Here is a 143,409-nt window from a genome sequence, read left to right as displayed (position 1 = left end):
GTGTGGTGCGGGGCAGGGAGAAGACCAGAGAGAGGGCAGCATGGGCCAAGCCCTTGATGCCTGTGCCTGAGCATCAGCCCTCTTGATTCCAGAGTATCTGCGATCAGGTCTGGAGCTACAGGTGGGGTTTATCTGGGGACTGGGGTCATGAGTAATGGATTAGAGCTGACTCTGTCTCCGGGATCATAACTCAGTCAAAAGCTAGAATTGCAATTCAGGTCATAGATCAGGATGGGGAAAGGTGGGTGCCCAGTCTGTGGCCAAGTCATTGTTCAGTTTGGGGCCAGGTCAGTGGTTTGCCATGGCTAGGGCCATGATCAGGGTTTGGACTATGTCCAAGGTTTCAGGTCAGAGTGCAGTTGGAGCCCAGAATCAGGCAATAAGGCTCAGTCTATAAGCAGAGTCAAGGGCCGGCCCGTGGCTCACTCGGGAGAGTGTGGTGCTGATAACACCAAGGCCACGGGTTCGGATCCCATATAGGGATGGCCGGTTAGCTCACTGGGTGAGCGTGGTGCTGACAACACCAAGTCAAGGGTTAAGATCCCCTTACCGGTCATCTTTTAAAAAAAAAAAAAAAAAAAAAAAAAAAAAAAAATATAAGCAGAGTCAAGGATCGGGGCTCCATCAGTGTCCAGGACTCTGGCCTAGTCTCCTCTTCCTCCAGGAGGGACTATGTGTGTGGGGTTGCTTCTGGATCTCCTGAGGAGAACCTTCCAGCTTAAAGTTCCAACCCCCAGACAGCTAAGCCCACTCAGCACATGCCCCAAACCCTCTCCTCCATTCCTTTGCCTTCCCCAGGTCACTCCCTGAGGGTCAGGCCTGGCTCAGTGTCTCCACAAGGCCTAACAGTCCTCACTCTGGCATCCCAGGGGAGCAGGGTGGGGGTAGGCCTATGGGACAGGCCTCTGTGTCTGACCCAGGAGGGCGCCTTGCACAACTGCTTTCTGATGCAACTGGCTGAACATCTTGCCCCCCCCCCGCCCCCCCCCCCGCCAACACACCAAGAGCTTTTCTCAGAAAGAGAAGGGCGGGGCAGTGGCCTGGACTGAACACACGTAATACCTCTCCTTCCTTGGCCTCTGGTGGCTTCAGGTGGGGGTCAGATGACTCAGCAACAACTCCAGTATTGGGAGGTGTCAGATCTGGGACTCACTCCTCCTGCAAGTGTAGAGTCCCCCCCCACCCCCAAAGCAGTAATTATGTGGCTGAGCCCAGGAAGGAACTCATAGCTGCCCAAGGTCACCCAATTGTCAGAGGCAAGGTCAGAACCAGAACCAGCTTCAGCAGTTGCGAATCTAGTTCCTCCCATCATGGGGAGGGAGAAGACCCTTCACTCTTGAGGAGAGCATGGGACTTCCCCAGGAATCTTCCATCAACCTCTTTGAGGCTCCTGAAATAGTGGAATAAGGTGGGGTTTGGAACCACACAGAGCTGGGTTTGAGCCCCACTGGCTGGCGGCATGACCTGGGGCAGCTTATTCTGCTGTCTGACACCCAATTTGCTCACTTGTAGAACAGGTGTAAATCCTCAGCTTACAGGGCTGTGGTGAGGATCACCCAAGGAAGCGGCCGGAGGGCACAGCAGAAGACTGCCACATGGGCCATGCTCAGGAAACGTGCCCCCAACTCCCCCTTCAGTCCCAGCTCTCATGGGCTGTGTATGTGGGGGTGGGGTGGGAGGGGGTTGCAGGAGCCTGGGACCCTTGGAAATAATAACAGTTGCTCACCAGTGGGTCCTAACCATGAGCCAGGAACACTTCTAAGCACTTTACCTGCATTAACCCACTTAAACCTCCATTTAATCCAAAAACAGTTCCCAATAGTGATAAGCAGCTCAATAACCCTATCAGAAGGATACTATATATTATTGATCCCATTTTATAGACAGAGCTATGGGTCTCAGAGTTGCTAAGTGACTTGCCCAACGTCACACAACTAGTATGAGCGGTACACGGTGGAGGGGAAGAGACCACATGTGTTTTGAGCCCAACCGACTGGCTCCAAGTCCTGCTGGCCCCCTTACTCCTTAGGCCAATGATGTCATTTCTCTGAGTCCTGGTTTCCTCATCTGTCTGGGGATGAGAAAAGCAACTGCATGGGGAGGTTTGAGGATGATGTGAGGTGATGATGTAAGAGAAGCTCCCCCACAGGGTCATGCTTGACCCAGGAAGGCACGAGAATCACATTCCTTGTGAAGAAACCCAGGCCGCCACTGGGCCACCACTGGGCTGGCCTTCCTGCGTCTCCTGGGGCCCAGCCTGAGCTGGATCTGGAGGATAAGGGATTTCTGCAAAGCCCCTGGGTGACTCTAGAGAAGGGAGTCTCCTAGATAGTCTCCTTTTGGGTCCACAGGCCCAGAGCTGCAACTCTTGAATCACCCTCAGCCTTCCCCAAATTGATTAGTTCCATAATGGTTTCCTTTCAACCAGTTTATTCTTTTCAACTTAGGTAAATGTATTTAAAATGGAAATTTTAAATCACTGACCTCCAGTGAAAAATAATTTGCCATAAATAGGAGGTAATCATAAAATTAAAATACAAGGAAAGCAAAACAAGATTATTCAATTCTAGCTAAGTCCTGCTTCTTGTTGAAGGCTCTGTGCTGAGCTCTGCTCTCTCTTCCTTAATGAGAGAGGTGTGAAAAACATAGAAACTGTTAAATGAGACTTTCTCCTGAATAACTGGAGGAACAGGAAGAAACTCAAAAGGGAATACATGTATCACAATATGATTCGATGCTATCTCATGCAGAGTCTCGAGATCCTAAAACCCTCTGTAATCCCACCAATGCTGCACATAATACATTTCAAAAAGTTCATGGAAAAAATAGAATTAAAAGATAATACCAAAAAACAAAAAAGCAGAAAAGAAAAAAAAAAAAAAGATAATATGAATCTTTCCACGAACTTTTTGAAGTACCCTGTATTTCAGAAAATACTGACCTAATCCAACTCTCTCTTTCTATTTTACAGATAAAAAAGCCAAAGCCACCAAAAGGGAGGTGATGCCCGCGATCTCACAGGGTCAGTGTCTTCGGCTAGACCTGGAATTGCACAAGAGGTTCTAAAGCATCATTTCACTTTTGTGGGGGGAATGGATAAAGATGAAAAGCTTCAAGGACACCGAAGGTGAAATTTCAGGCATATGGCTATCAGGGACATCCAAGTGGCAGGTGTGGCTCCTGTCATTGCTACGGACTCCCACATCCTCTCCTCTCTCCGAGTTCCTTGCCCCAGCACTGAGGGGCAGAGACACAGCTCGTCAGTATCACAGCAAATGGAAACGCACCTGCTGGGCTCAGAAACCTGGGTAAGAGACGTTCTGAGACTGGAGAGAAGGGAATTCATGAAAGCCCGACTATTTCTCCAGGAAAGGACACATTTATGCATTTAATTTTGGGAGGTTGGTCACCCCTTATTTTTTCACTTTTTAACAAATGCTTATATAGTGTTCATATTCCAGGAACTTCACAAATATTATCATTTAATTCTCATGACAAACCAGTGAGGTAGGTACTAGTATTATTCCCACTTTACAAATGAGGAAACTGAGGCACAAAGAGCTTAAGTAACCTGTGCAAAATCTGAGTGGTAAGATTTGGATCCAGGAAATGTAGATTCACTATGACATGAAGAAGCTTCAGTGCATTTAATCGTCATGATGCAATGTAAGGGAGGTATAAATAATCCCATTTTATAGATGCAGAAACTGAGGCTCAAGGCTAGTTGGCATCTGTGTTGTAGATCCAGGAGTCCTGATCCTGTCTGCCTGGACTCTTTACTTCTTTGCTATACTCCCTGGACCATGTGTCAGGAGTTCTTGGTCTAGGGTTGTACTGCATAGTATGGTAGCCATTTGCCACATGTGGCCATTGAACACCTAAAGCATGGCTACTGTGACTGAGGAACTGAATTTTTCATTTTATTGAATTTTACTTTTAAAACTGAAGCAAGTAAAATACTTTTTTCCATTACATACAAGTTAATTGTTTTGATAGGACTATATTTCACTTTAATCATTGCTAGTTTAGCTTCCATGCCTATTTGTGTCCAATCTAAGTGTAAAATGCACACCAGATTTTGAAGACATTAGTGTGAAAAAATTTTTTAATGATATCATTAATAATTTTTATGTTGATTATTTGTTGAGATAATAATATGCTGAATATATCGGATTAAACAGAATAGATAATTAAAGTTAATTTTAACAGTTTCTTTTTACTATTCTCATCACTAAAAATTTTAAATTACATATGTGGCTCACATTATGTTTCTATTGGAAAGTCCTAGTCTAGAGAATTGGGATTTGACAACCCCGACTGTGACAACGTCCCCAAATTTGGGGGCCATACTCAGGTTGCTGGTCCAGTGACCATTCCCACCAGTCCATGTGGAGGCTGCTGGGTTGCAAAGATTGTGAAATGTCCCAGGACAGTGTGGTCACTGGAGTCAGTTACCCTAGGTTCAAATATCAACTCTGCCTCATACAGCAAGCTGGGTGGTCTTGGGTTAGCCCCTCACCTTGACTCCTCTGGTCTACAGAATGGAGATGACAGTGACCATGTCACAGTTCCTTAAGTGCCTCATGTTCCTGCCTCAGGGCCTTTGCACTTGCTGTTTTCTCTGTCTTCCTCTCCCATCTTTGCACCCCTCACCGCTTCCTTAAGATCTTAGACATCAAAGTCATGGGTTTGGATCTCTATACTGGCCAGCCACCAAAATAAATAAATAAATAAATAATAGTAAAAAAAACAAAGTGTTTTCAAGATCTTAATTTAAACATCACCCTTTGATGAGTGCTACCAAAAATTACTATGTTCAGTCATGACAGAGAACAAATCTATTTTATTCAAGAAAATACATGACACTTATCTATTTTAAATGCTCTTGGTTATTGATTTTATTTTCTTGATAATGGTGTCTGTCTGCTGATTTATAGGGTCTGGGAGGGCAGTCATTTCTTTGCCCCTTACAGCTGTGGGATCTTCCGATCTGTCTTGGTGTACTGATGTAGAAAATGAGTTAATTCATTCCTCCCCAGCAGGGGAGCCGCCAGGGTTAAAGAAGTTCCCAGAATCCCTTGGTGTGCTCTGAAGTCTCTGAGACACAGGTGAGCTAGATGATCCCTAAGGTTCTGGAACCAGGGAAACAAAGGTGACTCCACCCTGCCTCCCATCCGGCCTCTGCCTGGAGGAGTTATTTTTTGACACTGGTGAATTCAGGTAAGACCAGAAAGAGATGCCAAGGAAGGCGCTGGAGCCCTGGGGTTGTGAAGGGACGTTTCACTCAACAGCAAGTGGCATGAAGACCTCCCAGGCCTGGGGTGCAAGTCCTGTTGTAGACCCTTCCCCTCTCTGAGTCTCGATTGATTCCACCCTATTAATTGCACGCTTACATTGTGCCACACACTCATACATGCATTAAGTTATTTAATACTCACAACAACCCTATGAAGTGAGTAGTATTACAAGCCAAATTTATGCACAAGGAAGCTGAGGAAGAGTTTTAAGTAAGTTTCTTGAGGTAGCACAGTGGGTTGAGGCAGAAGTGGGGGGCACACCTAGGTAGGATGGCTCTAGGGTGCTTTGCTCTTAACCACTAGGCTGCACTGCCTCTATCTAATGAATGCTCGGAAGCTCACCGACCTCAGGCCTCCTCAGGGAACCACACTGGTTCTTTTGCACCCAGAGCCAGCTCTTAAGTCTGTAACTCTTCGCTAAGCTCCTTGGCCGCTTTCCCATAGCTGGGTGGGCCTCAGACCGGCTCTCAGCAGAATGGGGTGAAAGGAGCTTCCCGCCCACCCAGAGTTCTCCTAATGGTTAATATGGTAATGGCGAGAGTGCGCTGTATAGTTGGGAATGCACCTAGGAAACAATCACGGTTTGCTCTTTTCTCTTTGGCACCATCCTGAGAAGGAAGGATGTTCTTCCCATTTCATAGATGGGGAAACTGAGGCTCAGAAAAGCAAAATATTTTTTTCCAAGGGGATAGGGAGAGTCCGTGGCCAGTGTCTGCACTCCAGCTCAGAGCACTGGGCAGAAGAGGGGACACTGGGTCCAGACCAGACACCTCTAGTGCTCCGGCGAGGCGGGGTGCCGGGGCTCAGAGGGAGGACTGAATGGGAGAGGCCAGGGACGGAGCGCGCTCGGGGGTGGGGGACGGTGACCCGGGGAGGCGGGGCGCGGGGGATGGTGCAATCCCCAGCCTGAGGGCGTCAGGCGACAGCTGATTACCCCAGGTTTACATCACCGGGGACAGGAGCCAGAGCCCGGCGCCGGGCGCCCAAGAGTCACTCGCGGCGGCAGCGGCGGCGGCTCCGCACGTGTCCTCTGCTGGGGACCGGGGCCGGCGCAGGATCGGGATCCCGAGCTCGGCCGCAGCGGAGAGGGCCCCGGTCCACCTGCGGGTGCCCCGGCGGCTCTGAGCATCGGCGGCGCCGGGACCCACGCGGGACAAGGTACGTGACGGGGGGCCGGAGAGTGGACGCCCGGAGCCTCCAGACGTCTGCGTGTCACACAGGCACACACACACACACACACACACACACACACACACACACACACACACACACACACACACACACATACACACACACTTTTTAAAAACCTCGCCGTCCGGAGGACGCCCCAGGTCTCAGGTGACTTGGCCCCGCAGGGCTTGGGGTCACCGGAGTGTGGCCGAGTCGGTCTGGGGGGAGGGTGCGCACCCGACGGGCGTGGAAGCCGGGGACTGAGGTGTCCTGTTGTCACCCTGGAGAGGGGTGTGAGGTTGTCTGTGTTTTGTGCGTGAGGGGAGGTCTGTGTGTGAAGGTTCTGTGGGGGGCATTGGAGGACTGTGTAGTGGCTGTATTTGTAGGGTCAGGGGGCTCTGCGGGTGTCCGCGTGAGCCCGGCGGGTAGAGGGCTGGGTTATGGCGGGTCCCGGGGGGTCTGTGTCTCCGTGGATGGTGGGAGGTGCGGGAAGGGCTGGGCCCCCGGTGGCAGGGGTTGGCTGTGCGGGGGACACCGCCGGGACAGGGCAAGTGTGCCCAGGGAGCGGGCGCTGAGCACGTGTATACTTTGTACCTGCAGACGGTGTGTGCGGTGCCTGCTGACTCGCGGGAGGGGGCCAGGTCCGACCCGTCTCCCAGGGCCCAACCTCCTTCCCTTTGCCTTCCCCCTCCCAGTCCCGGGGCCGCCCCTTAGTTTCCGCTGAACTTTCTGACCGCGGACACCCGCCGCTGGCCGCTTTCGCTCCCATGGGAGGGGCCTGGCTGCGGAAGGCAGGCGGGGCGCGGCGAGGTCGCAGACTGTCCTCGGCCCGGCTGCTGAACGTGCTTGTGGCCTGGCGGGTGTCGGCCGTGGGTGTGATAACTGGGACGGCTGTGTGCGCGTGTATCTGTGTGTACCGGTGCCCCTGGAGGACGAGGTTATGTCACTTAAGATGTGTGCGCACCTCTCTGCCCTGATGTGTGTGTCTCTGGCTGGCTGCTTGGACAAAGTGTGTTTTTGAGGGGTGTGTGTATACCTGTCTGCTCTGGGGTGTGTGTGTGTGTGTATGGTGTAATCCACCCTCATTCCCCAGCCCGGTGTGGCAGGGGACAGCCCATTCCAGAGCAGAGGCTCTAGTCATGGAATGGGGCCTGCTGAGTCCCTTGCTCATTTACAGACTCAGTTACCCCATCTGTCCAGTGGAGCTTATTCCAGGCCCCACCAGGCTCTAAGGGATGGATGGATAAGGCCCAGGCAGCCTGGAGTACTGATGTGGCGGGGGTCCAGACGGACTCCAGGCAGACTCCTGCTGCACAGGCCACAAAGCATTTGCACTGCCAGGCATCAACTTGCTTGACTCTTGGGACAGTCTTGTGAGGTAAGGGGTGTCATCCCAGCCTCATCCCTGGGGACATTTATAAGACTCCCAAGGGTGGTATTTAAGCATCTTCAGCTATGAATAATAAAAATAATAATAATAATACTGGAGCAATATAGTGACCGTTTCCTGACACCTCCCCTGCAACAGGTCCATGCTAAGCTCTACATACTTTATTTCTGTTTTCATTTCATCATCACAAAAACCCTGTGAGCTTTGCATTCTGTTCCTACTTTACAGGAACTAAGGCTTAGAAAGACTGTGGAACTTGCCCAGGGCTACCCAGCCAGGAAGGGTCTGAGCCAGGATCAGACTCCAGGAATGTCTGACTGCAGTTGCCCCTTATTGCATTCTTACCAAGCTAGGATTATGACTTTTCATTCCCTATGGGGGCTCCTGCCCTCCCAAGGCAGCCCTTGCATTTGGGAGGAGCATGTTTGGAGAGGTGAGCCTCAGTCTGGAAACTGATTCTGATGTTTCCCCCTTAATCCTGTCTCAGACTGCTGGGAAGGTCTTTAACAGGGCTGAAGTCTGTCTGCCTCTAACGCCTTATACCTGGGCCTCCTTGGAATGGAGCTCGAATGGGTGGGCAGATGGGTTCTGGAGAGAACCGTCCGGCTCTGACATACCATTGCAAGGAACATGTAGTCTATTCTGGGTGTCTTTGTGCTCAGCCGAAAATCTCAGGTTCTAATCCTATGTAAGAAGGGGAGAGCTGAGATTGGGGGACTGCTAGCCACCTCTGCCACATGTACCTGTAGAGCCCTTCACAGTAGGGTCTCCACTAACCTCACCAGTCTTGTTTTGTGAAACTTTTCACATTTTTCTGCAGCCACACTTATTCCCCATGTTCTTGGGAAACACTCAGCACATTCTTTGTCCTCTTGTCTCTTCCTAGCACAGCGGTTACTGCACAGCAGCACCACCTCACCTGGGAACTTGTCAGAAATGCAAATTCTGGGGCCTCCAATATGCCTCTCCATATCACTCTGACTCTCCTTCAGGTCTCAGTTTAGATACCACCTCTTCTAGGAAGCCGTTTCTTGACCCACCAGCGTGGGAGAGAGGGGGGAGAGGCCTCTCTGTATGCTTTTCCCTATACTAGGACTGATGACACTGTACATGATGTTATGATTACTCATCTGCCCTCTAAATGGACTGGAAGATACTGTCTAGTTCATTTTTTTCCCTTAGCACCTGCCTAGGGCCAGGCTCAGAGCAGCTGCCCAGTGAGTGTTAAGTGAATGAACAAGAGCACAGCTCTCTTATATCTGTGAGCGTACTAGACCCATGGATTGTGAAATGGGTTGATTTTCTTTGCTATGATTTTAGGAACAAGCTGTGTTTTCAACCAGGTATTTCTTTCTTTTTTTTTTGCAGCTACCCAGCATAAGGATCCAAACCCATGACCTTGGTGTTATAAGGTTACGCTTTAACCGACTTGAGCTAACCAGCCAGCCTGTTTCATTAAATGTAAATTTCTAAGTAGGAAATACATTCACATGGTTCAAAATTCAGAAAGTATAAAAGTAAAAGTCTCCTTCCAACCTTGTTATATATCTTTCCAGAGAGAGTTTATACACATATAAACAAATACATATAATATAGATAGATAGATACGAGAATACTTCAAAAAGTTCATGGAAAAATAGCATTAAAGGATAATATAAGGGCCGGCCCCGGGGCTCACTCGGGAGAGTCTGGTGCGCTCCCCTTACCAGTCACAAGAAAAAAAAAAAAAAAAAGAGTAATGTAAGTTTTACATGAACTTTTTGAAGTACCCCCATATATTTTCTTTTTTAACATAAAAGCATTGTAAACATTTGATTCTCTTTTGCTTTTTTCTCTTAATATATCTTGGAAATCAGTCCATATTGGAATATAGAGAGCTTCCTGATCCTTTTTGAGGGCTGTATGGTATTCCACTGCATGGCTGTACTACGATATATATATATTTTTTAAAAGATGACAGGTAAGGGGATCTTAACCCTTGACTTGGTGTTGTCAGCACCACGCTCAGCCAGTGAGTGAACTGGCCATCCCTATATAGGATCCAAACCCGCGGCCTTGGTGTTATCAGCACCACACTCTCCCAAGTGAGCCATGGGCCCGCCCTATGTACTATGATATTTTGACTAGCCTTCTATTTTTATTTTTTTATTATTATTTTTTTGTGGCTGGCAGGCACAGGGATTGAACTCTAGACCCTGGTGTTATCAGAACCATACTCTAACCAACTGAGCTAACCAGCCAGCCCTAACTAGCCTTCTACTTCTGAACAATTGGCATATTTCCTGTCTTTTACTATTAGACACGAGGCTCTGATGAACAGCCTTTTACATATTTAATTTTTTTATGAGCAGTTTAACTGGAGGATGAATTCCCAGAGACAGGACACCCAGTCAAGGGTGTGTGCTTTTGTGATTTTAACACACGCTGCCGAATCACTTCTCCAAAAGGCTGTTCTGATGTACCTCCCACCCAAGCAGGGAAAGAGAGGGGCCACCAAACAGCCTTACCTCAGTGCCTTTCTCCCCTTTTTCTAGATGCAAGCTGCCTCTCTGGCTGCTCCTGCGGGCGTCCCCTCCAGGAAGAAGCGGTTGGAGTTGTATGATGACTTAGACTTTGATTGTCCCACCCGGAAACGAGCTCGAAGTGAGCCCCAGCCCAGGCCGCCCCCCTGCCCGCTGCCGCTGAGCCCACTGCCTGCTCCAGCCCATGCACCTGCTGTGGCCACTGCCTCCCGGCTTGGGCCCTATGTCCTCCTAGAGCCCGAGGAGGGTGGGCGGGCCTACCGGGCCCTGCACTGCCCCACAGGCATCGAGTACACCTGCAAGGTACGTCCCCTGGGCCACTCTCCCCCAGCATCATGAGGGGCCTGGAAAAAATCTTGGCTCCAGAGGATTGCCAGGGTGCTGAGGGGTCTTTATATTCATTTATTCCTTTGTTAATTGGGGAAGCAGCCAGAGAGCCCTTGGCTGGGCTGAGACCAGAGGGGTATGCTATACATGGTCCCAGCAGTGGGGGAATTCACAGCTGAGGCCCTGTAGTGTGAGAAATGCTGCTAGAGTAGAGCTTAGGGACCAGGGGAACACCTGTAATGTATTTGAGGGGGTGTCAGAAAGGGCTGAGGAGGAGTTAGCCAGGTAGAAGTGGGAGAAGGCGGTTCCAGGCAGGGGGAACAGCTACACAAAGTGCTAGGGGAGTGAGCACAGGGCACTTCAGAGAATGAAAAGGACTTCGCTATGGCCAGAGTTGAGAGGGTGTGCAGAAAGTGGCAGGAGATGAGGGTTGGCAGCGGCTGGTCGTGAAAGCGTTAGGAAGGGGCTGGCCAGGTTAACTCAGTTGGTTAGAGTGTAGTGTTGTAACATCAAGGTGAAGGGTTCAGATCTCCATATAGCAAGTGCCCCCTGCCCAAAAAAGGAAGGAGCTTCTGCTGGGATATGGGGAGCCTCAAGGGTGTTTCCATAAGAGAAGGGTAAGTTATAGAAAGACATCAGAACTCCTGGAACCCTGGAGGTGATCATGCCTGACCTGTGGCCATTTTACAGATGGGAAGACTGAGATTAAGAGACGAGAAGGGCCAGGCATGAAGGCACATAGCATCAGGCCTGGCTCCTAGGATAAGGTAAGGGGTAGAGAAGTCTCAGAATTCTTGGCAGAAATCAGGAAACAGACAGGGCCAAAGCCTCCTAACGATCAGCCCATGCAGGACATTGGCAGGTCTCAGCCCAAAAGGACAGAGATGAGAATAAAGTTTAACAATAAATATTGACTGTGCACCAGTTACTATGTTGATTGCTTAGTGTGCACAGTCTCTTTCAATCTTTACACAGCCTATGAATCAATTACTATTATTGTGCCCATTTTACAGATAGAGGACACTGAGGCTCAGAAAGGTGTGGCTCAGGAGGTGTCAGAGCTGGAATTGGGCTCTGTAGGCTGAGCTCAGAGCCGCGTACCCAGTGCTAAGACAAGTGTTTCAGACACAGGCAAGGCAGGCAAAGGAAGATAGGGGAGGCCTATATATACAAGGGACGAGCAGAAGGGGGCCTGGGTCCCCTTGGGAATGCGCAGTGAGGCAGAGGGTCTTAAGCCTCCTACTGGGAGCAGCAGCAATTGGCTCCAGCCCCTGCTGATGGGGATGAAGTGGGCAGGGGAATAGATCCAGACATGGTCCAGCCACTAGCTTCACCCGGGCTCTGGGCGGCCTAATGCAGGTCCTCAGTGCTCTACCCCAGGTGCTCTAAGGAACCCTGAACTCTGAGTCCGTTTCCTGCAGTGTCATAGTTTTCTGTTCCCACTGGGGAGGGGGCCCACGCTGGGAGACAGTCAAAGCAGGCTGGAAGCAGAAGCACCATGCTTTTGCAGGGCCCCGATTCCTCAGAAACATTCAGGGAAGTCCACTGGGATGTGCTCATTCCCACACCAGTATGAACTGCTGGGGCTGAACTGTCATTTCCAGGCTGCCTTGGCTTTTTTTTGTCAGTGTGTAAAAAGAGCACTATCCTGCCTCTTATCTGCCACCTTATTCATTAATTCAGCAAACCTTCATTGCACATCTGTATGTGCCATGTACCATGCTGTGGTCCTGCTCTCCTCAAGCTGACTTCCAGTGAGGGTACGGACAATAAATAAAGAGTAAGTGAAATCCATGACAGATGATCATAAGTACAACGGATAAAAAGCTTGGAACAGGGAGAGAAGGGGACATGGACGGCAGGGGTGCAGATGATTTTAGCCAGGGAGGTATAGGGAGACCTCTCTGAGGAGGTGTCATTTGAGCAGTGATTGGCATGACCTGAAGGAGCCAGCCCTGTGGGCGTCTAGGGGAAGGGCATCCAGACAGCAGGTTCAGCGAGTGCAAATGCACAGAGGCAGGAAGTAGTCTCTTTTTGGGGGTTATTTCCTCCATGCCACCCCAACTGTTTTTTAAAGTCATACTTTACAGTATTTTCATGGATCACATATGGATATAGTTTATTGTTCTTTTTCTGTGTGGCATAGTGGAAATAACATGCAAACAATTTAATGTCAGACAAACCGAAGTGAGTATACCAGCTCTGCCACTGATTAGCTGTATGGCTCCTAACATGTCACTTCCCTTTTCTGAACCTCAGTTTTAACATCAGTAAAATGGGGCACACTTTTCAAGGCTAGGGTGAAGTTTCACACTAATGTTCATAAACCTTTAGCACATTTCCCAACAACTTCTCCACCTTCGCCATGTGCCCTCTTCCCTTCCCCACCCCATTCCAGCTGCACTGACCTTTGGCTGGGTTTCCAGAGCAGGTCACTCTGCTCTCCTCAAGCTGACATTCTAGTGGGGATACAGGCAATAAACAAGGGGATAAGTGAACTATGTGACAGGTGATCATATATGCATTAGAGAAAAATAAAGCTCTGAACAGGGAGAGAAGGGGGCCGGGAGGACAGGGGTGCAGGTGATTTTAGCTAGGGAGTTCCAGGGAGACCTCTCTGAGGACAGGTGACATTTAAGCAGTGACTGGCATGAACTGAAGGAGCCAGGCCCGTGGGTGTCTGGGGAAGGGTCTTTGTACTCACTGTGCCCTCCCACCTGGAAAGCTTATCCCATGGGCATCTCTGAATCTTTCAGATCACTTCCCCAGAGTCGCTTCTGGACCACACTTTCTAAAATAGGTGCCCCCTTCCAATATATTCTCCACTCCAGCATTTTTCTTGGTTCCTTTGCAACAGTTGACAGAATTTGTAAATATTTATTTTTTTGGCTTGTTTCCTGTCTCCTGTGTTGGACTGTGGGCACCCTGAGGGCAGGGACCATGGCTGTCAATCCAGTTAGGCCCCTCAGAGGGGCTTGCTGAATGAATGAAATGGTGGGCAGGCAGTGGGTTCTGGAGAATGGCAGCTTTGAAGGTGACCAGCACAAGTGATTTCTGCATTTTCCGCTCTTCTGGATTTCTGCTGCTTTGAGGGTTATTTTTCTGTTTGGGTTATGGTTATTTTTCAGTTATCTGAAATTTAAGGCCATGTCGGGCAGCAGTTAAGAGTGTAGAGGATGGAGTGCATAGGTTCAAATCCCAGCTATGCAGCTTGCTGGCCGTGTGGCCTCTCAGCTTCCTTAGCTGTAAAATGGGGCAGATCATCTTATTTAGAGGGCTGTTGTCAGGGTGGAGTGACTTGGTAAGTGTATTAGTCCAGTTATGTTGCTTATAACAAAATACCTGAAGCTGGGTGATTTATAAAGAAACACAACATTTATTGCTTACAGTTTCGGAGGCTGGGAAGTCCAAAGTCCATCTGGTGGTGGTGACAGTGACCCAGGGGTCTCACATTGCAAGACTGTGGAAGCAGAGAGAGCAGAGAGAGAGACAGACAGACTCTCCTCTTCTTTTAAAACCCTCAGAACCATGCCCCTGACCACCAATTTTAATCCGTTCACTACTGCAGGGTCCTACAACCCAATCACCTCTTCAAGGCTCCACCTTTCAATGACCATAATAGGATCTCCCATCCTCTTAACAGTCACAGTGGGGGCTAAGTTTCTAATACATAAAACTCTAGGGACACAATTCAAGCTTCAGGAAGTTTTGAGGGGACATAATTCAATCCACTACAGAACCGAAACTTGGCACAGCGCCTAGCACGCAGTAGTGTTCATAGGGTTGGCTGTGACTGTTTCCAAGGCCAGCCAGGGCTCCCCAGGGTCCCAGCCGTGCTCACACCACGCTCCGCCCACAGGTGCACCCGGCCCGCGAGGCCCCGGCGGTGCTGGAGCCCTACGCGCGGCTGCCCCCGCACGAGCACGTGGCGCGGCCCACTGAGGTCCTGACCGGCACCCAGCTCCTTTACACCTTTTTCGCTCGGACCCACGGGGACATGCACAGCCTGGTGCGCAGCCGCCGCCGCATCCCTGAGCCCGAGGCCGCTGCGCTCTTTCGGCAGATGGCCACGGCCCTGGCACACTGTCACCAGCACAGGCTAGTCCTGCGCGATCTCAAGCTCGGTCGCTTTGTCTTCACCGACTGTGAGAGGTGAGTGTGGCCGCAGACGCCCCACCCACACACTTACTCAAGAGGTGGGCCCTGATGGGGAAACTGAGGCCCAGGAAGGCAAAATGACTTACTCAAAATGTGGAGAAGGCTGGACTAGCCCCCATTGCCTAGTTCCCTGCAAAAAGTTGACTCAGTCCTATTGGAAGCCCCTTGGGGTGGAGCTTTGCGGTTCTGAGAATCATAGTGGCTGACAGTGATGAAGGGCATCGCTCCATTATCCAACTTGGCCTGGATCCTTACAAATATGTGAGGTAGGTACTATTATTGTCCCCATATGATAGATAGGGAAACTGAGGCCCAGAGAGGCCAAGTAACTTGCCCAAGATCCCACAGCTTAGTAAGTCATGGAGCAAGGATTTGAACCCAGATCTGACTCCAGAGCCTGGGTCCTAAGTTACTCCGAGCTTGACAGGCAGGGGGGCTGTACTTACCAGCTGACTCTGGGTGACCCACTGTCTCTGAGCCTCAGTTTCCTCATTGGCAGGGGAAAGGGCTGGACTGTTAAGATGTTCCTAGGATTCCAAGGCCTCAGGCAACCGCTAAAACAGGGTCTGAGGTTCCCCACATGGAAACTTTTTCTGTGAAACTGAGAATTAGTACTTTTTGGTTAAAAGATAATTCTCCTGGGGAGAAGGGCAGAGGGACCCGGTGTCTCAGGGGCATGCAGGATGCGTCAGGGAGTGCACTCAGCTGCCAGGTACGTAGGAATGTACACTGGGAGCCTCAACTTCATTTCAAGATTTTTTGGGGGTGATGGAAGGAGGGTGACCCCCATTGCATTTAAAAAATTTTTATTTTGAAATAATTTTAGAATTTCAGAAAAGTTGCAAAAATAGTTCAGATTTCCTATACATCCTTCACCCAGTTTCCACCAATAACACCTTACATAGCCATAATACAATGATCAAAACTAAGAAATTAACCGTGGTATAGTACTATCAACTAAACCACAGACTTTATTAATTCCCCACTAACATCCTTTTTCTGACCCTGCATTTAGTTGTCATGTCTCCTCAGTCTCCTGTAGTCTGAGACAGTTCCTCAGGCTTGCCCTGTCCTTCATGACCTTGATACTTTTGAAGAGTACTGGTCAGTTACTTTACATGTCCCTCAGTGTGGATTTGATTGTTTTCTCACAGACAGATTGAGGTTATGTGTTTTTAGTGAGAATACCACAGAAGTGATGGGCCCTTCTTAGCACAACCTATCACAAGACGCTGAAGCTGACATGTCTTTACTGCATGTCAGCCATGGTCACTTGGTTAAGGTGCTGTCTGCCAAAGTTCTCCACCGTAAAGTTCCTAACTTACCCTTTATAATTAATAAGTTCCTTGGGGGAGGTACTTTGAGGTTGTGCATGTGAATATCCTGTTTCTCCTCAAACTTTTGCCTGATAATTTTAGCAGCTATCCCTCTTGCCTGTAGCAGTTATTACTGTGATGTTTGCCTAAGTCTGGTTTTCTATTTCCTTCTTTTCTTCTACATTTTATAATAAAACAGATATGCCTTTCAGTAAGAAGAATGTAAAATTTACAATGAGTTTTAAGCTAGGACATAATTTCAAACAAATTAACGGGGTAGGTACAACTATCCCTAGACCTCTTCCTTCTCTTTCCAAGGCAATAGTCTGAGAATAGTTGGTAGGAAAGGGACTGCAGAGTCAGACAGACCTGGATTTAAATCCTGGTTCTGCTTCTTACCTGCTTTTTGGCCTTTGGCAATGGCTTCTGCTGCCTGAGCCTTCCTTTCTTCATCTGTAGAATGGACCAATAATGCTGACCACACCCCTGCCCCGCCCAGTGCTGTGGTTCATAGGATAGGTGAGCATTTGTGAAACGCCAGGAGGCACCCAGGAAGTGCTGCCCTAGGAGGAAGATTAATAGCGGTGGTAATAGAACAATTACTAACCTTGAGTGCTCCATGGGAGTGGTTTAAAGTGGATGTTGCAAGTGGCAGGCCACACACACATTTTTTTACCCTGCATAGGTGTGTGTTTGTGTTTTTAATTGAAATTGGTTGCCAATATTTTTAAAACTGTGACTTTTTCAGTAAAATGGAGTTTCTGGCTTCTCTTGGGGAAAAAAACGGGAAGGTGAGGCCACCTTGGGATCTTTGTGAGCCATTCCTAGCACTGGCTGTGGGTGGGAGACAGCCAGGGTTCCCATCCCAGCCCCACACCCTAGAGCTGTAAGATGGTATCTTCCTCACAGATTGTAGCTGGGATAAAATGAGGTGAGCCAGGTAACGAGCTTAGTGCAGTGGACACTAAGGAACTATTAGATGGCACTGCTGCTAGTGGTGCGCTTTGTAGGCAGGGCTTGTGCTGAGATGTTTCGCACACTTCCTGTTTCTCTCATTTGATTACCTGCCTTGACCCTAGGTTTGCATCTGCTTTAAGAGAAGCTTAACACTCTCAGTTCACTCAGCTCCCTCCCCAAGGGACTGTTGGGACATGTGTTCAAGTCTTAGTTTAAATTTCATTGCTCATAATACCAAGGTCAAGGATTTGGATCCCCATACCGGCCAACCACCAATAAATAAATAAATATGACCATGAGAAATGATTTACCCTCTGAGCCTGGGCTTCCTCATCTGAATAGGATCAATTACCCAGCCTCGTGGGACTGGCTCCTGTCTGTCAAATGCCAGCAGGTACTGGGGACGTGGGTGCCATTAAGAGTGCCAGTGTGGTGTGGTGGCATGGGGGTTCCAGATGGGACTTGACCTCTCTGCCTCTCCCCCTGCCCCAGGACGAAGCTGGTGCTGGAGAACCTGGAGGACGCCTATGTGCTGACTGGGCCGGATGACTCCCTTTGGGACAAGCATGCCTGCCCAGCCTACGTGGGGCCTGAGATCCTCAGCTCGCGGGCGTCCTACTCAGGCAAGGCGGCAGATGTCTGGAGCCTGGGTGTGGCTCTCTTCACCATGCTGGCCGGCCATTACCCCTTCCAGGACTCGGAGCCTGCCCTGCTCTTTGGCAAGATCCGCCGTGGGGCCTTTGCCCTGCCTGAAGGCCTCTCAGCCCCGGCCTGCTGCCTGGTCCGCTGCCTTCTTAGACGGGAGCCGGATGAGCGGCTCACAGCCACAGGCATCCTGCTGCACCCTTGGCTGCGGGAGGACCCGATCCCCTCAGCTCCCTCCCGATTCCACCTCTGGGAGGCTGACCAGGTGGTCCCTGATGGGCAGGGGCTGACAGAGGCTGAGGAAGAGGAGGAAGAAAGAGAGGTGGGTCTGTATGGCTAGGGCCACCCTCCCGGACTCTCAGCTGCAAACAGTGGATTGAGCTTGGGATGTCTCCAAGCATTCTCCTGCCTCTTTGGGCACGCACACCACACCTTAAGTGCCTTCTCGGAGGGAGAAAGGAGGAAGCCTGTGGAGCGTGTGCTATGCACACCTGTGTTGTTCCACACTCACAAGTCGCACTGGTGCTCAGTGTGTGCCGAACCCTGTGCTCAGTGCTGGGAATACAGCAAAAGAGACAGGACTCCCTGTGCACAGAGCTGACAACACTTCCATGCCCACTGGCAGTGTCTACACTGGGCACACTTAGTGCCAATGTTGGCTCCACTCGTGCTGATGCCCAGCCACCTCTGTCCACAGGATAGTCCCTTTCACAAATGACCCAGCTGCCTTTGTGTCTTGCACCTTCTCACAGCAAGGGAAGCATCCCTGTGCCAAAGGTTCCAAGCCTTTCCCCTGCAACTCAGGACTCTGGAGCCCAGCCCATGCCGGAAATTGTGCTCCCTGCAGCTCTGTCTTCTTGATCAAGAGATTCTCCTTCCAGTCCTGAGCCAAAGATTTGGGCTAGAAGGACAAAACCCGTACTCTGAGACCAGTTTTCATCTAACTCAATAATTGTTTGAATAAGGGTCCAGGCCTGTTGACTTCGGTGGCCCCTGACTGAGCACCAAGGTTAGAAACAGGATTAGGCAGGGTCTGTCCTGTGTCCACCTGGAAAGTCCCAGGCCCTGTTGTGGGGAGGGGTCCAGGACCCCAGATCAATACTATGGGTTTTGGATACCATGATTATATATTTTTTACCTTGTGCCTAATAAGGAAAGTTACAAAATACTTTTATTTCTCCAGGATATTTCTTCTATCCTTTCCTACCATCACTTACCAGTTTTCCCTGCCTTAATTGGCCCCATAGTGAAAAGCCAGAGGCCTCATGTCTCAACCTCAGATGAGTAGTTTGTGAGAACATATGTCTGCAGCCCAGTGGGTCATCCCACATTTTTTTGTTCTGGAGGCAACAGTATCTGAGTTGGGGTACTTTTCTAAGTCAAAATGGCTTAAACAACAAGGAAATATATTTCACACAAAGCAAGAAGCCAATGCTGGTTGATTCTGCTCTCAGAACGGTTTGCAAGGACCTCAGCTTTTCCAGGCGCCTTCTGTCTCTTTGCTGTCTTGTCCCTAGAGTGTTGGCACAATGGCTACAGCAGTCACAGGTGTCACATTAGAGATCCATGGCCAGAAGAAGGAGGCTGGCATTGTAGTACTTGAGAACTCAGTAGTCTGGACTCAGGCTGCCCAGAATCAAATCCTGGCCTCCGCACTTACTAGCTCTTTGACCCTCGGCAAGTTTCTTAACCACTCAATGTTTCAGACTCTTCATCTGTAAAATAGGGGATAACAATGATACCTAACTCCTGAGACTTGAATGAGTCACTTTATATAAAGCATTTAAAACAAGCCGTGTCTGGCATTATAATAAGCACCCAATAAGAGTTAGCTGTTGTTCTCATAGCTCTTCCTTGGGGTGGGGGAAGCTTTCCCAGAAGCATTCCTAACAGACATTCCCACGCATCTCATTGGCCAGAACCGGGTCACATGCTCTTTCCCGGCCAATCGCCAGCAAGTGGAATGCTCACACTTATTAATCACGCTGATCCTGGAGCTGTGTAGGTGGGGCAGCCTCCTTGAAGCGCATGCTCCATGAAGGAGGGTGAGTGATGCCTGAGCAAATTTAAGTTCTGAGAGAGACGGGGTAGCTGGTGAAAAAGTAGGTGGAGGAGAACTGAGGTGGCTCGACCTGTTGGTCATGAGCTATAGAAAACGATTGTTGTTAAGTTTTGAGGTGTTCTGTTATGCAGCAAAAGCTAACTGATACAGACAGGCACAAGTCAGGCACATCTCTGTGCGCCCAGCATTGCCCAGAACTGGGCCCAGCTGTGTCTAGAGTTTCATGGGGCAGCCCGTGACCTCCACCCCTCCCCCTCCCAGCTTCCAACACACCCTGCTCCAACCCCCTTGCAAGCTGAGTATTTTCCCTACTACCAGTGGAGCAAGGGGAAGGAGGGCAAACTCAGAAGATGAGGGCTGCCATGTGGCAGGTACTGTACCTTTATCTATGTTACACAGAGAGACTCACTTAGTCCTCATGGCAGCCCTAGGAGGGAGACGCTCTTGTCATTTTACAGATAACAAAAATGCATTAGAGATAGCAGAAGCCTTTTCTAAGACTGCACAACAGAGAAAAAGACTTACCCGGTTCTGCCTCAAAGCAGGAACTTTTGTCAAGCCAGCTCACATGCCCCATAAATGTAAAATCCACTCTGTCCTTACTAAGTAATGGGTGTAGTCACACCCCTGACCCCAATTAGTGAAGACTTTCATGTTCTATTTGTATTTGTTTAATCATCAGTGCGTAAGAGTTTTACAATGTCAAGTGTAATACGTGTTTATTACTGGGAGGGAGGAACTGTTAACAATTTAATGACGGATTTTTCTCCGCCACGGGGAGCTAAGCACAAAAGACGCTCTTGTGGCCTGCCCAATTGTTCAATCACTTAGCAATTCAACAACCATCACTGAATGCCTGCTATAGGCCAGACACCATGCAAGACAGATGTGGTTCCTGCCCTCAAGGACTCACAGTCTGATAGAGGAGACAGATGTTAAACAGATAACCATACAAATTAAACAGTTATATTTGTGGCAAGGTCTTTGTGGCAAAGACAGGGATCACCACGTATTTCAAGAGCTCCCCTACCTTTTCTGTCACATGACTAGTTCTGACCAATTGTGCATAGACATGACCAATATGTGTGTAGACGTGACGGGTGGCGGTCACTCTGGGCTGAGAGCTGGTAGGCCTCTGTCCCTCTCTTCAACGAGTTCCCTTAGATACAAAATGGAAGAGAACCACCAGATCCACAATGGACTTCACTGAGCAAGAAATAAAGCTTCCTGTGTTGTCATTGAGATTTGGAATTTGTCTGCTGGGCAGTTAGTGTTAATTACCTTGACTAAGGAAAATTTGCCACAGAGAACGGAGGAAAAATACTCTCCCCCCATAACTATGCTGCGTCAGTCTCCTGCATTACAAATCTCCCCAAAAAGTTTATGATTCCCTGGGTCAGCAATTTGAGCTGGGCTCACTTGAGCTCCTGCAGGCAGCGAGCAGCCTTGGCTGGGATGGCATCTCTCTGCTCCATGAGGTCTCCTCCTCCAACAGGCTTAGCCCCTGCTCCCTCAGGTGATGGTCTCAGGGTTTCACAAAGCAACAGGAGAGAACAAGTCCCAATGTGCAAGCTGTGCTTGTGTCACATTAGCAAATGTCCCATTGGCCAAAGCATGTCACAGAGACCAATTCAGGAGGCAGAAAAATAGACTTTCTCTTGATGGGAGAACCCAAAAATAATTTATGGCCTTTTTTTTTTTTTTCAATATACAACATGATCAATATACCACTGTTTACCTAAAACTGGTCCTGCACATGGTATGCCCCTGGGCAAATTTCTTGGTGCTTCTAGGCCTCCAACTGTTCCCCTCCTCTCTGTGTCCATTACTTAAGGCTGGGCCTGAAGCCTCTTCTGGCCCTTGGCAGAAATGAGCCTACCCTGCCCTGTGCCACCAAAGCCCTCAGAACAGGGTCTCTGAAATGGGAGTGGTGAGTCAGAACACATGGGATTCTGCATTTTCACAAACTCCCTGGGCATCCAAGTTGGAGAACCTCTGTATTTGGAGAAACTCTGATTCCTTGGGGACTCAAAGCTCATTTCAGCTCCATTCTGGACAGGTTTGACCTCAGCCCAGATATAAAATAGGTATAAATTCTACCTCCCTGTATCAGTCTGTTCTCCATCACTTATAACAGAATACTTGAAACTTGGTAATTTATAATGAAAAGAGGTTTATTTCTTACAGTTTTGGAGGCTGGGAAGTCCACGGTCTAGGGCATGCATCTAGTGAGGGCCTTCTTGGTGGTGACTCTTTACAGCAATGCAGGGTGTCACATGGCAAGAGAAAAGCAAGAGTTCTCTCATGTGGTCCTTATAAAGCCACCAGTCCACCCATTACAACTCATTACTCCATGAATGGATTAATCCATTCATAAGGGCACAGTCCTCATGATCTAATCACCCCTCAATGGTCCCACCCTTTTAACTCTGTTACAGGGGGGACCAAGTTTCCAATATATGAACCTTTGGGCGACACATTTGACCCATAGTGATCACTCCCTGTGATGCAGGATGGGCTCATAGGTGCAGGAGGGCTTTATCAGATGTCAAAATCTGAGCCACCTCTACAGTTGTACCAGCTTCATGGAGAAAGACATTCAGCCCTCATCCCATCATTCTCTCTCCCCTTACCTGACTTCATGGCTCTACATAGCACTTAGCATCACCAGGCAGTACATTAGATATCTATTTGTTTGTATGAGTTCCATAAACCCAGGGACTGGGTTTTGTTTATAACAGTCTCCCGAGCTCCTCGAACAGTGCCTGGTACACAGAGATACTCAGTAAATGTTTGTTGACTGGCTGAATGAAAGTGGTTGCTGTGCAGATCCTACATGCCTAGAGCAAAGTCAGGACACTATTATTATTATTATTATTATTATTATTATTATTTTTTTTTTTAAAGATGACCGGTAAGGGGATCTCAACCCTTGGCTTGGTGTTGTCAGCACCACGCTCAGCCAGTGAGCAAACCGGCCATCCCTGTATAGGATCCGAACCCGTGGCCTTGGTGTTATCAGCGCCGCACTCTACCGAGTGAGCCACGGGCTGGCCTAAAGTCAGGACACTATTAGGGATGATTAAAATTTACTGAACACATAGCACATGCTAAGCATGGCTCTAAGTGCTTTCCATGCATGATATCATTTAACATGTGATAGCCTGCCGCCAAGATGGTCCCCAGTGATCTTTGCCAGCTGGTATCCATGCCCTTGTATAGTTTCCTCCTCCCCTCAGTTGGGCTGACTGGTATAACTAATAGGATATTGTGAAAATCATGGAGTATGACTTTTAAGGCTATGCCATAAAATATGTTATGGCTTTTGCCTTGTCCTCCTGGATCAACTGCACTGGGGAAAGCCAGCTGCCATGCTGTGAGAACACTCAGTTAGCTCTATGGAGAGGTACTAAGTCATCCTGCAAATAACTGGCATCAAGCAGTCTTGTGACTGAGCTTTCTTGAAAGTCGATCCTCCAGCCCCAGTCAAGTCTTCAGATGACTGAAGCCCCAGCCGACATCCTGACTACAACCTCACAAGAGACCCTGAGCCAAAACCACCTAACAAGCTGCTCCCCGTTTCCTAACCCATAGAAACTGTGAGATCATACATGTTTACTGTTGTTTCAAGCTGCTAATTTTGGGGTAATTTGTTACATATCAGTAACTGATAACTTGTGCGTATCCTCACAGAAGCCTATAAGGAAGAAATCCTTATGATCACTATTGTACAGAGGAAAAAACTGAGGCCCAGAGAGGGGGACTCTCTTGTCCAGTGTCACAGAGATAGTGAACTGTGGCACTGAGATTGGAATCCAGGTTTGAATGACAACAGAGTCTCCCCACTGGGATAAAGGGTATCCAAGTTGAATCCCAGTTCTGCCCTTGAAAGGCCAAGACTAGGACCAGAAAACCTAAAAGAATATGTCTGCCCCCGAAACAAATCTGTGCAGGTGATTTCAGGGCTGATGGGAACATGACCGTAATAAATTGGCAGAGTCAGCAGAGAAAACAAGGCTACAGGAGCGAAAATCAGCAGAAACAGACACATTCAGACTTCATATATCAGTATTACCAGACATAGATTATAAAACAAAAATGTTTTGCTATGTTTAAATAAATAAATAACAAGGTAGAAACTATTATCAGACGTAGGGTTACGTGACTACGCTAATTGTCTGGTTAGGGCTATTGTCGGAATCCTGCCGACGTAGCCAATTGTATGGCTACACCAATTGTATTGCTAGAGCTAGGGCTCAGACCCTTCAAACCCATTGTACAGACTGGGTCACCAGCCCCCTCACATGCAATGCTGGGTCACCAGACCCCTCACACATAGGTCCACAAGCTCTAGGTAATTGGGAAAGATCCCAGGAGCCATTGGCAGATGGCATGAGCTCAGTCTTTAGCAGTAGCAGTAGCAGCAGTGGTGGCAGCAGCGGTCTCTCGGGCATCCCAGTGGCCCTGGCAGAAACAGCTTGCAGCAACAGCCTCCAGCAGCAGTAGTGGCCTTCCTGTGGCACCCCAGGGGTACCCTAGGGGTGGGGGGCCCTGTGGATCAGAGCCACTCGTCCTTTATATTTAAGTCCATAACCCAGGACACCTGGGTGCACATGCACAATTACATTAGACAATAACCAAGGAACACCTGGGCATATGTGCATATTTACATCAAATACTCAGCAAGATTCTGAACATCTGAGGAGCCCTGACCATTTTCCTTCACTTTCCCTACACCTGAATATAGGGAATTACATCTAGTGACAACAGATTTGAAAATAACCTAACAGAATTTTTTAAATAAAAGATATAATAACTAAAACTAAAAAATTCAAAAGATTGGTTAAACAGCAGATCAGACACGGCTAAAGAGAGAATTAGTGACATAGAAATCAACACCAGTCACAGATTCAAGAAATCCCATAAAATTTCACATATAGACACATCATAGTAAAAATCCAAAGAGAGAAAAAAATTCTTAAAAGCACTCAGAGAAAAAGAATCAGAGATTACTTTATTTTTTTTTTTTTTTTTTTTTTTTTTTTTTTTTTTTGTCGTTTTTTCGTGACCGGCACTCAGCCAGTGAGTGCACCGGTCAGTCCTATATAGGATCCGAACCCGCGGCGGGAGCGTCGCCGCGCTGCCAGCGCAGCACTCTACCAACTGCGCCACGAGATTACTTTAAAACAAAACAGCAGTATGTCATGGATTAATTTCTTTTTTTTTTTTCTTAAAGATGACCGGTAAGGGGATCATAACCCTTGACTTGGTGTTGTCAGCACCATGCTTACCCAGTGAGCGAACCGGCCATCCCTATATGGGATCCGAACCTGGGGCCTTGGTGTTATCAGCACCACACTCTCCCCAGTGAGCCACGGTCCAGCCCCTAATTTCAAAAATATTATGTCAAGTGAAAAAAGCCAGTCACAAAAGACCACATGTTGTGAGATCTAATTTACATAAAGTGTGTAGAACAGAAAAATCTATACAGACATAAAGTATATTACTGTGGGGGCTGGAGGATGGGGAAGAGGAAATGTCTTCTAATGAGTGCAGGGTTTCTTTTAAGGTAATAAAAAAATGTTCTAAAATTAGACTGTGTTAATGGGTGCACGGCTGTGTAAATGTGCTAAAAAGCATTAAATTGTACACTTTAAATGGGTGGATTTTATGGTAAATAAATTATATCTCAATAAAACTGTTTATAAAAAGAACAGCAGTTAAACTGAGAGATGATGAGGTTTCAGTAGCTATCATAGAAACTAGAAGACAATGGAACACCTTTTTCAAGGTGCTGAAATACCAGCTATACCCACCGAAAATGTCTATCAAGAATGAGGTCTAAATAAAGATCTTTTCAAATATAAATTGAGAACATTTGTACCAGAAGACTCTCCCTACAGAGAATTTTAAAACAGCAGTTCTCAAACTTGGCTTCTTATTGTAAACACCAGAGAACTTTAAAAACTCCTGATGCCTGGGCCCCTTCCCAAGACATTATGAATTAATTGATTCAAGATGTGGCCTGGGCAGGACTTTTATTTTTTTTATTTAAAAAAAATTTTTTTGAAAAGATGACCAGTAAGGGGATCTTAACCCTTGACTTGGTGTTGTTAGCACCACCCTCTCCCAGTGAGCTACAGCCATCCCTACATAGGGATCCAAAGTGTGGCCCTGGTGTTATCAGCACCACACTCTCCCAAGTGAGCCACTGGCTGGCCCTGGGCGGGACTTTTAAAAGCTCCCCAGGTGATTCAAATGTACAGCTAAGGCTGAGAACCACTATTTTAAGTGATCTATTTCAGGCAAAAGGAAAATGATCATAGATAAAAGTCTGAGATTCATTCATTTATTTAACAATATAGTCCTTGAGCACCTATTATGTGTTAGGAACTGTTCTAGACACCAGGAACACAGCAAAGAGCAAAACAGACAAAAGCCCCTACCCTCTAGAAGAAGAAAACAGGCCAAAAGCAAAATAAATAAATAAATATGCTCTGTTAGATAGTAATCTATGCTGAGGAGAAAAAAATGAAGCCAGAAGGAAGATTTGAAATGCTGGATACTTGTGTGCCTGTGAAATTTCAGATATAGTGTCTAGAGAAGACTTTTGGGTAAAGACCAAAATAAAGAGAAGGAGGGAGCTATTAGATATTTGGGTTATGGTGAGTGCAAAGGACCTGAGGTATCTGGCTTACCCCAGGACCCAGGAAGTCTGTGGGGCTTGAGTGGACTGAGCCAAGGGGAGAGCAGTCAGAGATGAAGGCTGGAGTGGGGATCAGTCTGCAGGCCTTGGGGAGGACTTTTGCTTTTGAGTATGAGTGAGATGGGAGTATTTGAGTAGGGAGTAACATGCGTTTGATTCACATTTTAACAAGACTCTTCGGCAGCTGGCAGGGAGCGCAAAAGAAGAACGGAGCCCAATGAGGAGGCAGGCTCAGGACCCCTGAAGTGATGGAGAACTGATGGAGGCAGAGGGGGACGGGGCATGCAGGAGGAGAGGGGCGACAGATTCTGGATCTCTTCTGCAGGTGGAGCCCACAGGATCTACTGATTTACGGGATGAGAAGTGGAGAAAAATTAAAAGGGGACGGGAAGCTGGAGGATGCCTTTGCCAGGCGAATGCAAACGAAAAGATGGAGGCTGACTGCCGAGAGACAGCGTCCGGCCTGGTTCAGGGTGGGTTCCCGAGCCTGCCAGACCTGGATTCAAAGCCCGGCTGCGTGGCCTTGGGCAGGTCATAAACAAGCAGAGCCTCCGTTTCTTCATCTGCAGACGGAGCCAGGGACCCGGCCTGCCCACCGGGGCGCCGGTGGCTTCGGCTAGCGGGTGCCGGGCAGGGCCGGCGGGGCGCGGCTCGTGGCTCGCAGGATGCGCCCCTGACCTGCCCGCCGCAGCAGAACGCGCAGGTTCCAGCCGCCCGCCTCACCTTGGCCGGGCAGCCGAGCCCTCCCCGCCCCGCCGGCCCCGCCCCGCCCCAGTCCCCGCCCCGGCCCCGCCCCCTCCGGTGGCGCTGTGGCGCGGCCGGGCGGGTGAGCTGGGGCTTGGGAGTTGGGGGTCAGCCTGCGGGGACGGGGCGGGGCCGCCTAGGCAAGGGGGACTGAGCGCCCGGGACCGCCGGGACCCCGCGGGAGTGCCAGGGACAGCCTCGGCGTCTGCCGCCGCCGGGTGGGCCGGGCGCGGGGGGGTCCGGATGAGACGACAATTTTCCGGTCCCCCAGCCCCCCCTACTTCCGGGGCCTCCACTTTCACTTTCTCTTCGGCCAGAGCTGCTCCCCTTCTCCTTCGAATGACAGGGGCCTCCCGGGAGGGGAAGGAGCTAGGCTGAAATCCCGGACGCCAGGGGCGCTCCTAGGGAGAAGTGGGGTCCCTCCGGAGACTTGAGCGCCCCCACTGTTCGGCGTAGGGCTGTTCTCTCCCCTCTTTCCCCCTCCTGTCCCGTTTCCTCTTTCGCCCACTGCGGGCCTGGCGCGGTGCCCCCTGCCCTTTCACCGTCCCACGCGGGGTCTTGGCCCGTACCTTATGCCAGGCCGGGTCCCTGTTCCCGGGTGATGTGATGCTCCTCGACTGCCGCCGGGGACGCCAAGGCACAGAGAAGGCTTGGGCCGCGCCGGAGTCCACCCTGCCGGGGCTGAGTTGCTCCTAGTCGCCTGCCTTCTCCCAGGTGACCCGGAGGTAGCATTCCCTGGAACAGCAGCGCCCCCTCGGTGGGATGGGCGCAGCCGCGCCAGATGGACGAGAACATGAAGAAAGGTGGGCACAGCCTGGAGGTGGCTGGGGGACTTCGGGTGGGAAGGGGCTGGGAGAAGGGGCTTTAGCCTGCCCTCCCTCTGCCCACCTGCCCCTAAGTTTCCTCTCTTGGGGCCCGCTGGCTTCTAGAGGCATCTTGGGACCCTGAGGGCACAGGACATTGTGAACTTGGAGACCTCCTAGGCTGGTGGGGGTGACAGACCTCAGTTGACCTGAGTACCAGGGTCCTTGCTTCTGTTGCCCCCTGCACCCAACTTTGTGGAACATAGGTCACATCACTGCCATGCTTGAAATCTTCCATACTCCTCTGCATTCTTAGAGCAAAGCTCAGAGCCCTTAGGCAGCACACAAGGCCACACAGGCCTCGATGACCTCCGGGTCCCCAGCATTCACCCCCTTGCTCACTCTACTGGAGCCCCACTGACTTCTTTCTGTTCTAATCCAGACGTCTCTTGCCCAAGGCCTTTGCCCTTACTCTTCTCTCCACTTGGAACACACTTTCCCATTGAGTCTATTTTTTTTGGCAGCTGCCTGGAACTGAACCCTTGACCTTGGTGTTATAAGGCCAAGCTCTAACCAACTGAGTTAACCAGCCAGCCCCCTGATGGGTCTTGACATGTCCAGCTACTCCTCCTTCATGTTTCACCCTCAATGCTACCTCCTCCCAGAGGCCTTCCCAGATCTGCATGAATCACAATCTGACTTTTTTTTCCGTCTTGTTAAACTTAATTGTCTGTCTCCGCACTGGGATAGGAATTCCACTAGGAGAGGAACACTGTTTACCTTAATCACTGCTTCATCTCAGTTCTTGGGACAGTGACCAACACACAGTAGGAGCCCAATAAATATTTGTTGGATAAATAAACGGATGTTTGGGGGACCCTGGGAGAAGGGAATAAAATGAGCCTATAGTGGGGAGAAGTGCGGAGTGTCAGAGCAGGCCTCCCAGAGAGGGATTTTTAAGCTGGGTGCTGAAGGATACGTAGGAGTTCACCAGGAAGATGGAGAGGAAGCAGCATACACAAAGGATCACCTCCTCTTCCACGCCGTCGTCCCCAGCTCCTGCAAAAGAAACCCCGTGCTAACTTGCTCCTGCTGTGCTGGTTTTTAGCAGAGGAGATGGCCCTGAGCCTCACCCGGGCGGTGGCGGGCGGGGATAAACAGGTGGCTACGCGGTGCGCCATCTGGCTGGCAGAGCATCGGGTGCCCCTGAGTGTGCAACTGAAGCCTGAGGTTTCCCCGACGCAGGATTTCAGGTGAGGAGTGCATGGCTTGGCAGGGACTTAAGGCTTCCTGAACCCTTGTGAGCAATAATATATTCTTGCCTATAGGATGATTCTTCTTAATGGCAGGTTCTGGTGTCAGGAGACCTGGTTTCCAATCCCAGCTCTGTTACTAATCACCTGTGAGATATAGGGCAGGGCACTTCACCTCTCAAGAGTTTCAGTTTTCTTATTTTTAAAATGGGACAAAACAGTAGCTATCTCATAGGGTTATTAGCAGGTGTATTAGGATGTTAGCTTTTATATAACAGAAAAAAGAATAATAGTGGCATAAACAGATTTGGTGGCAGGTGGTCCAGATGTGGAGGCTCTGCTCCCCATAGTCCTCAGAGGCTTGTGCTTATTCTGTCTCATTATTCCGTGATTTGTGGTCTTTCTGAGTTTCACCTTATGGTCCAAAATGGCTATCCCAGCTCCAGCCATCACACCAGGAGGAAGGGAAGGAGGCACTCCTGCCCACTCTCCTCTTAAGAGCAGAGATCAGAAGTTGCACACACTTCTCTGTAAGCCTGTGCACCAGAACTTATTCTCACAGCCACACTCAGCTTGAAGGGAGGCTGTGAAGTATAGCCGGGGGTCCAGCTAGAAGTCAGGGTTTCTCTTAGCAAGGGAGAATGAATGCTGTCAATCTCTGCCCCAGGAGACTTAAATTTGATGCCGAAACGCATTGCACAATGCCTGTACATTGGTGTCTGTGGTTCTTTTTTTATTGCTTTTCTTTTTGGGGGGAGGAGCTGGCCAGTATGAGAATCTGAACCCATGCCCTGGGTGTTATCAGCACCATGCTGTAACCAACTGAGCTCACCGGCCAGCCCTTTACTGCTTTTTATCGCTGCCTAGTAAGGCAGGAGTATTACAGTTTCTGATTTTTCAGTTCTCCTGGTGGGTCTCATTTTATTTTTTTTTTAATTTTATTGAGATAAAATTCACATTCATACAATTCATCCATCTAAAAGTGTACAGTTCAATGGCTTTTAGTATATTCAGAGTTGTGCAACCATCACCACAATCAATTTTACAATATTTTCATCACCCTATGAAGAAATCCCATACTCATTAGCAGTCACTGCCCATCTCCGTCTTCTCCCCAACCCTCGGCAACCACTAATCTCTTTATCTCTAGGGATTTGCCTATTCAGAAAGCTTTGTATGAATGGAATCATACAACATGTGGCTGTTGTGTCTGGCTTCTTTCACTTAGCATCCATCATGTTTTCTAGATTCATCCATGTTGTAGCATGTATCAGAACTTCATTCCTCTTTATTGCTGAATAATAATCCATTGTATGGGCATATTACATTTTCTTTATCCATTAATCAGTTGATGGACATTTGGGTTGTTTCTGCTTTTTGGCTATTATGAATAGTGCTGCTGTGAACATTTGTGTCGAAGTTTTGTGTGGACATGTTTCATTTCTCTTGGGTGTATAGCTAGGAGTGGAATTGCTGGGTCATATGTAACTCTATGTCTAACCTTTTCAAGAACTGCCAGACTATTTTCTAGAGCGGCTACACCATTTTGTATTCCCATCAGCAGTGATGAAGATCCCAGTTTCTCCATATCCTTTCCAACACTTATTTGTCTTTTTTTTTTTTTTTTTTTTTTTGGTGGCTTGACTGAACAGGGATCTGAACCCTTGACCTTGATATTAAGGCAGCACTCTAACCAAGCTAACTGGCCAGCCTCTTATTTGTCTTCGTGAGTTTGAAGTGGTACCTCCTTGTGGTTTTGATTTGCAATTCCCTAATCATTTATTGACTAATGATGTTGAGCATCTTTTCATGTGCTTATTGGCCATTTGCATATTTTCTTTGGGAAATTGCCTAATCAGGTCTTTTGCCCATTTCAAAATTGGATTTGTCTTTTTATTATTGAGTTGTAGGTGTACTTTATTTATTCTTGATACAAGTACCTCATCGGATATGGATTTGCAAAAATGTTCTCCCATTCTGTGGGTTGTTTTTTTAGAACAAAAGTTTTTCAGTTTGATGATATTCATTTGATCTACATTTTCTTTAGTTGCTTCATCCAAAGTCATGAAAATTTATCCCTGTTTTCTTCTAAGAATTTTATAGTTTCAATTCTTACATTTAGGTCTTTGATCCATTTTTAGTTAATCTTTGTGTATGATATCAGGTAGGAGTCCAGCTTCATTCTTTTGCATGTGGATATCCAGTTGTTCCAGGACTGTTTATTAAGACTATTATTTCTCTGTTTAATCATTTTAGCACTCTTGTTGAAAATTGACAGTAAATATGAGGGCTTATCTCTGGACTCTCATTTCCGTTCCCTTGATCTATGGGTCTGTTCTTATGCCATTACCACCCTGTTGTGATTATTGTAGCTTTGAAATCAAGAAGTGTGAGTTCTTCAACTTTGTGCCTTTTTTTTTTTTTTTTGATGGCTGGCCGGTAACAGGGATTGAACCCTGGACCTTGGTGTTATCAACACCCTATTCTTAACCTACTGAACTAACCAACCAGTCCTGTTTTGGTTTTTTATACACTCTTTTTAAAAATTTCGTGTTTTAAGAAATTTTAATTGACACATCATAATTATACATATTTATGGGATACTGTGTGATATTTTGATACATATATAGAATATATAACGATCAAATCAGGTTAATTAACATATCCATCACCTCAAACATTTATAATTTCTTTGTGTTGGGAACATTCAGAAATCCTCTCGTCTAGCTAATTGAATGTGTATAATAAATTGTTTATTATAGTAACCCTACAGTGCTGTAGAACACTAGATCTTATTTCTCCTAAATATTTAGCTGTAATTTTGTATCCATTAACCAACCTCTCACTATTCCCCCACCTTGGTTTTTTTCAAGATTGTTTTGGTTATTCTGGGTCCCTTGAATTTCCATATGAATTTTAGGATCAGCTTGTTCATTTTTGCAAAACAAGCAGCTGAGATTTTTAGTTGGGATTGCATTGAATCTATAGATCAATTGGCCACTTGATTTTAAACCAAATATTTATGTATCGACTTCTTGATGTGGTGACTCAGTATGTGTACTCCTTGCTATGAAAAATGAGGAATTTAATATACTCATCTTCTTCCTTTCCTTTTCTTGACTTCTTGATTTTTGTTAAAGTATAGAAGTCGTTTGTAAAGTATCATAAAGTTTGTAAAGTATCAAAGCTGTCCCAGTTGACTTCCACTTGATCCCCTGAATTAACTGGCACTGTTATTTCTTCTCTAAAACGAACTGCTGCACACACCTTGGTGGCCAGCACTTTGCTACTTAAAGTGTGGCCCATGGACCCACAACATGGGTGGAATCTCAGGTCCCGCCTCAGCCCTGCTGGATCAGAACCTGCGTTTTGAGAGGCTCTGGGCCAGCGTTCTCACCAGTCGAGCTGATGCTTTCTAGCTGTCAGCTGAGTTTGCTCCCTAACCTGTTTATACCAGTTGTACTTGTTATGGTAATAATGTAATTTAACTAGCTATAACATCAATCAATAAAACGTGAGTGCTCAAAGAGACTTGTTTCTATGAAAACTAAGTTGATTGCTTTAGAATGACAAGATAGCAATGAGTCATCAAAAGAAAAAAAAATCTGCTCACTTTAGAGTGAGATGGTTGTAAAAAATTATGGTAAAAATCCTAAAGGGTTCTGTTCTCCGATGCTTCTAGCATGTGTTTAAGTTCTTGCTCCATTTTAGAGAAGCTGGTACTGGCAATTATAGATCATGTATTATGGACGTGGTTCATACAAAAAAATTCATGGGAAACTCCAAGTAACAGATTCATACTCAAAGAAAAACCACTGGCCATATACCTAGAGACTGATCAATGAATGTGCATATACAACTGTCCCGCGCTACCGTCTCGCCAGCAAGAACGACGCGGCACACAAAGGATCCTTCTGCAGATCAGCTTTAATGCATCTTGAGAGGGAGAGCATAAGCTTGCCAAAAATGGAGACCCCGAGCGAGGGAACCCGCGCCCTTTATATAGAGACTGCTCCTCGCCTAGGACGTGCTCCTACCTTATTGGTGGCTGCCTAATCGGCCCAGGCGTGTTACCGAGCAGCCCTGCCCTCCACCGGAAATCAGCGCCATCTTGTAATGGCGATTTCGGGCAGCTCCTCACATCTCCCCCTTTTTTATCATTTAAAGCGGCTGGTACAAGCTCGGCGGTCGCGGACAAATTAGCCAGCGTTCCTGTCCTAGGTCGTCCCTCCACAGACTTTGACCTTACCCGTCATAGGTTGACCCTATCGCCACCGGGCACCATGTCTTAGGTTGGTTCAAGTCTGGGGGAAGTTGCCCGTCTCTGGACACACTGGAGCCTGTTGTTACACATAGACCTGTTTGAGCAAGGGCGAACTCCTCTGAACAAGCTTCAGGGAGGCCAGCCAACAGGAAGGGGGAAGGGGAGTCAGAGCAGGCTAATCCTTAAGCATGGACAGCCAAACGTCAGGGTTGGCCCCCTGTTCCAGGGCTAGAAATGCCTGGGCGATGACTACCCTGTCTCTCTGGGTCTGGGCTTTTAATCTGCAGACCAACCATAGTAGGAGCACAGTTCCCCCACATAAGAACATGCCAACCCCAATCACTCCTGCCCACTCCTTGAAGTGGGACACGGCCGTTTTAATCCATGAGGACAGTCCGGCTGCGAAGGAGACATCCACTCTTGTTGAATTCACGGCCACAATGGCCATGCGCAGCTGGTTTATCAGGTTGTCAAATTCTCTCGTCCAACCTGTTGAAAGATGCTGGGATAATTGTTTAGACAAATTTGCAGCTTTGGTATACTTTTTATATTGGATACTGGTGACACATAACCCTGAATATTTCCATTGACACCCCAATTGAGCAATTTGCCATAAAACGTCTATTTGTTCCTGCACAAGATCCACCCGCTGGTTAACCACCATTAATCCTCCCTTCAGCTGAGCGTTTAGCGCAGTCTGTGTTTCTAGGGCCTGTGTTACCGCGGAGGACAAATTATTCAACGTGGTGGCAGTCTGTACCGTGGTAGTCAAGGAGACGGCAGCAGCTGTGGCTGCACCCGCCGCCAGGGATACGGCGGCGACTATTGCCGCAGTGAGACCAAAATCCCTCCTCTGCCTGAACAAGACCATAGTATTGGGAGCTTCTACTGGGACAGGAATCCATCTAGGCATTCGAGCAACTATGGCCAAATTGAACAGCGTAGCATTCCAGCACTGTGCATAAAAGCAAGTATAGTTATCACAAGCAATCTGACTCCTCTCATCACTAATATTAGTTAAAATAAACATGAAAGGAGGATAAAGGCAAACTGGTGTTGGCGGGACAGAGTAATTTGTTCCAAGCTGTTTTATGGACACAGTGGATTCAAAGGACTCAGTCACATTCCACTCAAAAGAGGCATTTCCCCAACCACCGCCTTTTGAAAAGGCAAACGGTGAAAGGTCCGTGCAGCTGCCATTTACCCCACACAACAGCCAAACATCAAATGGGTTGGAACGGATCGCCATCGTGGGGTTTTGATATGTTCAATTTAGGCCTGAAGAGGTAGCATTATACTGGGTACCCATATAAGGCGAAAAGGTAAAGTAATTTTTTAGTGCCCACCCCGCCTTTTTAGACTGGCAGCCCGTCCAGGGCGGGGTATCTCCCTCCCTTCTGGGGCTCAGGCAATACGGGGCCCATTTTGCCTGAGAGGGAATACTGGTATTGTTCTTTGGATCAAAAGCAGGCTTTAAATCTTCTAATTCTTGTTTTAAGGCCCCCAGCTCTTGCATAGGGTAGAGGCCTCCTTCTTTCCCTTCCAACTTTTGTCTGGGTTTTGAAATCCCTCCTTTACCGGCAGATGTGCCGGGAGTGTCACTTTGTTGTTTTAGAATCTCTCCCTCGTCCGTAGACTTACCGGGAGGGCCCTTTTTCTTATGGGAGACGTCTCTCCTCCTGCGGGTACCCATCCTCTCACTCCGTTCAGTTTCTGACATGCTGTCTTGGACCTCCTCTAATGTATTTTGCCCTACTATCACTACCGGTTTACAGCCCTCATCTTCTAAGCAATTTTTAATAAACTTCCAAATGGTCTTGGTGCCCTGACGGAGGTCTCCCTCCGTGTACTTGCGGTCAAGGTCTCTGCCTAGTTTGTTCCAAGAGCTCAAAGTCAAGGAGCCGGAACAAGCAAACCACGGCGCTACACGATCTACCTCTTTTACAAAATTTTTGAGCACACGGTCCCCTACCTTTATATCACGTTGTCTCAGCACGGCCTCTAACGCGGTAACCATGGACTGAGTGGAACCCATAACGCGCCCCACTCCGTGGGAGGCGCTGTGAGACGCGCCGTTCCCTTACGTACTAGAGGCTCACACAGGTCTCTGGTGCAGCTGCTTATCTACGTCAGTCTGACCACACCAACGGGCGATTTCAAAACCTTTTAAACCAACCGGATTAACCCCAGACCAAGAACAGGCATACCTCTCCGAACTTACCCTCCTGCAGTTCTGAATCCTCCCTGTCTCCAGGGGGTCTCCGAAGGTGCTGACGATGACACAAGTTCCCGGGTTTCGGCACCAAATGTCCCGCGCTACCGTCTCGCCAGCAAGAACGACGCGGCACACAAAGGATCCTTCTGCAGATCAGCTTTAATGCATCTTGAGAGGGAGAGCATAAGCTTGCCAAAAATGGAGACCCCGAGCGAGGGAACCCGCGGCCCTTTATATAGAGACTGCTCCTCGCCTAGGACGTGCTCCTACCTTATTGGTGGCTGCCTAATCGGCCCAGGCGTGTTACCGAGCAGCCCTGCCCTCCACCGGAAATCAGCGCCATCTTGTAATGGCGATTTCGGGCAGCTCCTCACATACAACATATAAGTTAAAATTAATTTTTAATTTGGATCCCCTTACCGGCCAGCTGCCAACAACAACAAAAATTAAGTATTTAAATTTCGCAGCTGTTTTTGTGATGGCTAATCACCAGCAATCCTGCTGTCATTGATGACAGCGACACAGAGGGCTCCAACTGTATTTTTTTTGTTAATAATGTTAAGATTATAGCTTTTAGATTTTGTTTTCTATCTGTAATTAAGGCCTTGCATCTAGGTTGATTCTACAAACGTAAAGCGACTATATAGAATTTACTAAGCATGTTGACTATGAAAATACTATTCACTATAGAATAAGTAGTATAATTGAAACCATATGCACTTCTATGTTTCTTTTTTTTTTTTTTTTTTAGAGTTTCTGTACAACTTTATTTTATATTCCCATCAACAATATGTGAGATATCATTAGTAAGTTTTAAAGTTTCTTCTTTTTTTTCCATAGTTGTTTTGAGCTCTCTATTTTTCTATTGTATAATTTCTTTTTTTTTTTTTTTTTTTTAAATTTTATTTTGTCGATATACATTGTAGCTGATTAATGCTCCCCATCACCAAAATGCACTTCTATGTTTCAACACCCCTATTGCTGGAAGAACATTTTGAGGGTTAAGATCCAGTCTATCTCTTAAATTCCTTTTAGTTTTCTTCCGTTCTTCTATATCAGACTCTACTATTCTTGTTTTTTGTTTTTCAAAAACTTCTTATGTGGAATAGTATATTGTAAACTTTTAGAGTCTTTGCATGTTTAAAAATGTCTATATTTTGCACTCCCAATTCATAGATAGTTGCTGGGTACTCAACATCATTTTCCTGAAGAATTTTGAGGGTATTTTCTGGAGTATTTTAAAGCAAATCTCAGATATTTCATCCATAAATACTTTGGTATGTGTCTTTAAAAAATAAAGACTTAAAAAAAAACCTCAATGGCGCTGGCCCGCGGCTCACTTGGGAGAGCGTGGTGCTGACAACACCAAGTCAAGGGTTAAGATCCCCTTACCGGTCATCTTTTAAAAAACAAAAGAAAAAACAAAAAAAGGAAAAAGAAAAAAACCTCAATACCATTACCATACCTAAAAAATGAATGGTAATTTTTTTTTTTTTTTCTAAAGATGACTGGTAAGGGGATCCGAACCCATGGCCTTAGTGTTGTCAGCACCATGCTTACCCAGTGAGCTAACCAGCCATCCCTATATAGGATCCGAGCCCGTGGCCTTGGTGTTATCAGCACCACACTCTGCTGAGTGAGCCACGGGCCAGCCCTGAACGGTAATTTTTTAAAAATCCCGTAAAACCCTATTTATATTCAAATTTTCCTGGTTATCTCATTAATGCTTTTTATAATTGGTTTGTTCACATCTGGAGCCAAACAAGATTTGTGTTTCTTAATATGTTTTAAGTCTCTTATTCTCCTCTATTTTTATGCCATTAATTTTGTTAAGAAACCTGGCTTTTGATCTTTAGCATTTTCCCACATTCTGGATTTATTGTCTCTTCATGGTGCCGTTTAATATTGCCCGTTTTTTCCTGTAACTGGTAGTAAGATCTAAAGGTTAGTCAGCCATCACTTTTTTAACGTCCAGGAACTCTTGCTCATATTCTGATTGCTTCTTGCCTGTTCTTGCTTTATGTTTGTGATGTTTTCCCAAGTCTCTCTGAAGGTCCTAGTTAGACTTTACTGTTGTTATTGTTCTTGACTCTGAATTATCTCTGTTTCCTTTGGAGTCAGTTCTGTTTTTTCATCTTAACCCTTTTTTTTCATGCTTTAGGTCTTCCAAAAAGGCTTGAGGATCCTTGAGAAAGCTGGTGCTTAAAAGCACTTTGGAATAATACTACTTGGATTTAAGCCTTGCCTCTAACAGTTATCAATTGCTTATGTTGGTAGAATGCCAACACACAGTACTTCGTGTTTTTGATCTGTAAAAAAAGGGATGCAACAGTACTTGTCTCATGGGTTGGTTGAGAGGATTAAATTAGTTAATACACATTAAGGGCAATGAGTAGTCTTGGCACATAATAAATAATGGTTGTTGGGCTAAGGAGCTGGGGGGAGAAGATAGAAGAGGCTGGAGCAGGAGGAAGGGCCAGATCACGGAGGCTCTTGTGTCCTGCATGACTCTGGGTTTTATTCTGAGCAGTGTGGAGCCACTGGAGGGGCTTAAACAGTGGGATCTAAAAGGAGGAAGCACAGGGGTGTGGGGGTCACATGTTTGTGTGCACGCACTTGTGCATGCACATGTGTACAAGCATATACATATCTGTAGCTGGTGGCTGTGGTTAGAAGTGTGGCCAGAGCCCTTGCCCCCAACTTGTTCTTCTGCACAGGTTGTGGGTGAATGTGGAGGACGCTCAGATGCACACCGTCACCATCTGGCTCACGGTGCGCCCTGATATGACAGTGGCTTCCCTGAAGGACATGGTGAGTGAGGGCCTGAAGGGGGACATCCGGTGTAGGCTTCCCATTTTGCTCCCGTCTCCTCTCCTCTGGTCCTCCCTTCTCACTCTCCCTCTCTTGGTGGCCCTGCCAGGTATTCCTAGACTACGGTTTCCCACCAGTCCTACAGCAGTGGGTGATTGGGCAGCGGTTGGCACGAGACCAGGAGACCCTGCACTCCCATGGGGTGCGGCAGAATGGGGACAGCGCCTACCTCTATCTGCTGTCAGCCTGCAAGACCTCCCTCAACCCTCAGGAGCTGCAGCGGGAGCGACAGTTGCGGATGCTGGAAGGTGAGGTTCTGTCCCTGAGCAATGCAGGACTCACAGGGGCCCTGACTCACTTGAGGCTGTAGGGCGAGCGGGCAGAGGCCTGGGCTTTTGGTCAGGGATGACCCCAGAGGACCTTATCCACAGTGAGGAGGAGAGGACATAAGATACCTGGGAGGGACAGCTGAGGGAACCGTTGTGAGAACAGCTGGTGTGGGGCGAGGGGCTGAGTCCTAGCTCTGGCATTTACCTTCTGTGTGAACTCAGGCAACTTCATTCCTGTCTCTGCTTCTCAGTTTTCTAAATTTGTAAATTGGGGGCTGGCTGGTGGAGCTTAGAGGTAGAGCTGATAATACCAAGGTCAAGGATACAGATCCCTGCACTGGCCAGCCAACCAAAAAAAAAAAAAGATAAATTTGTAAATTGGGTATGATAATAATAACTAGTGTTTAAATTTTTAAAAATATTTTTAAAATTTAATACTTTTCGGGCCGAGCCCGTGGCGCACTTGGTAGAGTGCTGCGCTGGGAGCGCGGCGATGCTCCCGCCGCGGGTTCGGATCCTATATAGGAATGACCGGTGCACTCACTGGCTGAGTGCCGGTCACGAAAAAATGACAAAAAAACAAACAAATAAAATTTAATACTTTTCAAATATTTTAGACTTACAGAAAAGTTGCAAAATTGTACATAGACTTGTATAAAGAATTCCCATGTACTTTTCATGTGGATTCCCTAAATAGTAACATTTTACCACATGCTTTGCTTTCTCTCTCTCCCTATACAATTATTTTATTCTCTGAACCATTTTGAGAGTAAGTTGCAGACATAATGTTCCTCTCCCATAAATACTTCAGTGTGTATTTCCTTCAAAAGAAAGGCCATTTTCTTACATTATCATGTACAACTATTCAATTCTGGAACCCATTGATACAATACTATTGTCTAATCTATAGATATTATTCAAATTTTACCAGTTGTCCCACTAATGTCCTTTCTAGCAAAAGACATGGCATTTGGCTGTCATGTCTCATTCTTTCTCAACTTTGGTCTCCTTGGTCTCCTGGACTCTCCTGATATGACTGACTTGAAGAGTCTGGGCCAGTTTCTTTTTCCTTTGGTCTGAATGGGTGGATCCGGTCAGTATTTTGGTAGGATGCCTCAGAAGTAGTGTCCCTCTCCCTGCATCCTTAAGAAGGCACAGGAGGTCGGGTTTTATGCAGAATTTTTAAGCCTGGAGGACACAGGAGCATTTGTGGGTGGAGTAGGGACCCTAACCTTGGGTGAGTCAGGATGCCCACCTGTCAGGAAGGAGGCTGGAGACACCTCCAGAGAGGGAGGCGGATAGAAGGTGGGGTAGAAGGTGGGGTCTGTCGGGCTGGCCCAGGGTGTGGACGAAGCTGGCCGTTGCATGGATCCGTCACCTCCTTAACTATCTTCTGCAGATCTGGGCTTTAAGGACCTTACACTGCAGCCACGGGGCCCCCTGGAGCCAGCCCCTGCGAAGTCCGGGGCCCCCCAGGACCCGAGACCAGGGCAGCCAGATGCGGCTCCCGAGCCCCCGCGGGTAAGCCGCCCCCATGCGCGCTCTCCCGTGACCTGCCCTGCTTGCCCCGCTCACGGCCCGTCTGCTCCCAGGTGGGTTGGCAGTGCCCCGGGTGCACCTTCATCAACAAGCCCACGCGGCCCGGCTGCGAGATGTGCTGCCGGGCGCGGCCCGAGGACTACCGGGTGCCCCCTTCGTATCAGCCCGATGAGGAGGAGCGAGCGCGCCTGGCCGGCGAGGAAGAGGCACTACGCCAGTACCAGCAGGTGGGCGCCGAGGTCCCCGCACAGACACCTGCAGACTGGACGGGGACGGGGGCGGCGTAGGCCAGGAAGGGAAACACCTGCACATGGCCACCCCGCCCCTGACTGTCTTGCCCCTCATGCTGCACCACTGGCGACAACCCTGCACTTGACTGTGACCCACCTCCCTCAGAGGTCACCCTGTGGCTGAGACCCCACTCCCTGGCTGTGACGCACATCCAGGTTCATCTGCCCTGCTCCCACCTGGGCTGTGACTCCACCCCTGACTCTGATGCACACATCTATGTACATATGTGCCTCTGGCTGTGACCCTGACCTCGTCTCAGCTCAGCTTCACCTCTATAGGCCTGTGACCTAGCTCCTGCTCCACCGGCCTGACCTCATCCTGGACCCTATCTCCCCTGACACTTCTGTCTCTGGCTTGGCCTCCTGCCTTCCTATAACCCTGGCCCTGGCCCCACACTGCTGGGATGTCCCCTGCCTTCTGTCCTGCCCCTCCTGTAGCCACCCCCGAGTCAGTGACAGAGGCACTGATTACACAGATCCTTGGCCCTGAGTGTTCCCCACTTCTGATTCCATGACCCCAGTCCGTACCAGCATTCCCCTGGGACCCAGTGCTGCCCCACCCCACCCCTGCCATAAACCCTCTCCTGGTCCCATCTACAACCTCGTACTCCCTAGCTTTGCCACCTCCCTGTCTCTGACCTGGCTCTACCATCATCCCCTGGCCCAACTGAGCCCTGCTATCCCTGACTCCTGACTCTGACCCTGGCCCCCTTCCTGTCTCTACCACCATCGCTCTCTCACCTGGCTTCAACCCCTGGCTGTAGCCAAAACCTGGCCCTGCCTGGCCCTCTCCCACCCCCACCCTTCCCAGCATTGCTTTGCCTACTGCTCCTGGCCACCCCCCACCACTCCCGGCGTCCCTGCTGACTCAGCCCTGACCAGTCCCCTGGCCCTGCCGGCTTCTTGGTCTGACTGGCCCCTGAGACCCTGACCCACCCCATGGCCCTGCCCCATGTGCCCAGCGGAAGCAGCAGCAGCAGGAGGGAAACTACCGGCAGCTTGTCCAGCTGGACCAGAGGAGCCTGGTGCTGAACACCGAGCCCGCCGAGTGCCCTGTGTGCTACTCGGTGCTGGGGCCCGGCGAGGCTGTGGTCCTGCGGGAGTGTCTGCACACCTTCTGCAGGTGCGGCCCCCAGTCCCACCCCCCTGAAAGTGGGTGGGAACCTGTGCTCTTACATCTCATTGGATACCCACAAAAACCTGCGAGGTAGGCTCTATCTCCCCATTTTGCAGATGAGGAATGTAAGGTACAGAGAGGCCAAGCAACTCATGCAGGGCCACACAGCTCATAAGAGAAGCCCAGACATGAACCCAGGCATTCTGGCTCCAGAGCCTCTGCCTTATCCACTACCTCTTACTTCCCAGGCAAAGGGATGGGAGCTCTTGCCCTGGCAGCCCACACCAGCCCCGTTCTCTGCCTCACTGGTGACAGTCTTCCCCTCTCACGGCCTTCTCTTCCTGGGCTGTGGAGAGCATGTACTCACCACAGCGGACAGTGCTGGAGCAGCCCTGGTGCCAGGCTTCCTTCCTGCCTCCTAGAGCTTACGCTCCAGTGGAGAGGCCGATGTTAACCAGATAATCACTGATTGTTATCACTGTATATTGTGGCAAATGCTAAATAACAGTGGGTTAAGATACAAACGGGGCCCTTCCCTGGAGGGGGTGCCAGCTGCAAGGGGCAAAGGGAGTAGTGGGAGTAGAGCGGGTCACGGAGGGGCTTGTGAACAGCAGTTAGTGGCTTGGGTTTGCTCTGGGTGGGGTGGAAGGCCACTGGGGAGGGACGTGGCTGCTGTGCTGAGAATTGATTCCAGGGGCAGGGGACACAGGGAGCCCAGTGAGGAGGCTGCTGCAGTCTCTCAGGAGAGGGATGATGGGCGGGGACCAGAGCACCGGGTAGCAGTGGTGTGGACAGAAATGGAAGCCTTGCTGATGGATTGGTGAGGGGAATGTACAGGAAGCGGGTATTGAGGAGAAGTCCACCTGGGGAGGCTGAGAAAGGCCCCCTGGGGTTAGGCCTTGTTATGTGAGGGGTGGAGCCCCTGGTGGACAGGGTGCAGATGATCCTGACTCCCACCCCATCCTGTCTCGTCCCCCAGGGAGTGCCTGCAGGGCACCATCCGCAACAGCCAGGAGGCGGAGGTCTCCTGCCCCTTCATTGACAACACCTACTCGTGCTCCGGCAAGCTGCTGGAGAGGGAGATCCGGGCGGTAAGGCTGGAGGGGCATGTCCCGTGACCCAGGGAACTGGGCCTGAGCTAGCAGCTGGGGAGCGGCTTCAGAGGACAGACATTTTTCAAGGGCTTTGTCCATGTTGGGTGTTGGGGCCGCAAGCAGGCCAGGAATTGAGGGAGTTAGCTAGTAAAGAAACTGCCTTTATGAAGGAGAGACAATGGTTAAGAGCTAACTCTGGAGCCAGATGGCCTGGGTGTGTGAACTCGAGTCAGTGCCTCTGTTTTCTCATCTCCACTAGGGTCAAAGTTATAGTTTCAGAGTTGCAAAGATCACAGTAGAAGATATGTGTAACGTTTAGAGTAGTGTTCGACATGGTAATCCCTTCTGTCATTTAGCTTTTGCTGTGTAGCAAATCACTCCAGACTCAGTTGCCTAAAACAACAACCATTTATTTAGCTCATGGATCTGCAAATTAGTAATTTGGGTTGGGCTTACCTGGGTGGCTCTTGTGGTCTGGGCTGGGCCTGGCTGATCTCATCTAGGCTTAGCCCATGGGTCAGCTGAGGTGGACTGGTTTATGATGGTCTCATCTGCAACGGCTGGGATGACTAGGGTCCCTTTTCATTTTAGTCTCTCATCCACCTGGCTGGCCAGGGCCTGCTCACGTGGTGGTGGCCTCAGGGTTCCAAAAACAGTCACAGGCGAGCCCCTGTGCATGAGCTTTCCAAGTCTCTGCTGGTTTCTTATTTGCTACTGTCCCATTGGCCAAAGCAAGTCATGTGCTCAAGCCCAGAGCCTGTGCGGGAGGGGCCTACCCAAGGGTGTGGAATCAGGAGACATGAGCAAATTGGAGCCATTACTCCAGCAGTCTATCCGAGTGCCATATATGTCAGAGTGCATATATGTCTGCTGTTGATACTGTCATTAATGTTATTAATTACCAGGTTCTCTCGCTGATGGCTGGTGATCTTGAGCAAGTCCTTTCCCTTCCCTGGGACTCCATTTTCCCATTTGTAAAGTGGACTGTTGGGCATGATTCATGGTTTTTAAACTGCTGAGAAATGGCCTTCCCAGACTTGGGCATCTTGGGGTCCCAGGTCAAAACATGGAGGCAGGGCCAACAGGGCTGAGGTCCAAGTGGAAGACCCCCACAGACATGGGCACAAGCCCCACATTTCTTCCCATCATGCCTGCCTCTCTACTGTGACCCTGTTTCTCCTGAGAACTACCTCCGCCACCCCCACAAGCTCATCAAGTGTTTCCTGGAGCCCAAGGGGTTCTGCCCCAGGGACAAAGGAGGAGGCAGGAGGGGTAGAACTTTGGGAATTCCCACCCTTACATCAAGAGCAGTCTATTTTTAATTGTTTTTAAAGATGACCGGTAAGGGGATCTTAACCCTTGACTTGGTGTTGTCAGCACCACGCTAATCCAGTGAGCTAACCGGCCATCCCTATATAGGGATCTGAACCCGTGGCCTTGGTGTTATCAGCACCACACTCTCCCGAGTGAGCCACGGGACAGCCCTTTCTTTTCTTTTTTTATTGACCCAGTCCGTTTTCAAAGGAATCTGATTAAACAGAACAAGAAAAATAAAACGCCCATGTCCTTCGATCAATTTCTTTTTTGGGTATAAAATACCATAAGGGAAAAGATGTAATTTTTTTCTTAAGCTATTTAGAGCTGCATTATTCTAAAAAGTGAGAGATTGTTAATTGCCTAAGTGCCAGCATTTGAATACTAGTTAAATAAACTGAGAAATAATACAATGAAATGCTAGAGCTAAATGCCTTTAGAAGTAACATGGAAACATGCTTAGAAATCAGTGTTAGTGGAGGAAAACTGAAAGGACGAGTCGACACCAGTTGACGATCCACCGGAGAGAGCTCGTTTATTAGGCGGCACACACACATATATATAGGGCTTCTAGGGAAGGCTGATTGGCTCAAAATACATTTGGGTTCTTACATTCCTCGGTGTGATCCCTTGGGGCATTTGGGTTCTTACATTCCTCCCTTTTTCTTGTTTTAGGAAAGGGGACGTTGAAGTCATCGAGCTACTTCCTGCTGAACTGGGGCGTTGTGGGGGGGGGCAAAGGGAGGAAGGTACACAAATACCCATTATGAAACCCCAAAGGAGGGTGGAGAAACAAGTAATTTCAAAAGGGGAAAAGTCCATAAACGTTCCTTGAAGCCACAAGTTGAATATGCACCGGTTCCATTGTTCGTAGTTAGAGACTGGAGGGAGCAGCCAGGCGTCGGTGGTGAGGACGTGTAGGATGCGTTTCCCTCTGTAAGGTGGTGTCTCTTCAGCATCAGCTGAGGCGCTCACGAGATGAGGCGAGGGGTTCATCGGTACCTAGAAGCTGGTAGTTTCTAAGCAAAAGCTGGTTAAAGGCCTGATTAGAGATTTTTCCCACTTGGGTTTGAAGAAACCTAATGATGCAGGGCAAGAAAAGGCAGGTTTAGAGTTCCCAAAATGGGCCAAATCCAAGGTAGGATAGGGTTTAAGATAAAAGAAGAAAAGGGGTTAGAACTGGATGTGGTTCGTAGGCTGGAAGCTAAGTCGGTGAGTTTGATGATGTTTTTTTCTACTAGACCAGATTCATTGATATAATAACAGCATTCTTCCCCAAGGAAGATGCAAGTACCTCCTTTCTCTGCAGTGAGGAGGTTTAGCGCTCTACGGTTTTGGAGGGTGACCTGAGCTAAAGAGGTAATTTGTCTCTGTAGAGAGGAAAGAGATTCGGCAGTGGAGGTCAGAGCCCCTTCAAGTTTAGCATTGATGTCTTTGACCGCCCATAAACTGTGTCCTAAGTCTCCTCCCGACAGACCGGCTCCGACTGCTGATGTTGTTAGGGAAATACCAACCATGATCGGGAGGAAGGCGGCCCTTTTTTGCCTTGAGGGGGGATGAAGAAGATGGAACAGTTCTGAACTGGTGTACAGAGTGAGTTGAGGGACGATGGTGACAAGAAGGCACTGGGCAGTAAGATTAGGCAGGATGGAGGTAGAGAGGGTTCCATTGCACCAGAAGAAAGAGCCTGGTGGGGTGACGGTGTGGTTATAAATGGTTGAGGAAGGGAAGCTTTTAAGGGGACGGCCGCCAGGAGCGGTCGCATGAGAGAAAACAATTTCCGGGAGAGAGAGAGAAAGATGAGTGTTTCAGAAATGATCTGTTGCCAGGTGTAAATGGGTGACCCTGGGGAGCTAGCAGAGGGGCCTGAAAGCTCCCTGGGTGAAATGAAAAGAACAGGAGAAGGCCAAGGAGAAGGTTCATGTCTCCAGAATTGGGGGTAAGGCTGAGGTCCGGGATAGGCGGAGTTTGAAAGGGTCGGTAGGATGAGAGATACACTTAAAAGAATGGTGTGTTAAGTTCTTTTGCAGCTTGTTATTGGAGTTCTCAGTGGCCGAGGGCGGATCCTGAGTGTAAGGCTTCAGCCTGGAAATATGAATCCATGGAGTAACATGATTACCTGGCAGGGCAAGTTTAGCAGCAGTTGGAGTGCAAAGGATGACAGGACATGGGCCTTCCCACTTAGGGGTTAGGGGGGTTTTGAGTTCCCGGGAAGTGTAGAATACTAATTGGCCTGGGCTGAGTGAAAGGTTATTTTTGGAAAGTGACGGATCTGGAAGTAGCCAGTCCTGGTACTTCCATAATTCGGTGCGAAGGTGGGAGAGCAAGGGTAAGGCCATGGTGGGTGGTATGGGTCCTTCAGTTGCTGTGATCCCCGAGGGTAGGAGGGGCCTACCGTACATGACTTCAAAAGGGGAAAGATTGGAGGGCCTTTTGGGGAGAGCTCTGGTCTTGAGTAGAGCGAGAGGTAGAAGATGGATCCAATCAAGGTGTAATTCCAGAGACAATTTAGTTAGTATGTCCTTTAAGGTTCTGTTGGTTCTCTCTATCTTTCCAGATGCCTGAGGTCGGTAAGGGCAATGTAGGTGCCAGGGGAGAGAGAGTGACTGGGAGAGTTTTTGTATTATCTGGGCGGTAAATTCAGGTCCATTGTCAGATTGAATGGAAGTGGGCATCCCAAATCGTGGTATGATTTGGGAAAGGAGAGTCTGGGCTACGGTGGAGGCCTTTTTATTGGATGTTGGGAATGCCTCTACCCATCCTGAAAAGGTATCAACAAACACCAAGAGGTATTTGAGGCGCCGGACAGAAGGCATGTGCGTAAAATCGACTTGCCAGTCGGCCGCGGGTGTGAGACCTCTGGCCTGGTGGGAGGGAGGGGTATGGCCCAGGTTTGAGAGGGGTGTTAGGATTGGTACGCTGGCAGATTGTGCATGAGGAGGAAATTTTTTGCAAGAGGGCTTTGTCAGATGGGGTGATTGAGAAGAAGGCTTGTAAAAACTGGGATAAAGCTTGGGGGCTAGAGTGAAACAGGTCATGGAGCAAGCGAAAGAGAGAGGACTTATCATCATTAGGCGGTTGAGGCTGAGAGGGTGTCTGTGAACCTTGGGAGCCGTATGGAAGAATGGGAAGTTGGTTTTGTGTCTGTGGGTGCATTGCTGCAGTGCGTGCAGCGAGGTCAGCCTTACAATTCCCGCGAGTGATTGGGGAATCGTCCCTCTGGTGGGATCTGCAATGAATGACTCCTAATTTACAAGGTAAATGGGATGCCTCTATTAATGTGGAGATTAAAGCTGAGTTGGTGATTGTGTTACCCTTGGTGTTAAGCAGACCGCGTTCTTTATATGGCGGCATGAGAGAGAAGTATATGAAAGACATATTTAGAGTCAGTGTATAAGTTAAGAGTTCTTCCTTCAGCTAGAACGCAGGCTCGCGTGGCAGCGATAAGTTCGGCCTGCTGGTTGGTAGTACACTTGGGTAAAGGTTGGGCCTCTATAACCGAATCAAGGGAGACTATGGCATACCCTGCGTATGAGTGTTTCCTTCCTTGAATGAGGACCCATTCGTGAACCATGTGAGATCAGCGTGAGACAGGGGCCCCTCAGTGATGGAAGAGCGGTAAGGTATAAAATTTTGAAGGCTTTCTACGCAGCTGTGCAAAGGGGTGTTGGGGGAATCTGGTATAGGCAGTAGGGTGGCCGGATTTAGGGGTGGACAGGTATTGAAGGATAGGGCAGGATTTTCCAGAAACAAGGATAGGAGGGTTAGGATTCTGGAAGGTGGGAGGGATTGGAGAGCCTTACAGGTAAGGAGGTCTTTGAGGTGATGTGGTGAGAGAATGGTAAGAGGCGCCCCAAATGTTAATTTGGATGCCTCCTTATGCAGCAACTGCCCCGCTGCTAGGGCTCTTGAACAGGGTGTCCAGCCTCGTACAGTGGGGTCCAACTGTTTTGATAGGTACAAGGGGGTGAATGGGAATGACAGCGGCGTTAACAAGGCGGAGATCTTGGACGAGACGAAAGGCGCCATTAGGTTTTTTACAGCGAGTATGGGAGTATTGAAAGGGGAGCGAGTGGGACGGAGATACCCCTTTTTTAATAGGTCCTGAATGATGGGGCTTAACCCGAGGAGGGCTGTTGTGGTCAATGGATACTGAGCCTGACAAATATATTTGGAGGGGTCTTTTAGTTTTATGTGTACAGGGGAACACTGGGCCAGAGCGGGGCTGGCAGTGTCCCAAACTATGGGGTTAACAGGGTGCGTGAGCATGGGTAAGGACTTCTTTGGAGGGGTGGAATTAGTAGGATCTTGGGCTTGAACTAGCGCTAGGAGGAAGGAAACGGGGAAAGAGGAAGAGGACAGGGGCAAAGTAATGGAGACTTGAGAAAGGAATGGGAGAAAACGGATTGAGTGCCTTGAAGGCAGCAGGTTAAAAGAGGGGTTTTTTGGGGAAAGATTTGTTTACCTCCTACCCCGACTATAGGAGAGCTGCTGGAGGTGGTGGGGCCTTTATATTCCCTTAAGACCGAAAAGGTGGCTCCAGTGTCCAGGAGGAAAGATATTGGGTGGCCGTCCACAACCATGGATACCCTGGGCTCTTGCTTTGTTATAGAGATGGTCGGGAAGGGCCCAAGGCTCCTTCAGTCCTCCTCAGCGAGGCCCACCATAGGTGGTGTCCACGGTTCGGGGGACTGTGGGGCAGTTGGTCCCTCACCCCTTCGGGCGAGGGGGCAATCAGATCCCCAATGTCCCTTCTTTTTGCATTTTGGACAAGGAGTGGTGGGTGGCCTGGGGGTGGGGCAAGCCTTTGCCCAATGCCCTTCCTTTCCACATTTAAAGCAGGCTCCAGGGGGAGGCTTAGAGGTGGAGGCTGTGGGAGGGCGCCCAGGGGTTTTGATAAGCTGGGCCAACATCTGGAAGTTGGCGTGGTCGGCCTTTTGTTTTCGACGTTCTTTTTCCTCCTCCCGATTATGAAAAACCTTGAAGGCCACTGACAGGATTTCGGTCTGAGGGGTTGCAGGACCCTGCTCTAATTTTTTAAGTTTAGTTTTAATGTCGGGGTAGGATTGTGCCAGGAAATAGGTCATAAGGACATGCTGGCCATCTTCTGAGTTGGGGACTAAGTTAGTGTATTGTTGAAAGGCCTGAGTTAATCTATTGAGGAACTCGGAGGGAGTTTCCTCTTTTTGGACAATTTCTTGAATTTTTTGGAAATTGACGACCTTGCGAGCCGATTTTTTGAGGCCAATTATTAAGCAAGAGGCAAAACGGTCTCGAGCCTGGATTCCCTGGGCTGTGTTATAATCCCAATTAGGTTCCTGTTCTGGGACTGCTTGGGGGCCTGGCGGGTGATTTGGATTGGTACGATGGGTGTCAGTGGCATGGGTATGGGCTGCATCCCAGACCCTGCGGCGTTCCTCAGGGAGGAGGGTATTGGCTAGGAGCATGAAGATGTCATGATGTGTGAGGCTGTAGGCCTGCAGGATCCATTGGAATTCTTTAATGTAGGTGGTAGGGTCTGTAGAGAAAGAGCCTAGTCTTTTTTCTAATTCTGTAAGGTCAGCTAGGGAAAAGGGAACATGGACCCTAACTACTCCTTCAGCCCCAGCTACCTCACGTAGTGGGGCGATTGTTAAAGGGGCAGGGGGGGTCCTCGGGAACGGGTGAAAGGGGGGCTTAGTGGGTCAGGAGTAGGTGAGGGTAAAGACGGGGGAGTGGATGGCACAGGAGGTGCAGAAGGTGACGCGGATGACGGGGGAGGAGGAGCAGGCGCTGGAGGCGCTGGGGGAGGAGGAGATCGGTAGGGTGGGGGTTCATCAGCAGGGTCGAAGGTGGAAGAATCGAGGGGTGACAGGCTAAAAGGACTTGAGAGGGAGCACAGGAGGAGCAGAGGGCGGGGTTCTGAGCCAAGAGGCGAAAAGCCTCGATGTAGGGGATCTCCTTCCATTTTTTTAGGTGCTGGCAGTAAAGAGGTCTCGTAGAATGTTAGGATCTAGTGTGCCCTCAGGGGGCCATGTGTTTTGATTATCTAAAGGATAATAAGGCCAATCTTGTGTACAGAATTTGGTGAGGAGTTTGGGCTCAATATCTGAGGTTTTTCAGAAGGCATTGAAGTGGAGAGTCCCCTAGGGAGGAGGAGGAAGCACCCATTCTGGTCTCTTAATGGGAATTTAGACAGAAATCGGACAGAGATTTAGTGATAGGACAGATCCTTCTGCCGGTTGGGAAAGGCAGGATCCTAGAGGGCGTCCCCAGTAGGTCACGTCAGTCCCGGCAGGTTCAGGTATGAACCAGGAGGAGAGAAGGGAGGTGTGGGTGGTCACTCAGACCTCCACTTCTCTAGGGCAAAAGCCCGGTGCCTGAAGGAACCTAGCGCCAGGATTTTCTGGTCGGGTCCCGGACCCGGGAAGTGGAGAGAAGAGAGTGGTGGACAGGAGGGTGAAGGAGAGAACAGAATGGGGCTTTTAACCTCCAAAAATAAAAGTAAAAGTTTACCGGGGCTTTGGAACCTGTTATAGTTCGGGAATTTATGGTGGTCATGAAGACCGTGGTAGGGTGGGGTATGGGCGTTAGGGGCTACCAGACGATCTAGACTCCCTGTGGTAGCCTGAAAAAGGGCCGGTGCCCTTTAGGAAAGGGGGCTTACCTAATGATGAGCCGGTGGTGAGTGGAAGGAGCCAGCGCCGAAAAGAATGGACGAGGGTGGACCGTCAGTGGTGAGCGGTGGAAGGGAGGCCAGTCCTGGTGGGACGGAGTTCCCCAGGGGCGACTTGGAAAGTGCTGCCACTGCGATTTGAAAAGTGTTACAGCTCGAGGGAGCCCCGAGGGGCAACTTGGAAGGTGTTGCCGCTCTAGAGAAGCTCCGTCCAGGGTTTCGGCACCAAATGAAAGGACGAGTCGACACCAGTTGACGATCCACTGGAGAGAGCTTGTTTATTAGGCGGCACACACACATATATATAGGGCTTCTAGGGAAGGCTGATTGGCTTAAAATACAATCCCTACTTAGAGGGCAACCAGCGCCATGATGGGGTGTGGCCGAGAAGGACTTATGTGATCAGGGTGTGATCCCTTGGGGCATTTGGGTTCTTACAAAAACAAGGAAGCAGAAGACCCCTATTCCAGCACAATTCCCTAAAATACTTTTTTAAAAAATTTGCCCAGGCGATGATGATGATAATCAGCTGAAACTACTTTTCCCTAAATTCTCTTTATTGTTATAATGCTGTTAGTATCATATAACATTTGGAGACAAATAAAAAGGGAAATCAGAAATTATACTTTTACCTTATTGTGTATTGTGTATGTTTATTGGCAAAGCTTTTGCTGTTTTGCTACAAAACCTTTCTAAAGATTATTATGAATCTCTGTGGCATAGATCCTCTTTATATCTCTTCTTTTTTTTTTTTTTTAAAGATGACTGGTAAGGGGATCTCAACCCTTGGCTTGGTGTTGTCAGCACCACGCTCAGGTAGTGAGCAAACCGGCCATCCCTATATAGGATCCGAGCCCATGGCCTTGGTGTTATCAGCACCGCACTCTCCTGAGTGAGCCACGGGCCAGCCCGTCAAGGAACATTTTGCATGGTGCCTCTTCTTATATATTATTTTCTTAGGGTAAACTTGTAGAAGTGAGGTGGGTGCCAAAGGTCAGAAAGTCTGGGATGGCTGAGATGTTACTGTTGCACTGCTTTCTCAGGGTGCTTGTTTAACCACATCTTCCCTCACATTGTTTATTATTTTGTTGTTGTTCATTTTAAATTGTATTAAAATATACATAACATAAAATTTACCATTCTAACTATTTTTAAGTGTACAGTTCAGTGGCATTAGGTACATTTGCGTTGTTGTGCAGTCACCATCATCCATCTACAGAGCTTTTTAAATGCACTTTTTGAATGGAGTTTTTAAATACTGAGAGGGTTTGTTTCGTGAAGAAAAGAGCCTGGGGATGTGTTGAGGCTTATGCGCTTCCTGGAGCATATTTGGTGGCAAGGAGGGCTACTTGTTAGGCGTGCTGAACCTGAGCAACAAGAAAGTGGTCTGTTGGCAGCTCCTGACTCCCGAGGATTACCAGCGGTTTCTGGACCTGGGCATCTCCATTGCTGAAAACCGCAGTGCCCTCAGCTACCACTGCAAGACCCCGGACTGCAAGGGATGGTGCATTGTTGATGATGATGTCAACGAGTTCACGTGCCCCGTGTGTTTCCACGTCAACTGCCTGCTCTGTAAGGTGGAGATGGGGACCCACGCTGCCTGGTCACCCTGGTCCTGTCAGGAGCTCAGTACAATTCAGTGCTTGTTCTCCTGGGAAGGGAGCTGTGATATTGGCCTGGTTGTTATGTCTTAGAGCTGCATGTCAGTGAGAGAGCCTGGCTAGGCTCTGGACTGAGCCCGGACCCCATAGACCAAGCCCTGATCCAGACCAAATTTTAACCTCTATCCTGAACTGAGTTCTGACTCTAAACCCAGACTGAGCCCTGCCTGATGCTTCCCTCAGGCCCATCCCTGCCCCCATCTTGTCAAAAGTTGACCGTTAAGGTGAGGAGCAGGTAGACAGGTCTGGAATCCAGTCTCAGACGTGGCTTACACAAGTTCAGTCTCAAAGCATCAGGCCTGTAACTGGGACAGATTCTAGGCAGAGACGTAGGGGCTGCAGCTTGTGGGAGAGGTGCTGTAGGGATTTTCGTGCCCATCAGGCTTTAAAACAAATAAGTAGTATATGTTGTTATTACATGTGACCCTGGCTTCACCTGCCTGGCCTCAGTGTCCTCTTCTGTAGAATGGGTGTAGCCCAGTCACTGATGACACCTCTAGGCATTAGGTGCTTATGTAGGTACCTGCTCTGCCCCTCACTTCTCCCAGCTTCTTAACTCCCTGGAGAACCTTCTCACTTTGAGCCCCTCACTTCCCTGCAGGCCATCCATGAGCAGATGAACTGCAAGGAGTATCAGGATGACCTGGCCCTGCGGGCTCAGAATGACGTGGCTGCCCGGCAGACAACGGAGATGCTGAGGGTGAGGCTGGGACAGGGCTGAGGGCCTGGTGGGTAGGCGAGGGGTGGGAGCTTCTCAGAAAGTGCCTAGAGGCTGAGCAAGGGCCTCCCTTCTGAGATGGGACTTAGGCCAAGCAGTCAGGGGCGAGCAGCGGGAAGAGTGTCTGGGTGGAGGGAGGAGACCACAGGAACAAGGAGTGTGGCTGGCCAAAGCCTGGCCTAGGTGGAGAAGTGGAGGAGAGTGGGTCCACAGCTCCAGAGGGGTGGCGGTTTCTCTGGGCAGCAGGGAAGCCGGGGCTCGGGGCCAGGCTGACCCTGAGGTCAGCGCCAGCTCTGCTCCAGTTGATGCTGCAGCAGGGCGAGGCCATGCACTGCCCACAGTGCCAGATCGTGGTGCAGAAGAAGGACGGCTGCGACTGGATCCGCTGCACTGTTTGCCACACCGAGATCTGCTGGGTCACCAAGGGCCCACGCTGGGGTCCTGGGGTAAGTCCTTGGGGTATTGTAGGGAGGGTGCCCTTGTGGGGCCTGCCCTAGAGGAGGGCGTGGAAAACTACAGCTTGTGGACCAAATCTAACCCCCTGCCTGTATCTGTGCAGCTTGCAAATGTAAAAATGCTTTTTACTTCTTTACATGGTGGAAAAAGTATTAAAAGATGACTACTGTTTCATGGCATGTGAAAATTATATGAAATCCATATTTCAGTGTCCATAAATAAAGTCCTCTTGGAGTACAGCCATGCTCGTTCATTTACATATTGTCTGTGGCACTACACAAGGAGAGACCCATGGCCTGCCAAGCCTAAAATGACCTACCCTCTACAGAAGAAGTTTACCCACCCTGCCCTGGAGCACAGCGAGTAAAGGTTCATTCTGGAGTCACAGGTGGACTGACTCCCTGGCTCTGGTGTATCCTGGCTGTGTGATTAGGCTGTTATTCAGTTCTCTGAGCCTCAGTTTCTTTCTCTGTGAAATGGGGATGATAGCGGAGCCTGTCTCGGGCTTGTTGTCAGAATCAAATGAAAAAAGCAAAAGAAGTGCTTAGCAGAGTACCTGTCGCAGGTACCTGTCAGAGTACCTGAGCACTCCGTAAATGGTGGCTTTCATTGTTAGGGGTGTGTTCCTGGAACTGGGGGCCATGTTACATGTTAGTGGACTTTTAGAGAGACAGAGGCAGAGGAAGCCGCCCCCTCTCACGCTGCCAGCGTGCTGACCCACCCAGGAGATGTAGACAGTGGCCAGATCCCTTCCCTACTCTGGGTCTAGGGATGGTAGATGGTGCTTTGGGAGCCAAAAAGGCCTTAATGACTGCCTCCTTCAGGTAGCTGAGGCCAAGAAGGCCATTCTTAACAGGAGGACCTGCAGTGGGACAGCGCTCGGCTTTGGGGGAGTGAAGGAGTAGTGCAGGGGGACAGTCTGTTTTCACTGCCCTGACATTCTCTTCTCTTTCTCCCATCCTCTAGGGCCCAGGAGACATCAGCGGGGGCTGCCGCTGCCGGGTGGATGGGATTCCTTGCCACCCAAGTTGTCAGAACTGCCACTGAGCTGAAGATGGCCAAGTGCCCAGGCTGCTGTGGGGCAGGGCTGGGCTTGGGACTTTGGCTCTGTTTTCTGCCTTTGTGGTTAGTCGAGGCGGGGCCCTGCTGAGGCCAAGGCCCCTCAGCTGCGTGGATGGCCTTGTGTGCTGTAGGTGTCACAGGGGCCCCACCTGAGCTGACTGCTGTCCGTGGTCTCATCTGCCCCAGTGCCTTTGTCCTTTCCTTGGGACTTGCCAGCCAGACCTCTCATCTCATCTCTGCGGCTCCATCTCTGCTTGACCCCAGCCTTAAACACAGCCCCTGGCCAGAGGCCTTGCTGGATGGAACCTCTGTGAGCTTCCATGTGACCCCACACTCCTCCCCCCACCACCCTTGTCTGCTGAACACCAAGCATTCACAGCTTCACCCCTTCCCCTGTTGGCTCTCTGGGGTGACCTTTTTCTGCCTTTGCTGTTGGAGACCCTGGGCCTCTTAGAACTGCTGCTAACCTGTTTGGAACCAAGAGGGAGACCGGGCAGTTTTGAAAGCACAGCCTATCCAGTCCAGCTGCTACATCTCCCTCTCTGCTGACTGTGTATGTTGATTAAAACAGTTTTCTAGGATGGAATGAGTATGTGATGTCATGGGCTGGGGCTCTACACATGGACAGGATCTGAGCTCTTTGGGAATTGCATCAGGATGTCAATTTGTTGGCCCCTTTCAATGGTAGAATGAGGCTGTGACTGAGCACTGGGAGCCTTGTACCAGACTTGGCATGCTGTGTCCAACATCAGGTCAACATTAGGCTGGACAGGCAGGGTTCACAGTGTGTCAAGAGTCTGCAAAGAAGGGTCAGCGGATCAGCTTGGGCTTGGAGGGGGCTGAGGCAGCAGCTACAGGCTGCCAGGAGAGTTTTGCCACCCCCTTTTGACCTCTCAGTGGGCATCCAGATATAGTGAGCAGAGGTATTTCAGGAACAGATGAAGCTGCTGCAATTGAGGGATGAGATTGTCCATCCTAATTTTAACATCTCAGGCAAGATGGCAAATCCTTGATATGGCAGTGTTTATTAGTACCCATTCTGTGCTGGTCAGAGATTAATAAAACACAATCCTGGGATGTCTGTTCTGTGATCCCCTGTCCCCTGTTGAGATCTGGTATTTGATGCCTAACACATTGCACTTCAATGTGGTCATCATCACAACGGGCAGAGGGCACCTCTACTGTTCAGGGCCTGGGCTCCAGGTTCCAGGCTTCAGACTCCAGACATTGGGGCATGTGGTTTTGCAGAGAAGGGTCTGTTCTAGCCCCTGAAAAGGCATTGCCACCCTGTCGCTGGATGCCAAGACTCAAGAGAGTTGGCCCCAGGGGCTGTGAGCAGAGGTAGAGGTGTGAGTAGACTGAGTGCCTCCTAACTCTGCCAGCATTGGCTCAGGACAGCTGTCATAGCCGATGAAGGGCATACTCAGGCAGCCCCCCCAACTCTGTGAGCAGAAGGGGTCAGGAGGAGCCACCAACTGGGAGAAAACAGGACAAGCTGAGGATAGCTGGCCTGCAAGTGCGTACGATGGGCCCAGCTCGGGCAGACACTATCAGACCAGATTGTTGTCATCCTCCCAGGACATGGTTTGGCATCTCTCAGGAGTCTGGGCACCAGAGAAAAGGAGACACCATTCTCTGGGTGCCACAGGCTGTAACCAGCCCACCCAATGTTTTAGAAAGTGTGAATTTACCAATATTTTATTTAGGCAGTTGGCCCATACAGAGACCAAAACCCATGACCTTGGTATTATAAGGCTGCGCTAACAGCTAACTGGCCAGCCCCAATATTTTAAAATTGGCAAAATTATTTACTACATTAAAATCTAGATGTTCAAATTCTCTGGAAAAAGTCAAAGCTTGGTAGTCCTGGGTCGTCATTTCCATGTGGAAGAAAGGGAGTCGTGTGGATGTCACCCCTCTTCACGGGGTGCATGCCCTTCAGTTTGCTGCACTGTCACCCCACGACGCCTCACGTGGAGGCCCTTCCGTGCCCTGCACCTCTGCACGAGTGCTAAGCACAAAGGGACGCACACAGATGGTCCCCAGCTTATGACAGTTCGACTTATGGTGGGTTTGTCGGGACGTGCCCCCATCCTAGTGAAGGAGCATCTGTATTTCCTTACCCATGGCTGCATCAAAAGTGAGGATGAGGGCCGGCTGGTAATCTCGGTTGGTTGGAGTGTGGCTTTGTAACACCAAAGTCAAGGGTTTGGATTCCCATACAGGCCAGCTGCAAAACAAACAACAACAACAACAACAACAATAACAACAAAAATCAAAAAAATGGATGAGACAGGCAGAGGGGCTGCTCTGGCTGTGTCTTCACTTGGCCCACCCCATCCACGCCAGCACAGCAGCAAGTTTGAATCTGCTGCAGCCAAATGGCAGTTCTGGGGTTCCAGCCTCAGCTCCATACTTACCACGCCAGCGGGTGAAGGGCAGGTTCAAAGTGATGTCTACAGCAGGCACAGGTGGAGGTGCCTCCCCCTCCCACAGGGTCACCCATGCCAGGCCCCAGACCTTGAGAGCCCAGTGGCAACTCTCCAGGGCAGACTGAAAACCAAACCACGCGGCCTTTGCACTCAAGCCACCTACCCGAGGAAGCAGCAGCATGTCCTGGATGTACTTGTGCGACACAAGGGTAAGGTGAAGTTGAGTAGAAGCCCATTGCTGAGATACAGAGCAGCTGCTGCTGTTGTGGGCAGCGAGCTGAGGACAGACCCTGCAGCTGTGCCAGAGCTAGTGTCTTTCCCTAGGCTCTGGGGCTGGCATGAAAGCCACTCACCTAAAGTACAGGAGGTTGGAGGCGAGCCCAAAGCCTGGCCTGCACAAAGTCTGGAGAAAAGGCTCCCAAGGAGTAGGGGCCCTTGTGAGGACTGGGAAAAAGGCAGCAGCAGCCACTAGCAGAACATGTGGACCAGGGGAGAGAAGATAAAGTCAGACTGAGCCTCAGGCCCCATCTCCTAGTTGGATTTGGCACAAGCCTCTGGCCTACTCTTTTTTCTAGTCACCATTTAATCCCTGGATGAGCATAGGGACCCAAGTGCAGAGTAAGTTAAAGGTGTTTATTGACCAGTAAAAGGTTCACCAAAGCGGAATCAACACTAGCACAACTTCACAGTTTGTAAAGCACCTTCACAAACACCATTTTATTAAACCCTCTGTGCAGGATGGGATTAATCCCTATTTCACTGTTATGGGCAATGAGTCGCAGAGGCAGTGACTTGCATAAGCTCCCACAGCTGGGAAGGAAGGGACACGCCTAGACCTCAGTCCTAGACCAGGCTGCCAATAATTCTCTCCAAACCCAGCTTTGGTCATGGCCCATCCTCACACCCCACGTTACTTGCAGAGGGGTTGCAATTCTTTCCCACCTGTTCAGAACTGCCCCTGGCCCAGAACCCCTTCCACCAACGACGTCCTCCTGGACTGTCTGTAGAACACCCACTCTTTTTACCCAGGTGGTATTTCCACCTCAGCCTTGCATACAATGTGGTGTCTTCTGAAAGTACATCTCTGATTCTCTGACACCACCTGGGTGACGAACAATTCAATTCAGGTCGATACTATATACCTGGAGTTAGCATCAGCTTCCACAGGCTAAAGGACTCAGTGCCACAAGACTGCTTCCTCTTCAGATGACAGCCACAGATGGGGTGCCCAGGCTACTCATGACCCCACCCCCTCAGGTGCAATAACTTGCTAGAATGACTCACAGAACTCAGGAAAACTGTACTTACATGTACTGGTTTATTATAAAGGATACAATGAAGGAATAGCCAAATGCAAGAGATGAATAGGGCAAGGTACCGGGGGAAAGGGGCATGAAGCCCCATGCCTCCTCTGGATGTGAACCCACCGAGCCAGCAGCTCACCAAATCTCATTCAAATTTTTATAGTGCTCAATCTCCAGTGCCCCCGACTCCTAGGAGGTCAATGCATGGGGCTGAAAGTTCCCACCCTCTGATCACTTGGTCTTTCTGGTGACCAGCCCCATCCTAACTCTGTCTAGGGGGTCCCACCTTATCCCATTAGCATAAACCTAGGTGGGATCAAAAGGGGATCACTGGGGAGAGGGGAACAGGAAGAAGTTGGTTAATGGGTACAAAAATAGGAGGAATAGGTCCTAGTGTTTGATAGCACAGCAGTGACTACAGTTAATAATACTTTATTATATATTTCTTTCTTTTTTTTTTTTTTAAAGATGACCGGTAAGGGGATCTCAACCCTTGGCTTGGTGTTGTCAGCACCACGCTCAGCCAGTGAGTGAACCGGCCATCCGTATATAGGATCTGAACCCGGGACCTTGGTGTTATCAGCACCGCACTCTCCCGAGTAAGCCACGGGCTGGCCCTCTTTATTATGTATTTCCAAGTTGCTAGAGGACTTGGAATGTTCCCAACACAAAGAAATGATAAATGTTTGAAGTGATGGATATCCCAATTACCCCATTTGATCATTACACACTGTATATACATGTATCAAATTATATGTACCACATAATTATGTAATTATTGAAAATAATTTTTTTAAAAAGGGGGATCATTAAAAATAATAAGACATCATCATTCAGGAAATGCCAGGGTTTTAGGAGCCCAGGACAAAGACATCCCTTTCCTTCAATTCTCTATCAGAATTCTTCTTATTCTTTACATTTAACCATCAACTCCCATGAAACTGCCTCTGAATTTGCCACTCAAATTGCTCCTTCAGTGTGACTCTCTGGTGTGAGCTCCCAGGGATAGGGCAGTGCCCTGGCCAGCTCTGTGTACTCCATGACTGTCATCAAAGGGCAGCATGGCCCCTGGCCTATGTGGTGGGACAGTGTCAAGGAGTTGAGCGTTGCCAGCTCAGCCTTGGGCCCATTCACTTCTCCCCTCTGGGCCAGGAAACATTAATAAACTGCCCAAACAAAGACTCTTGCCTCCTCGATGGACCCATCCCCAGGGTGGAGGTGACAGGCTCTTGGCACTGCTCTGGCTGCCACTACCCAGCAGCTGGGAGTGTTAAGAGGATGTTGAGAAGCTGGGCACGAACAGCTCTGCACAGCTCCTTTGTAGATGGAGATTACACGTGGAGGAAGAGCTGAATTCACCTCAGGCTCTGGTTAGGTTCCAAACCAGATGCAGCCTTTACAGCTAAATGCATACGCAGAACAGTGTGAAAAACAGTCAAGAGCACCCCACACTAGTACCCCACTCCACTTGCGTTGCCTAACTGTGGCAGTGCCCCAGGCAGCAGCTGGAGTGTGCAGGTCATACCTCTTGCAGGGGAAACAGCAACAGGTCTGCGGGTATTGCCCATGGTCTCCTGGCAAGTCAAGGGCAACCAAGAGTCCACAGACCACAGCACAGTCCTCGGCCTGGGGTGGAAGGTGGGGGAGCATCGAGGCCAGATGGTTAAGAGCAGAGTCCACTCCCAAAAAGTGGTGGGCAACGACAGAATGACGGCAGAGATGATTAGTAACCATATATGGCTGTTTATTTTATACAGGGTTTTGTACAAAATATTTACACATATTCTTTACAGAATAAGTAAACCACCTGAAGATAAATAGATAATGCTTTCTTCTCAACAGCAGGGGACAATCCTGGTGTCAGCAAAAGCTATAAAACAAACTTTCTCCTTAGGCCACAATACAAGCAAATAACACTTGCTTCTTGGGATCCAAACACCTGTGGCCTTGGGACCCTGGTCACACACGCCTCCTTTCCTCTTCCCATCCTTTCTTTCGGTGTTTACAAACAGGCTCGAGTGCTTGTCTCAGGAAGGGCAGATGCTGCTGCCCGTTTGTAAAGATGACAAGAGGACAAACTTGTGGTGGGAGAAGACTGGAAATAACTGACACATCACCACCTCTGGATCCTGTAAGAACTTCCTTTGTCTTGAATCCACCACTTTATAAATTAATCCGTCCACATCCCACTCATCCCAGGTGGCGGTCCTGCTGTGGAGAACGACCTATCACTTTGAGTTTGTTCTGTTTTTAAAGTGCTTAGTGTAACTCAGCGTAGACACCTCTCTGAACTGCTCTGAGCTCGCGGCTGCCTGGCCCACTGCATGCCTTCCCCTCTGCACACAGTGGGCATGCAGGATGATGTGGACATCTGGATATGGTGGGGCAGAGTGCTTCCGGCATGTTCACTTTAAGAAAACACCTGCCAAGAGAGAACAGTACCCAGCAAAGACCAGGCCAATAAAAGTATATGGCTGCTTCATACTATATACCCCAATTCTTTAAAGCAGCAAAAGGCACTTTTTTTTTTTTCAAGCCAGAGTTACCTGGCTTTGCTTACAGGAAAGCTGTCCCAGAAGGACTGAGGCCTGGAGAATCCTCAGAGAAGCCCGGGGCAGGGGGGATGGCTGTTCCAGGATCCTGCCAGGCTCTTCAGACTACAGTTTGTGCCTTTCTTGGTGCCAGCCAAGTTTCCAGTGACATTTCCAACCAGGCAGGAGAGGCCAGCAATTGAGGAGATAAATCAGACACAAAAAACGATGCCACAGCAGTGAGTGGGTATCTATTTGGAAGTAGAAGGGTGATTTGAGGAAAACAGGAAAGAAGGAAAGCCTGTTAGGATGTGGGCACTTTGGAAGTGTAGGGTTGTTTACAAGTAGCAACTCTGGCTAAAGTGAAATGTCAAACAATTTAGCAGAAAGTAAACTTCAGGATCTTAGAAGCTCATCTTTTTGATGAGAACTACTTTTTCCACAGAGGAACTATTATTTTTAAAGTCAGGGTAATTTACACATTGGGTGTATATAATTCTAAAAATAGTAATAAAAGTGTCTGTTCTAAGTAACGCCGTGTGGCTTGTAGAAGAGAATGGGGAGGAAAAAAGGCAGAGCCAGTCTAGGCCTAGGCCCTAAAGTCAACATTCCTTCCCGCTTGACTGGAAATGCACACGTAATTTCTAGCTGAAAACAGGTAGACTTAACTAGTAAACCAGTCCATGTCAGTCTCTCTGATTTCTGACCAGCTCACGGAGCTGCTCTTAGGAGGGGCCAATCTTGTTCCCAGGCTAGAGTCCTTGGCCCTCTCGCTTTCATTCCAAGGCCCGACTTCTTAAGGCCCTTCCTTTTTCGTCCATCTGAAGCAGACAGGACATAAGGAGCTGCGAAGATAACATTCCATGTCTCTTACTTTCTACTGGGCAGCCAGAAGGTTCCCCAGTAACCAGGGCAGTCCAGGCCCAGCAGGCTCCAAAGCAGCTGGGAGATAAAGCTGGAGCATTTCCTTCAATGCAAGGGGAGGTGGCAGAGAGCCCACTCAGAAGTCCAGTGGGCAGGGGAAAAGAGTTCTATCCCCAGGTCCCCAAGTGCCCTCAGTGTCAGGCAGGCCCTGTTTTTGGCCTCTGAAGCAAAGGCAAACACGGACAGGCAGGGAAGGGTGGCAGGAATAGAAAACCCTTGACAGAAACCCTTTTAATAAAGGAAATTCCACCCCTCCCAATCCTTCCATGGAAGGGTGAGACCTTAACGTAATGTAAGAGGAAGTGTCTTCCCTGGCTCTCAGGGAAACAGCTGCAGCTGAAACTTAGGGGCCCACTCCAGGGCACTTTTCACCACAGCCAATGCAGCTGCTCCAAGTGCCACTGTCAGCCCCATCACTGCCAGTTTCACAAAGCGGTTGGTCCTTGGTTTGGTCAGGACATCTTTCGTTCGATCCTCAGGCCGCAGAAGTCCCCGAAACCGCTGCCGCAGCACCATGTCAGGCCTCTGCTGGGCTGATGCCAGTTCAAAGTCTTTGAAGGTAGAGGCTGCTGTTCTGTAGGGGAAGAAGACAGAAAGACAGAAATGGTATGAAAGGAGAAGAAAAGGAAAGAGAAACTATACTAAACAGGCCAGGGGCAGAACCATCCGCTGCTCAGAAAGCTCTTCTGGATACAGACCCATGAAGGCTAAAGTGGGCATTCTGCTGCCAGAGGCTTAGATCTCTGGAAACTTGCTCCCAGCCCCGTCTCCCCATACACATCTTCCCTCATTTCTCCTTTACAACTGCCCAGTGCAGCAAGAGCCTCAGCCTCACTCACCTCTCAGCTTGCTGCTGGGCAGCTGCCTCCCGAGCAAGTTCGGATGGGGGAAACTGAACAAAGAGGTCTCCTGCTCTACTGATCAGCGTCTCATAGGGCAGGTCCTGAGGGATCTGGGACAACAGGTGGTGGACTGAGGCCATGTCACAGTCACATTCTAGGACTTCCTGCTCTCGATACAACACGATCTGCAGGGAGGCAATAAGGCCTTGCATCAGAGACCAGACGCACAAGGCCTGGGCCACTCGCATTTCATTCTCTTTAGAGATGAATTTAACTTGGTAACAGCGCACAGCCTGAATGTTCAGCAAACTCTCGTATACATCCAGAAAGTAATAGTGTACATACTCTCAGTGCTGTTCCTAGTGGGCTGGCCCTTCCCACTGCAGGCAAACTTCCACACCATGATGTGAAAGGCTAACCAATTATAATCTAAGACCTTCCAGGCACAGTGGTCTGCTCAAGTGTCCCTCAAAATCTTGAAAGTAATGAAGGAGATTCTTTTAGCAGGAACAAAAGGGGAGGGATTGCTGGGAGGTTCCTGGAGCTCCAGCACATTAGATATGGTTCAGAACAGTAGAGAGAATGGTTTTGTCCCCTCTGAACATCTTCCTTCTGACTGCTGGCCCACAAATCCACAGCTGCTGATGGCACCAGTGAACAGTCAAGAATTTCCCTGAGTCCCCACCTCCAATCCACCATTCAGACCCCACTCTCTACCACCAGCTACGTCACTTTTCTTTTTTTTTTTTTTTGGCAGCTGGCCGGTGCAGGGATCCAAACCCTTGACCTTGGTGTTATAACATCATGCTCTAACCAACTGAGCTAGCCAGGCAGCCAACCTCACTTTTCTATCATAACACCAGATCTCTTCTTTTCTTAAACCTGGAGTTGGCAATTTGTAATACTGTTTCCCTAATTGTGTTCATCAGCTGAACACAGTTCCAGGAGATGTCAATAGAAACACTGACAATTCACAATGCACATTATCAGAATTTTAAAGAATCAGAAGAGTCACGTAGTAAAGAAATCTGTTTAACTTTGTTTAACCAGCAATTCCCAACTTTTTTTTTTTTTTCCCATGACAACCCCGTTAACGTTAAACAGAATGCAGTCCAGGGATACCAGCCTGGGAAACGCCATCTTTTGCATCTTTCCATAATCACCAGGTTTCCCTTCAGGGAAAATGATCAAGCTGGGACGAGTGATGGTGAACCCAGTTGCTGGCTCATGGTCTGTACCTACCACAGCTGCAAAGTAAATGGGCATCAGAGGGTGGCAGGCCAGGAAGAAGTCATATAACCGCACGACGTGCCTGAAGTCAGACAGGACATGCCCAAACCAGGTGATGAGCCAGCTGAGGGCAAAGATGGTCCCCACCTCAGCACTAGAAGCAAAGGAAATCCAGATGTTAGGTTCCCTGCTGGGTCATCCCTTCCCTCTCTGTGGGCCTTCTTTGTCCTCAGCGCTGGTGAAAAGGAAGCATTTGGAAATATGCTTTCTGGAAAATTTGGCCACATAGGAATTCAACACCTTCCCCTCACAAAATACAAAATCTTTAAAATGTACCATGACACTAATACCACAACAGGGTCTTGGCTGCATTATCTCACTCAGTGCTCTCCTAATGGCCAACAAATGTCAACTACAGAAACAAAAAGCAGTTGTTTCTACAGAACTTTCCCATGATTCTCCTTCTGAGAAAGTCTTACTCTTTTGGGGGGCACAGGGGACATAATCTCAGGCTTAAAAACACAACTGTGTTAATTGTTCAGCTAACATGAGACCACTGAAACATCTTAAAATAAAACTGTTATTATTTTTTATTTTTAAGTGAGGCACTGGCCAAGGACACATCTCCAACTAAACAGAGGAGGAAAAAAAACATCACACGAGATTTGTAAAGAAATATTTCTTCTCTTTGGTACTTGGGAAACAACCCACAGATGGCCTTGTCCTCTCTTCTGGATCCCACAGAACTTTTTACTTCTCTTTCAATGATAACCTCAAAGTCTACCGTGGCATACTTACCTTGTCCACATCTCCCCACTAGATGTAAACTCCTCAAGGCATGCGCTGTGTCATCCTTCTACCCTCAAAAAAGCAAAGAACTCAAAGTGTGCTCTAAAACTGTGTACAGAATTGAATTATCCAATTGCTGGTGATTGGAAAGGACAACTCAGAAGAACTTCCACTAATTAATATAAGATGATGATGAAACTGAACTAGACTACGATGAAGAAATAAAAGCTAGGAGAGAGTTTAAGATGTGTGTGTGTGTGTGTGTATATATACACATAAATATAGACACATATATACCTCTGCATGAAGTCATGGAGTTCTGGATTCACCTGGTCAATGATGGGCATCAGATAGTTTAATATATGCTTGGTGTTGTCCATGGTTGGGTCCATGAAATCCCTAGAGGAAGACAATTCAATGAGCTTGGTCAGACTAAACAGTCAGATTAGGGTGGCAAGTGGAGTGGGCTCAAACCACTGAAAAAACTGACTAGATGGGCCGGCCCGTGGCTCACTCGGGAGAGTGCGGTGCTGATAACACCAAGGCCCCGGGTTCGGATCCCATATACGGATGGCCGGTTCGCTCACTGGCTGAGTGTGGTGCTGACAACACCAAGTCAAGGGTTAAGATCCCCTTACCGGTCATCTTTAAAAAAAAAAAAAAAAAAAACTGACTAGAAAATGGACAAAGGAGCTAACCCCCTGGGAGCTTGAGAAGTGATACCCATCCTCTAAAGTCCCTCTGCACTGGTACCTGAGATGGTGCGTAGACAATTTTTCTACCAGGGATGTTGCCAGCCTCTCGCCTACCACCAGCAGAAAAGTGACCACGATGTCATGGTAGCCCTGGTAGTAGTGCAGCTGAGGGTTGCGCTCCAAGATGAGGAGGATGATGTCGATCAGTTCTTCCTGGAGCCCTTCTCTCTGTTCGTCTGGCATGCCTGTGGAGAGGAGGTGGGGATGTGTATTTGACCACAGCAAGCAGCCTAGAGTAACAAGGAAGTTAGGAAGAAGGCCAGCAATGGATTTTCAGTGTTCCATAAAAGATGAATTACAAACAATTTGGCAACATATATCAAGACCCACACACTGCCGATACCAGCTGACCTATAGGAAAGAGCCACACACTAGCAACCTTCAGTGGGAGACCTGAAGACAACATCCTAACCCAGTCCTCACAGTTAATACCTGGTAGTGGGACTACTGGACAGCACGTGCCTCCTCATATCACGTGCTGATGAGCTTAACATCATGTCTGCAGAATTCCTATCAACAGTGCATAAGCCTGAATCTCATCATGAGGAAATATCAGACAAACCCAAAGTAAGGGAAATTCAACAAAATAACTGGCCAGTCATAAGATATAAAGGAATTGTTCCAGATTAAAGGAGCCTAAAGAGATATGATGATTGAATGGAAAATGCATCAGTTTGTACTTCCTTTTCCTATAAGGGACATGACTAGGATAAATGGTGAAATCTGAATAAAATCTGTGGATAATAGTATTTTTCAATGTTGTTACTGATTTGGTAAGTGTACTGTAATTATGTAAGAGCCTTATTTTTAGGAAATACATCCTGAAATATTTAGGGGTAAAAAGGTACCATGTTTGCAATTTATTCTTAAATAGTTCAGAAATTTGTGTGTGTGTACATGAAGGAGGGAAGAGAGAAATCAGTTAATAAAGCAAACACAGTAAAATGTTATCACATGAGGAGATCTGGGTAAAAGGTATCAGGGAATTCTTTGTCTTATTTTTGCAATTTTTTGGTAAGTGCAAAATTATATAAAAATAAAACTTTCAAAAAGCTCCATGTTCCCTTCCAAAACATACCAAATATTACAGGAAGGACTGATCTCTTGATCCAAAGATGCAGCTGGAAACAGGGGAGCCTATCACAGGAACTCTTTCAGAGCATGAAACTAGTCCTGCCAGGGGTCAGTGCAGCTCCTCGGCTCATCTGGCTTTTACTGTGAGAATGCCAAACCTTGGCCTTGTGAACTGCTTTAGAAGAATGCACACAGCATGGCTTTCCTACATCATTAGTTTTTACAGCTAAAAACATTTTGTGAGAGAAAACAGTTAATGTAAGGACCCAGACTGAATTGAACAAAGGGATTAAGGTAAGAGCAAAGCCCATCTCTTGCCCATATTTACTCCACCCCTTCTCAAAAAAGGAACACTCCAAAAGATAAAATTAAAAAGAAAAGAGAATAAAACAAGTACCAAGGATAGGTTAAGTAATGAAAGTAGTGACAGTAAAAATTAAACCCTGTTTGAATTTTCAGTATAAAAGTGGTCAGCCAAGCCCAGGAGAACATGAACCGAAGAAGAATACGAAGCCACATGGAAAGCTGAGCCTACAGAGAGAATGGCAAAGACTGATGTTACACAAATGGAAGCAAAGGGTTCAGGGGAAAACAGGTTACCCAGGGGAAAAATGGGAGGCATCTGTCATGTGGTCTCATCCAAACTAGCAGGATAGGAAAAAGGGAGTGGGCCATGGGCATATGCTTTTATCAAAACCAAGTTGGCAGACTGATGGGAATCACAAGAGCCTCTCCGGGGAGCAGGGATGCAAGCAGGAAAGAAGGCCCTTTAACAGACAAAATCCAAGCCAGAGCATGGTTTCAGAAGACGGAAGCAACAGGTTTAGAGGAACTCATTCCTTCAGCAATTCTAAAAATGGAGGTGCCAGAGAAAGAGAAACAGGTCATAATATGGTTTGTTGCCCAACTTCTGTCATTGTGAAAACAGAGACAACAGTCATTCTTTTCCTTCCTGGGAATGGGGAGGCAGTTTTAGGAATAGCTTTTTTTTTTTTTTAAAGATGACCGGTAAGGGGATCTTAACCCTTGACTTGGTGTTGTCAGCACCATGCTCAGCCAGTGAGCTAACAGGCCATCCCTATATAGGGATCCGACCCTGTGGCCTTGGTGTTATCAGCACCACACTCTCCCGAGTGAGCCACAGGCTGGCCCTAGGAATAGATTTTTTTTTTTTTTTTAAAGATGACCAGTGAGGGAATCTTAACCCTTGGCTTGGTATTGTCAGCACCACGTTCAGCCAGTGAGCCAACCGACCATCCCTATATAAGATCCGAACCCGTGGCCTTGGTGTTATCAGCACCACACTCTCCCGAGTGAGCCACGGGCTGGCCCCAGGAATTGGTTCTTTAAACATGCAGGGAACAGCCTCCCTTCCAGTCCAAGGGACCCAATATATGTATATGCAAGATATCCCTATTTATAAATCTAATTAAATGAAGACATTGATAACTCTTATTAGTGTCCAGTTCCAAACCAATCTGCTCTCTAAAGCCAGACTGATAGCTCTAACAATCTTTATTTTTTTGTTTGTTTGTTTTTCCTTCAAGTCCCTTCCGTAGCTTGAAGGAAAAACAAAAACCAAAAAATCCCCTCTCTTATTCACCACCTCTAGGCCAAGAGAAATTATTTTTGGTTCAGGCTTTCACTGTGGAGGTCTGAAAGTGACTGAGTCAGCAAAAAAATGACTCAGCAGATTAAGAGTACTAAAGGTCCCTGGGGAGCCAGGGTCCTGCCTGTTAGGTCACACTGTGCACTGGGATAAAAATCTTCCTGGGACTGGCAAGCACCAACACAAGAAAGTAAGTGCAACTGGGACAGAAACCCTCACTCTAAATGTGGCAAGACTTGGAGAGTTTCTCACCAGGAGGGAACCTCCGTAAAGACCGTCTGACATCCAGCAACACTTGTTGGTAGTCCTTGCTCAACTGCCGTAGGTTCTTCCCTATTGGAGCAAAAGAAACATGTTATTGCAAGAATGACTAGGAAGCCAGATCAGGAGCAAAACATTCTGAAATGACATCAAAAGCCTGCAAGACACCTGGCTTTTTCCTGAAGAGGACATGACTCAAGATAACAACATTTGGAAGAGAATTCCTAGTTTAGTACCAAACACACACTGATTCATGCAAGTCATGATAACCTTAAGGGGAGGGAACACAGTTTGTCCAGGAGGCAACAGAGTTGGGTGGAGAGAGCAGCAGAAAAGTCAGGAGGCCAGACCCTAGTGCAGGCTGCCACTGTGCATCACTGGGGACTGCTCTGAATTTCAGTGTTCATATCTGTACCTCTCAGGTTACTATAAGGATCAAATCAAATCATGAATGCGGAAACCACAGACCACTGAAAAAAACTAGTGTTCAGTTGATAAACCCAATCCAGTGTGAAAGTAAGAAGGCAGTCTCTAACTGTTATGTAGGAGGGTACTTCGGAAATTTCATGGAAATAATTGTATTATCTTTTAATTCTATTTTTCCACAAAGTTTCTGAAGTACCCTTGTACTTATATAACAGATATACACTTCCCTCAACCCAAACCAAGTGCTATATAATACGTGTACATTTCCCTCACAAAATCAAATGCTACCAGAGGAGTTGATGCAATACTTCCTCACACACAGACTTCATCTTACAAAAAACATGGGAAGCCTGAAATCTGAAAGAAGATCATCTCAGGATTGAGAGTGTGACTGTGGCAATGCCTTTGCTTTCCAACAAAAAGCTGACTGCTCTAAGGCAGCCAGTCCCAAAGATGATGACAAGTGGCAATGCAACACCTACTCAGTGGCACCAAGACACTGTGAACTTTTCCACAGCAGAGGTCCTGTTTGAATCACCTCCAGTGCCTGGCACACAATTGGAGCACAACTAATATATGCCAAGTAAATGAAAGAATCCCCAGCACTCGGCATTTTGCCATAATGGCAGGAAAGCAATAAAGTGAATGAATTAAGCGAATGAACAACAAAGTGGATTCATTGTTCCACAGTCCTTTCTTTTCTATTGTTTTTGGTTTTTGTTTTTGGCGGCTGGCTGGTATGGGGTCTTTTGTATTTTGAACTGCATTCCAAAAACCTCCTTTTACTACATGGGCCTTGCAAATTAGTCAAATAACAGCTTTCCTAGAATCACAGAATTTTAGAACTCCAAAGGATCCCAATAAAAAATTTTTGTTTTTTGTTTTAAAGGACCATAGAGGTATTATCTCTCCCTGCAGTCCAATGTTTCTCAAAATGTAGTCATCTACATTGGAATCAGCTGGGGTGCTTGCTAAAATACAAATTCCTACAACCCACTTCCCATCGAGTGAATCTGGACTAGAACATACGTTTTTAATAAACTCCCCTACCTAGCCAATATTTTAGTCCCTAATAAAAGCACATTCCGTTTTTGAAGAAAATTGTAGTTATCTGTTGGCCTTATTTTCAGACTGGACCCAAGTATTTCCTAAAGTGCTTTAGATTTACTCATCTACTCTTGGTTTGAAACAAGCACAAAAATCAAAGATTCTGGAATTCTTTCCTCCCTGCTTCCTAGATAAGCTCCCCGCATGGGCTCCCCCTTACTCCATTACCTGATGTGGGAGGTGGGTCATTGGTGTTGATATTGAGGAGCTTGGGCCACACTTTCCGTCTGATATCATCATTAAGGAGCCCTCCTTCACTGATAGCCATGCGTCTAAGGGCAGCCACATCAGTGGGCTCACTGTTCAGAGCCTGGTATATCTCTGCCACTTTCTTTTTCTTTTTGGTGTTAAAGTCTGCAAAAAAAAAAAAAAAAAAAAAAAAAAAAAAAAAGGCAGGGGGGAGCATTAGGCACACATTCAGCATTTGTATGTCTTCTGCTTAGGGCTCAATCTCCCTATTTGGTTTGAGGTACAGGTAGGTATCTACTTCTAGACAGATAGCTCTGAGATCACTCGGTGACATAAAGTCTCATAGCCAAATGCACATTAATTTCAGGCCCACTCCACTGAACCTCACTGGGGTGGGGGTGGGAGCAGGAAGTTCATTATAAAGTAGACTTCAAGCAGCCTATTTTAAAAAGATAATCTCTTTCTATAGGTATGAACCAAAGATCACAGGCACAGACCAGAAATAATTATATTTTTTCAAAGAAAGATTTAGTGGAAAAAAAGGATGTATTAAAATCAGACAGATCTTGGTTCACCTGGCTCTGCCACTTATCTGTTCTATAACTTTGGGCAGATTACTTAACCTCTCTGGGCCTCAGGGTTGACATCCTCCTGTCAGGACAGCTACCATGGTACACAGTAGATACTTATTAAATATTAGTTCCCCTCCTGGCAACCTACAGTTATTTAATTAGCACATAATGTACAAAACACTAAGGAGACATACGGTGTAAGTAATAAGCAAGGAATTACAATTATAACAAATGCTCAGTAAATTCAGGCATATCTAGCAGTTAGTGCCAATGTTTTCCTACAGAATGCCTGCTCTTTCTTAATACCCAAACTTCACAAAGCATATATATATCTCAATACCCAAACTTCACAGAACATATATATCTCTTTTTTTTTTTTTTAAAGATGACCGGTAAGGGGATCTTAACCCTTGACTTGGTGTTGTCAGCACCACACTCACCCAGTGAGCTAACCAGCCATCCCTATATGGGATCTGAACCCATTGCCTTGGTGTTATCAGCACCCCACTCTCCCGAGTGAGCCACCGGCCAGCCCCTATATATCTCTTAATAGAACGAATTTTTCTTGTTTATGTAGGAAAAATATATATGTATGTCACCAAAACTCAAAGCTACATTTTTAACAAGACCACATGCAAAAGTCTCTAGTTACATGCTAATACAACTGGTAAAACATCAGAATCACATACAGATATGTTCAAAAGCCAAGCGTCAAAAGGTACTTGAGTTTCCAATGTGGCTAGTGGCAAAAAAAAGGTCTTGATATTACACACAAAACAACTGTTTCTTAACAACCATAGTAATTACTAGAGATCAGAAAGCAAAATTAAGCATCTTATATCCTTATGTGATAGTCTGTTATTCACAAGCATTTTACTGTGTTGAAATTACTTTTTAGGAAATTAGTTGGGAGTTTGTAGTTGATATCTATCATATTATAATTTTTCTATTTAAAATAATGAGGTAATAGGTTCTCAGAGTTTTCATGAAGAATGTCTACCTTTAGGAATGGCCTGTTGCAGTTAAATGGATGATGCCTGTATTTAGATTCTTTCTGATTGCCTGCACCATCGAGTATATAAGACAAAAACACAAGACACCACCAAATGTCACAAGGCAGTGCACTATAATTCCCCCCAAAAAGATGGATACAGACAATAAAGGTCAAGAGCTCAAAGAGATTGCAGCAGGTCAGGCTAACCTGAGAAGTGCACCTTAGAAGAAAATGGGAGGAGTTAGAGGGGTTGGGAGGAGGGGTAGAGAAGAGAAGAAAGGCTTGGAGGTAGGAACATAAGGCTCTTTCATTTGACAGTAAACAGACTCATTAAACAATATTTTTGGAGTATATACTAGGTACAAGGCACTAGAGTTAATGTAAAGTGGAAGATAATACCAGAAGGTAGGTTAGGCTTTAGAAGGGACTAACATTGGAAGGTATGTTAGGTTTTAGAAGGGACACTAAACCACATTCCTCAGCAATGTTCTATTCTGAGACAAAAGTCTACAAATTGTTTCCATGACAAAGGTGCACATCATTAACACAAATAAAAATTGGTACTCACAGCCCCGATAATCTACTTATGAAAGCAGTGACATATAAACCACATAAACAGAGGCACCAACTGGTTTGGAGTCAAATGCAATTCGACGTGGAGACAGGAAAATAACACAAGTGACTTTTCACCCAGGTAAACCTGTACTCCTGGCTAGACTGTTGTTGGTTTTACAAGTAACCTAGCAGGATGACCATTTGCTCCAGTTTGTCTGAGATCTTCCTGGTTTACACCTATAGTCCTGGCGTAATTGTTCGTAGCAACCTCCTCCTGCTCCCTGCACTCTCAAAAATGTCCCAGTTTGGATGCTAATTAAGTGGTTACCCTACCTAGAAATCATGAAAAATCAAGTCCCCAATGTCCTCTGTCGGCATATAACTAGCACATAACTAAATGCTTGCTTATGAGAATTAAAAAAAAAAAAAAAAGTATGAGATGTGTCAAGCACGTGGCTCAGGTGTGTCCTTTCATCCATCCATCTACCCATCCACCTGCCCATTTGTCCATCTATCCATTCATCTTTCCATCATTTAATGAGTGCCTACTTGTACTAAGCACTGTACTAGGGATAAAAAGATGAATATGACTCTCTCTGTCCTTGAGAGGCTTCTAGGGAGGGACACAAACATTTATTATATATGATACAACAGAATCATGAAGAATTATGAATATCCAGAGGAAAAAATGACTACTTCTGAGGCACACAGGAAAGGCTTCATCAAGAATATATTCTGGTACCTTCTTAAAGAAACTTTGCCACATGGCAGAGTGTGTTGAAGGGAAAGCAATCCAGGCAGAGGAAAGAGTATGTGCAAAGACCCTGTCATATGAAAGAAACACCACGTCCAGGAAACAAAGAGAAGTTCTGCGCAGCTGAAGTGTCAGGTAAAGGGAAAGAATAGAAGCAGGAAGGAGTGCAGTAAATGAGGCTCGTAGAAGAGTCTGGGCTGGATTCATCCCGCAAAAGAGTATGGGTTTTATCCTGCACTCAAAAGGAAGACAGGGAAAGATTTCACTTTGGGCCTAAGGGGCCATCCTTTGGAAGAACAGGCTGTATGTTTTGAAAGAGGGGTCACAGACATGCAGGAAACAGGAGACTTGTTATATAACAACACAGCCTGAGACAATATATGAACAGAAATAGAATTAATTTCCAACCGGGCCGGCCCGTGGCTCACTCGGGAGAGTGTGGTGCTGAAAACACCAAGGCCACGGGTTCGGATCCCATATAGGGATGGCCGGTTGTTCACTGGGTGAGCGTGGTGCTGACAACACCAAGTCAAGGGTTAAGATCCCCTTAACGGCCATCTTCAAAAAAAAAAGGGCTGAGCCAGTGGCGCACTCGGGAGAGTGCGACGCTCCCGCTGCGGGTTCGGATCCTATAGGGAGAGTGCGATGCTCCCGCTGCGGGTTCGGATCCTATATAGGAATGGCCGGTGCACTCACTGGCTGAGTGACGGTCATGAAAAAGACGGGGAAAAAAAAAAAAAAAAAAGAAATTAATTAATTTCCAACCAAGAAAACAATCTAGCAGACATTTACTTTTTTTAAAACCAAGTACCCTTGCACTTTCCCCACACCACAAATTAAGAGCACTTAAATGGTAATACTGAAAACTGCTTGAGGGACGCTGACATTTAGAAATCTTGTTAACCGACTTGTTAAGAATATGTTAACTTTTTCTCAATTTGTTTAGACACATATCCACCCCCACTCCTCTTTCCAAGTAAGCTAGTCAACAATCTGGAGGAAAGGAAAACCGTTACTTCTGTTTTGGAGAAAAGAACACTGCAATCAGCTGGATTTCCATGAGATTTAAGCAAATAATCTGTCAGAATTTTAACTAATTCTGAACCCAAACCATAGCTCCACTACTTATTTCACTTAAGACTCTGTTCTGATTCTATTTTCAATCTTGCATTTCAAAATTTACTTTCTTCTTGTTTTTGACACTCTGTAGAAACTCACTAAATATGTGCAGAACAAAATAAATGATTTAGCTTAGTTATTTTTCCTCTGGAAAAAACTGGCCTATAGTGAAAGACATTATTTCCCCCATACTACTATTAAGAATATGCTCCCCCATACCAGCCAGCTGCTAAAAAAAAAAAAAAAAAAAAAAAAGAATATGCTCACTGAAGAACTTTAAATGGACTTGTAGACTTGGGCTGGCTCAGCTGGTTAGACCATGGTGTTATAATACCAAGGTCAAGGGTTCAGATCTCTGTACTGGCCAGCTGCCAAAACACAGAAAAACAAAACTACTGGTACCTCCCAGAGTAGGATGCTGCTCAAATGTAGGTTTTAGTTGCTGTCCAGGCCCCAACACCACCTTCCTTGACCCCACATTCCAGTGATTAAACGTTAGTGGTAGATGAGGAAGGCACTCCTACATGTGCCACCCCCACAAATACTTCATGTATAGGCTCTCATTGTGGCATACAAAGGGAAGAGAGAACAGAAAATTCAAGTGAGCTAGAGCTGTATAAATCACAGAGTAAGAAGGTCAAGTGCTAGACTACACAATGAGGGAGAAAAGGTTGGCAGAGTCGTTTCACTGAACCACTAATTCACACACATCCTATTTATTTTAGAAAGAGAAAAATCATAGAGCTATTTTTTGGATGTTCAAGAGAAGATTAAAATAATACCTACCATCTACTTTAAGATAAATGTTATATACAGATTTTAGAATAGTACAAACATTTCTGGACTTGAAAATGCTGGGCTTGGGATAAAAGCCCATGTTTCATCTGGAGGTAGCATATATGTCATTATAATTTCCCTGAAAAATTTCTCCTCCAATTTCTTTATTGCCCCTATTATAAGAGAGGTATATTGTATATTACAAACTGATACCTTCCAAATCCCTTGATAGTAGAGGTCTTGCCTATCATAACCATGATGGAATGAAATGACTGTCCTATAGCTGGCTGCAAACTATAAGGCTGCTATAAATGGATTCCTGATGCCTGAATAGTAATTCATTCAACAAAGAGAAAAGAAAAGATATAGGTACTACTTTGGCCTGTTCTCCAATAAAATGCTTATTTTAGTAAGGGACACTGAAGCAGTGGTTCTCAACATTTTGGGTAAGATGGTTCGTTATTGTCTTAAACTTTTCCCAACTCTGGCTACAGAGCCCAGGTAAAGATTTCTGCCTCCTCAAAGTAACAGGTATCGCCAAAAGCATTCAGCTTGGGGAACTTCATATACAGGGGAAGGACAATGACTAAAGATCACCACTAGCTATGCTTCCTCTACAAGTTTTTCCATATCATCAAAATAAATTAGTGACTTGGATCAGGTAAGTGACCTACTACACACTTATGTAATGGAGTCTCATGGGAGGCACAAAACTCCATACTGACTACTTGGTCTAAGCTTGCATATCAAGAAAGTTTTACAGTCTTTAAACAGAAGTTAAATTAAGCAATGGAAATTAAAATATATGCTTGAAATTCGTTATTTGTACAGAGAAAGACAGTGGGAGAGGAAATTCCTACCTTATTCTGGGTAAGATTCCTATTAATAACAAAATAAAACAAAGTAACCTCTGTTTCAGAAAGTCCTAATTAGTTTCTACAAAACAGTACCCCAATTAGCAGAGATTCATTAACTACCCAAAACATAAAGATAAGCAGGTCTCACAAAAGAATGCTTTACCCCAACAATGGAGAAAAATAGTTTAGAGAGTAAACCAATCTGACCATAAACTCCACAAAGGAGGGCTTGTAGTATTAGTAAGTTTGCAAACAATTCTCCAATATGATTACAAACGAAACAAAAATTTTAAAAACTCATCTCTAAATTCCTCCCATTCATTCAGAGAAGCAAAATCAAGGGAACTAGGTGGGGGGTGGGAGAGGGAGTAAAGTCTTGGAACAGGTCTCGAGACCCAGGCCGCTTGGGGGTATTGACTATTATGCCACTACGACAGATGTCATACAAACACAAGCAAGGGGTTATAATACCAAAGGCCCCAGAGAGGTAATACGTGGTCTAAACTCCACTTACATCCAGTGTGAGAACAAGAGAAAAAGGGGATAACGGAAAATGAGCCCAGGGAAACAACACGCAGATACCAGGAGCTTCATCAAAAAATGCAAAATATGTGGGTTGAATAACGTGGTTGGTTCTATTATGGGAACCACCCATCAGAGGACGGGAAAGTGTGAAAGCTACCTTAGTCTTCCCCAGCCGGGAAAAGATTATTTCACTTGGTACAAAGTAAGCATTCATAATTTTAACTGCCATGTATTTACTGTATGGAAAACATCTTGGAGAATATAATGTGCAAGAAAACCGTGATTTCACAGAAGTTACGGTTTAGACTGAAACACTGTAAAGACTAGAATCGCTTCTTATACAATTAAATAGCATTGAAACAGGCGGCCCAGGACGGAGACAGAAAGGAGATCAGTGGTTGCCAGGAGCTGTGGATACTGGAGAGTGGCGAGTGATGGTACGGGGTACGAGTTTCTTTTCGGAATTTGAAATGTTTTGGCATTAGTGCCGATGGTCGCACAACTTTATGAATGTACTAAGAACTCCTGAACTGTACAGTTTTAAAGAGTGAGCTTTATGGTAATTAAAAGACACAGTACAGAAACAACGCGTAAACCCAGGCGGCGATATACGAATGAAGTTTGGGAAGCCTACCTTACAACAAGGGAGAGGCACCAGGAGTGTGCGGACGTGGCCGGACAGTCGCAGGCCGGGGAGTGAGGCCTGGCCTCAGTTCTCAGGGACCCCCAATTCTCCTCTGCACATGTAACGAGGCCGGAGCGCGGAACCCCCGCCCAATCCTTCCCACTGGGGACGCGATTCTGCCGCCGGGATTCCCCTGGTCTGCTCAGCATCTGCCCGGTCCCTATTCCAGGCCCTCTCCCCCTTCAGACGTGACCCGGGCCCTTCAGTCTTTTCCTCTCCCGCCGTCCCGAATCCCGCCCGCGGCTCCCTCCGGCGCAGCCTCCGCCTCGGCCCGCTCCTCCAACAGCTGTCCCCGGCCCCTCGGGCCGCCCTACCCCCAGTCCATCCTCGCAGGCCGCTCCCCGGCCGACTTCCGTACCTGCCTTCTCGGAGCCGCCATCCCAGCGACTGGGGGTGGGGCCATCGCCCTGCGCACTACGGAGAGCCATGCCCCGGGGGCCCGGGCCCCGGCCCGAGCCCCGGCAGACAGCGGAGCCGTGAGAAGACGCGGCTGTGGCCGCAGAACACAGGGCAATCCCCGCGGGGTCAGGATCAGCTCCGTCGGCCGGCGGCACGCATGCGTACAGGAACACAGGCGTCCCCCATGCGGCCCCGCCCCCACGCCGGCACGTGACCGCCTCTTCGCCGGGGCGAGAGGCGGTAGCCCGGGCACGTTTATGCGGCTGGAGCGGCGGGGAAAGTACGGCGAGCATGGCGGAGAGTTATTTCTATCCGAACTGTGTAGAGCGTGGCGTTCTCTGCTTAGTGTGTTCAGTTCCAGATTTTGTCTTTTCTTTTGCTTTTATTATCTGTAAAATGGCACTGAGCTCACAAGGTTATTAAGAAAGTACTGAGAACACATTCCTGATATTGTCGTAGCCACAAACTTTTCCACCTGCCAAATCTCCAATGTTGGGCCCCGACTCTGAGGATCCCATGATTCCAGCGGTTTGATACCCTTCTCTTCCCCCACTCCGCGCCGTAACAGTTGTTTATTCTTCTGAGACCTCCAGCCCCTGGAACCCATTACTACTGGCCCTTCCTGGTTTCATGTCCATCCTGTCCAATCCAGGTTCTAGTGTCCACCATTACATTTTAAGTCCTTTTTTAGGTCCTCCGAGTAACTTTCATGTGCAGAAAAGATTACTCAAACTAATTTGATTTCTAAAACTAAAATTTATTAAAATTAGAAATCCACAAACCTAGATAATAATTTGTTGACAAATTTTACAATTCTATTCATAAATCTAGTAAATAATAGTGACTTCTTTGGTCCCAATAATAAACTTGGTAGATTAAAATCCTTTGAACATTTGAAACTGCATTTATAAATTTAATAATTCATTCCCCCTTTTTAAGTATCACAATTTTCTAACAAAGCCTCTCAAGTCTTGTAAATGTGACAAATTAAACTTACAAATACGTTGTCATTACAGTAGTAGCTTTTTCAGACTGGCTTCTTTTACTAAGCAAATTTAGATTTAAGGTTCTTTCATGTCTTTTCATGGCTTAGATAACTCATTTCTTTTTATTGCTGAATAATATTTTATTGCATAGAAATATTTGTTTATTCACTCACCTTTTGAAGAAATTCTTGGTTGCTTCCAGTTTTGGACAATTACAAGGTACTATGAACATCTGTATGCTAAATAAATAAATACATTGTCCTGAGTTCTTTTAAATGTCAATACAAACTTAAGACTTCAACTTAAAACTCAAGTCTAAATCAATTATTCAAATACACATTTGTAATCGGTACCATAAGAATGATCTGTTAGAATTCTTGAAATTATCTTAAACAGTACAAGCATGTAAAGTATCACTTTCGTATGTATTCCTTAATGCAAAAATATTAACAGTAGGAGTCTGGAAACATTTCTACTCTTTATCCTAAAACATTGTTGAGGTTAAAAGATACCTAGTGCCCACTGAAAAAATAATTAAGTCATCCCAATTTAGGAGTAACCTTCTCAAGCAATTTGAGGTATTTATTTCCTTCTCAGTTTATGGGGCTGGTCAGCCAGCCAGCTGGATTCTTGCCTTGGATAGTAATGAGACAGTGACCCCTCTTCCCCACCGCAGCTACTCTAAACAGTTGTGTGGTCTTTGTGAGGCTTAGGCCAACTCTCATCCTCTGTAAAACAAGGAATTGGCGGGCTCTCAAGAAAAAGGGAGAGATGGTTAAGCTACTGTCAAGGGCTCAGCAAGGTGAAGAATGAGGTGTCCCATAGAGGTATCCCATTCCTGTTCTGGGCTGGTATTCCATCTTCTGGGCAGCACTTCATCATCACAGAGCTCTAAATGACAGTATGACCAGTCAGTTTGCCTCACAATTCCCCATGCCCGCTCTTTTTGAAAGGAGCTCTATGTGTGTGCCAAAAATTAAAAACAAAACAAAAACACCAAAACCTTCCTGGACCAATAGAAATCAGCCTACGTCAGACTGTGATCTGAGTGCTATGGTAATGGTGCCCTGTGGCAGGAGCTTAGAACCTCTAGGTGAGCCAGAGCCTGCCAGGCTGGCCTGCCACAGAGCCCAGGACACCAGGAAGCACAGACATCTTAAGGTAATTTTAAAAATTATTTTATTTTCACTCATTCCATTTCTAGTGCTCTTAATTGCATGGTGTAGATCCAGGTTGCTGTCTGGTATCTATTCCTTCTGCCTGAAATACTTATTTTCATATATATATACATATATATATGTGGCTGGCTGGTACAGGGATCCTTTTAATATTACTGTAGAGTAGGTCTTCTGGCAATGAATTCCCACTTTTTGTCTGAGAAAGGCTTTATTTCTCTTTCATTTTGAAATATATTTCCACTGGATATAGGATACTGGGTTGAGTTTTTGTTTTTTTACCTCCTTTTAGCACTAAAGTCACTCCATTGTCTTCTAGCTTGCATGGTTTCTGATAAGTCTCTATCATTCTTGGCTTCCTCTGTATGTAATGCCTTTTTTCCTCTGGTTATCTTTAAGATTTTGTCTTTTGTTTTAGCATTTTGGACATTCCTAGTTGTGTGTATGTGTATGTGTATAAATTTATTCTGCTTGGTGTTCTCCGAACTAATTGGGTTTACGGTTTGGTTCTGTCCTTAGTATTGGAATTCCCAGCCTTTATTTTTTCAAATGTTTCTTTTCTCCTGTTCTCCTTCTTTTCTTCTGGGAATCTAACTACACATATGTTAGAACGTTTGATATTGTTTCACAATTCTTGGATGCTGTTTTTTGTTTTGTCCCCCCCCCCCCCTTTGTGTTTCAGTCTGGGTAATCTCTACGGACCTATCTTCATAGTTCACTCATTCTTTCCCTGGCTGTGTCAATTCTACCAATGAACTCACTAAAAGTATTCTTCCTCTGTTAATGTTTCCCATTTTGAGCACTTCCATTTTGATTTTTAGTTTCCATCTCTCTGCTGAGATTACACTTTTGATTTTGCAGTCTACTTTTTTTGTTAGACCCTTTACCATATTAGTTACAGTTATTTTAAATTCCTGTATCAGCACCACACTCCAACCAACTGAGCTTTTTATTGTTGGTTTTTGGCGGCTGGCCAGTACAGGGATCAAACCCTGGACCTTGGTGTTATCAGTACCATGCTCCTCCCAACTGCGCTAACCAGCCAGCCCTTGTATCAGACAGCTCCAACATCTGTGTTCGATGAGTCTGTTTCTACAGATTGTTTTGTCTCTTGGGAGTGTGTCGTTTATCTCTTTCTTTGTAAGTGTTGGTGAAAGTTGACAGACATCTTGTATAGGACAGTAGAGGCCAAGGAAAGGGTTTTTATGTGTGGAAATGAACACATCTTTCCTTCTAGTAGGCCCTTCCTTAGTGTAGGGTTTGAGTTAATCTAGTTAAGAGTCAGGCTAGGCTTGAGGTTTATTGTTACTGTGGTTTCCCCCAGTGTGTCACAAGCTCCAAATTCCTCTACTGATACTTTGGATTTAGGGAGCAGACTGGTTGGCCAGAGTGGTTTCCTCTCTCAATGTGTGCTCCACCCTCAGCTTTAGGTCCTCCCTTTGTGCTGCGCCTCAGACAGGCTCTTCTTTCCATGCTCTTGTCCCTCTCCTAGCAGTATTATTACCTTTTACTCAATGCTTGTTAGCTTAGCATTGGTAGGTCGTGAAGGACATTCTCTGCTGTTCTGAATTAAGGCACTGTGCCTCTGGGTCTTGGGGGTATGGCCTCCTCAGTGCTTCTGTTCCTAGCAGGAGTTCTGGGCCCAGTTTATATCCCTGCCCCTGCCCACGGGTAGTTTTGTTCCTGTTTCATTCCCCCAGATGCAAAGGGGTTGCACCAGTGCCAAAAGTGTGACAATGTTTGGTGCCCTTCCCTCCATAGATCAAGTGGAGTCATTTTGATCCTTTCACAGTAGCTGTCATTTCCTTCCTCTAGATCTTTACCACAAAAGACACTTTATTAAACTTTCTCCGAACTTTTGTGCACCTCAGTGAGGTTTGTGGTGAAAATCCCTGAAGAGGTTGAAGACTCCTATAATTTCTTTGGCCCACTCTGACCAGTATCCACTTGTGTTTACACCAGGTAACCAGTGCTCATGTCTTCTCTTTGATCTTGTGCCTGTCTCTTCTTAGATTTGGAGCCAGTTGATTCCTTCCCCCGGCCCTTTATTTTTTGGCTGCTGGCTGCTATGGGAATCCAAACCCTTGGTGTTGTTACACTGTGCTCTTAACTGCTTAGCTAACCGTCCAGCCCTGACTGCCCTTTGACTCTAACTCTCCAGAAGATATTTTCCAGAGGAATTCTCCTCATGTGTCCACCTCTAAACCAGTCACGGAGAGCAGGGTGGACATCTCCCCTGTCCAAATTGGGACTCAGTCAACAAAGAGGAAGGGAAGAAAGACTGATGGCAGACAATCAACACTGCCTGCAATTGGGAGTCTTTGAAAGACTTTTAAGGAAGGGACAGATTAGAAGATTTATTTTTTTGAAAGACTTCTGTGGTTGCAGGGAGTAGGATGAATCAGGAATCAAGACCACTTATCTACTGTGATAATCCAGAAAAAAGAGGATGGTAGCCTGGATGAAGGATTTGGCAATTGAATGGCGGGATGTGGATGCATTCAAGATAAATACCCATTTCTTAAAATTTAGTTTATTTTTTTACCAGAGTAATACATAAACATAGTTTTAAAAGTAAATAGTGCCACTAAATTAACAATAATAAAAAAACTCAAAATAAGACGCATAATAGAACTACTTGTTGATTTTTTCAACTTTAGGCATTACTTAATTACTCCCCATCAAAAAAGATGAGGGTTTAGTGCTCAAACTGCTTATCCTGCTCACAACAGCACCACACATGCTCTTATTTCCCATCACTCATCCTTTCATTATAATTATACTGTAATTTTGGTTAGATCAGTGTTCAGTGTTTCCATTATGACGCTGTAAATTCTATTGACAGCTGAACCAGTAGTATGAAATTTAGTTTTCATTAACTTCTTTCCCTCCCTCTGGAGTTAATACTTTCTTGGTTTGTTTTAGTTTGCTTATTCTTCCTTTTATTTTTAAAACTTTTTAATATTTGAACTCTTAACAGAGTGCCCCAAGCATAAATGTACACTTCGACAAACAATTATAGAGCAAACACGTAAGCATCACCCTGATATTTAGAGCACTGCTAGCCCCTGGAAATCCCCTCTGTGCAGTAGCATTTTGTGTTGTGTCTGACCATGGAGCCTCAAAGCCTGATTCTTGATTTGTGTTGCTTGAAATTAAGAGTTCTCTCTGATAATACATACATATGTAACTCATATATATAACTTACAGATAATAAAAAAGAATAAAATTACCCACAATTTTCATTTCTCAGTGATAACTAGTTAAGAGTTGGTGTGATCTTTTTCACACATACATACACACACGGATTATATATAGGGCCTTCCATTCCTGAGATAGTGTGGTTAATTGCATTATTGATTTCAATTCCTCACTCCCCTGTGATAAGACTATACACAAAACACTTTTTGCCATATAACTTCACACTGTTCTCCCAACATGGGGTGTGTACCTCCCTGCCCCACTGATGTGCTTGGCCATGTGACTTGCTTTGGCCAAAGGGATGATAGCACATTTGACACGAGGCTTGAAATGTGCTTGTATGATTTCATTTGGCCTCTTGTGTTTCAGTGATACAACATGAGAAGAGTACGCCCTGGGTAGCTGCTGCAGCTTCAGCATGGGACCCAGAAGGAACGACACGGAGCAAACCTGAGTCCAATTCACGAGGACATGCGCAGCCCAGCCTCAACTTGAAGCACAGTTGCTTGGCTGAACCCAGTTTAATTAAACTGATCTAGACTGGCTGAACTCAGCTGATCTTCATGACAAGACTAGAGAGAGCAAAAGCAAGAAAAAGAAAAGTTTGTCTGTAATCACTGGCTAGAAACCCAGACAGGGATTCCTAGCAGCACAGCTGTGCAAAAGCAGCCCAAGAAGCAGAATTGAACCAGGAGACAGGGTTCTGATCCTAGGTGTTGGTCCCAGCAGCTTGAACTTGCTCAGGCTGGGCCTCTCCCTAGCCACCACAGGCAGTACCTCCTCTGAGATGGCTTCCCTGACCATTCTCCCTTCTCCAAGAGTTCAGGGCTCCTTCCTAATCAGTTTTTCTGTGACATCTGTATTTACCTCATCTCTCGGAGGCGACTGCAGCTAATGTTTTGTTTTCTTCCATTTTTTTCTGGAGGTAGCCTTTTCAAGTGCTAGGGGATTGTTTCAGTTTGTACCTTGAAAGGCCCAGAGGCTGTCTCTTGTCTCCCTGGGGGCATTCAAATCCTAGACCCTAGCCTCTGAGGTATGTCTGTATCTAGGCCTGGTGTCTTGAATACTCACTTACCTTCAGCATATTTTCTCTTTGCCACCTAGGAATTTCTATTTCATTCTTTGAAATGGGCTACTTATTTGAAAGTAAATTATGCTATTTTGGTTAGCACCCCCATGGACTGGGATAAGAGGTGGGTACCTACATGAGTTAACTGTCTACCATGTTGACTGGAAAACTGCTTTTTTCATAAGGAATTTTAAAAAACCCAAAAAACCAAACAAAAAAACACAGCTAGAATTATCCCACATAGACAATTTTGTTTCTCACTTTTGTATTTAACAACAACATTCCATACATTTCCCCATGGGCTTGCATCTCATCTCTCAATCCCATGTTTAGTACAGGGCCAGGTTCATGGTCACCAACAAATAAATGTTTGTTGAGTTGAAGGGCATCTTATATAGAAATGAACTCTGGAAAGACCAGTCAAGGTGGGTGGGTGAGAAACCCTGGAAAAATCCCAGGTGAGTGTGGAACAGAACGAAGTGTACATCGGGGTGTGAAGAGATGATGGTATTTAGGCTTCTTTATTTTTATTTTTTTTTAAAGATGACTGTTAAGGGGATCTTAACCCTTGACTTGGTACGGTCAGCACCACGCTCTCCCAAGTGAGCAAACCGGCCATCCCTATTTAGGGATCCGAACCTGTGGCCTTGGTGTTATCAGTAACACAGTCTCCCAAGTGAGCCACAGGCCGGCCCTTATTTAGGGTTCTTTAAAAGACGTTCGGCATGTAGTTCCCAGAACTGTTCAACACACAAAAGCAAGGTCCTCCTTTTCTAGGTATGACTACAAATGTTTACCTATAGCTGAGACTGACTCACAGGGAGGGATCAGGAAGCCACTTACCAGCTGCTGCTGCTTTATTTCTTTTTTTTCATTCGAGGAGCCAAGGAAACTCTGTCAAAGCAGGTGATGCAAGAGTGAAGCTGGCTCAGAAATACTCAATCCCCTCAGGAACTTCTCCAAGAAGGCCATCTTGTAAGCTCCGATCTGGAGATACCTGGGGAAGGGCTTCTTACATTAAGGTCAATAAGAATCTCTAGTGATTATAGCCACAGGGAGACAAATCCAGTTTGTAATTTGCTACAATGCAAAAATATTTGGCTTTCAGTAGAGAAATTAAAAATTCAGAGGACACAGAGTGATAGAATCTTAGAAAGAGTGGGAGAGGGTACGAACAAAGTAATGCTGGCCTTCCTGCAAATTGCAAATGTGACTTGCATTTGTTGAAAACCAGTCATGTTTAATGAATGCATGTTTTCTTTTATTAAAAGACGACTTAATGCCATCTGCTGGAAAATTTATCAGAAATTTTCCAAATGCACAAATCTATAGCATCCCTATAGATGTGGTGTCCTTTTACTGCACATAATCTGCACAACTGTGCAATTCAGAGTAAAAACTAACATTTGGTCCAACTCTACTATATGCCAGACACTGTGCTGGGGACTTTCCATACATCTATCATTTAATTTGAACAAACACCATATGAGATAGGTCCATGAACAAAATATTAGGACATCTGGGGCGGGGAGAAAAAGAAGAGGATATGATCAGGAAAAGGCAGAAGGGGGCTTCATCTGTACTGGTAATGGAGACTGAACCTCAGTGACAGGTTTATGGGTGAGTTATAGCTTTCTTTTAACTTGGTACATGTTTAAAGTGTTTACAATGATAATTTAAATCGCTTGTGAAGAAAACATTCAGAAAGGTTAAGTACCTGATCCAAAAATTATACAGCCGAACAGAACTCTGATTAGAAGCAGGGCATGTGCAGTTCCCATAGGTTGCTTCTTTGAAGTGGTTAAATTTAGCACAGGGTCACAGGAAGGATATAAAGTCTAGGAATTATTTGTCTATGTAAGACTGACTCAAAAACCAGAGTATCTTGTGGTACTCTCTACATATCTACTTGGAGAATACTAGTCTGAATTTCATATTATTACATACAAGTGGTGGAAAATAGAAAGATTTAGCATCTAGTCTAGTAACTTGGTCAGGATCATTGCTTAGCTCTTCAGTCAACTATGATTTCACCAGGGGCTCATTAAATAAACATATTGTCATGTTAATTCAGTTTGACCTATGACTTATAACTATAGCTGGAAACGTAAGGGCAAGGTTCTTATGATCTTCAGGTGCTCTTTATGTAACAATATTCCCATTCACTCACTGCGTTTGTGTGCATAGTGGGAGAGGAAGGTGGCAGTGGGAGTGGAGGAGGGAACTATCATTTATTGAGCATCTATGACAAGCCAGGTATGGTGCTACGCATTTTCTTTGTACTATTCCATTCAGTCCTCTTCAATCCTGAAGAATAGGCCCACTTTTTAAAAAAAGGTTTTTATAAGGATGCACAGATTAGTAAGACATGCAAGTAGGGTGACAGACAATAAAGAAACCAAAGAATACAATGAGAAAAAAGAGCAAAGGTAGTGATAACAGTGGGGGAAGCAGGGAGAGGAGACTTTAGATGTTAGATGGGTGGAACATACGTTAGGATCAAAGTTTTTAGACTTATTTTTTGAGGAGGAAAACTTACCTTAAAAGGCTTTTGGTTAACTTTTTCCTTAACCAGGAAAAGGCCCTGGGAAGACAGCCTCTCTAGCACCCATGTCACCTATGGCCACAATCCCTAAAGCTGAGGCACAAGGGAGGAGAAAATTACCAGCAAAGAGGTAGGCAAGGATGGGTGATTAATAAACTACTAAAACCCAATTTTAGTCTTGGGAGAGAATCTGCTGGTGGAAATCTGTAGGAAGTGGTGACAAAATTAGATTTTTAAGAGAGATATTCAAATGGTCAGTTCTAATTATAACCACGCTTGGTAACAAGTGAAACAAAGATGAAATTTAAAGACTGAGACTAAATTACAATTCCCAAATCTGTCAACCAACCTCCAGTTTTTGTTACTTTAGGACTACAGTAAGTACCTGTTCCCTGAAGGTCTATTTTACAAAATACACTTTGGTTCTGACAGTCCCACTCTAACAGTTTAATCTTCCTGTCTCATGTATGAAATAGGAATAAATGTGTTAGAAATTAAAGTTCTTATAAGTTGGATGGGCATTTCAAATACAAGATATTACATGATGATTCCCTGTATCTAAACCACATTTCACAACTCTCAATATTCTCAACACTGACATGTTGGTGCTATAAAACAGTATGAGTGAACACACTGAAGGGAAACTAGAAATCTGGGATAACAGCATTTTCTCTGGTTTCAATTTTTTTCACTATGGTTAAATGAGAAAGAATAAATGGTAATTCAAGTCTACTCTTGTAGACTTCACTCATTTGGTGTTAATAGGCCAGTACATTGTTTCACCTCTTTTACCAGCCCTTTTGGTCCTTTCTATTTAAGTTGCCAAATGTTCCCACAAGCTCACCAGCATACCCTCAGACTAGGCCCCAAGAATGTAAGTTGCCTCCAGGGCTGGGGCATCTCCAAGGCTGATCTTCCACAGGGCTTACTGCCATTCACTGAACACTGGTCTTTTCTGCTAAAACAAGCTATCTCCAAGGGTTTGGATCCCTGTACCAGCCAGCCACCCAAACAAAACAAGACGGAAAAAAGCAAGCTATCTCTATGAATCTTTTTATTTAAGGACCACTCAAACTTTCTAACATCAGTGTCAGAGCTGAAAAAGACCCCCAGAAGAGACCTCACTCAGCATCCTCCTGCTTAAACAAACACAGAAGTCCTGAGGAGGAAAGTCCCTTTGCCAAAGATTGTACTGTGAACTACTGACAAAGTTAAGACCAAAGACTAATCTTCCATACAAGAGGGCCAGGGGAATTAAGTTTGTTTATCAAGGGCATAACAGGTGCCAGACACTTGACATACACTCTCATTCAGTCCCACAGAAGCAGCGGTCCCATTTTACAGATGAAACTGATTCACAAATTAAATGATCTGCCTAGAAGCTGAGTGTGTGACAGGGCAGGAATGAAACCAGTCTTGTTCAGCAACAACTCATACTCTCTTCACTGTACTTCAGATGTCAAAAACGCCCAGACTTCAGTACTCCTCGACCAACCTTAATCCATCCCATTTAACATCTCTATCAACCCAATATTAAATTCAAAATACATGAAAACTATACCATCTATCACACGGTGTCGGTTGGAGAAGCATGTTGCTCAGGCCGCAGGGACATTTCATTTATTTAAATGTTTTTATTTAAAAAAAATTAAAGACCTTCATGGCACAACTCTTCCCAGCACAGTTGTTTTAGTTATACCAATTACAATACAATTACGACCAATAAATCAGGGGTAAGGGGGTGGGCTTTTGACTTCAAACTTAAAAAAAAGGGGGGGGCCACTTCAAACAAAGTTAAAAAATACTTTAAAAACCTTTGAGAGTAATTGCCAACACAACTGTTTTATATTAGGATTCCATTTCCTGCCATCTAAGCAATGCAGACACAGGTAGTGCTGAGAAATAAAGTGTCCCAATACAAGGTATACAGATGAGGTAATTTACAACAACACAGAAGTTGTTACTCTGTAAACCCTTACCCCTCCCCCCCCGACCCCACCCAGTTGGGTCTTTTTTTCTCTCTCCATGCTTCTGCAGTGACTCCTTAAGTAGCATTTTTTAAACTTCTATTTATTTGAAAAGGCTCTTGGGTGGCACTTCAGAGTCCTCTGCACATCTTCAGTTTCTTGCACGGTCTGATGGGTGTAAGAAGGTCCTGCTGTCTGTAGCTCTCCACATCAGCCTCAGCTACACCTAGATTTCTGAGCTAGAAGGGTGGGGTATGAAGTCTTGATTTACAACCCTCCTTCCCATCTCAAAAGAAAGAATTCATTAGTCATAAGTGTCCTGTTCAAATCACAATCCAGTGCAAACGTAATCACAAATTGCATCTCTGGCACATCTGGTGCTTTTAGCTTCTGCACAAATTCAACATGGTAACCCTCACAGCATTCTAGGGCATAAAAGGGTCAAGTACAATAAGTACAATAAATATCCACTGTAAGTGGCCACAAAGAAGAAAATCACCCTGCCACATAGTCAGAATGTTTTCCCTTCAGCTCTCCCTATGGTTGAGAAGCACTATAAAAGGAGGCTTTAGCTTCCTCTAAAGTTTGCCATTATATTCATTAAAGCCACCACTTTGATAAAGTTACTAAAGCCAAGATGGGTTACAAAGTTAGACAGGTTGATTAAATTCAATTCCCAAACAATTATGTTTACCTATGTGATGCCCAGGTGAGAAAGGCATGTGAATCTATAAAGATAAGAGAATGGGGAACTAAGATTTTAGGCCTTAAAATATGTTGGAAGAATTTTTCCTAGTCCCCACAAGCAGCTACTGTAATGAAATAACAGGAGAAAATACAGAGCTGATGGTTTTGCTATTGTGCTTAAAAAACTAGGCTTCCTCAGTGAAGCACCTGATAAACTTAGGTGGTTGGATTACAGTGGAAATTCCACTTTACACACACACACAAACACACAAAAACTGGCGACTTTTTCCATCCCCAATCCCTGCACCGCTGACACACAAAATGAGTTTTATGGCAAAGGATCCTTAATCCCCAGAGACGCTTTGGCTTGTGGTGCTTTTTTAAGGCCTCTCTGCCCTGCCTGGTACCATGGGTCAAACGAGGGGTGTATAAAAATGGGGGAGTTGTGAAGCCTCCATGGTACAAGGCTGCAGGCCCCTCAGATGTGAACGTGAGACACCCACCCAGCGAGACCTTTACACAGGGAACTTAAATCTAACCTTGATAAATAAAACCAAACGTTTATTTACACCAAAGAATTCCAACACTGGATCTTTCACATATGAAGGACAAAGTATTATATATATACACACACAGCAAGGGGTGGCAGGGCTGTAACAAGAGAGTTTATAGTTTTCCCACAATTACAGGTCTACCATTTCAGTTTCATTGGAGATAGTGGCTCTGCTCCTATCTTTCAGATACATTTACAAGACTGAGGAGCAGGTTTTCTCACTGGATGGCATGTGAGAGAAAGGGAAGGTAGGAGGAAAAGAAGGTAGAAAGCTTAAAATGAAACTCAGTATGGCCACAACTTCCATTAGCTCTTGAGAGTGGCTAGCATGAAACCATACAGACAATGTTTGCTTCTTTTGTAAAAAGCAGTTAAGTTATGCCCAGTAACTAACTGAATTCAAAATGGCCAAGTCAAAGAAAACTGAAAAAGATTTTGCCTTCCCCCCGCCTACCTGCTATGGAACACAACATGTTGGGAGATGAAAGGGGAAAGACCAAGGTAAGCACCCTGGGAGGGAAGGTATCAAAATTTTAAACTAAATTATAGCTAAAGTTATAAGCGAGTTAGATTTAGGGTTGGGTCAATAAGACATGATTCATACTGAACAGAAGATTTTAGGATCCATCTGCACTTTGGGTAGATTTTCAACATCTCAGTGTAACTAAGACACACTTCCACTAGAGTCACCAGGATAACCCCACTGAAGAACTTCTGGAGTAAAGTGATATAAATGACTAGCAGTATACTACTCCTATAGACTGGGTCCTCCCTTCTTCCTCTCCTTCCTGCCTCCCTTGAGAAGCTACATTTTTTAATCTCTGGAGAAGAGCATGAGATATAAACCACCCAAAGTGTGGGATGGTGAGGGAGCAATGGTGGGAATGGGAAAAAATCTCCACACAAATGCAGCAGCCGGGATTGAGGCTGGTTTATGTTTGTTCTTTGTGATGAGGAAATGAATTTGGAAGAAAAGAAAAAAAATTTGTGAAATATTCCACCTGCAGGTAATTTTTCAGGGAATCCCCTGAGTTATGAAAAGTTCGAGTTTAAAAAAAAAGAAAAAAAAGAAAATCAGCCTATTATATATATTTTTTTTATGACTGAACTACTATAAATCCATAAGCAACGGTTCAGACACGGTGCTTCTGAAGTATTTCACCCCTCCCTGCAAGGCGCAAGCTGCATCAAGGAGAGGGTGGACTTCCCCACCTCTGCTCAGGCATCAGGAGACAGATGGGGCCATTACTGCTGAGCGCCAGCGGCAGCTGGAACAGGCATCCCAAGGGGATTGGCAGCAGCAATCACTGGTGAGCCTGCCAGAGGTCCAAGGGGTGAAGGGGTTGGCACTGAAGAAATCCCTGAAAGAAAACAGCCAACAATGAGCCACAAACACTAACTATGCCAATTTTAGTCACCAGTTTTTCATAGCACTCATCTCAAAAGTAACACAATTGTTTCTTTATCGAAGGCTTCCTTTTAGCCAGATTTTTACATATACTTTAAGTCTAATCTTGACAAATTCAAGTTAAAATGGCAAGTCCTAATGAATTAAAGAGATCTAGGCTTAGAGAGTGTAAGCAGTTTGTCTTAGATCCATGGTTAGCAAGTGGCAACTATTCTTGGATTCCAACCCAGGTCTGTCTAAGGCAGCACTGTCCAACACAATGGCCACTAGTCAGCCACATGTGATCACTGAGCACTTGAAACGTGACTAATGCAACTGAGGAACTCAATTTTTTATTTTATTCATTTTTAATTAAATAGCCACATGTGGCTAATCACTACCATACTGAACAGCACAGGAATGCAGTCAAAGCTCATGAGCTCAGATAGCACACTGCTTTGATAGCTGGCAGCTTTCAAAATTATTAAAAGTCATTTTGAGTAAGAAAAGGAGCACTTTCCATCTCTATGTTAAAACTGTGTTTTGGAATTTATTTCTATTTGGTTTCTTCCATTCACTAATTACCAGAATTACCTGTTAGCTTGCCCTCAGTTGGCCAGTTCTTTAATTTTCAAAATGTTATATATACATATATGTATTTTAAAAGGTAATACATTCACATGGTTCACAATATAAAAGGGTCAAAAGAGTATACAGTAAAAATCTCCCATGCCCTGTTGCTCAGCCATTTATGGCACCTTTCTGGAGGTGTATCCTTCCAGAGATATTTTATGCACATACATGAGTATAATTTTATAAGAATATGCATATAAGAATCATAGGTAAGAACATGATTATATATTCTTGCCCACTCCTACTCTTGGCCATGGTTCTGCATCTTGCTTTTTTCATTTCACAATATCATCTTGGAGTTAAGAGCTCTAACAGAACATGAAATATGTACTCATTCTTTTCTCTGGCCACACATATTCTACTGAATGGATGTCCCCCAACTGATTTAACCAGTTCCCTACTGACAGTTGTTTTTAATGTTTTGCTATTACAAATAAGGCTACGAGTAACCTTGGATATAAATCATCTTGCACACAGGCAAGATAACCAGAGGATAAGTTCTAGAAGGCAGCTAATTCTTTTAAAAAATGGGACAACAGCAATTATTTCAGGGTGTCTAGTAAATGCCCTCACTTTCACAAGTACACCCATTTGGATGTTGCCTACATGTATAATTCTTAGGGTATGGGCCTATGGTTTCTTTTGAGTAATTGTGTACTCTACAAAAACTCACTGTAAATCAACAATAATGAAAAACAATTTCATATACACTTTTATAATTTACTAGGCACACTGTAGTTGCTCTGGCAAAGATCACAGAACTGTCCTTATATACATACATACCAATGTACAAACCCCACCTCTATCCCACAACTTCTTAATCTTGTTTCTGAGGATCAAGTAACTACTGTCACTTTAAACTGAGAGATAATAGGAGCTCTTTTTACTTTTCATGGCTTGCTGGAACTTTCAATCCCTCTGTAACATATTTTCAGTTAGGGATGCTGGGATTCTGGCCTAGAAGACTGTTGATACCCTATTCAAGACAGTGTCACTATGGGCCGGCCCGTGGCTCACTAGGGAGAGTGCGGTGCTGATAACACCAAGGCCCCGGGTTCGGATCCCATGTAGGGATGGCCGGTTAGCTCATTGGGTGAGCATGGTGCTGACAACACCAAGTCAAGGGTTAAGATCCCCCTACCGGTCATCTTTAAAAAAAAAAAAAAAAAAAAAAAAAGACAGTGTCACTAAAGTAGATGGTGTCAAATGCATCCTGAAACCTGGTGGGAAAAGGCCAGATGTCATTAAGGCCATCATTACATAGAAGAGAAGGTACAAAAGAAATCAGGTCAGGCCACAAAGAGAAGGCAAAACGAATAACTGTATAGTTGGCCCTCAGTATTCATAGGGGGTTGGTCTCAGGATCCTCCATGGATACAAAAATTCTTGGATGCTCAAGTCCTTTATATAAAATGGTACAATATTTGAATATATCCTATGCATATCCTCCTGAATTTTAAATCGTCTCTAGATTACTTATAATACCTCATACAATGTAAATGCTATGTAAATAGTTGTTACACTGTATTTTTAAAATGTGTATTGTATTTTATTGTTGTTGTATTACTTAAAATTTTTTTTTCCTCTCAAATATTTTCAATCTGTGGTCGGTTGAACCCGCAGATGTTGAACCCATGGCTACAAAAGACTGACTGTAATTGACTTTCACATTTTTTAATGGAAATTTACCAAAGAACTGACCTGACATCATATTGGCGCTGCTGACAGGTGTACTGCCCCCTGGCATGCTAGATGAACCCATTCGAGCTTGATCCTTCACAACAGTGTCTAGAAAAGAGACAAAAAGATTAGGCGCTGTTTTGCTTGAAGGATTAAACTAATGGTCTAGGGGCCTGAAAGTAGCCACCTTTGCATTTTATTTATACTCCATATAATTCCCAGAAGAACTTAGGGTGGCAACTGCCTTCACCATGAATTAGAGTAGTAGTATAAAATAAGAAATATCTTTCCTATGAAACAGTGGTAAAGGCCAACTCTTACACCAAATGGTAGGAAGATGAGGTAATTATCCATAGCAGAGCTAATATAAAATGAAGCTGGTCTCATCAGGATTTAATGGAGACAATACTTGTACAATTTAACCTTACCAAGAGAGTAATATATTATCAGAGTGAACTGGTTTTAGCGGTCCACAGCTCAGCTGGTCAGCATGGTGCCATGTAAGTCAAAGCTATAGATCTGTGCAGGTTAGTGCTATGACCACAGACCTCTCTCTCCATCAACCAGTCTTTCTGCTTCAGGTACAGGAGACCAGACAAAAGCATACTGATTCACTACAAAACCATTCCACCATCCCCCAAAGAACAATTCATTTTGAAGCTGACATCACAGATGGGATGGGTCTAAGTGGCATTTTCACCCAGGATGGCACAGCTGTACTCACAAACCTAAGTCAAGATGTTCACACAATATTAAGATTTGCAAGCACCATTGGCTCTCTCCAATGAATAATTGCCAGAAACAGAACAGATACAAGAGCACTTTAAAAAGTTCATGGAAAGATTCATATTATATTTTAATTCTATTTTTCCACAAACTTTTAGAAGTACTCTTGTATAGAGCAGTTTGTTCTAATTCAACCACTTCAGACCAAGCACAGAAGTGTCACCTACACAGTAAGAAACAAGTTTACTTTGGCGTACTGTGTCAGGTGCTTTGTCAGACAAGAATCCTCCCAACAATTCTGTAAGACAGTTGACATTACTGTTCCCATTTGAAAAAACTGAGGCTCAGTGTGGGTGAACTAACTTTGCAGTGAGCTAACGGGAGCTGAAACTGCGAGTCTGTTCTGTAAAACCCTGGCCCAAAGCTTTCTTCATAGCCTACAGTTTGCTGGGCAGTGGTGGGAGGGTTAAATAGGATCTGTGGAGTAGACCGTTGGACTCACAGAAATAGGGGTGCTCCATGGCCTCTCTTGCAGTGAGCCGTGACTGGTGGTCATATCGCAGCAGCTTGTCCAGAAAATCCAACGCCTCAGGGCTGACAAGATGCTGGTTTTCACTGTGGACAAAGCGTTCCCATCGCTTACGAGAGTGTCTGCAGAGCCAAAAGGGGGAATGAGAAACTACCACGGGGTAGAGAAGCCCAACATTTCATTCCTACATTTTCCTTAGTGGTTAGGAGCCCAGCCAATAGCAGAAAGAGATCAAAAATCAAGAGTAGTCTCGTACCACTATGCCACTGGAGGGACAACAAAGCTAATCAGTGTTGCAGAAAAGTGAAATCTGGGTCTTCTCAATTTAAAGAAACATAATTCAGGTTACTTCATAAGATGTAAATGCTCCTGTACAGCAGAGGGTCAGGCAGCTGGGCTAACCAGGCCTCTTTCCCATCCCCACACACATTTCTGGTATCTCAGCCACCTGGCAAGCAAAAGCCTTTGCTTCAGGTAAGCCCAGCTCCTCCTGTTAAGTGGTTAGAGTATTAGTATTTTGTCTAGTCACTACTGTCAGAGTCATTGCATATCAGTTTTGGAGCATATGTTTTTATTTCTATTTCTTTTACTTGGAGAGGGTTTTGTCCTCTAAAGATGCAAGCTAAATCAAGAGAGACTTTGATTCTTGATTCAATTGTAACCCTTCTACTAGAACCTACATTTCATTCATTTCACAGGAGTCCTCTATTATCCCCACACTCAGACTCCTGTGAGTTTGGGAAAATGGCCATTTAAGCCAATGTTTTATTTTATTTTTTATTTTTGGCAGCTGGCCAGTACAAGGATCCACACTCTTGACCTTGGTGTTATCAGCACTAAGGTCTAACCAAGTGAGCTAACCAGCCAGCCTAATCCAATGCTTTTAGTGCAGTCCTGCTCAATACAGCATCCTGCAGCACCGAATCACCGACATATGAGAAGTTTGGCAAAGAGAACATAACTATTTTGAGGATTCAAAGTACCAGTTCACACCAAAAGTGCTTAAGCCACCGATGCACAAATTTTGTTCCATGACTTACCTGCCCAGGATATCATTGAAACGTGGATCTAATTCAATGTTGTATTTGTCAATATAGTCATATAAATCTTCTGTCCCCAGAACCTTGGCTATCCTCACCAACTAGTATTGAAGAAAGACAAAAACCCACATCACAAGCACATTACATGATTAAACCAACAATCAACCATGACTGAATTAAAAGAAAGGGATCATCATGCCTACAGGTATGAATGGGTTACCTCCTAACAGTTTACACTTCAAATTTCTGCATGTGGCAGAAGCGGATTTCCACATAAAATTCCCTAAATCAACATGAAAGTGTTAGTAAAAGCAAACTGCTTTCCTTTTGAAATGTCTCCCTGGTGAAGTCTTCATTTTTTTCCCCTCAAAACCCAGTTGAAGATGTCACTTCTTTTGGTAAGCTCCCCTTTCACACTCACACTATTCAGCACTACTGCCTTTTGTACTTTGTCACACTTCTATTGTCAGCTATGACTGCAATTTATTTCCTTCCATGTTTAATTTCCTTTCCTTTGAGAGGAAGGACTATTTTTTCTTTCTTCCTGTATTCCTCATTCCTATGTAGCATCTGATAGAGAGTGGCTGACTTTCACTTAATTCAGGTGGTATGCTCTGACTTATTAAAAATGGCCATTGTGCTCAAAGGAATAGGGCAACAGTACCTTCCACAAAGTATTGGAATCATTCCAGGTTCTCTTGAATGAAATGGCCCCTTGATCTTCAAGGGGGAAGTGGAGTTAGTCATCTGTATTTCTACTGCTACACATCAACTCAATCCGTATAAAGAGACAAAAGGATCATAGAAATTCCAAATACCACATATAAATGAATATATTGAAGAAAACATTCCCAACTCTAATGAAGGCTCATGTTAGGAGATTTTAAGGTAATGTCTCATTTTTTAATCTCGATGACAGTTACATAGCTGTTCATTTCAATATTACTCTTTGAATTATACATTATGTTTTACAAAACATTTTATATGTATTCTTCACAATAAAACAAGCAATGCAAACTAAAAAAGACTGGGGGAAAAGTCTGTTTTCAAAAGGCTATACTTGTAGTTCTTAAAAAGTCAATCTGAGGATCAATGTCACAAGCAGTGAATTATTCCCCACCCTCAGAGATTCTGAATTAATAGATCTCAGGTGGGTAGTTAGGTATCTGTATTTTAGCAAGACCCACTGGGGTTTCTAATGAGTAGGCAGGTCTGGCCATCATTACATTAGACCAGTAAGTTTCTTAATGGGAACAACTTATATCACCTGATCGTAATTGTCATGTCCATGGAAAAATGGCTCCTTCCGGAAGATCATACTTGCCAGCATGCAACCCAAGCTCCACATATCCAAACTATAATCATACATCTGCGTTAAATAAAGAAAACTCATTGTTACACATGAATCTCCAGACTTGTCACTTCAAAATAAAAAACTGCTTTTTATTTAAAAAAATAACTTCACTGATTCAAAGTCAAAACACTAATAACATCTTCATGTATTTCTTTTCGGTCTTTTCTTCTATGCATTCTTTCACCCAGTATTAAAAAAATTTGTAAGGGCTGGCCCGTGGCTCACTCAGGAGAGTGTGGTGCTGATAACACCAAGGCCATGGGTTCGGATCCCTATATCGGGATGGCTGGTTCACTCACTGGCTGAGCGTGGTGCTGACAACACCAAGCAAAGGGTTAAGATCCCCTTACTGGTCATCTTTAAAAAAAAAAAAAAAAAATTTGTACACACTATTTTGAATTGCCTTTTTCACTTACATAAGGAAAAGTGTCAAACTGTTAGCCTATGGAAACCTTTAATGTGTACCATTAATATTTTATTACATACATGTTTCAGAATTTTATCTTTAATTTCCCCTTTATTTAAAAAATGACTGGTAAGGATCTTAACCCTTGACTTGGTGATGTCAGCACCACGCTCTCCCAAGTGAGCTAACTGGCCATCCCTATATAGTGATCTGAACCCGGGGCCTTGGTGTTATCAGCACCACACTCTCCCAAGTAAGGCACGGACTGGCCCTTAATTTCCCCTTTAATAGAGTAGTATTTTGTTTTTCATTATAAGTAATGTAGTAAAGAATATTTTTATGCATAAAATGCTTTTTGAGCTCATGGTTATAGTCTTAAGATCCCAGAAAAGATATTTCTAGGACAAGAGTCTAAAACATTTTAAGGGGGCCGGCCTGTGGCTCACTCAGGAGAGTGCGGTACTGATAACACCAAGGCCATGGGTTCGGATCCCATATAGGGATGGCTGGTTAGCTCACTGGCTGAGCATGGTGCTGACAACACCAAGTCAAGGGTTAAGATCCCCTTACCAGTTATCTTAAAAAAAAAAAAAAAAAAAAAAAAAAAGGGAGAGTGCAGTGCTGATAAAACTTTTTAAGGAATCTGATAATCTGGGAAGACTGCATGAAAGGTACTCCCAATGATTTTTAGATATTTAAAATACTTGGCAAATCTTACTAAATTACTTCTTTGGTTCTTTTTTCTATTTTCTGAAGAGAAAGAGGGATTTTTGAGGGGTAGGGAGGAGGGAAGGTCTTTATATTTAGTGTACTCTTTAGGAAAACCACAAAAGAACATGCTTGTTTACTCTCAAAGTTCCTTAAAACTAGCTTACAATTCTCAAAGTAGTTCTTGAATTTCTGATTAGAAAAAGTATCCTAAGTGTATACTTTCCCTTATGTTAGGATCAAATGAAAATCTATTCATATTTTACTGACATTATCACAATAAAAACAACACAAGTTATAGTAGATGAATTGAGATGATTTGTATTTTACATTTCATATAAAAGGGACAGCTATGGATGTGCATAAATAGCCCATATTAAAAGGCACAAAATGACATTTTTTGCAAATTATGTGCAAAATAAACATGGGACTGAAATTGTACCTGCCATTCTCTTCTCACCTGATAATCTACAAGTAGCTCAGGACCTTTGAAGTATCGGGAAGCTACTCGAACATTATATTCTTGGCCAGGATGGTAAAACTCAGCTAAACCCCAGTCTATTAGCCGTAGCTAAAAGGAAAAAAAAAAAAAAAAAAAAAAAAAATATCACAAGCAATTTTATTTTCCTCTAAGCTACCCCCATTCTGCCATGAGAATACTCTTCAAAAAACACCAGCCATGTCACTCTCTACTAAAACCCCTTCACTGACTTATCTATATAGTCTTTAGGATAAAAATCAAACTTCTTAGCTTGACATACACCTTTCTCCATAATCTAGTTCCTGAAAGACACAATATCATTTTGTGCTTTTGTGAATTTCTCAAACTGGTCATCTATCTGACTAAAATGTCCCCATTATCCAAGCTATATTCCTAGTGATGAACATCTCCTTATTTCTTGGAATAAGGAGTTAGCTCCTCAATGAAGTCTTCAGAACTGACCATTGCCTTCAGCAGGCCTGAACCTCAGATACGTTTCTTTAATAGAAACTATAACTTTTTATTGTATGTTTTCAACCTTTCTTTTTCAATACGGACCGTAAATTCCTTGAGGGAAGGGACTGTTTTATTCATCTTTGTAATTTTCAGAATTCAACATAATTCCCAGCATACAGGAGAAAAATGAAATATTTGATGAGTGAATGAAGAAACAGAAAAGCCATACAATACAGCTTTTACCAAAATGTGTCCTGAAGGTGGAAAAAGAACAAGAAGGACAAGAGGCAACCTTATTTGACCACTGTGTAAAGCATGACCATGATGTGAAGTGAACAGTAGGCCTTGAAGAATAATGCCTGACTGCTCTGGCACTAAGTTTACTGTTTACATCTCAAAACTAAACCTCTGATTATTCCCCACAAAACCAGCTCCACTCAGTCTCCCTTTTCTCAGTTAAAGGTGATCCCATTCATTGTTATTTAGGCCAAAACTTAAAACTCACTCTGGATTCTTGTTCTTCATACTTTGCATTTAATTTGTCAACAAGTCCTGATGGCTCTATCATATTCTGACCATTATTGTCACCTCCTCTGCCACTGTTGCGGTCCATGCCACCATCATCTCTTGTCTGATTTACTGCAATAGCCCTTTCTCCTAATTCGTCACCCTGCTTTCACTTTTGTCCTCTATTTTCTACACAGCAACCAGAACAATCCTTTTTAAAAGCTGTTTATTTTTAAATGATTATGGATTCACAGGAAGTTGCAAAGATAGTAGAGGTTCTGTGTACTCTTCACCCAGTTTCCCCCAAATGTAAATTATGTAAACTACATTATAATATCAAAACCAGGAAACTTACATTGGCACAATTCAGACAGATCTTATTGAGATTTCACATTCTACATGCACTTATATGTGGGTATAATATATGCAATGTTATCACACGCAAAGATTCATATAACCTCCACCACAAGGTATAGAACTATTCTATCACCACACAGACATCTAGAACAGTGCCTGTTACTTAGTAAGTGTCTAAAAAAATACTAGTTGTGTGAGAAAAGCACCTATGTTCCAAAACTCTACAAAAGATAGTCAACACTTCCTAAAAAAGATGGGCTTGGTCACCTTAAAAACCGAAATGTGATAAAACATGTGGCCATTACAGCTCTCAGGAACAAGCATTTGTAGAGGTCAAAGGCCTCATGACACTTGCTAACAGCAGCAGAATTTTCTGAATATTTCATCTACTTCACAATCGCACACATTTAATTCCCACAACAACCTAGTGGCAAGCAGAGCGGTACACCCATTCTACAGGTAAGAAAAATAAGGCAAATGAGGAGAAAGGAGTTTCTCTGGAAACTAGTTATTCAGTAAATAAGACTAGAAGCCAGTTTTCCCAGCTAAGATGAATGTTTTGCACACTATACTAATCTGTTTCCTTCTTGATAGTATTAGGAATATGAATAACGGCTTAAACACAGTGATTTGTTCATTTATTTATCCATTCACCAATTATTAAGTGCCTAACAGCTACCAGGGACTATGACAGATACTAAGGATAAAGTGTTGAAGATGGCCCAACACCATCATGTAGATAAATGAGACTTGTCAGTCTATTACTTTACCTTTCTGTGCTCATGATCAATCATGACATTATGGGGCTTAACATCTCTGTGCATAATTCCCATGCTGTGACAATAATCCAGGGCCTGTGGGAGAAAGGAAAGTGTTAGCTTGCATAGGAGTGATTTTTTTTTTAACAGTTAAAGTCCTTTACTTTTTCCTCCATGTAAGTTTTCCTTCCAGCCCTACAACACCCCTAACAGAGACTTGTTCAAGATCCCAGTCAAACAAACTCAGCTCTCTGAACTTTAAGTTCCGTCCTGGACACAATTGTTTCAACATCCTTTCTGTTCAAAAAAACCCAGAGTGTATACCAAATGCACCACTTCCAGTTTTTCCCTCTCATCCAAAGCCTAGATTATTTTCACAATCATAGGCCCCTCAAAAAAGAAAAGTTGTCTGTACTACAAAACCTCTTATTCGAAAAATAGTAATTTTTAAGCAGCTAAGAGTCTACAATGGCAAACTATGGCCCACAGGCCAAATCTGGTGTGTTGCCCATTTTTGTGAATGATGTTTTATTACAACACAGACACATCTATCTGTCTGCATATTATCTATGGCTGCTTTTGTTCTATAATGGCACAGCTGAATAGTGTGTCACAGACACTATGGCCCACAAAGCCTAAAATATTTATCGTTTGGCTCTTTAAAGAAGTTTGCCACCCCTGACTTAGGTCATCAAATCCAATTTGAAAACAGTTTTCAACCTCAAACTAAGGTGAACTGAGTGGCATAACCTTTGGGGTTTGTTAATCCCAGCCTTTTAGTCAACTGATGTCACTGGCCAAGTTCTTGTCCTTCCTGAAGGGTAACTTAGGTTCCCTAAGGTTCCCAGGGCTAGGCAAGCATATCTATAACTTTCTGAAGCCCTGCCTGTCACAAGACTTCATGAGTCAATGCAGAGATCAAATATCTCTGCTGGCACAATCTCTTGGGTACTTCTAAGGTTCAAACAGCAGGTTTTATGTCAACCCTATTTAGAAAGAAACCTTCACCAACTCTTAGCAATTCTCTCATCTATAAAGCTGATGTGGGAACAAGATATTTGGTGATCCCACTTTAGAAATCAAAGTCTACTCTCAATCAGCAATCCCTAAGCAGAGATTTATATAATTCTTAGGAAAATGACCCTTTGAGGGCCGATTTAAAGTTTACTGTTTTACTTGTTGAATCTTAAATGAAACCAGAAGCCAGCACATCAGGAGTTGTTTTTACAAGTTTTGACAACTTAATTTTAACTTATAGGAGCACAAAAGAGATCACAAATATTTGTTAAGGAGTTGGTCTCAGCTCTCTTCCAAAAACCCTTTTCAAAGCATTCTAAATTATACTCCTACGAGACGCCATTCCATAACCATTAAGTTAGCACAAGGGTTCTGATACTACAAATGTATTAAAAATTTATATATAGAGAGAGGCCCCTTCTTTCCACATACTATACAAAGTTAACTCACTGGCTTTTCTACTACCATCAGTTGGACTTTTTCACAAAGGCAAGACCGAATTAAAGCTATTTAGTATCCAAGGTCCCCTTACCTTCAGAATCTCATACATGTAAAATCGAATATCATAGTCTGTTAACGTCTGGTACAATTGCTGTTAAAGACAAATGCAACATTTGAGCCATGAAATAATGCTGATAGGAAGGCAATTTCTCATCCTCATTCACAGTAATTCAAACCATGACTTGGCTCATTTGCCATTGTTCCAAGATCTGTCTGTTCATTGCTACTTCTCCAAAATAACATTCACTTTAAAGAGATACTTTGGGTCTTCAACTCTACACCTAAAAGTGAAGAATTACTTAAGCTCATATTGCTGAAGCTATAATCCACTGTTGGGAACATACCAATATATATACATAAAACAATACATTGATACACATTTACAATTTAGTTTGCTTTTCATTTACCTTTAGACCTTCCCATAAAAGGCATTTTGGCAAATACATAGCCTCATTAGTAGGGAAATAAATCATCTTTGGCACACATAGTCGGCACTGCAGATCACCAGTGAGTATGCAGATGGCATGATGCCAAACCAGTTGAGCTAATTTAACAGAACCATTCCTGTCCCAATTTAAAAGTAAACTCTGTGAACAACTGTTATATATCCTTTCCAGTTTCCAAAGAGTTGCAGAATTTTTTTACATGTACATATCTTCAAATGGTTAATGGTGTCCTTTGACAAAGATTTTCTTGAAGTTATCGTTCTGCTTCTAAAACAGTTTTTTCTCTTTACCACTATGAGCAAAAAATAATTCATCTATTTACTTATATATAACATTCTTGATACTGGACTGGTGCAAAGGCAAGTCAAATACCTTTACAACTTGTACTTCAAGAGAGTGTCTACATTCTTTTGTCATACTGGAATTGAGAAGTATTTGAATTAAGTAGGCCACTGGATGGGGTGGAATTCAGAGATATCCGTTGTAGAGGTTTGTAGTATAGTAGAATTTGACATTATCCCCAATTTTTAAGATGTACAGCTCAAGGGGCTGGCCAGTTAGCTCAGTTGGTTAGAGTGCAGCCTTATAATACCAAGGCCACAGGTTCGGACCCCCTGTACTGGCCAGTCAACAAGGAAGAAAAAAAAAAAAAAAAAAAAAAAAGATGTACAGCTCAGAGTTTCTGAGGAATCCTAAGGAATAAGTAGTCCCTACTTTTATATACACAATATATTCCTTTTTGAACACTGCCATAAGGCCAGATCCAGAGTGAACATGTGTTATTGCCTTTATTAGGTTGTACATCAGCAGAAACTGTCAAATGAGTGGTAAAGATGCTGAGAAGTAAATGTATTGGTCATTAAAAAGAGCACTAAACAAATAAAAGGGCAAAATACCAAGATGTAGAAAGTGGATACTGCTTATATGAGAGTTTTTTAATCCTACAATTTAGCAATGTAAGGATGAAAAGCTCTTTTAAACAAGTTAGAAGCAAGCTCTTCTAACAGTATCATCCCTAAAAGGGTTTCTACATGGTCTAAAAACCCAACAGCTTGAAATGTTTAGTTGTATATTATACCTTGAAGTCTGTGTTGTTTACGTGTTCAAAAACCAAGGCAGGGGTTCGTGACTAAGGGAAAGAAAAAGAAAACACATATTAGCAATAGCCCTGGCAGCTTTAGGGGGCACAATGTTTGCAGATGCTGTGTGGTGAATTTGGCAGTCCTCGCCTCAGTAGTAAGAAACCCTCTATTGCTACAAGCCCTCCCCACTCTGATCATCACCACACTTTGGTCATTTTGGGGATGGATTTCAAACAGAAGACATGGAGCTGAAGTCTCACCAGGCTCTAGGCAGCCCGACAATGCGCCCATCGCCCATCGGCATCGGACCTGAGTTTGCAAAATGGATTAACCCATTTCAGTTTCCAGTGCTATCAGTCTCTTAGCCTAGAAGAATAAGAAATAGTCTGTGGGTGGAGGTCTCTTTGAAAGAAAGACCCAAGCTAGTTTAATGGTATATCTAATTAGGTATTTTTAAAGCAGGACTTAATGGTGAGGGTGGGGAGGGGGAACAGAAAGAGGCCAGTTGTGTTCCAGGTCAAACACCAGCTCAGCCCTGGTGGGCCTTGCTAATGCCTACTACACTCACCACAGGGTCTTTCACAATGTCTGCCAGTGTGATGATGTTGGGACCTCCTCTCAAATTCTCCAAAATCTTTATTTCACGCTTAATTTTCTTCTTTTTTACTGGCTGAAAGGATAAAAGTACATCAGTGGAAAAAAATTATTTCAGAGTTCTTCAACATTTACTAAATACATAAATCGTCCACTTATGAGCTCCTTGAAGGAAGCAAAAGTGTCAGACTCTGAATACCCTTCTCCTAGCACCGTGCCAGGCACTCTGCAGGTACTTACAAATGGTGAAAGGAAAGAAAACAAGATTTCCATTCCAAAGACCAGACCTTTGCCGAATTAGCATTTAATTTCGATCATCAGTCTCAATATGTCAATGTTTAAAAACCTTACAAACTAGCAATTTAAACAGTCAATAATACTATGGTATATCTTTAAAAACTTTTTATCAATTAGGATGAAACATGGGCCCTTTCTATTTCTTCCTCCAAGTCTATAACACCCTAAAGGAAATCAGGGCCAACAGCAAGCATGGCTAAAACATCTTTGGGCAGCATAACCTTGTGGGTAAGTGTGGGCCTTGGGGTCAGAACGTCTAATTCAAATCCTACCTTTATAACCTACCAGACTACCTAATGTGAATCCTGCCTTCACTTACTGTTAATTGTGTACCCACAGGCAAATTATATCTCTTTAAGCCTTTCATTATGTGTAAAATGAATAACAAGAGTAGCTATAAGATTGTCATAAGAATCAAATTAGGTATACGAAAAGACCTCAGAATATGGCTGGGACATAATACATAACAGTATCTGTCTAGCCTTATCACCAATACTCTTGTAAATCAATCCCTCCATTCTAAAAAGATTACTCTGCAGAGTCCTTAGGGTATATCTCCCACATTCCTTTGTCCTCACTTATCCTTTCTACATCTGTTCTGGTATAGAAATCTTTTTCATTTTTCAGAAGAGGGCCTTGGTCCAACTGTACCTCCTTCATAAAGCTTTCCTTCTGAATAGCCTAAAACTGTGCTGGGCCAAAAAATATGTATATATAATGCAAGCCACATATGTAATTTTAAATGTTCTAGTATCACATCAAAAAAGTACAAAGGCCAGAAGCAGGCAAGAAACAGAGTAAGCCTGGGGTCCAAGGCAGGAGCCGAGGGCCACCCTCTTGCCTGAAAGCAGGCAAGGAATACACCGAAAACACCACTTACACACGGGTGGCCCACCACAGCCACTGCCACAGCCACGGCTGCCGCAAAAGCAGCTTGACACCACAGCAGTAGCCACAGCTGCCATGCAGGCAACCCACCAGAAACTCAACTGCAGTGACACAAGGAAAGTCACGAGCGGAGACCAGAGAAAGAGTATGTCTCTCTCCTCAGGGCCCATTCCAGCATAATAGAAGAAGCAACTGCTCTACCATGCCCCTGATGTATTTCTGATTTTAGTAATTTCTGTCTTCTTTTTTTCTTGGTCAGTCTATATAAAGGTTTGCAAATTTTGTTGATCTTTTTAAAGAATCGACTTTTGGTTTGGTTGATTTTATCCACTGTTTTTTAATTCCCTATTTCATATATTTCTGTTGTCATCTTTGTTATTTCCTATTTATATTTGCTTTTGGTTTAGTTTGCTTTTTTCTATTTTCTTAAGGTAGAAGTTTACATTACTGATTTGAGATTTTTCTTATTTTTAATACAGGTGTTTACAAGTATAAATTTTCCTTTAAGCACTGCATGAGTCCTGCATCCTCTAAATTTTGATATGTTGCGCTTTGACTTTTATCTCAAAGTACTCTCTAGTTTCCCTGATTTTTCTTTTTACCCATTGTTTATTTAGGAGTGTTGTTTAATTTCCACACATTTGTGAAATTTCTAAATTTCCTTCTGTTATTTTGGTCAGAGAACACATTTTCTATGATCTTAGTCTTTTAAAATATATTAAGACTTGTTTTGTGGCCAAAAATAAAAGTAAAAAGGAGCTAGCCAATTAGTTCAGTTGGTCAGAGTTAGCTTTAGCTGTAGCCTTATAACACCAAAGTCAAGGGTTCAGATCCCCATACGAACCAGCCACCAAAAAAAAAAAAAAAAAAAAAAAAAACAGACAAAATTAACTGCAATAATATATTTTATCGAGCTGATACAAGTTCTTATCATTTCAACATATAAAATCAATATAAAAAATTACTAATCATCTATTTTATATCCTTTTTTGTACTAATCCTTTGAAATTTAGTGTATTTTACCTTTACAGCATATCTCAATTCAGTCTAGCCACATTTGACCCATATCTGCTATAACGGACTGTGCAGGTCTTTCCTAGGGTGTTGGTCAACTCAGACTGCTGATGCATTGCACACAATTCTTAGAAATTGTTTTAAGTATATCTCATCTCTTCATTAACAAGATTAGTGGTTCTTAAACTTTGATGGTCAAGAATCACCTGGATTTTTTAACATACAGGCTTACAGGACCCATCTAAACCTACTAAATCAGAATCATGACAATGAAACTGGGGAGCTATTTTTTAGATACTTCCTAGGTTGATGATCCAAGTCTAGGAACTATGAAACAATACTATAAACTCTTTAACCTCGTCTGGAGTTTTAAGTACGTGGTACAGCAGAAAGCAAGTAGGTTTTGGAAATAGTCCTCAAAACCTGGCTTTGTAGCTGTGTTGGGAAAATAGCATTTAAATGCTTCTCAACCTTATTTTTATCACTGCTGAAAAGGGACTCTACTTGCCGTGCAGAGTTGTTGTGATTTATATACCACAGTTAGAAAAGGGCCCAATGCAAAACAGTCACCCAATAAATTGAAGCTGTTTTACTAATAGTAACTTCCACAGACTCTTAGCCTTGCTTTTATTAGAACTCAGTATACTAACTGGCTGGGAAACAAGGTGATCAGAAGTCTTCTCTTCTTACTTGAACTATTCAGATCTTTCTGATATGCTAGAATATGTGGGAGATCTTTCCACCCTACAGAGACTAACCCATCAATCTACCTCCTGTTTTCTACTAAATCACTACTTCCCAATTGCTGGCTTATGACAAAAAGCTACTGATTTACAAAAAAACCTTTATTGTACAGAATCCCTCAAATCTATAAATTTACAAAAACTGGTTCGTGACAGACCAGGCAGATGACCTAAACACTAATTTAATGTGATCAATACAACTTTTGTCTTGTAAGATAAACAGAAAGAAGAAATTAAAAATTTCAAATATAGTAGTGTATGAAGGAACTTCATCTATATCTACACCATCTACCTATATAGTTAAAGTAAAATATCTAGTACAGTTAGGAAAATTGAGCTTAAAAAAATCTTTCTTAATCACCCTTCACTCAAAACCATCAATGGCTCCCAACTACCTGGAGGAAATAAAGTCATATAACTTAAGACTGGAAGGAAATGCAGAGATGATCTTTTCTAGGCACTCACCAATTTAATCTGTCTTCCAAGTTTACCTGTGTATGGTAACATGACATCTACACAAAACATTTCTCACTTATTTCTTCCTTTTCCTCTTATCTTGGTACATTCGAGAGCATATTTCCCTTCCTCACTCCCACCCAACATATCCAAGTCCTCCATGCATTTTAGCCTGAAAACAGCTCCAGGTAGCTTTTCATAACTACCACTCTTCTCTGAACTATACAACAACTATTTGCGCCTTTCATGTGGCTCTAAATAATATATCACCTTATTTTATCATATACATTTCCATATGAATACTATCCCACAATTACATAGACCATCTCCAAGTATGTTTCTATACACATTTTATATTTGATCCTGTAACAACCCTGAGAAAGGTAGGTAAAGCAAGATTATCTCATTTTCATAGATGAACATTCATGTCATGCCCAATTAATTTTATAGTTTGGATTAAAATCCAAGTGTTCTAATTTCCAGCCTAGTTCTCTTCCTACATGTGATAAGACAGCTATAAATACTTAAACTCTTTGGCTCTCACAAGACACACAAGGCACCCCAGCAAGTTCATAGGGGTACTGTAAGATACTTTAAATTTTTGAGAGAAACACACCAATCAATACTTGATATATGCCAGACAATGAGTGCACTACCAGGTTGAGGTAGTTCATAGTTTCAATATTACACTGCATTACATTTCTATTGAGGGCATATTTTTGTGAAGCTGGGTTTTCAGCAGTTGCTGTGATAAAAGGCAAATACTGGGCAAAAACCAATGTGAACAGGAAATGAGGGTGGTAGTGTCCATTCTGATTCCAACTTTGGAGAAGCTGTGCAGTGACTAACAGGTGCACATATTCTAATAGTAATTAATTATAGTTATATAAGAATAAATTTTTTTTCTTTTAATTTATGTGTATAGCTTTTTAAATGGCTATCAAGTGGTTAAAATATAAATACTTATTTGGACCTAGATTCTTAATATACAGAACTATTAGATATTTCTTTTGACTTAGGGGTACCATGAAAAAATTACTAAGACAATATAAATGCTGTAAATTAACAAAGTTTGGAAACTTCTTCTTAGTGTCAAATATGAAAACATTCTGGTGGTAAGAAACTATATGTTAAGTTCCCAGTATAAGACAGTGCACGGTACAGTTAAAACTAAATTGCAAGTTATGTATTGGTACTCCATTGGCCACATGTGACCTGTGCAGTGTTTTTAAAAAATCTTGAACCATTTAAGAATCAGGGGAATTCATATACAAATATAAATTTCTAGGTTCTCTTTGCAAAATAGAGTATCAAGCCAACACTGGACTTATACTACTACAGGGCAATAATCAGCTACAACTGAGAAGCAGCTACCTCCTTTTGAAGAGACATGTGCTTCCCAGTTTGCTTCAGTGTATACCACTCACACCATTTAAACATGGGCGATTACACAAACTAGCTGTATTGCTGTCATCTGCTTTGCTCCCTTCAGGTCTCTATTCATAACTCCTCATCCTTACAAAGCAGAGGCAATGATTTATGTATTGAAAACAAAACCATGGAATATAATTAAAAATACAGAAAATCAATATTAAGACGTAGCAGAGAGAAGACTGTATTTTACTCCCCTTCTCTGCCACAACCTAGCTGTATGACCTGAGTCAAATCACTTCTCTCGCCTCAGTTTCCTAATTTGTCAAATGAGCATAAGCCATTCGGCTTCATGGAATACAATGATGGAGTTAAAGCACTCCAAAAACTTTCAAATGCTATTTTTAAAAAGGCATCACTGTTATTTTTAAAAGTCTGTATTCCAAACACCTCTGAAATTATCTCTCTCTTCTTGTACTCACCTTGAGAATTTTAACAACAACCTTTTCATTATTTGTGATGTTAATGGCTTCAAATACTTCACTGTATTTGCCCCGGCCTAATTTTCGAACCAGCTGGTAATCATCTTGATTTCTGTGGGGAAAAAAGTCAAAGTCACAATGATTTAAAAAGTTCAAATTATCAAGCACCAATTCGACTTACAAAACCCTATTACCAGTAGGAGTAGCAGAAATAAGAGGTATTTCAAATAATTCCCAAATTGGTTTCACTGCACTTTTAAAAAATTGGGCCAATCAAAAATGTGTGTGTTCCAAACTCTAGAACTAGAAAAATGTTAAGTCTTTCAATGATCCTTCCAAATCCCAAGTTGCTTACATCTTTTATTGGCAAACCACACACAACTAACTTGTATTAGGGTTTATTATGTATGTTTGTCTCTAACAACAGGCAGCTTTCCCTTAGAGAATAATTTCTATACATTCCCATTCTGTTGTGCCCAGCCCAGTGTTGGCACTGAGCAGGAACACAATACATGTTGTAAGAATATTTCAATTTGGCCACATTTTGGAAGCAGCTGATTTTTAATGAGCCTCTTTGCAGGTAAGTGGCTTTCAAATATATAGGCTTGATCTCTTTCTTGCCATCCAGGGTAAGCTCTGAGGATAGTTGATATAATGAAGTTTGTAAACCACACTAGAAATCATGGACCGTAGTTGGGGGTCCCTTCCTCTACTTTTACCCATATTCTGTGACCAATAAGCAACATCAGAGGTGATAAACAGAGGTAAAGAAGAATGAGGGAAATGTCAACATTTCCCCGCTGCTCCTGCTTACAACTTAGAGGACATTTCTCTGAAGAATCCAATATGTACCAAATCAACCATTCATTTTTCTCCAGCAGCAAGAAAGAAAGTAAATAAACAGAGAAGGCAAAAGGTACTAAGAAGAATGGACAATGTTAATCATGGCAGTTCTAAGAGAAGGAAGCTCTTAGTTCTGGCTGAGTACTCCTCCTGTGCGAGGGCATACAAAACAAATGCAAGCAAGAAAATGATACCATGCCAAAAACTAAAAAGGGCTGTTTGGTGCCATTTAAGCAGAACTAAGTACAAAGAACTGAATTTGAAGACAGTGGCTGAGGTCTCTACAGTAAAACATAGGTATTACCTAGAGTCCAAAGCCTGTGACATAAGAGGGTAATTGTTAAATTATCAATAGTGTTAACATTTATTGGTATTGTATCACTGATTTTTGGTGATATCCTTAAAGAATGCAATACCTCTTATGCAGAGGCAACATACTTACTGTTAAGAATCATGGAATAATCAGGATTAAAAATACACCCTAAGACAATTTAGGGAGACAGTCTTTAACTACTTACAGGCTATGGAAATTGCATGTAGTCAGATATAAAAATATAGCATATGGGATCTGTAGCTATATGAGTTTTCAAATTGCTTTCTTTTGCACTTGGATGTCAAAATGCTTTTATCACACAAAGTATGATCCAATCAATTAAATGCATACCACGTTGGGATGAGAAATGCAAACATCCAAATGAGTCTGCACAGAGAATAAGGAGGGCAAACACAGCTGTTCAGGCAGACTACAACTGTTCAAGATGGAATTTGGGCTGAATTCCATGTTACACATGCCTAATCGCATGATAAGGGCAAATGTTTAAGGATTTAATTTTGCTTCTCATCAGAAAGAGGACACATTTCCGGAGAACTGTTTCATCCTTCAGTATCATCATGTGACATCACTCAATAACCTCAAAAATACTTTATGTAAGAGTTTGGTGTTTTTGAAGTTGAGAGTCTCAAGTATCAGTTCTCACCTATCTGCAATGCCCTTAGCTTGAAACGCAAGCTGACAGGCAACTCTTTCTTACCAACTCTGTACACAGCATATATTAATTAGAGACAAAGATAAGAGACTAAAGTGACTTTTAAATGGTAAGCTCAACAAAACTGGTAACTTGCAAAAGCAATACTCTGCTTCTTCACTACAGAACCAAACTTGCAGCTCAAAAGAAGAAAATACAGATTGAGCTTCAATCTTGAGGTTTATAGCAGAAGTCAGTGAGGCTTCCTGACAAATTACTCAACTACTCCATAAGATTCTGCCCTTTGGGTGAGTACAGGGAAGTAAACAGAAACAATTACCCCCATTCCACCACATGTGACTCGTAATCCCAGTACTCTCGGGGTCTGTGCGTATTAACATCTGTGTAAACTCTGGCCCTGCTTGGCACGGGTCCCGACATGTCAGACAGGTTGGCAGACAAAAAGCTGGACTTGATGTCTGGAGATCTGGCAGTCACCGTGTTCAGAGGCAGCTGAGGGTAAGACCTTGTTTCAGACCTGTTTTCTTCAAACTGTAGAAACAAAATGCACAAAGGCCAAGCAACTATTTTTAAAAAGTATATGGGAGGAAAAAAATCATCTTACAAATAATAATGGCCTAAAATATATCTCTAGCTCCTAACTGGTAACCAATGACTATATCCCAACTGTGTCAACCACAGTGTTTTCTCTATCACGGGAAAAAAATCCCCCCAAGAAAAATACTTAAACTGATACTGGCCCTAATCATATTCTGCAAAGTAGCCTGTTAGCTCCCCATGGAAAGTTTAGATGTTCCTTGCAAGATAGCCTGGAAGGAAAAAATGGCACTGAGGATATATGCATCAGGACTACCACTACTTATACACTGTATAAAAGGTATTGGCAAGAACAGTACTTTGCTTCCAACAGCTTTCTACAAATCAAGTAGGGGCACTAAAAGACTCTAGAATGGTAGCAAAGTCGAGAGTACAAACTGTCAGTCTGACTACTATTTGATGAAACCAGGAAGTGAATAAAGATTTGTTCTCTTACATCAAAGTTCAATGTCATCTTATATTGATCTAAATCATTTGGGGAACCTTATGTAATAATCAGTAGGCCCTTAATCACCATTTGAAAGATATACCCCACATCATTAAACTTAAAAACAGGAACCAATAATTTTCTCCTGATTTATTTAATACAGGAGTGAGCTTAATAAAAACTAATATAAGACAGTAATACACAGTAGCTGAGCTAATGCAAAATTTGACACTGAGAGAACATTAGTAAAATTTTAGAAATATGCTTTCTATCAAAACAGTCTCCTTTTAAATGTCTATCTTGACTATTCCAATCTTTTTGTCTCTGTCCTCTGAAATTCCCATAGCACTTGTTGATTCCCTTTACTATGCATTTAATTTAAAACGTACTGATTCTCCAGATGTGATAACCTGATAACACATCACTTATGCAGTTTTCTGGCTGAAATTGCATAACCTCAATCTAATTACTAGGAAACACTGGGCAAACAAAACAAGGAAGCATCCATTAAAAAGGCAGAAGGGAGTACTGTACTCCTAAAATAAGTCAATCATAAAAGACAAAGGGAGGCTGAAGATACATGACAACTAAATGCAATATCTCACTCTAGACTGTACCCTGTACTGTGTGTGTGGGTGGGTGGAGGTGTTATACTATAAAAAAAAAAAAAAACTGAAAAAACTAGAATTTAGAAGATAGATTAAATATTGTGCTAATGTAAATTTATGAAGTTGGTACATAATCACAGTAGTTAATATATCTATTCTTAAGAAATTTTCCTGAAGCAATTAGAGGTAAAGGAACATAAGGTAACCTACCCCTAAATGGTTTAGAAAAAAAATGTCTGCCCAAGGTGTGTATACCTTTTTTTGATAATAGCCACCCTAATGGGTATGAAGAGGTATCTCTATCTCACTGATTATAATTTTGATTTGCATTTCCCTAACCATGAATGATGTTGAGCATCTTTTCATGTGCTTATCGGTCATATGTTTATCTTCTCTGGAGAAATGTCTATTCAAGGCTTTTACCCATTTTTTAATTGGGTTGTTTTGTTTGTTGTCATAGCTATGCTTTCAGTCATAGCTATACAACTTTTATTTTTGTCTCAGGTAAATTTGAAATTATTTTCAAAAAAGTTTAAAGCAATGAGCGTAAAAAAAAAAAAAAAAAAAAAAAAAAAACAGAGGCCCCAAAAGAGGCACATGTATGCACACATAACTAATTAATAGCAGAGCAAGGACCAGAAACCAAATTTCTGATTCTTGTGGCAGTGATCTTTTTTGCCATGTAATCATAAACTACTTAGACAACAATAGCTAACACCTACAAGCATTCACTATGTGCCAGATACTGCTTTGTGTGCTTTATGACAATTTATTTCATTTAATCCTCTTCATACAAGGAAGTGGCAAGGAAATTACCATTATCCCCATTTTACAGAAGAGGGAACTGAGGTAAAGAAAGGTTAAGTAACTTGCCAAAGGAAACACAGTAGGAGGAATTGAGATTCAAACCAGTCACCCTGGCCCCAGACTTCAAAACAGGGATTACTACATTTATTTCATAGGTTTGTGGTGAGGATTCAATGACTTAATTAATGTAAACTGGTTAGAACTGTGCCTATTTGAGGGCTCTAAGAGACCTGTTTACCACAAACTGCTTGTTTTTCCAAACTTGTATTTAAGATACAGCATAGCTATCATACACAAAGAATATAAGCCCAAAGAGACGCTCCCTATGCCCAGGGTTTCAGTGGCTTAAGCTTTCTGAGGAATAGCAAGAGAGAATTAATGCTGTACTTCATCTGTGTGACAAACACAATCAATGATACTAGTGCTCTTGCCCCAAATACATGAGATCAAAAGATCTTAATTTAAATGCTCAGAAAACAACAAAGTCATTCAAATACATACCAAAACAGTCTTTAAAATTATTTCCAAATATTTATTTCTTGGATATTAATCCTGAATGATATTAATCTATCTTCACCTAATATTGGTTAAAAGTGTAAGCAAACACACATACACACACCCCCACACCCCAAAGCAAAAAATGAGAAAGAAGGAAATTTTACTTTTTCCCAAAGAAACAAGGTCATTTGTGCTGTAGGACTGCTGACTTTTTCTCACTACTATGCCTGCACTGACAACAGCAAAAGGCACTAGAATAAAGGGAGAGAGTGTGTGTGAAAAGAGCCAAAACAGTATAAATAACAGCCTGAAACTAACAGAAATACTGTCCCCAGGAGTTTACAACTTTTAACGATACTAAACTTCTACATGCTCAGCTGCTTCTCTAAGAAACAATTTCTTTCTCTTTAGTCTCTGGTTTATATTTTATACCTATAGGACAGCCTTCATCTACAGATCTCAAAGCCCTTTCCTTTTCAGCTTAAGAAGCTGTAAAACCAACACAAACTTAGTAACTGGGACTAGAAGCAACAGAATGATGAAAAAAGTAGGAGTCCTGACTCCAAATCCCTAACTGGCTACTGAGCTTATGCCAACTTTGGTTCATCACTTATAAAACCTGCCTAACTACACTTGCAGACTGAAGGGAAGATCAAGTGAGATGATCTTCCAGAAGGGCTTAGAAACGCCAAACACATGTAAATTAGTATTAAATGATTACTATGCCATAGCTCTGTAGTGAAAGCTAATAAGCAGAAATCTATCTTTAAAAGGCTGGAATCTTCATTCTTAGTTTTCTCCAATACACAAAAATTTTAGGAGCTGTAGTTTACTTATAGCCTCTGAAAGTTAACTCATAGGTGGACAAGACATCACAAAATGAGCTCTCATTTCTCCCTGGGAACTACCCAACTCCCACAGAAAACACTCCCCAACTCCTATTTACTAGCCCATGTATCTATATTATCACCCAGCCTTCCTCTGCTCTCTTAAGGCCTTGGCATTCTCTGTGAAGTGCAGAGCAAGACTAATTTACTAATGAAACTTTTGAGATTCTCAAGTACTTGTCTGAATGACCTTTACAGCTTTGGGCTTCATCTGCTGGGACCTCATTTATAAACTGGTGGATTTGATTCTCCACTGGGAAGGCAACTAGGTAACTGTTCTGCTATATCCCAAAGTGGTACTTCACTTTACTGTCATGCATACCACATAACCTGCTTACACTAAGAGAGGCACTCACATGAATTTCAAATGGTTGGCTCTCATCAATTACATGGGGAGAATAAAATAAGAGGGTTCTTGAACTGTGGCTCTGCAACATTTAAAATGGTGCTGAGAGGGATGTGAGGGTGGGTGAAGGAATGGTGATAAGGAGGGGATGTGAAAACACAGGAAAGAGATGTCATAATGATAAACATTTTATTCAGAAATACTTTTCAACTTGCACCTTTGTAAATGTAGGAAGAAAACATGGGCAGCCTAAATTTCTCAATTATTGGTTCGGTTCTCTCATACATTCCTTCCTCTGTCCATCCCATAAATATATAAGCATCTACTATGATTATTATTATTGTAGGCCTTAGGAATATAACAGTGAGTGAGCAAGGCAGAACAGTGGTGAGACAAGTATGCCATTCAGTTTTGCCTGTGGACTAAGGATAATGGAAATTCACTGAAAAGTTTTAAGCAGAGAAGTGACCCCCATATGTACACTTTTCAACATTTAACTCTGGCTGGGTGTGGGACAGGATTCAAGGAGACAGAGGCTGTTACAGTAGCCTATGTGAGAGAAATGACAACAGACTGATCTAGGGTAGCACAGCAGAAATAAGGAACAAAATTTATGGTGTAAAATCAATAGCTCTGGGTGATCTCTTAGGTTTCTGGCTTGACAGATTGTTGGTGCCATTAATGGATACAAAAAAAATTCTGAAAAAGAGCTCACAAAGTAGGTTTGGGACTTAAGGCTAAAATGGCGTTGAGATTCAAAAGCACATTCTGAATAGGCAGTTAGATATTACTAGTCTGCTGCTAAAAGAGCTTCTCAGCTTTAAATAACAATTCTATGAGGCAAGCATTACTTTCCCTAATCTACAAATATGAAATCAGCCTAAATAAATTCAGTAGCTTGACCAGAATACCCAGCACAGACAGAGTGGTGATTCAAAGCCAAATCAGCTGGCCTCCAAGGTTCAGGTCTTTCCATCCCTATAAAATTCATCACCTTCTACTGCATATATACACATTAGTCTTCAAATATTAACTTCCCTATTAGACCCTTATCCCCAAAGTCGAGATCCATGTCTAATTTATCTCTTTTGTTTGTTTGGTTTTTAGTTTTGTTTTGGCAGCGGGCTAGTATGGGGATCCAAACCCATGACCTTGGTGTTATAAGACTGTGCTCTAACCAACTAAGCTAATAATTTACCTTCTTAATTTATAATACCCACCTCAAGACTTGACATTTTGTAGCATGTTTAGTAAACATTATTTGTTGATCAGATTAATGTTGGTTTATTTTTAAAAAATGAAATGAAAATGAAGTTGCCTCCAAAATATAGGGTGCACCTAAACACATCAGGTCATCTGGTACACAACAAGGAGAAACAGAAAACCAAGTCAAGGGTTCTTGAGTCATTGTTCCCTTTCCCAATTATAACTTCTTCTATTAAATAAAAGGATTACAATGAAGATCTCTCTCTCCCCCCACAAACCAATAATTCAAATTAAGAGAATACTGGAGAAACTTTATTTTCACAATTTTTACAACAGCTTATTTGAAGTTGGAAAAAGTGCCTAAATCCTGGATATCTGGAAGGTCAATTCTCCTATCTACTGTACATAATACAAGTATACCTTAAGAAAATCTGACATACAGAAAAAGTATTTCCTTTCCTAACAATTTCCATTTTAAATTAACTTATTTAGTCCTTACTGTTCCCATGTAATTGCATAAAAGGACATGTAACTTCACTGGCTAACAATTTCAGACCACTAAGTCTACTTAAAAGCCCTCAGATTGACTTTGAAAGCATGGCTAAGTCTTTTTTGCTCAATGTTTGCCCTAAGAGAAGCCAATTAATCAGCTATGAGAAATTACATTGTTAACAATTTTTCCTCAGTAATGTCAGACCACACCAAGGCCAATTACACATGGCTCTGCATAACCTATTCTTTAAAAAAATATAAGTAAATGAAAAAACAAAAAAAACCCACAACTCCATTAAACCCTAAAGCTAAATTATGCATTACCAAAACAAGTTAACTGACATAAACTGAATATAGTAGAATTAATTTCAATAAAAACTCCTCTTGCCCTTAGTCAGCCTCTACCTACCTCTAATGGCTACAACTCTATGTGATTCCCGTTTTTTAATCTGGCAACTAAAAAACAAACAAACAAAAAACAAAAAAGAAAACACACTAGAGGCTAAGTAATGGTCCAATACCAGAAAACTGTACAAGTCTCACCAGTCATTTCTGCTAATGTACTTTTATTGATGAATTTCCTAGTATAAGAAATAACAAAGATTACTCTGGAACTTTAAATTAAAAAAGGTAAGGGGCCGGCCCGTGGCTCACTTGGGAGAGTGTGGTGCTTACAACACTAAGGCCATGGGTTTGGATCCCTATATAGGGATGGCCAGTTAGCTAACTTGGGAGAGCATGGTGCTGACAGCACCAAGTCACGGGTTAAAATCCCCTTACTGGTCATCTTTAAAAAAAAAAAAAGGTAAGTCAATTTTCAAACTGTAATAAAGTTTTATTAGTTCTTTTTAACCCAATGTTTATTAATCTCTGTCTTAAAAACAAAAAAATCCCCCTACCATCCCTAGATCAGCCATAGTAAATGAGCAAGATCTCAATAATCATCCAGACAGGACAAAGATTTCTACAGTAAAGAATGAGGACTGTGCTTAGGTTGCACTGACTACATGATTTAGGACTGTTTGTTTAGAGGAAAAGCAGCTGATAAGGAACTTATCTTTTAAGCACTGCTATGGAGAACGAACTCTTCTTCCAAGCAACCAGGCAGCATAAACTAGTAAGAGGGAAGATTTGTGGAACAAATTCAGGGGGGAGTAAAACTATGTATACTTTCCTGCCTTGTTGTATAAGCAAAGATAAAAATTTAGTCAAACACACTTGCTTGTCTCCCCTTACAAGAGTGGCACTGATTAGAAGGCCAAATGAATACCAAAAAAGCAGGAGTAGCTAATATTTGAGTTACTTGTTTCAAATGCCCATAGTTGGCCTTAATTTTCAATTCTCTCTTCCTTTCAAATCAAGAGTAGAATGCTCAGTCAGTAAGCATTTAGTGAACACTTACTAAGTACCAGGTAATGTGTACCTGATTGTCTGGAGGGGATTCCTTCTCTAGGCCCTGGAGAATAAAGAGAAAGTATATTTGCCCGCAGACGGAGGGGGTGGGGGTGGGGTGGGGAGTGGAACAAAAAAAAACCCCAGACCATTACAATCTCAGGTGATCAGTACTTGAAAGAATTAAGTCATGGTGCTTTGCAGGCATTGAAGGGTATTTAAATCACCCACCAACCCATCATTCATTCAACAAATATTTATGAAGTACCTAAAATGTTTGGGGAAAGCTGTCAAGGAAAAAAATAACATCTAAGCTATGTTTTGAACAATACATAGGAATTATTCACATGTAAAACACTAAAACAAGAAATTATAAAGCACAATACTTTAAGCAAGTTAAGAATTTTAAAGACCTATAATTTTGTACCCTAAAACAACAAAAGGCTGGCACACTTTGTTACTGCCTTATAAGAAGCACATCAGATCAGCAACCCTTTTATATCTGATTTACAGACTATTAGTCTACTTTACTCAACTGTTACTGTTTGGGCTTAAAACAATCATTAATTCACAACCATTGCAATTCTTTCTCTTCTGTTCTCCACTCCCCACACAAATCAGCTCTACTGCAAAGGTCACAAAGCAAAATACCTAGAAAGACAAGTACCTAAGAGTTGTAGATGATCCCTAAAAGTGTGGTTAGAGCTTCCCAGTTTTCAAAGTAAGAAATTAAGATTTCTGAAGCCAATTTTCCTGTTTTCATTAATGGTAGGCCAGGTTATTAGGATCAATACTCCCACTGAGAACAACTAAAGAGAATGGATTAAATACACACACACTCATTCTTAAGGAAGACAGAGAAGCAACTATAACCAAAAGTGAAAAGAAAATGGGAATCCAGAGAAGCAAGGAAGCAAGGAAGACCAAAAAGCCTTTGTTAATCCCTGAAAATTAGAATTTTGTTCTGACATAAACCAAAGCCAAGGGCCCTCATAAAGTGAGGAGTCTAATAAGAGAGCCTATATCCATGATAAACTGGGACTTCAGAAGGCTACACGATTAGGATGAGACTGAATGGGAAGCAGAAGATCCAAGAATAAATTATGGTCCTGTTGGAGGGAATACCATATCTTAAGCTTCTTTTTAGGTGGTCCCTGGACCAGTAGTGTCCGTGGATACCTGACATAAGCAAGCTTTCTGTGAAGAAAAGTACCTTAATGATTCCTCAAATAATTCCTACAAATAATTTTTCAAATACAATGTCCGGCTTATAATCAAAGATAACTAGTTATTGAAGGAAAAGACGCCAAGAGTAAGAAATTGCAGAAAATTAGATAACAGAAAAGACCCACAGACTTCTGATCATATCAGACTCAAACTATAAAATAAATATGTTGATCATGCTTATAGAAGTAAGAGATAAGCTTCAGAATATCTGCAGGGAATAAGATACTTTAAAAAGCAACACAGCAGATTTCAAAAAAAAAAAGAACAAAATAGAACTTTTAGAAATAAATGAAATCGATTTGACAGTAAATTCAACAAAGCTGAAAAGAAAACTAATGAACTGGAAAACAGGCTAGAAATTATCCACAATGTAACAGGAGTCAAAACTATGGAAAAATGAGAGTGAAACAGTTTGATAAGCTTTTAATTTCTACTACTAAGAGAAAAGGAGAGAATAGGGCAAAGGCAATATTTGAAAATAGTTAAGAAGTTCCCAGAAGCAACCAGACACAATCAAATTCCAGAATGAGAAACCAACAATTTCCAAAAAGATCAATGAAAAGAAACTCTCAACAAAATATATAATAGTAAAACAGCAGAAAAACCAAAGACAAAGAGAAACCTGAAAAGCAAGCAGAGAAAGATAGATTATATTCAAAGAGCAACATTAGAACAGTTTATTTTCCAAAACCAACAATGAAGCCCAAATAGTTTAATAACTGCAGTATGCTGTAAAAAATAAATTAACTGCAAAATTAAAATTCTATTATCAAATATCTCTAAATTAGATAAAGAAAAATAATCCCATTTGGAAGGTTTGAGTTGAAAGAGAAAATAAAGAGCAAAAAAGAGGAAAATTTATGGAAAAACTTCAAACAAACATTGACTATATAAAAAAATAACAATATTACAGGGAGCCTTAAAAAATAAATTTAAAGCACATGACAACAAAAGCATATTATATTGGGAAGCTGTCATTAATGTGTGCTAAGATCCTTTTATTATCTGAAAAGAGGATAAAGTCACTGATTAATATCAGACTTTGACAGGTTATGGCTGCAAGTTATAACATCTATAATGGTAACTAATTATAGAACAAAAATAGCATGTATTTCCAAACTGGAAAGAGGAAAATAATAGAATGATAAAAAGGATTGATAAGATTGGAAAGAAATAAGATGGCAAAAAAAAAAAAAAAAAAAAAAACCCGGAATATATGAAACAGGAAAAAGTTAAACTGAAAAATGACTAATACTTATATTAAATATAAATGGAACACATTATCCGGGTAAAAGACAAAGACTGTCAATCTAGATTAAAAGAGAACTATTAATCAAAATTTTGAAAAATAATAATAAAGCAAAAGGAACCCCACTATCTGGTTTTAAGACATATTACAAAGTTGTAGTTATCAAAAGTGTGGTACTGGCAAAGGTATAAAGCATAGATCAATGGAACAGAATGAAAAGTACAGAAATACACCCACCCACACAAATATGGTCAATTGATTTTTTTCTTTTTTTTTTTGGTAGCTGGCCAGCATGTAGAATGGAACCCTTGACCTTGGTGTTACAAGGCTGTGCTCTAACCAAATGAGTTCAATAGCCAGCCCTGGTCAATTGATTTTTGATAAAGGAACAAAGGCAGTTCAACACAGAAAGAATAATCTTTTCTATAAATGGTTTGGAATGCCTGGAGATCTAGGTGCAAAATCATGAACTTCAACCTAAACCTCACAACACTTTATATAAAAAATAATTCATAATGAATCATAGGTTTAAATGTAAAAACTTATAAAACTATCAAACCTTTAGGAGAAAATCTTGCCACTGGGGGTTTGTCATACTTGGTAGACATGACACTAAAAGCATGATCCGTAAAAGAAAAAAATTGATAAAAAGATCTGATCAGACACTTTCCACAAGAAAGATATATGTTTGGATCCCCCTATTGGCCAGCCACCAGAAACAACAAAAAAAAGAAAGAAAGAAAGAAAAAAAAGATATACGGATAAGCATGTGGAAAGATAAACTACGGTGTTAGTCATTAGGGAAATTAGAGTCACAACGAGATACCCCTATGGATCTATTAAAATGGCTAAGATTTTTTAAAAGCAAAAAAACTAACAATACCAAAAGCTGGTGAGGATACAGAGTAACAGGAATTAATTCATTACTGGTAGGAATGAAAAATGGCACAGCTTTAGAAAGTAGTTTGGCAGTTTTTTATAAAGTCAAACATACATTTACCATACAACCAGCATTCCCACTCCTAGATATTTACTTAAGTGAAATGAAAATCTACGTTTACACAAAAACCTGTAAGTGAATCTTTATAGCAGCTTTATTCATAACTGTAAAAAAATGGAAACAACCAAGATCCAACAAGTAAATGGATAAACAATCGGTGGTACAATTACACCAATGAAACACTCCTCAGAAAAAACAGGGAACAAACTATTGATCTGTGCAATAACATGGATGAATATTAAATGTATTTTGTTAAGTAAAGAAGCCAGACCTGAAAAGCTACATATGGTATACATTCGGCCCTCTGTATCTACAGGTTTCACATCTGTGGATTCAACTAACCAGAGACTGAACATATTCAAAAGAATAAAATAAAAAATAATACAAAAATAAAAAATAATACAAATAAAAAACCACAGTATAACAACTATTTACATAGCAATTATAATGTATTAGGTATTAAAAGTAATCTAGAGATGATTTAAAGTGTATGGGAGGATGTGTAGGTTATATGCAAATACTACACCATTTTACATAGGAACTTGAGCATCTGCAGATTTTGTTATCTACAGGGGGTCCTGGAATCAATGCTCTCAACACAGAGGGACAACTCCCATTTATATCACAGTCTGGAAAAGGCAAAAACTATAGAGATGGAGAAAAAATTGAAAGTGTTCTATATGATACTGTAGACATGATTTTGTCAGAACCCACAGAATTGTATACCATGGAGTAAAAATTACCAGATACAAATTCCTAGCTCTGTCTACTGAGAGTACCTAAAAGCAGTTACACTGAGTAAGCAATGAGAATACCTAGTGCCCACATCTTGGTTTCTAAATATCATTCTCCGAAAAAAGGAACATGGGCTCTTTGGGAGAAATGGCTGATTCTAGGATTGGGGCAGAAAAAATAAAAGAAAGCCTGGCAAATCTTGTAGTTAAAGGGACATGGGAGCCAACTTGAAGAAGCTCCAGTGGCAAAAGCTGGAACAATCTGAATAAAATAATAATGGTATTGGACTGCAACTCCAAACAATAAAATAATGTTCATGTATCCATACTATATAAATAAATTTTAAAAACCTTCCTTACATAAGAATTCCAACCAGTACATGTAGAGAGAAAGGAAAAAAAAAAAAGAAAGAAAGAGAGAGAGAGAAAGTTAGATCACTATTAGACTAACAGCAATTACTACAGGCAAGATCCACTGACAGATGCTAAAATTAGTGAGTAAAGATTTTAGTAAAAACAGGATTATATGCATAGACTTAAAATATCTTCTCCAGAATATTTATTAATTACTGCGGTGGTTTTAACATAAGTCCATAAATTATTTGATATGCCTCCCTTGAGGAGGTGGAGCTTAATTTTCCTTCCCTTCAAAGTTGGTCTGGACTCAGGAATGCCCTTCTAATAAGTAAGTATGGAAAGGGAGAAATAGTAACTTTACAGTAGAGAAACCTGGCAGACACTACTGAACTATTATTAGTGATAAGTCACATTGACATCATATACCCCTGATATGATATGATGAGAAGGGCACCTCTGTGGTAGTCTTCTCAAAAATCCATCTAACCTAATCTTGAGAAAACATCAGTCAAACCTAAATTGAATGACATTCCACAAAATATCTCACCAGTCTTCTTCAGAAGTTTTCAAGTCATGAAAATCAAAGTAAAACTGAGAAACTGTCACAGACTGGAGGATACTAAAGAGACATGATGACTAAATGCAGCGTGGAATCCTAGACTGGATCCTTGAACAGAAAAAGGAAATAACTGGTAATATCCAAGTAAAGTTTATTTATTATAGTTTAGTTAATAGTATTGTACCACTGTTTATTCCTTAGCTTTGATAAAGTATTGTTGTTATGTAAGATGTTAACATTAGGGGAAAGTGGGTAAAGGGTATATGAAGGTTCTATCTTTGTAACTCTTCTGTAAACCTGAAATTACTTCAACACTATAAGTTAAATACTAACCATAACAGGTGCTGCTAGAGAGGATATGAAGCAACTGTAATTTTCATACACTGCTGTTGGGAATGCAACAGTATAGACATTCTAGAAACAGTTTGGCAGTTTCTTATAAGTTAAACTTAGACTTTTCACATGACCCAGCAATACCAATCATAGGTATTTACCCTCCAGAAATGAAAACGTGTTCAAAAAAGCCTATACATGTTTGTTTATAGCAGCTCTATTCATCATCACCAAAGAACGAAAACCAAATTGTCCTTCAAAGAGTGAATGGATAAACTGTGGTCCATCCATAGGATGGAATACTACTCAGCAGTAAAAAGGAAGGAACCATTGATACATACAACTTAGATAAATCTCAAAGGCAATATGCTGAATAAAAGAAGCCAGTCTCAAAATATTACATATTGTTTGATTCTGTTCATGTAATAACATTCTTGAAAAGTTAAAACTACAATAACTCAAACAGAACAGTGGTTGCCAGAGATTAGGGGTGGTAGTACTACCAAGGGTAACATGTGGAAAGTGATATAATTGTTCTTCTGTGTCCTGGTTGTGATGGAAGTTACTTGATTCCATGCGTTTGTTAAATCATAGAACGGTACACACAAAAAGGAGTCAATTTTACTGTATATTAATTTGAAAAATAAGATTGAAAAAGAAAAAAAATCTATCATATGCTGTCTAAAAGTGATACATCTCAAACATACAGGTTAGTATACAGACAGGTTGTTAGTAAAAATACCACATTTCAAAGCATGTAGATACAGTAAAAGTAGGACTTGGAATTTATAAACTTAAAGGTATGTATTAGAAAAGCACGAGGGCCGAGCCCGCGGCGCACTCGGGAGAGTGCGGCGCTGGGAGCGCGGCGATGCTCCCGCCGCGGGTTCGGATCCTATATGGGACTGGCCGCTGCACTCACTGGCTGAGTGCCGGTCACGAAAAAGACAAAAAAAAAAAAAAAAGAAAAGAAAAGCACGATAAATATTAAGTTACACACATCTCAATAGATCTAAAAATAAAATAAACCCAAAGTAAGGAGAAAGAAAAAATAAAAGTAAAAGTAGAAATTTAAAAAACAGTGAAAGTCTCATAAGATTGATTTTAAAACTTGGTAGCATGACTGACAAAAAAAGAAAGAAAGAAAAAGAAATTAGGGCAAACATCCAATATCAAGAATGGAAAAGGACAGATCACTACAGATCCTGCAGTTAGTAAAAAGATAAAAGAATATCATTAACAACTTTATGCCAATAAATCTCAAAATCCTAGAGGGGGAAAAAAACTGACGCAAGAAGCAAAAACTCTGAATAGTCTCATAACCAATAAATTCAATCAGTATTTTAACCTCTGTCTATCCTGATGTCTTCCTACTGCACAACTTAATGTTTTTCAAATATTTTTTTAAACAACTGAGTACTGAACTTGCTCCCCCAAGTCTCTGGGCCTTTACCCTTTGATTATACCCTCCAATACTGCTTGCTAGGGGAAATCCTACTCACCCCTCAAGAACCTGTATGTTTTATATCCACTATGAAGCCTTCCCATTACATTATGACACTGAATGTGTGCTGTTTACACAAATCTCTTTCCTCATTAGATTATGAATACAAGGACTTGTATTGCAATTTATTTCTCTTAGTATATGCTTGTATTTATCACAGTGACTAGCATGGTGAAGTGTTCCATAAATATTTGATGAACTGAATAGCAAGATAGTAAAAGACAACATTTTGGCAAAAATCAATCTTGCCTATACATGGGCCCACTCCTGTTCAAAACTGAGAAAAGAAGTTTGGCTATATAATGGATATCTAATCTGCAGATGATTTTAAAGATGCTCTTGAGTCTTACCTATAAATGTTACTGCTTCCATCACTAACACCAGAGGTAAAACAGTTTCATACTATCACTTCCCAAAGAGATGCGAAACCAGTCAGCATGTGTCAGAGATCTTGGAGCCATACACTTTTATGAGGTTTCAGGTTGTGTGACTTACCCATATGATGAGCACAGTGACTGACAAGCCTTGATAGAGTTAGAGAAACAGTTCAGTAGTCTATTACTGAATGAAACCTGGATTTACAAGGCATCATGAGTTTAAGGAAAGAACAGGTACATTTGAACAACTAAGACCTAGATATGACCTTGGATATGTTATTAACCTATCTGATCACAGTTAGAAAACTGCAGAATATAGGGATTAACACCCTCTCCCACTCCTTTACTGTCATGGAGGTAGGTTACACAGGAGACAACCATACTACCTGCAGGTGATCAATAAGCAATAGTTAATAGTGTGGGTTGTCTTAACTTGCCAAAACTGGAAAACAGGCTGGAACCGAGTGCAGCAAACATTGGCTGGCTTTCAATTCTAAAGACATTATGTGAATGCCTATGTCAGTCATTTATTCTTCAGATTTGTATTTATCACTTTTAAACCAGCAAGTCCAAGATCTAGGTAATGTCTTCTCCATTTTACGGAAAGCAAAATGGCAACCTCTCCAATATCACAGAGAGGTGATGACTTGAAAATAGTTGTCTAGATCCACAGCCTATTTATTCTTCTTCACAGCAAACACTGTAAGCTGGTGATTATATACATACACACACATAGACACATGCACAAGGGGTCTTCAAAAAGTTCAAGGAAAACGTGTATTACGAAAAAACCATGTATGGATTTCAAAACTGTCTGCACCAAAATAAACTCATACTAACTTGTTACAACATGTCTGAACAGGATCTAGTTTGAGGCACTAAGAAGGATAAGGCATCAGTTTGAAAAGAGCCCCTATCAGAGCAACGTGAATTCTGCTACAATTGAAACAAGAACAAACATCAAATTTGGTGAAACTTGGGTGGAAGAAAGGTGAAATCATTGATGCTTTATGAAAAGTTTATGGGTACAGTTCCACCAAAGAAATTAGCAGTTTAGAAATGGATAACTTGCTTTAAGAAGGGACAAGACGAAGTTGAAGATGAAGCCCGCAGCAGCAGGCCACCCACATTAATTTGCAAGGAAAACATTAATCTTGTTTGTGCCCTAACTGAAGAGGATTGAGGATTAACAGCAAAAACAAAAACCAACACCAAAGACATCTCGACTGGTTCAGCTTATACAATTCTGACTGAAAAGCTAAAGTTGAGCAAAACTTCTGCTCTATGGGTGCTAAAACTGTTGTGCCCAGATCAGCTGCAGACAACAGCAGAACTTTCAATGGAAATTTTAATCAAGTGGGATCAAGATCCTGAAGCATTCTTCAAATAACTGTAGGAGATGAAACATGGCTTTTCCAGTATGACCCTGAAGACAAAGCACAATCAAAGCAATGGCTGCCAAGAAGTGGAAGTGGTCTAGTTAAAGCAAAGTCTACTGGTTAAGAGCAAAGGTCATATTAGCAATTTCTGGGGATTCTCAAGGTATTTTGCTTGTTGACTTTCTGGAGGGCCAAAGAATGATAACATCTGCTTACCAAGAGAATGTTTTCAGAAAGTTAGCAGAGCTTACTTTCAGAAAGTTTCAAAGCTTTAGCAGAAAAATGCCCAGGAAAGCTTCACCAGTCTTTCACCACGAAAATGCTCTTCCTGCTCATCCCTCTCATCAAACAAGGGCAATTTTGCAAGTATCGATGGGAACTCGTTAGGCATTTACCTTACAATCCTGATTTGGCTCCTCAGACTTCTTTTTGTTTTCTAATATTAAAAATTTTTTAAAGGGCACCCATTTTTCTTCAGTTAAAGTAAAAAGACTGCATTGACATAGTTAAATTCCTAGGACCCTCAGTTCTTTAGGTATGGACTAAATGGCTGGTATTGTTGTTTACAAAAGTGTCTTGAACTTTATGGAGCTTATGTTGAGAAAGTTTACATTTTTAATTTTTATCTTTTAATTCCATTTCCCCACACTCTGTGATGTCCCCTTGTATATCCTACTTGGCTTATACAGTATTTTCAAAAATTGAGATAATACACAATCTAAAAATTCACTATTTTAGGGTACAATTTGGTGGTTTTTAGTATATTCACAATGTTGTGCAACCATCACCACTATGTGATTCCAGAACATTTCCATCATCCCCAAAAGAAACCTAACACACCCTCCCGCCCCATCTCCTGGAAACCATTAATCTGCTTTCTGTCTCTATGAATTTATCATTCTGAACATTACATATAAATGAAATCATGTGATATGTGGCCTTTTGTGTCATCCATGTTGTAGCATGTATCAGTAGTTCATTCTTTTTTGGGCTGAATCCACTATATGTATATACCACATTTTGTTTATTCATCAGTTGATGGACATTTGGATTGTTTCCACTTTTTGGCTATGATAAATAATGTTGCTATGAACATTTGTGTACAAGTTTTTCACAGTGTTTTTAAAAAGTAAATCAGCTGTTAAGTTGAACAATGTATTAAAATGTTTCCTAATAAATGTTTTTTAAAGTGACAGTTGCCAGCATTAAAAAAAAAAAAAAAATTAACTTTCAGTTTCTCAAAAGAAGGAAAGGAGGAGAAAAGCCTGGTAACAATGATTCTTCATTCCAGCACTGACAAAAATCAGTTGGATGTGCTGAGTTGTGAATGTGCAACAATGGGATGTTTTAAAACACACCCACTGGAGATGCCACATGTAAACCTGGACAACTCCATTTATCTTACTGGCCTGACTCCTGAAGGTATCTGCATTATCAATATCTGCTCTATATTAAATCTATAAACCTATAAATAAATAAATAAAAACAATGAAAAAGGGAACCTATTATTTGGACTATACAAATCATGGCACTGAAAATGGAATTCATCTATGAGATCAGAGGCTATGAACTTCTTGAAAATGTATATACAATAGCATGCACATGTACATTTTTTGAAGAAAAAATTTATTATAGGCTTAGAGGAATCTGTAAACGCCAGTGGAATAATCACTGAGTTAGACAAACAGGAAATGTACATTTTTAACACTGGAAAAGAGCTATTTAAAAAGGCTAATTTGGTAATTTACATAAATATTTAAAAATTAAATTGCTCAAACTAAGTATATCTCATTCTTTCCCGAAGGAAAAGAGGAAGACAATGTATTCTAGGTTTCAACTTATGTTCTAGCCTGAGACCTAAGGCTTGATGAATGATTAACAAAATGTCAGCTTCAGAAAAGATACAGTGGCATTCTAAGTTAGTCAGGTGAGGACAAACTTTACAAATGCTAACTTTATTTTTGCCTCACACTATTTAAAAAAAATAAGAACATGTCTTTCTTCACAAGTGTCCAACCTTAAATCATTTAGAGTTTTACATTTTTAAGTTTATCCCTTGAGTCATCTGTGGAAAGAAAATTACTTGGGAGTCAGAGAGATACCTTAAAATGTTCTTTTTTAAACTTAAAGCCAAGATTATTTTAAGACTGGTGGCCCCTTGAATCTTAAAACTGTTAAGATACCCAATTACTGAACTTTCTAAATCAGGCTTCCAGCCTTATTTAAAATCAAGACACAAAAAATATTTGTACGGCACACTGAGGTAAAGGAGCAAGACTGCCCCAGATCTAACATCACTGGCTTGTATGCACTGTACCTGCTTATAAACTGCCAAAGTCTGAGGGAATCCATATCTCAACATATTTGTAACTCCCCTGACACAGTACGTTGGTTGAGAAATTCTGTTTTCAGTAACTTGTGGATATCACAGCCTGAATAGTCAAAATCCATGCAGTAGGTTGAGAAAACTATTTCACAAATGCCCTTATTTCAAGAGATATGCAGTCACCTTTTGTAGCTTTCAAGTATAGTCCAGATATACCACCAACGGGCAACCATTTCTTCTGGGAGGTCATCTATTTGGCAGTGACTGGCACAAAAACCAAAAAAAACCAAAAATAAACAAAAACTAAGCCTCCTAACCTTAGTTCGGAAGAATAGGGCAAAAGAAAGCAGGTTAACGGTAAAAATAAATGTAAGATTAAATGAAGTTATCTTTTTTCCCCACCACTTTATATTGATTCTCTTTTCCTGTCTCAACTTAAGGTGGTAACCATGGCCAACAACATTCTCTCTCTTATCAAACTAATGCCCCAAAAGTAGTGGTGTTTTTGTTTCTTAAATTGTGAAAAACATACAGCTCAAAAAGGTTAACAACAAAGTTTCCCTGACTCTCTCTGGAACTTCAAATCCCAAGATCCCAAGTGCACACCGAATAAGAAAACTACCTGTTCAAAGTTAACAGAGTAAGTTTATTTTGGTCCTAATTAAGGGTCTGAATTTGGAATATATAAATATTCACAATAATACCTGATAATTCATGAAGTTACCACTTGTGTAAACCTGCAGGATATTTAATTTTAGGAGATTAGAATCCTAACATGCCACTGGCCACTTCTGCTTTTATTCTTATCTACAAAATATACAACATTCTTGTTTTGAAAGGCAATACATACAAGTATTTCTTCCATAAAACAAACTAGGAAGTACAGCAAAAGAAAGAGCATAAGCATTTGATCCCTCTGTGTGAATTTCATTTCTCTATCTTTAAACTAGAAAAGAGATCAAAGTGTCAATGTTACATAAGTGACAGAGCCAACAGTGGGAGGTCTTCCAGAAGAGAGGTATTATAAGGGAACTCAAGTAGTTTAATTTGGTTTAATACAGTTCTACCCCAAACACTTAACAGAAATCTGAAGTCTAGTATTGTCTCTTATAATACTGAATATAATAAATGATAGGCAGAAAAGTCTTTATCTGTGTACGTTTTTACCTGTTAACACAAGCAAAATAAAGTTACAATGTGAAACTTTATTCCACTGGCCTCAAAAACCTCGGGAATCAAAAGATGGAAAGCTTCATTTGAGACCTAGAATAATCTAAAGTAAAATCCAGATTTATGTACGTAATAACTACTGCTACCACTTGAATGCCTCTTATAAACCAGGAATGGTATGAGATGCATAGTACCATTTTGGAAATAAAACTGGTTCAGAGGTTAAATAAGCTGCCCAAAATCACAGGATTTCTAAGTGGTGGAGGCCAGATTTGAACCCAAGTCTGTTTAGGATTCAAAGCCTAAACAGGTACTTTTCTCTAAATTCAACATTATTTCTTTAATTCCGCAAACTGATTTATTAACAGCCTAACAAAAATACTATAATAAAATGAGTTGCTTTATTTTTTATTTTTGCCTCTGGAGGCAAGGGGGTGGGGAGAGTATCTCAACAGTCAGGGTTCTTCATTATTCTCTTATCTGAATGGGCTGGCCACCAAGCAAATGACTGTACAAAAATCAGTTTTGTTTTGTTTTTGCAGCTGGCTGCTACAAAAAATCAGGTTTTTTAAAAATGGAAAAGTTTTTCTGCATGGCAGCAGAAGGGAGGGAGGAAGGCACATGAGACATGTCCCGCCCCCTCCCACTACCACCACCAAGCTGGCTGGGAGGTGGTGGCATCTACAGGCCTCAGTGTTGAGCTGTTGAAGGTGCAACAAAACCTCTGAGTTTTCAAGGTGTATGAAGGTTGTTCTGATAAATGTTTACAAAAATTGTCACAGAGGATGGCTGTGAAAAAACCACTAGGATCAAAACTGCATGTAACAAGAACATATAGATATCTGCAGATGAATGTTCAGGTACTCAGCACCGATGTTTAAAAATTTGTCATTGCCTGAAGTGTAGCATGCAACATTTTCAAAGGAAAAATGAAGAATTGGTCAAGAAGACAGACAAACAGAAGCAAATGATAAAAAAAGTTTTATTTGACATTACTAACCTCTTCAATAAATTATGCAGAAAAACACATTTGAATACTTATTATTTTAATTGCTAGGCAATAATGTCTGTTTTCATTAAAAAAACAAACAAACAAAAAAAAACCCATGGAAGGACAACTCCACAGCAGATGGCTATTCATAATCATTCTATATGATCATGAATACATGGAACACTTTTAATTGCTTTGAAGTAACTAATAAAGACAGGTTCCTTCTCTGCCTAAGGAGTTTATGACTTAATACAGATCAAACAAGAAAGCAAGTTGGTAGATTACCTGAGAAAGCAGGACACAGAGAAGATGTTAATGCAGGAAGAAGTCCTCCTCCAAACATATCCCTAGCACACAATACTCAAGTACTTCCCAAACCATGATTGAAGAACCACTGCAGGTTAAGACTTCTGATCCATGTTCACAAGTCTGTAGGTGAGCAAATCTAAAACTCAGGAAAACCTAAGTCTGAGATTGGAAGATTCACTTCTCTATCTTGAAGCAAGAGAATCCTAGATTCACCAAGGCTAGATTAACCACTCTGGTAATGTACACTGTACATGAGTAATTGACGTAATATACACTGGTCATGAGTTACATATTGATCCACCCGTAAGCAGCAAATCGGTACCTCACCCACCCAGTAGGCCACACCAGAAACAGGAAGTACAGGTCAAAAGTCTCATTAAAAACACAAGAACTGTTGGCAGCAGAAAATGAAAATAGAGGGCTTGCTGGTTAGCTTAGTTGGTTAGAACATGGTGTTGTAATACCAAGGTCAAGGGTTCAGATACCCATGCTGGCCAGCCAAAAAAAAAAAAAAAGCAAGCAAGAAAGAAAACAAAGAGTGAAAAGTAACAGCACTGGCAATAAACACTCTGTCCTCACTGACACAAGGGAAAGAACTATTATTAGTCAGGCACCTATATCCAGGCATTTTATAAATTATCTCCTTTAATCCTCACAGTAATCCTGAGATAATAATATTAGTTGGTGCTTTAGTTATTAATGTTCACAAGAATCCTCTGTAGGTGCTACTAATCCCCATTTTACAGCTGAAGAAACTGAAGGTTCATAAGTAAGTTGCCCAAGGTAGATAGATGCTCTCCCAGTTGTAGAGATGAGAAAATCCAGTCTTGAGAAAAGTTAAGTAAACTTCCCGAAACTCCGCTGCCTCACTCCAAAGGTGGAGTTCTTTCCCACTATCCTGCTGCCTTCCCTTCCCCTGTCAGCAAGCTCAGCTAATTCTCAATTCCACCCCATCCCCCGATTTCTGTAGGTATTTCAGAAATTATCCCTAAGATAGCAAACAGAAGTTTTAGTAAGATAAACCTACAAAAGTTACAAGTTGTGAGCTTGAGGGCACAGACGATCTAAAAATCCTTAGCACACAGTACCTGCCAGAAATGCAGCAGGCACTATATATGCATTTCTGTTGAATGAACATCTTTTAACTGGTTATAAATTCAATAGCCCCCAAATGGCTATTTTGTTCTTTCAGATATGACATAATAGTTTTTTAGGAAAATAACTTTCCCATTCATTTTTACTAGGGTAGCTTTCTAAAAATTTATAGAACATTAATGAGATAGCTAAATTGAGAAATGCCCATTAGAGCTTTAGACATAATTGCAGAAAAATTCTAAGTGTTCACTTTTCCAAGCAGATTAAAATGTTTCAGCTAATAAAAACCTGTCAGAAAAACCCACAAGAACAGAAAGTATAAAAAGGACAGCCAATACAAGGGCATTTAAGATGTGACACATAAAAAATTACAAAAGATTAATCTAACTGTACCCTGATATTTAACCCTAAAAACCTCACTTCAGATAATGCAATATTTTCTATGCAAGAAAACATTATTACCACTAATGTAAAAAAAAAAAAAAAAAAAGCTTGCCCACCATACTGTTGCTGAGTAGATTTTTTTTTGTCTAAGTCTGAAAGACACAGAATTTGTAGAAACCAGTGAAATGCTACTCCTAGCAGTATCTTGTGACAACTGTGAATTCTTTCATCCTAAACTTTAAAAAAGACTCATAATCCTTTATTTCTATAATATAAATAATAAGTATGTCTGGTCAACAACTAGATCTGAATTCCACTCTGGAGCACACAATATATTTAAGGAAAACTACCAATTGTCTATAACCCAATGCAAATCTATCCTTTGTTACAATGACAGTAGCTACTTTTCCTTAATAATCCTAGAGGAATTTCTTCATTTGAAAAGCTAGGTGGCCTAGATTTCTATCAGTAAACAACTAAATGATAAGCTACTTTTGAAATTATCCATCTTAGATGAGTTGAAGAAAATTTAGGTGTAAGAACACACCAATACTCTTGTGAAACAAACTTGGCACAGGTCACCCAGTTAATTGTGATAGTCCAAGCATCAAATCTAGTTTCTCATTTTAAATCAAGTATCACAAGCATTATCTATTACTACCTTAAAATGCTAGGCCCTTATCAAATTCAATCGCGAATCACATTAGTTTTCAGTTTCTGAACTTGTACAAATTATTCTGTAATATTTATGCAAAAGTTGTCATACAGTTGTCAGGAACAGTCATCATAAATGTTATAAACAGTTAACATTTTGGGGGCACTGACTGTGTTAGGTACTGTTAGGTACTGAATGTGTTACATGCATTACCTCAATTAATCCTCACAATGACACCATGAAGAGACAGGAACAGAGAGATAAAGTAACCAGTATTGGGTAGTATCTAGAAAAGGGACAAGGAAGGGGTGCTCAGGGAATATAATTCAAAAACCACAATTCTCTATCTATTTCCTGGACCAGGATTCTAGGCAAGCTCTAGGGCTGAGGTATCTTTCTCAACCACTTAACCTTTATGTGGCCCAATTTCACTTACTCTAGTAAGTGAAACCCAGAAGTCGAACAGTTAACCTCAAAAGTCCTTCATACCCTGAAATGCTCTGATTTTGTAATCATTTTTCTATTCGGGTAATATCTCAAAAAGAAACAGTCTCCTCCTCCTCCATCCTCTGACTAAAGTTTAGTTATTCCACATTTTATGAATCCAACAGGATAATGTTAAATAAAAACAAAAGACCTTTCTTAAAAGCTAAACTCTATTCTGTAGTTACGATTCCTAAACACGACTTTTAACTTCAAATGACAATGATAGGGGGGAGAAAGATCTTACAACTTTGGGCTGGGGTGGCGTGGGAGGTGTGAGAGAAAAAAAAGACCATGTATCACCAATTTCCATCTCTTCTAAAAAATAGAAAATAAGTCTTTAGAAGGTTTTCATGTAAGCCCATTGCTTTCTTCAGCCAATAAAAATTAATGAAGAAACTACGTCATTTGTTCAAATAGCTTATTACAGACATGGAAGAATCACCAATTTGCGGAAATCCTACCAAAATGGCCTAGAGCTCTAGAATCTACATTCTTACCAAGGTGGTCATCTAGCACCTTCAAACTGCACCTAAGGACAGTAACAGAATATTTAAATATTAAGGAAGAGGCAGAAGTTCTGCTCAAAACCATTATTCCATTAAGTCTTCCAAATCAAGACAGAATAATCTTTGCTGACTTTGTTCTCTAGAAAATAATCCCCCAAAGATTCTAAAATAAAACCAGCAAAACCCCTGTATTAGTTTTCTATTATTGCTGTAACAAATTATCACAAACAAAATAACACAAATTTATCATCTCAGTTTCTATATGTCAGAAGTTTCATGGGCTTGGCTGGGTCCTCTGCTTAGGGCCTCACAAGGCCAAAATCAAGATGTCCAGAGGGCTGTGCTCCTTGCTGGAAAGTCTGAAGGGAAATCTGCTTCCCCACTCATTCGGGTTGTTGACTGAATTCAATTCCTGAGGTTGCTGGACTGAAGTCTCTACATGTCATTACTGGCCGTCAGCTAGGGCTGGCCTTGGCTACTAGGGCTGCCTGCATTCCCTCTTATGCTTCCCGTGTGGCTCTCTCCAGAAATGGCAGGTTTAGTCCTTCTCATGCTTCAAATCTTTGACTTTCCCCTTTTGCCCCATCTGACTACAGAGAAGGTCCTTTGCTTTTAAGAGCTCATGTTATTAGGCTGGACCCAGGATACCCAGGATAATCTTCTTACTTTAAGATTCTAAAGCTTAATTATATCTACAAAGTCCCTTTTGCCACATAGCATACTCGGATTCCAAAGACTGGAGTATACACATCTTAGGAGGGCCATCTGCCTACCACAATCTGGCCTCCAAAGATTCACTACTTTTCTCCCAAATGCAAAATATATCATCCTATCTCAAGGTCCCCAAAGGTCTCATACCATTACAGCATCAATTCAAAGTCCAAAAGTCTCATCTAAAGCTCATCAGTTCTAAAGTCCCAAATTTCATCCTGTAATTTAGGTGTGGCTGAGGTTCTGGGTATAACACATTAAGTACAACTCCTGGGACACAATTCCTAAAAACAAACAAACTAAAAAACCCAAGTTATCTACTCCCAACATACTACGGTGAGACAAGCATAAGGTAACAGTTACAGATATTCCAGTTCAAATGGGAAATAAGAGAAAACAGAGCTACTGGCCCAAAACACTTTCAAAATATAGGCAAGCTCCACTCCACTTCGAAGCCTGGGAAAAATCTTCTGTGGCTTTTAACTCCACCCCTCTGAGCTCTTGGTTCCACCTCTGAGCCACCCTTCTTTTTTTCTGAAAAGCAGCACATTTACATGTGAGTAGTTTTATCAGTCTGCTTCCTGTCAGTAGAATTTGGAGGGTGGGGGGTGTCTGACAACCTTATCTAATTTCTTACTTTGTGTCCCTTTTGATCCAAGCTAGCATTGTTTCTGCTGGCAAATCTCAAGAACCTAGTGGATTTTGCATGAATTTCATAAGGGCTCAATCCATTTAACAGACTCATATCCACAAATAAACCAGGCTGCATCTTCAACACTTTGCTTGGAAATCTCCTCAGCTAAATGTTCAAGTTTATCACTTACAAATTCTGTTTTCCATATAACCCCAGAACACAATTCTGCTAAGCCTATTTGTCACTATTTTATAAGAATCTACTTTCCTCCAGTTTCTAATAACATGTACCTCACTTCTATCTGAGCCCTCACTATCAGAGTCATTTACACCAATTTCTACTAATAGTCTATTCTAAGTCATTTCTATCGTGCTCTTTAAAATTCGTCCAGCCTCCACCCACTGCCATTTCCATTTTTGGCCAACACCCCACTCCTGGTACAAAAATCTATACTAGTGTTCTATTGCTGCCATAACAAATTACCACAAATGTGTAGTGTCTTAAAATAACACAAATTTATTATCTCACAGTTTCTGTAGATCAGAATTTGGGTGGGCTCGACTAGGTTTTCTGCTTAGAGTCTCACAAGGCCAAAATCAAGATGTCTACAAGGCTGCATTCCTTGCTGGTAATTCTGGAAAAGAATACACTTCCAAGCTCATTCAAGGCCAAATCTGGCTCTTGATGGTTGTACAAGGAGGTCTCCATTTCCTTGCTGGCTGTCACCTGAGGGTTGGTCTTTGCTACGAGAAGCTGCCTATGTTCCTTTTCACACTTTCCATGTGGCCACTCCTAGCAATGGCCAATGGAGTCCTTCTCATGCTTCAAATCTCTCTGATTCCAGCTGGAGAAAGTTTTCTGCTTTTAATGGCTCATGTGATTAGATTAAGCCTACCCAGAAAATCCAGGATACTTTTCCTATCTTAAGATTCTTAACCTTAGGCCGGCCAGTTAGCTCAGTTGGTTAGAGCACAGTACTGATAACACCAAGGTACAGGGTTTGATCCCTGTGGCCAACCACACACACACAAAAGATTCTTCACCTTATTACATTTGCAAAGTCCCTTTTGCCATGCAACATACCTACAGATTCCAGGGATTAATGTATGGACATCCTAGGGGAGGGGGCTATGTCATTCTGTCTACAATAAACCCAAACCCTATGTAAGGCTTTAAAATCACTTGCTAAAGAAAATCTCCCTTTTCTTCAAAAGAAAATGTGAAATAAAGGTGTATGTTCAGAGATAGAGACAATAATATAAGTAAGTACTCATCCTGGAAGAGAGCAGGTAGGCAAAATGAGAACTAAAAGCACATTACGGAGAAGAAGTTCCCACCTGTTCATCCTGAAATAGCAAGGCAATTCACTCTCAACTCAGAAACTAACCCATGCTCTACCTTAACTGTGTGCTTCTCTTCTCTGTATTCCATAAAAGAGGACATAACTAGGCATGTTTTTAAAAAAGAAGTTTCCCCAGGGTGACTTAACTTTGTAATCAATTGATAAATCAATCTAAGCACATTTCCAAGATTTCATTCTTTCTGCAAGTCACACACCCTCCTCCAATAGCAAATGAAAGCCAAGTATTTCAAAGTCATAAAAGGACAAATCTGCCCTAGTAAGACTACAGGTGAACTTTTCAAAATGACACGGGGGAGAACTAGAATTGCTCCTGTACTTTCAGCCCCAGGTCTACCAAACCAGTTAAGCCAACTGACCTACAACAAAACACTCTTAATAATTCCAAAGATAATATTTTAAAGCCCTGCTTACTGTCAGATTCTTGACCATAAATTTTACCTAGAACGGAGGAACCCCAAATATATCAACTGGTCCCTTTAATAGTAGTGACAGGTAAGATCTATTGAGCACTTTCTACCTTCCAAGCACTGTGGTAAGCACTCGACACAAATTATCTCACTTACTCTTTGCCATAAACTTATGAGCTAGGAAATATCATCATCCCCATTTTACAGGTAGGAAAACTGAAGCTTACAGAGTTTAGTTCACACAACTAAGTAGTACGGACCCAGATATCTGAGAACCTAGAAAATCTGGTTCTTAACCACTGGCCTATACTGCCACTCCTTAGATGGAATGAGGTCTCCAACTCTTGGAAAAATCTTTCCTTCCTAGTTTTCTTTTCCTCTCCCCAAGCCCCCTTCTCAGAATTTAGCAGAGAAAAGGTAATCAAGTATTCCCCAATAATTTGCCACCTCCTTTTCAGAACTCTTTCCTCCCTACAAAAGCAAGAGCCAAGAAGCAACTTTTCCTGACCCCGACTTTGCTTCCCCAAAACAAACTACAGAAGCTCCACCCATCACCTGCCTAGTCTAGAAAGGTTCCAACACTACAATAAAACAAAAATAACCCACAAAAAACAAAATTAAAAAGTCCTATTCTTTCAAAAAGGTCACCAACTAACATATTTATACTCAGTCAACCTTTCATTCTACATACCTCTCCTCTTCCACCCTGGCTCCCAATTAGCCCTTAATTCCAACTCCACCCGTCTGCCCCACTTCGTGGTCCCCTCCCCCTCTCTCCCCACCAACCCTGCCCGGGGTTCCCTCCACCTCGCACCCAGTCTGCAGGTGGGAAGTTCAGCCCCGCCCAGAGGGACCTTAGGAAGGCCCCTATTCCAGCTGCCCTACTACACGACAGGGTTCACCCACTCTACCCAGCAGGCACCACTCCCTCAGCACCCTCCCCCAGCGTCCCCCTGCGGCCCCACCCCTCAAGCTCCCTTCTCCCTCTGGCGACCCCCTCCTCCAAGTTGCCCCCTAGTCCTCGCCCAGTTCTACCCTCTCCTCTTCAATAAGGTGGTCTCCGATAGCCGGTTCCCACCCTCACATAGGCCTCTGCCCCAACGCCTCTCTCTCCGCCTTGGAAGTGGAGGGGGGTGGCCCCAGGCCTCCCCGATGGGCTGCAGGGGCCTCGGTTGGTGTGTGTGGGGAGTGGGGGGCAGGGGAAGGCGACGGGCCGCTCGGGAGTCCGCTGCAAGCGTGAAGGGCGGCCACGGCTCGTTGCCCCACCCTGGGTCCACCCCCAACCCCCAACGACATCGCCTGGCAGCTCCCACGGTACCTGTGGTGGAAGCGGCAGCAGCTGCGGCCACTCTCCCCTCTCCTCACACAGACAATATGGCGGCGGCGGAGGAGGAGACACACGACTCGGCCGCCAGCCGCAGGGACCAGAGCGAGGCTGTAGCCACCGCTGCCGGAAGCGGAAACCCCCTCCTACCAGGAGGCGGGGCAGGGCCGCTTCCAACTCCGCCCCCAGCGGGCTCTAGCTGAGTGCGGCCATGCTGGGATGTCCTATTGTATCTGGGGGTTCAGTTCCAGTCTAGGGCGCTAAATGGAAGGAGTTCTCAACGTAATGCATGATAACAAGACTTGCAATAGTAAAGCACATTTTATTTCAGTATCTGTACGAACTGATGTGAGAGAGAACACGAACCTCCCACTAAGCGTACAATTGGTTTGACCCAAGCTAAGATGGCGGTCCCTAGGTTTCCCGCACTTCATGCAGCGGGCCAGTCCCACCATCCTACAAGCCAACCCCCCCCCTTTCCTAGAAAAAAGCATGCGCAACCTGCAGACCTGTAGAACGAAGCGTTGTGGGAGCTGAAGTCTCGTGCTTGGACCCCTTGTCTAGGATTAAGGTTCCAGCAGCACTTTTTTCCGCTCTCAAACTTAAAGTTTTGAATAAGCTGGACCCTGGGAAGGGCGTGGAGCAGGAGTCCGGGAAGTGGCGTTACTAGCCCTCTAGAGACAGGCCCAATTCCTTCCTCTTACAGTAGTCCTACCTAGAGCTTCCCATCCAGAATAGTGTTTTTTCCCTTCAGTCTGCTCACTACCCCTCTGTCCTTGCCCGGGCTGTCTCCCCAAAATAGCTACAAGACGCTTTCTACCATGCAAACCTGATCATGGTCTCTTGGTAAAAAAAAATTTCCTTTAGCCCTCTAGTGCCCAAGGATAGCCTAAACTCTTCTGTTGACATTCAAGGCCCTCCATCATTTGGTCAAAACCTTCCTTTCCAGCCTCCTGTTTTGCCACTTCCCTCTCATATTCCTGGTGCTTTCACTATTATAACTGCAAACAATTCCTGGAACTTGGCTGTGTTACCTCTCTTCCTTCGCACTGACAGTTAATTCTGTTACTGTCATTTCATGGACTGGATAAGTTCTGTATATATATATGAGTCCTTTCCTCTGGGGATCTTCTCTCCTTTGATCTTCCCCAAACCCAGACACCATCACTCAGCAGCCTGAGGTCCTTAGTCTCCCTCCTCCACCAGACTGTGAGCCCCGAGTGGACAGAGCTAGGCCTGATGATCACCCTGTCCCCTGCAGGCCCTGCTAAAAGCTGGTGTGTGTAAGTGCTGTTGAGAGGAATTCAAGTGTTAGCCTCACCTCTGTGGGGCAGAGGTGTGAGGGCTGGAGCAAGGGTGAGGAGGCTGAGTTATTTTAGTACCAGCTATTATCCCGAGCTACCCCAGAATAGCTGCCTGTCCCAGGGATGGGCCTCTCCACCCTCTCTAGCTCTCCTTGAACAGTTTGTCAGCTGACTGGCACTTCTGCTTCCAAAGAGACAATCTCCTCCCCTGTGGGATGAGGTTGGTGGCAGCTGCAGACATATAATGATGGCCTCAGGGAGAGGCCATGACCTTTTCTGGGCCTCATCCACCAGACATATCTGTGACATTTCATCCCAATTACCCGATAATCCACAGCAGTTGCTCTCTGAGTGAGTGTTCTAAAGCTGGTCATTCCTCCTCTCTGGGCCTCAGTTTCTCCATCTGTAGGCTGCGAAAGTTAGGCAAGATAATCCTAAGGCTTCTGTGAAGCCCTCTTTCAGGAAATGAATTGCCTTCCACCTACCTCTTGGACCACGTCTTTTCAGCTCTCATGGCTTCCTTTTTTCCACCTTTATTCATGTTTGTTCAACTCACAGCTATTGATCACTTGCTATGAACCAGATACTGTGCTAGGTGCTGGGGGTGTGGTATGAGCAAGACAGATACCAGTTCCTTACTGGTGGAGGTCACCTTCTAAAGTGAAAAACAAATAATGCACAGGCAAACAAATGAATAAACGATTTCAGTTAGCAATAATTGCTATGAAGGAAAAAGATAAGTAACTGTGAAGTAGGAAACTAGCTAGAGTGGTCATAAGGTCCCTCTGAGAAGGCAATGGTAAGTACAAAGGTCACAAGGTAGGAAAGAGCTTGATGAGTTTGAAGAAAGAGGCCGTGACGGCTGAAGCACTGAGAGTAAGGGGGAGAAGAGTAGATGTGGTGGGAGGGGTGGGCAGGGCATTCAACCATCATAAGGAAGCTGAGTTTTCATCTGAGTGGAGTGAGAGTGTTTCTCATGGCTTAGCCCTCACACCTTTCTGGTGATCTCAGCCCCTCCTACGGCATCAGTTCTTCATTCTTTTACCCAGTTCTGGCCTCCATTCATGACCTCGTTCAGAGGACTCACCTGGACACACATGTATAACCTACTCATGCAGGACACAGTTGAAACTCAACCTCTGCCATCTTCCAGGCCAACTGGTATGGATCTCTGGTCCCAGGAGGCTCCCAGTCCCCATTATTTACCTAGTCATGAACTTAACACCTATCCTTAATACTTCCTCTCCCTGATCTCCCACATTACAGCTCTCAAACTAGTCTTTCTACAAACAACAGCAGCAACAGCAACAGTTAAGATGTTGAGAGTACTTGCCCTATGCCACACACTGAATGTTCATCATTTCCTTTAATCCTCACATCAGCCTGATGAGGTAGGAACCAAAAGTATCCCACTGTACAGATGAGGAAACTGAGGTTCAGAGAGATTACAGGCTATGTCCAAGGTCACATACCAGATGTTTCATTTCGAACTGGGTCATTAGAATCTTAATCAATGCACTGAAAACCTAAGTGTATCAGCTTTCTACTGCTGCTTAACAAGTCACCCTAAAACAGAGTGGCTTAAAACAACAATCATTTATTTGCTTGTTTGTGTGTATTGGCAGTTTGGACACATCTCAGCTAGGACAGCTCTTTTCTGCTGTATGTGGTCTTGCCTGTGCTTACTCCCACATTTGCAGTTGAGTTAGCAGGTCAGCAAGCTGGCTGGTCCTATTTAGCCTCATTCCCGTGTCTGGCAGTTGGCTGGGGCTGTTGGCTTGAGTGCCTTAGTTCCACTCCATGTGGCTTTTTCAGTAAGCTAGCTTGAGCTTCCTGACATGATCAAAGGAAGAGAATAAAAGCAGCAAGGCTTTCTGAGACCTAAGCTCAGAAATGCTATAGCATCACTTTCACTGCATTATATTGATCAAAGCCAGTCACACGGCCAGCTCAGATTCAAGGAGAGTAGAAATAGACTCCATCTCTTGATGAGAAAAACATTAAAGTCATATTGCAGAGTCATGTGTACAGGGATGGATGGAATTGTTGCAGCCATCTTTGCAAACATTATATCACGTTAAATAACCATATATAGGAATCTGATTAAATAATTTATAGTTCAGCTAAACATGGAGTTTTTCACAGCAATAAGAGGTCATATTTTTGAGCACTTAATATATCTCAGACACCGTACAGGATGCCTTACCTGTATTAACTCATTTAATCCTCACAGCAGCTCTGATACATTTTTATAC

The 143,409-nt window shown here is 43.5% G+C and overlaps 4 protein-coding genes across 9 annotated transcripts; 2 read left to right on the top strand and 2 right to left on the bottom strand.

The window, feature by feature from the left end:
* The first annotated feature begins 6,310 nt into the window (after nt 1–6,310).
* Nucleotides 6,311–19,230, top strand: TRIB3 (tribbles pseudokinase 3). Its single transcript, XM_063113914.1, has 4 exons — nt 6,311–6,455; nt 10,392–10,682; nt 14,566–14,858; nt 17,630–19,230. The coding sequence occupies exons 2-4, from the start codon at nt 10,392–10,394 to the stop codon at nt 18,120–18,122; spliced, it is 1,077 nt and encodes a 358-aa protein (XP_062969984.1). The 5' UTR covers nt 6,311–6,455; the 3' UTR covers nt 18,123–19,230.
* An 8,142-nt stretch (nt 19,231–27,372) lies between these two features.
* RBCK1 (RANBP2-type and C3HC4-type zinc finger containing 1) lies at nt 27,373–55,456 on the top strand. Of its 3 annotated transcripts, none has more exons than XM_063106389.1 (12): nt 27,373–28,097; nt 29,206–29,350; nt 38,547–38,640; nt 38,750–38,948; nt 40,369–40,490; nt 40,562–40,735; nt 41,761–41,921; nt 42,895–43,006; nt 52,376–52,555; nt 53,241–53,339; nt 53,699–53,803; nt 54,780–55,456. In XM_063106389.1, exons 1-12 carry the CDS (start codon nt 28,076–28,078, stop codon nt 54,858–54,860), a joined length of 1,494 nt encoding a protein of 497 aa, XP_062962459.1. In that variant the 5' UTR covers nt 27,373–28,075; the 3' UTR covers nt 54,861–55,456. The 3 variants fall into 3 exon arrangements, with proteins under 3 accessions (XP_062962459.1, XP_062962453.1, XP_062962466.1); XM_063106383.1 differs by having other exon boundaries at nt 27,374–28,097; nt 53,660–53,803; XM_063106396.1 differs by lacking the exons at nt 27,373–28,097; nt 29,206–29,350; nt 38,547–38,640; nt 41,761–41,921 and having other exon boundaries at nt 38,755–38,948; nt 53,660–53,803.
* Nucleotides 55,457–60,334: 4,878 nt separating this feature from the next.
* TBC1D20 (TBC1 domain family member 20) lies at nt 60,335–77,730 on the bottom strand. The gene is made up of 8 exons (XM_063098832.1): nt 77,545–77,730; nt 70,328–70,513; nt 68,618–68,698; nt 65,681–65,867; nt 65,225–65,326; nt 64,151–64,292; nt 62,906–63,093; nt 60,335–62,640 (listed from the first exon to the last, which is right to left on the bottom strand). Exons 1-8 carry the CDS (start codon nt 77,612–77,614, stop codon nt 62,385–62,387), a joined length of 1,212 nt encoding a protein of 403 aa, XP_062954902.1. The 5' UTR covers nt 77,615–77,730; the 3' UTR covers nt 60,335–62,384.
* Nucleotides 77,731–88,175: 10,445 nt separating this feature from the next.
* On the bottom strand, nt 88,176–139,947 carry CSNK2A1 (casein kinase 2 alpha 1). 4 transcript variants are annotated; one of them, XM_063098536.1, is made up of 15 exons: nt 139,845–139,929; nt 134,633–134,705; nt 111,830–112,041; nt 109,682–109,793; nt 104,405–104,506; nt 103,833–103,883; nt 102,340–102,399; nt 100,803–100,886; nt 98,692–98,802; nt 97,031–97,132; nt 95,764–95,864; nt 94,697–94,845; nt 93,490–93,576; nt 90,981–91,129; nt 88,176–88,767 (listed from the first exon to the last, which is right to left on the bottom strand). In XM_063098536.1, the coding sequence occupies exons 3-14, from the start codon at nt 111,928–111,930 to the stop codon at nt 91,014–91,016; spliced, it is 1,176 nt and encodes a 391-aa protein (XP_062954606.1). In that variant the 5' UTR covers nt 111,931–112,041; nt 134,633–134,705; nt 139,845–139,929; the 3' UTR covers nt 88,176–88,767; nt 90,981–91,013. The 4 variants fall into 4 exon arrangements, with proteins under 4 accessions (XP_062954606.1, XP_062954592.1, XP_062954599.1 ...); XM_063098522.1 differs by lacking the exon at nt 88,176–88,767 and having other exon boundaries at nt 89,756–91,129; XM_063098529.1 differs by lacking the exons at nt 88,176–88,767; nt 134,633–134,705 and having other exon boundaries at nt 89,756–91,129; nt 139,845–139,926.
* Nucleotides 139,948–143,409: the final 3,462 nt, after the last annotated feature.

The sequence above is a fragment of the Cynocephalus volans genome, chromosome 1 (genome assembly GCF_027409185.1).
Source record: "Cynocephalus volans isolate mCynVol1 chromosome 1, mCynVol1.pri, whole genome shotgun sequence".
NCBI classification, from domain to species: Eukaryota; Metazoa; Chordata; class Mammalia; order Dermoptera; family Cynocephalidae; genus Cynocephalus; species Cynocephalus volans.
The sequence above is the reverse complement of the archived record's forward strand: the minus strand, read 5'-3'. Positions and strand labels throughout refer to the sequence as shown.

Coding starts and splice junctions, on each gene's coding strand:
- TRIB3 (XM_063113914.1), top strand. CDS start 10,392: ATGCAAGCTGCCTCTCTGGCTGCTCCTGCGGGCGTCCCCTCCAGGAAG. Junction 10,683..14,565: donor GCATCGAGTACACCTGCAAG/GTACGTCCCCTG, acceptor CTCCGCCCACAG/GTGCACCCGGCCCGCGAGGC. Junction 14,859..17,629: donor GTCTTCACCGACTGTGAGAG/GTGAGTGTGGCC, acceptor CCCCTGCCCCAG/GACGAAGCTGGTGCTGGAGA.
- RBCK1 (XM_063106383.1), top strand. CDS start 28,076: ATGGACGAGAACATGAAGAAAG. Junction 53,340..53,659: donor AGACAACGGAGATGCTGAGG/GTGAGGCTGGGA, acceptor GCTCTGCTCCAG/TTGATGCTGCAGCAGGGCGA. Junction 53,804..54,779: donor GCCCACGCTGGGGTCCTGGG/GTAAGTCCTTGG, acceptor CCCATCCTCTAG/GGCCCAGGAGACATCAGCGG.
- TBC1D20 (XM_063098832.1), bottom strand. CDS start 77,614: ATGGCTCTCCGTAGTGCGCAGGGCGATGGCCCCACCCCCAGTCGCTGG. Junction 64,293..65,224: donor CTCCATGACTTCATGCAGAG/GTATATATGTGT, acceptor CTTTGCTTCTAG/TGCTGAGGTGGGGACCATCT. Junction 63,094..64,150: donor CCATTTACTTTGCAGCTGTG/GTAGGTACAGAC, acceptor GCCTCCCTGCAG/ATCGTGTTGTATCGAGAGCA.
- CSNK2A1 (XM_063098536.1), bottom strand. CDS start 111,930: ATGTCGGGACCCGTGCCAAGCAGGGCCAGAGTTTACACAGATGTTAAT. Junction 104,507..109,681: donor TTGTTGTTAAAATTCTCAAG/GTGAGTACAAGA, acceptor TTATCCTTTCAG/CCAGTAAAAAAGAAGAAAAT. Junction 97,133..98,691: donor AGCTACTTGTAGATTATCAG/GTGAGAAGAGAA, acceptor TATTTAACGCAG/ATGTATGATTATAGTTTGGA.